Source organism: Xiphias gladius, chromosome 15 (assembly GCF_016859285.1).
Source record: "Xiphias gladius isolate SHS-SW01 ecotype Sanya breed wild chromosome 15, ASM1685928v1, whole genome shotgun sequence".
NCBI lineage: Eukaryota > Metazoa > Chordata > Actinopteri > Istiophoriformes > Xiphiidae > Xiphias > Xiphias gladius.
Window position 1 is genome coordinate 30,712,673 of NC_053414.1, and position 144,179 is coordinate 30,856,851.

The 144,179-nt window shown below is 38.3% G+C and overlaps 5 protein-coding genes and 4 non-coding genes across 14 annotated transcripts in view; 4 read left to right on the plus strand and 5 right to left on the minus strand.

Annotated features, from left to right (window-relative positions):
• Positions 1-9,412: 9,412 nt before the first annotated feature.
• On the minus strand, positions 9,413-11,625 carry cxcl18b (chemokine (C-X-C motif) ligand 18b). The gene is made up of 4 exons (XM_040145185.1): positions 11,447-11,625; positions 11,105-11,219; positions 10,908-11,000; positions 9,413-10,339 (listed from the first exon to the last, which is right to left on the minus strand). The coding sequence occupies exons 1-4, from the start codon at positions 11,517-11,519 to the stop codon at positions 10,279-10,281; spliced, it is 342 nt and encodes a 113-aa protein (XP_040001119.1). The 5' UTR covers positions 11,520-11,625; the 3' UTR covers positions 9,413-10,278.
• Positions 11,626-35,462: 23,837 nt separating this feature from the next.
• Positions 35,463-49,315, minus strand: LOC120800008 (macrophage mannose receptor 1-like). The gene is made up of 11 exons (XM_040145711.1): positions 49,268-49,315; positions 47,280-47,329; positions 47,100-47,182; positions 45,694-45,992; positions 44,235-44,360; positions 43,011-43,110; positions 42,670-42,738; positions 41,995-42,086; positions 38,987-39,112; positions 38,457-38,556; positions 35,463-35,657 (listed from the first exon to the last, which is right to left on the minus strand). Exons 1-11 carry the CDS (start codon positions 49,268-49,270, stop codon positions 35,590-35,592), a joined length of 1,116 nt encoding a protein of 371 aa, XP_040001645.1. The 5' UTR covers positions 49,271-49,315; the 3' UTR covers positions 35,463-35,589.
• A 5,050-nt stretch (positions 49,316-54,365) lies between these two features.
• Positions 54,366-70,419, minus strand: LOC120800006 (ribosomal protein S6 kinase beta-2-like). Its single transcript, XM_040145706.1, has 16 exons — positions 70,192-70,419; positions 69,206-69,260; positions 68,630-68,667; positions 67,893-68,007; positions 67,189-67,257; positions 66,818-66,965; positions 66,496-66,553; positions 66,238-66,338; positions 65,644-65,734; positions 65,231-65,321; positions 64,704-64,811; positions 63,171-63,233; positions 61,830-61,907; positions 61,452-61,559; positions 61,083-61,195; positions 54,366-58,048 (listed from the first exon to the last, which is right to left on the minus strand). Exons 2-16 carry the CDS (start codon positions 69,257-69,259, stop codon positions 57,880-57,882), a joined length of 1,404 nt encoding a protein of 467 aa, XP_040001640.1. The 5' UTR covers position 69,260; positions 70,192-70,419; the 3' UTR covers positions 54,366-57,879.
• Positions 70,420-77,738: 7,319 nt separating this feature from the next.
• On the minus strand, positions 77,739-77,811 carry trnak-uuu. Its single transcript has one exon. It is a non-coding gene; the product is annotated as a tRNA-Lys (tRNA).
• A 902-nt stretch (positions 77,812-78,713) lies between these two features.
• Positions 78,714-78,786, minus strand: trnat-ugu. Its single transcript has one exon. It is a non-coding gene; the product is annotated as a tRNA-Thr (tRNA).
• An 830-nt stretch (positions 78,787-79,616) lies between these two features.
• Positions 79,617-120,329, plus strand: LOC120800003 (E3 ubiquitin-protein ligase DTX4-like). 3 transcript variants are annotated; one of them, XM_040145699.1, is made up of 12 exons: positions 79,617-79,951; positions 81,101-81,327; positions 98,345-98,559; positions 98,713-99,614; positions 114,067-114,128; positions 114,294-114,455; positions 114,687-114,748; positions 114,952-115,118; positions 115,212-115,365; positions 115,487-115,576; positions 115,712-115,810; positions 115,920-120,329. In XM_040145699.1, exons 2-12 carry the CDS (start codon positions 81,117-81,119, stop codon positions 116,049-116,051), a joined length of 2,256 nt encoding a protein of 751 aa, XP_040001633.1. In that variant the 5' UTR covers positions 79,617-79,951; positions 81,101-81,116; the 3' UTR covers positions 116,052-120,329. The 3 variants fall into 3 exon arrangements, with proteins under 3 accessions (XP_040001633.1, XP_040001634.1, XP_040001632.1); XM_040145700.1 differs by lacking the exon at positions 79,617-79,951 and adding an exon at positions 80,283-80,349; XM_040145698.1 differs by lacking the exon at positions 79,617-79,951 and adding an exon at positions 80,340-80,809.
• A 254-nt stretch (positions 120,330-120,583) lies between these two features.
• On the plus strand, positions 120,584-120,671 carry trnay-gua. Its single transcript is given in 2 exon segments — positions 120,584-120,620; positions 120,636-120,671. It is a non-coding gene; the product is annotated as a tRNA-Tyr (tRNA).
• A 9,678-nt stretch (positions 120,672-130,349) lies between these two features.
• Positions 130,350-130,421, plus strand: trnaa-ugc. The gene has a single exon. It is a non-coding gene; the product is annotated as a tRNA-Ala (tRNA).
• An 11,054-nt stretch (positions 130,422-141,475) lies between these two features.
• Positions 141,476-144,179, plus strand: part of LOC120800011 — an 18,097-nt gene continuing 15,393 nt past the window's right edge. For 3 of the 4 annotated variants that reach the window (XM_040145717.1, XM_040145720.1, XM_040145719.1), the window contains exon 1: positions 143,006-143,146. In XM_040145717.1, the coding sequence (XP_040001651.1) occupies positions 143,110-143,146 (37 nt within the window). In that variant the 5' untranslated portion in view covers positions 143,006-143,109. The other variant, XM_040145718.1, reaches the window with a different exon arrangement.

Consider the following 144,179-nt stretch of genomic DNA (forward strand, 5'->3'; position numbering starts at 1 on the left):
GACGGTCTCAAGTGAGACAATTATAAGTTCTCTCCAAAATTTGCCGCCTGTCCGATAATATACCGTGTCAACCCTCAGATAGCTATGATTGTGCACCACACCCATAAACACGCTTTGCGTCGCTGAATAACTAACTATCTGATGTGAGATGACATTTTTTTAGTAAAGAACAAATGGGGTCCTGCTCCCTTTTCATTCGTCCGTAGCCCTCTCACCAAACTGTTTAAAGTGTTGAGGGGTTATTTCCAATGGGTGCAGTGCGCTTTCAATGGGAGTCGTGAAAAGGTTAATGAATTCAACAGTGTAAGCCACAACTCCCCTTACAGTGGGCACAGCGAGAGGTGGCGGGTGCACAGGGCTTCAGCAGCATGCTAATGAAAGCGCAGCAGTAAAGGAGAGTGTCACTGCCCCCTGAAGGTGGAGATCAGCAGGTGCAAGACTTGTGTCAGGGGCAGTGAAAGGGAGGCTGGGGAAATGCCAGATTTCACTTGTGTTTAATTAGGGAATCTCTCAAGAACTCCCGAGTGTGATGTTTTTTGTTTTTTTTTCTATTTTTTGGATGAGAAATAGATTAGAAAATACAATTTTCAGTTATGGAAATTATGTGTGAATCAGAACCAGCCATTTAGGCGTATTTTCATGGTTTTCTTTCCTTGTTGACAGATAGTGCTGAAAGAACCAGGTGATGATTTGATTAGTCACTCAACAGAAAACTGATCAATGACAGTTTTCATATTTTATTTATAAGTTAAAGTATGTTAACATTTGAAAACACTAGAAATGTGGTCATTCTAGCTTCGCAAGTAAAGACTATGCTGCTTTTATCAATTTCAGGTAAAAATGATAGCATTCCTTTGGGTTTTTTGGGCTAATGGCCAAACAAACTAAGTCCTTTTTAAACATTACTTTTGGCTCCAGAAACTTCTCATGGGCACTGGTCTTTTTTTTTTTTTTGCATTATTGTGTCATAAAAAAAAATAATAATCATAATTGCAGTCTTATTTGCAAAATTGCTGTGTGGTAGCATTCAGGTAGCATTAGAAAACAGGCAGAGTGAACACTGCTACTTTGTAAGGTCACACTCCACCTTCTGCCTAGTAATCTTGTCAGTAAGCAGCAGCATGTGCAAATTCCCCAACAAGCAGAGGAAGATAAAGAGAAAAGGCAAGGCTGGGGGAGGGGGACAGTTTAAATTTGTCACTGTGTTTCTGTATACAAAAATGTGTGTGTATGTTGGTGTGTGATAGAGAGAGAGGGAGAGAGAGAGAGGCAGGGAGGATTAGTCTATGTATGTGTGTGTGTGTGTGTGTGTGTGTGTGTGTGTGTGTGTGTGTGTGTGTGTGTGTGTGTGTGTGTGTGTGTGTGTGTGTGTCTGTGTTTGTGTTTGTGTTTGTGTGTGTGTGTGTGTGTGTGGGTATGTGTGTATTCCTTTGTCTCAATATCTGAGCTGCATCTCACACTGCATCTCAACAACTTGACAGAGGGCGTCAGCAGCAGGGGACCTGAACCAGTGACCAGAAACAATCCCCAGGCAGCCTGTGTATTTCTGCTTTCCCTCCTCACATCCCTCCATCCATCTCTACTCCCTCCCTCCTTGTGAATCAAAGCCACAGGCAGCACAGCGCGCAGCTCCAGAGCCGGCCAGTGATACGTCAGGTGGAAAAAAATCCAATCTATTTGACTGAGATATTATTTGCATAGTGTACACAGTCGCTATTACGACTTTGATTAAAAAAATCATTCCAAATCCGCTCTCATGGAAAGACAGCAGAGCAAAAACCAGATTATTGCTGTGATTGGCTGCTGATAACTTTAGCCATGCCTGACAGTGTAAGAAAAAATCCTTTGGAGACGTAGCTTTGTTCTGCATCCCATGAGGCCGTATCATTCATTTTGCGATGAGGTGTACGCTTCAGCATTCAGAGTCATGGGCCAGCAGCTTTGTGTTTACTCAGTAGTTATGAAGTCTATGGAATCAACACAAGGGCCAGTTCTGTGTTTTTCTACTCCCCGTGCAGTTACCCCCTTCTGCACTTAAAATGACAAGTGGCATGCATGCAGGCCTGCGACTCCAGTCAAAACTGAGAGAGGGAGTGGGAGTGAGGGAGCAATCGGGGTGGATGCACCATCCTTTATTTATGGAGCTGGAAGCAGCCAAGACTGACAACCTGGGCTAGCAGAAAGGTCCATCTCCCTCAGCACCCCCACCCCCCCACCCCACCCCCACCCCCCCACCCCACCCCCACCCCTACCACCACCACCACCCCCGAAAGCCTCAGGCTGTCTCACACCCAAGACACAAACACACACCCACACAAACAACAGCGCAGTCGGATGAAAACCCCCAATCTCCCAAATGTCACCTTGTCAGTGTTGCTCTCTGTTTGACAACCTTTCTGACTTTATCTGGAGAAGGGTAGAATTTATTCCAACTTGTAGACAAGCAGGTAAACTTTAACACCACAAAAGCTCTTAATAATCATATTTGGAGATACAAGGTTTTGATATGACAACTGTGACATGTTGTGTGGAGAAGCACAAGCACCTTCACTGGCATGCAGACACCCTAAAAAAAAGAGAGGATTGAATATGAAAGTGACAGACACATGAACGGGCTTGCACGCTTTCATCCTGTAAGGAGTCTTATTCCGTGTGGCTGTTTTCAACATATTTCACTTGTGCAGCTCCGTCGCAAATTGCTTGACTTTTTTGTTTTAAATTTTTTTTCCGCTGAACCATTGTCCAAACTCACCGCCTGCCCCTGCTGAAGCAATGAAAGAGCACATGAAAGCTCTTGCACCAACAGCGCTCCATAAATATTGCACCACACAAACATGTTTGGCCAATTTACACTTTGTCCTTTGTCTGACAGCTCCAACAACAAGCAGCTGGGTGGTTTCCATTCACATAAATAAAATATGAGGAGGAACACTGTGTGTGTGTCTGTGTGATTGTTTTTTTTTAAAGTTTTTCTACATCTGATGCACGGCATGGATGTGGTGGACTACAGAAACGTGAGTGACAGCTCTCACATAACTTTGATTTTATCGGTTCTAGCATACAAGAGTGCATTTTATTCCATGGGAGACAGTAGCACTGGTCTTTTTTTTCGTTACAAAGCTATATATAAACTTCAAAGCAATAGAGAGCGACACATAATATCATGGAAATAAAATGCAGATTCTCCTTTCAGGACTGGCGCTTGCCGCAGAATGTTTAAAATTTAAAGATGCTTGTCGCAGTTTTTACAAAGTGCCTGACAAATTATTAGCAGCAACTGTGAGAACATGAAATGCCTCCCCAGATCGAATGCTTATAATAGCGTGGAGACGGTACATTGGTGAAGTGTTAGCTTTGTCGGTGAGAGATCACTTCACAGAGCTTCCACTGGCCTGACAGGAGAGCCGTGTAATAAGTGCTTTAACAGCTGAAACACCTAGCATCAGGATGACAACGCTTTTATACATCATGTTCACTGATCAATAAAGGAAGAAAGCCGACACCTTCTTAAGAGCACCACTTGTCCTTAGACTTTGAAAAGAGTCTGAGAAATTTTGAGAGTTAGACCATGCAGCTCAGAGGTTCAACAATAGGATTAAAAGAACTGTTCTTGAGGTCAAAGCCCAACTTGATTAGCAGTTCACTCAGGCCTGCAACATGCTAAGGATCAGTGTCTTCGGGAGCAGTATGATTCAGCCTGAAGCAAAGATGATTTTTTTAGTATGCAAACTTCCTTTCATCTGCTGGTATGTGGCTTGTAATGCATTTTGAGTTTTACTATGGAGACACTGAGCACCAGCCCTGAGCTGGGGAGAGAGAGTAGGGAGTAGGCCCAACCTCACATGGCAATTAAAGGGATGCACGCAGGAGGTGTTTCAACATGGCTCAGTACTCAAGGTGATGGGAAAATGTAAATGCTGGTATTTAAGTGCTTGATATAAAGTACATGATAGTATAATTAACTGATCAAATTCATGGTGGGGTGTTTGATTCAATATTACCAAATATAAACAAATACAACAATGCCAATGCACACAAGACTGATTCAAAATACTGTGTGTGTCTGCTAAATATCGTCTCTTTTCACTAAGCATTTCCACAATAGTGTAGTACGCTCACAAAATGGAAAAACCCGATTATTTCTCTACAATGGTAGCTAAAAGTTACTGGTACTGTTTTACATTAACCATGTGTCCTAATAGTTAAGGCTTCAAAACATATACTTACCTGGGCACTGTCATTATTCCAAGACATTATTTTAAGTGTAACTTCACCCCCAATTCTAAGCCAACTCGGTCCACTCCAGAGGGCAGGGGGTGTCGATGTATGAGGCAGGACTTGCTCAGTACCCGCAAGGCACCTATGCCAGAGGGCTGTTTTGAGGTGAGGGTCTTTTCCCCTCCAGAATCCCCTGAAGCAGACATTAGTGTGGTGGAGGACTGTGGTGGTCCCAGGCCGTATCAATTCAAGCTGTTGGCTCCAGCCCCAGTAATGCCCGAAGCCGCATCTCTCAGAGCCAAGCATGTAGTTAGAATGGCACTCTCTGAAAATTGACGATTGCAAATGTGTACATAGCACTGTGTTGCAGCCCAGCTCCCCCAGCACAGGCTGGACCCCACAAGTTAAAATGGCTGTTTGAGGGTTAAGGTTAGGGTTAGGGTAAGAGTCAGGATTAGGCTTTTAGTTGTGATGGTTATGGTTAGGGTAAGGGGCAATGGAGTGCATTATGTCACTGAAAATGTGACATATATACGAATATAGTAAGACAAGGGTGTGTGAGTGTCTGTGTGTGCGAGTGTATGTATATTTATGTGTGTGTGTGTGTGTGTGTGTGTGTGTGTGTGTGTGTGTGTGTGTGTGTGTGTGTGTGTGTGTGTGTGTGTGTGTGTGTGTTTACTTTGAGGAGAGATATGCATGTTGTAAATGCAACATTGTCAGTTTAAAAGCTGTATGGGGCAACTCAACACTTTGGCGCCTCCAAATGTCAGCAACACATAACTGCTTGGCTTCAGAACTGAGAAATCATGAATTGTTACTCCTCACTCTCCTCAGCTCTACATTTCTTTACCAGAGTATCATGAAAGCAAACTGGACAAATCTACTGCATCACATTAAGTGAGGATATCATCATAAATCCCTCATGATTTATAATAAACCTGAGAATTAATGAATCTTTATGATAAAATTATAAGGATGATAAATAACATAATGTTCTATACTTATAAACAAACTTGATTTTATCACAGTCAAATGATTTTCTCATTAGGTTGGAGAAGTGACAGTAGCTGGCTCAGGTTTGTGTGTTTCCAGGCCCAGTCCTGATTGTTATCTTGAAACAGAGCAGTGAACAAGTACTGTTGAATGACTGTGAACAGACAGGCAGAGGCTCAGTGTGGAAGATGCCTTGCTGTTTGGTGGCAAGGGACTTTAGTACCGTGTAGCTTATATTTTGGCATATGTTTGTTGTGTGTGTGTGTGTGTGTGTGTGTGTGTGTGTGTGTGTGTGTGTGTGTGTGTGTGTGTGTGTGTGTGTGTGTGTGTGTGTGTGTGTGTGAGCGGCCAGACGAGGTGAGCACAGCCTCAGGACCCACAGAAGGGGTGGGCTTATCGAGGATCTATTCTTTCCCACACTCTCGTGCTCTGACCCAGACCAGGCCTGCTCTGATTTCCCTGGAGTGAAGCCGCAGCAGCTCTGATATTCTCAAGCAAACTTTATCTCTCCAGCAAAGTTAATGGTCAAAAATCAAGTTGTGGCCTAGAGGCAGGGCAGGTCCCGGCCAATCGATAACCCAGTCAGCATTATCACGTTAGAATTCATCAACAGACAGGCAGGGGATAAATCTGCTGCCTTTATTTGGGATAAGCACAAAATATCGTGGTCATTTTGTACATTATGTCACCAATCAATATTTCACCCTTTATCAGCATGAAACATTATTTATGTCATCTGTGATATTGTTTGTGTATGAATAATGAATTGAATAAGAAAATCCCTTCAATGCAAATATTAAACAAAAATTAACTTTTGCAAAAAGGCCAGTATATATTTTTGCAGTGACAGCGCCCCTACATGGTTTTTTCTATGGGAGGTGAATTTTTGTACCCACTATCAATGTTGGTATTATCAATTTGATTGGCGCAATATCTATGACAGTATTTACAGTTTATTATATCATTTGAATTGGCCATTCACTAAAGCCTGTTATAGTTACTGTTGCTATTCCTGCAAAGATTTTTATTCTCGTACTGCACGTATGCAGTTTACAGAGATCATTGATCTCAGACAGAGGCAGAAAAACTCAGTCTTATCATTTCTACTGTTGAATTTGTCAGCTGAAATGACAACTTTCATTAGCAGATTTTACTACCTTTAGCTACGTAGCTATAAGTTAACGTTAGCTCAATGAGCTGGTTTACACAGTCTCTGGCCAACAGCTTGAATGTTTCAAGCTTTAAAACAAGAACCATGCAAAAACTGATGGCTACATACATGATATCTTTCTAAAAGACTGAGGCTAAAACCCCATATCTCTGGCAAAAAGTCAGCCTCCTCACCAGCTGTTGATCCATGCAGAGGATATGGAAATAAAAAGATGTTTTGTATAGCTGTGTAGAGCTTGTACTAGTATTCACTGTTGTACTGCAGTATTGACAAAACGGAGTAACCCCTGGTCAGTAAAACTAAAACGCAAACTAATCACTAATCCTGTCCATTTGATACAGTTTTATTTGTTTTTAGTCAAAGCCCAAAAGAACAGAAAGCAGAAATGTTTGACTAATCAAACTGTAATGAAATGTCCATATTAAAAAACCAACTGCAACAAGCACAGTGCACTCTTCATCAGTGAGAGTCCATTCTTTAATTTTTTGGCTTTGTATTTCTGCTTTAGTTTTGATGACAGATTTCATCCTCCTGGGCATGGATGATACCAATCTAACGTTGATCTGTGGAGAGATGTTCTGCTGTTCCTCACAAATCAGTCTTTTCAGCTGCTCTTTGCTGGAGGGGTTTTGTTGCTCTGCCTTCTGCTTTAAAATACTCTAAGGGATAGGATTCAGGTCAGGGACACATTTGGCCAGGCCATAGTTTGGCCAGGCCATAGTTTTCACTTTTGTCTTCTTTTAAAACTCCAGTGTGTTGGAAAATTCTTCTCCTTCCAAACTTATTTAGACAGGGAGTCATCATTTCATTCAGTATTTGGGTGTACAAGCTTACATTCACAGTGCCATCTATAAATTTCATTTCCCCTACACCTTTGCACCCTGCAGGCCCATGTCAGCACACACAGTGACTGCATTAGTGCTGACCCTGAAACACTGAGGTCCATTTTTCACGGTCAGCAATATGAAGTCACTGTGGTGTCCTGGCCCAGTCCAAACCAAACATGCCTGACCCCATCTGATCCAAACAAATTGATTTTGGTTTCATCTGACCAAATGATGTGCTGTCAACATTCGTCAGGCTTCTATTCCTGTTCTTGGGCAAATTTTAATCTTGCAGTTTTGTGAGTAATAGTTTCCTTCATTGACTCCATCCATAGAGAATTACTTCATGCAATGTCCTTCACACTGTCTGATCAGTCACTGAAACAGCAGTTCCCAGAGATAACCTTGTGATGAGTCAGAAGCACTTACCCCTGTTTTTCAGTGCAAGGTTGTTAATTGTGCATTGTGTCATTTTCCAAAAACAGCCCCCGCTCCTGTTATTGGTAGCATGGCTCTTCGTATACACCCTAACCACTGCTGCAACTGCGTTTCACCTTATGTTCAAAGTCTTACGGATGCTCTTGTACCCTCTCTCATCTTTAAGTCTCACCATCTGGTTTCTTACTTGTTCAGGTAATTCCTTACCATGTGGAGCCATGTTGCATTATACGCAACCCAAGTCAAATTTGAGAAAGCTGTGGTGTTCACAGCTTAACTGGAAATCACAGGTGTAATAACATTTGTTGCAGCAGTCACAGCTGTACTCACTTTTGTTGCATTGAGGTTTTACTTTGGGGACCGTATTTTCAATAGAATCTAACCTTTTTGTTTTTAATAATACATAAGATCAAATCCTGTACTCTTCAACTTAAAAATAATACCGTTATTGTAAGATGACACAGACTCTACATTTTAGTGATACTGCACTGTGCCATACATATGTTTTGTTGAATAGTATATGCCAGTAGGCCTTGCTTAGTCCCGACTGTACATTTAGTATGCTGTGTTACTCTGTACACTACTCCATGTGGATATTTGAATTATGTTTTAACATACAGAGTGACTACCCCTTGAGTCTGGTCATTTTTCATAACCACAAATGGACCCATGGCACTCAGAAGGTGCTGAAATAACATGAACAAAAAGAAATGTCTGTTGAAAATATTTGCTATATTGCAAGCTAGGCCAGGGAGCTAGCTTCCACTTTCCAATTAAAGCTTCCACGTTCCACGTGAAACGCTAGGTTTACATCATATAATTCAGACCGTAGTCACGAGATACAAGTTAGAAAAATTGTTCACGCCAGCCTCCGAGTTTTCATTTCTTAAAAGATATAATGAAGAAGCTCTGACAGTGACCATGTCTCCCACTTGGCTAAAAGAACCACAGAAATGTCAATATACCCCGGGCACATGGCTGCAAGCATCCATCACTGGTAGTTACATCTATATACAGTTATAAAAGTAACAGAATCAATTCAACTAATTCAAATGAGCTATACAATATTTCTTTGTATCTGTTTTCACTTGTAAACTAATCGCCACAAATATACAACACAAGAAAAGTATCTAATTTAGGCTACTCATATTGGGTGTAACTACAAAGCTGGCAGCATGGCTAACCATCTAAGAGTAATGCATTAACACCTCCAAGTCAGTTCTTCCAGCTCTGCCAACACTGCAAAAACTAGTTGGACTAGCTTGTTAGTCAACATTCAGGAATATAACAGAAGCTGTTTAGTTCAGCTTCCTAGCTTTTTTTTAACAGCATGATGATTCCTCCTAAATGTTGAATTTTGTAATAGGAGAGACAGCTTAAATTGCTGTCTGTTGAGTTGTTGATATCTACTGTGTGGGCTTGTTGAAAAATGGGGGAAAAAATGTCTTAATGTTCAATGATCATAGCCTACACAGGATTCTGACATGCTCCAGTCGATAGATCACTGCCAACGTAAAACGCCCACACATGAGCTTGCAGTTTAGATAATGTTTCCACAAATATCTCCAAAAACTGCTTTCATTCTCTTATATAAAAAAAGGAAAAATATGAACAATAACTGCAGTGTCATAATTCATATTTTTTTGCAAAAAAAGTGACACAAATTAAAATTTCAGTTTGACTTTAAGATTGTTTCCTTGTTGCTTTATTGACTTAAGCATTCAAAACTTTAGCAGTCATAACTCATCACTTTTCATTTCAATCGACAGAGTCATGAGATGCTTCAGGAATCCATTCCCCCTCCTTTATCTGGCCTGCAGCTGCTGCAAACAGCTGTGGTCAAATTTTCTCATGGGCATCATTTAATTGTTATCATGCTAAGTCCCCTTCTCCCTGAGGAGAGCGCGTTTGTTTCTATGATAACAATTAATTTCGTCGCTCCCTGCAACAAAGTCACTTCAGTGTCATTAAGTGCCAGCTGCGTCTTCACTGCAGAATAATTTTGTTTTTATTTTTATGCTGTGCGATTTCATCGCTGTAGAAATGAAGGTGGTGAGCCACAGGTTTCATTAGGAGGCTTAAGAAATGGCAGTTGGAAACAGATGGTTCACAGGATTCATCCGAGTTATTTTCTGTCAAGGTAATATAAATGTAATGTTTCTGCTGGAAAACGGGGCTAAAAACAACCAGAAAGCATTAAATTGTATCAAAATCCACTTTATTTACATTTGTAAAAAATTAAAGGAATAAAATTTTGAGAATAAATTAGTAAACATAAATAATAGTCATATGTCAAACAAAAAAATAAATGTGTGTGCATTTCAACAGTGGCCATCTTACACAGACTTGCTGCCATAATACTGCATATATATTTACGTTCCATGTCTGACTTCCATAGCTTCTCTTCTTTACTCATTCTCTCCCCTTCCTGCCTTCTAGCTGTTAATCATTTCCCCTCCCCTCCCACCATTCTTCCCCTCTCACTGTCATTTCCCAATCCTCTCCAGTGCAAGAGTTCAGTGAAAGCTCTGCTCTCAGCATTCTTGGGCTTGTGTGCTTCAGTTTTCATGTGACCTCCGGGACTCTGATCGGGATAAATTTCCTCCCCAGTCAGGCCTCCCCTCTTTTGTACTTTCACTCTGCCTTTCTCTTTCTGTCGATACACTCCATCTTACGACTCTCATCTTTGTTTATCCTGAAAAGAGTGAGGAAGAAAAACTGGGATTAGGCCAGAGGACTAATACAAAACATCTGCAGGTTTGGGCAATGAGTGTGTGCAGAAATTTGTTCAGCCAACCTTTTGTACTAAAACCCCTCTTATTTACAGAAAGATTTGTGACTCATTTAGTTCATGCTTTTTGCAGAGTAAACAATGAGGTTTGCCAGTCACGGTTTTGGCTGCACAAAATCCATTCAGATGTTATATCTCGGGGCCATATCAAACATTTTTAAGTGGTGTGATTTTCTGTATCTCATCTGTAACTCAGCTGCTTTTTAAAAGGCTTGAATTTGAGAGCGGATTTAACCTCAGATGGTCTGATGCGAGAGCTGATGTGTAGCTTTTAAAATTAAATACTTAAGTTTACCATTTTACAAGCATAAAAAAAACTGAAAAAGAGCAGTCAACTTCTTCACCCAGGATGTTAAGGTTTTTAAGAAGAACATACTTCCAAAGTAAGTTGGGCTGAAGGTGAAGTTATTTCGTGACAGCTAAGCAGTGACAACCAGTTGCTTGTGTGGATCATTTGGATGTTGTAACTTACCTTTCCCAGCATCTCAAAAAAGCCTTGCCCAGCTTTCTCTCAGTGTTAATACAGATTTTCTCATTGGAGTTGTCTGGTCCATTCATAGTTACACTGAGGAAAAACAAGAAATCAAAATCAGACTCGAAGTCGTCCCGAATGATGAGGTTCTAAATGTAATAAAGCTACAGATATTACATTTTTTATTTTAAACTTACATTAATTCAGTTTTATCACATCCAGGCCGCCTTTCAAGGACTTGGAAATCTGACATATTGCCTTTGATGAACTTGATTGTGATAGGACATGAGCAACGTCCAGGAAAATCATGAGCTGCAAGGAAAGGTTTTTAGTTCGATGTGCAGCCTCAGCAAAAGGAACAAGTCATACATAGCTTTACCATTGAAACCACATGTACTGTATAAAACTGTAGTTATACTAGAAGAATAATGCATCATAAATTCTTAATTTTTTGCGGTGTCATCATTACTGTATCCAAAATACTGAAATCATGTAATTAAAAGCCCTCTGTAACCATTATAAACTGTACTTTAACTCACCTTGATAGAGCTGGATACAAACTGCTGCCACAACAACCAGCAGGAGAGCGCAGCTTGTCTGTGACAAGGCCATTTTTCTGTCGAGAGAGAAAGAAGCCTAGAGATTCCTTGGAGGAGAAAGAGAAGAGCTCCAGCAGCTTTCTAGATCCACTTGAAGTGAGAGGAGAGGAGTGAAGAGCTGCTGTGAGCCTTTTCCCTTTTATAGGCAGCGCAGAGTGGGTTTTCCCCGAGTCCATGTTTTTTCCCGTCAAGCCAAACCTGCAACATTCTCTGGACTTTCCACATAAGCCGGAGACACACTCTGGAATGTGGTCAGTGCTTAATTCATAGGCAGAAAGATGAGATATATAAAGGGTAAACAATGCTTTTCTTATGTGGGTTACTGACATGATAACTTAGACTGAGTAAATCATAAACAAAGTGAACTACATACCAAAGTGATTAATACTTTATGGCACACTTCGCCCAGGCATGTCCTGACAAACCAAACTCAGAATAAACTACCTTATATGTCAAGAGTAAGTGCAGCTGCACCAAGTTGACTTTGATAGATAATCTCTTGCCAGGAGGTGATGATGCCAAGTTTAGGTGTTATCAAGCAAGACGATGTGGGAGGTTTGCTTTGACACTGACCTTCAAAACCTAGTGCATTTTACTGGACAATGTTAATATAACAGCTAAGAGCATATTATATCAAATGAGCATGAAGAATTTATTTACTCTGTGTAGATGAAAAATCATACCTGGTATTATTATTAGGCGTTATTAGTTTCTTGTTGTTCTGAATAGTGAATATGGCATATAAATGTATTATTTACAAATTGTCCTTAAAGAGGTGACGTTTGTCAAATTTAAACTTACAGAAGAGCAACTTTCTGTTTCTTCCCTCTGCCCTCAACATTCCCCATGTCTGTTAACAGTTACCAGCAACCACGAAACATGACACACTTCCCCCTGCTGCCAAATACTGTTTAACACTGCACTGGATTTCTGCCCCTGGTGCTTCAGAGTCTGGATCTGTGACTGCAAACCACCTATTGCGCACATGATCCTTCTCAACACCCACTGCTTCAAATATTATGATTATCATCTATTTTTATATTTAGTTTTATTAGTTCTGCGGGTTCTATTCAAGGTTTCTACATGTTAAAAGGGAGTTTTTCCTTGCCGCTGTCGCCAAGTGCTTGCTCATGGGGGAATGTTGGGTCTCTGTAAATATAAGTAAAAAGAGTACGGTTTAGACCTTCTGTACATGAAAAGTGCGCTGAGATAACCTTTGTAATGATTTGGCGCTATATAAATAAAATTGAATTGAATTGAATTGAATTGAATTGAATTGAATTGGATGGAAGTAGGCCAGCAGACACATGACCAGGACCTGTTTTATGGAACATACTGAAACACTTAGATTGTGGATAATGGTTTAAAATGTGCGATGAATGTGCTCCTGTTTCTGGTCTTTACAAGTCTGGTTGCATACTGTATACATGCTGTGGCAAGTATCATCCTATCAATGCAAAAACAACTCAGAGCGTGTGAAGAGTTCATTTTCCCATAACCAACACAATGAATACATTTCACAGCAGAATAAAGTCCGTCACTGACTCAGTCACTGATTTGCCAGGGGCTGGAATCTCCGTATTTTGCAGCCTGAAAACATTCAATGTTCAGACGGTGCATCTTGCAAAAAGTACTGTCCTTGAAATTAAAAGAAACCAAAGCAACTACACACTTATCTTAATTGCAACACTTTATTGATCAGTTAGCACTCCTGAGGTGATAGCGGAAAACACAGAAGTGAAAATTTATCAATACCCTAGCACAATCACTAATACAAAGCAAAAATACATAAATAAATATCCATAAATGCCATTGGGAGGACTAAATGATATAGTTGGGTTTTTGGGTGTTTTTTTTTTTTTTGTTTTGTTTTGTATTGTTTGGTTTTTTTAGATACCAGCTAAAAAGTTTTTTAAAAATGATGTTAGAAGAAGGCACTGGTGGATATCATAGAGAAGAAAAAAACAGCATTTCCAATGATGTCACCACATTCCTGACAAGTGTGTTAAATGTATTCAAGAAATTGGTACCTTGTTCCAATGTATGTGGGAGTTTCTGAAGCTTCAGAAGTTTTTGAAAGAAGCTCTTCAAACTGATTTCTAAATTAACAGAAAGTGTTGTTCCTGTCGAAGCTTCAATATGTTTATTACATGTATACCTTGAAGATTTTCCAGTGAATGTAATGAAATGCAAACTAGTTTGTTTCTGTCTGTTACAGGCCAAATATGTAATTGCTTTAAAAGGGAAGGATATTCAGAGACCCAATTCCAGTCAGTGGATTAAAGAGATGTCTTGCAGTTAGAAAAACGGACTTACATAGTAAGATGTGGATTCTACTGTTTAAAAAAAAAAAAAACCTACCTCTTGCTACATGCTGCCAAGTGAATCTACACAATATTATGTGCCACACATTACGTGCCAGAATAAATGACATGGACACAATTGAAATAACAACAGCCTGCAAAAACACAACTCTCTTTTACTCAGTAATGTGCATCAAATTTTATTATCTATATTTTATCCATACTCATATTTATCAATGTTTTAAGTGTTTTGCTGTAGCCGCACACCAAATACATTTTATTTAGTCAGTAAAATTACATAAATTTACAGAGTTAAGCATCCGCAAATTTTTTATTAAATCTAGTTTAAGTAAATGAAGACAAGTTACCAAACCACCAAAACAGAAGTGAGGAAGGTCACGGAGCCCTTCAAAGGGTTAAAAGATAGAAATCAAAACTGCAGGACCTCAAGAAAGTCAGTAGTAAAACTGTTATAAACTCTTAATACTTATATGATATGTTACTTTTTCAGGTTTGTCAGATTTGTTATGAGTGTATGGTCTATTTGAATTTTTTTTATTTATTTATTTATTTTAAGTCTTTTTAAAGGAATAGTTTGACTTTTTGGGAAATACACAAGAAATAGTCCATATATATAACCCCCTGCAAAACCAAATTAATTTCTTGGCTATAATCTAAAGCATTACCTTTTTTAATGTATTTATTTAGTCTTAGTAATATTGCCTTCCCTTGAACAAAAGAAGCAAAAACTTCTGATGGTCTGATGGTCCTAGTTACAAACAACTTACTCAAAACTCAAGTATGGGAATATTGAAGATAGTGAAGCTATAGCATCTGTTTAAAGGTTTTAATCAATATTCAATCACTGATCAACATTTTTTTATAATAACAATGGATCAAATTACTGTTACTTGCAGTAAGATGACAGGAGTCACAGAGAATTATCACACAATTCTGCCATTCCCCTCATTTCAAAGGATACTAGCATCTTTCGGCTCCTTGTTTTGGTTTTACATCCAACAACTTTTCTCGGTTCATTGTCACCACTCTCATCAGCATTGTTTTCAGCCACAGCAAGCAGTTGTCTTCAGCAAAAAAGTTCTGAGGAACACAATGTACACCACCTACTCAGAACCACACTGCAGACAGAAATCATCAGCAACTAAAGAGTTGCATATTTCTCTCAAGAGTTAGCAAAGACCAAATCAGAGCTACAAAGACTGTATATTGTACCAGCAAAACAACTCTTAATCAAAGCTAATGTTGCTTTTTTTTGTGCCTGCTGGACAAGCAACTGTTTGCTAACACATTCGCTGTAACATGATATATCAGTGTTGTGTTCACAGCTTAATGAGCTGCCCTGAAATGGCCAAAAAAAAATAAAATAAACAAATGCAGCTTTAAAAAACAGTGACAGGTACTGGCTTGCAACCAATCTGAACACATGACTCAGTCATACACTACAACCACCCCACACTATATGGGAGTCATGCTGAGATTGACCTGAACAGTGCGACACTCTGTGCAGTGAAATAATAAGATTATACAAATTAAATGAGCTGTGACAGTTGCAGTTTGAGTGTCAGCAAATATAAGAACTCATCCATACTAATACCTGAACATTTCCTGTTTTTCCTCTATGATTATAGTGCTTGTCTAGACTGGAGCCTGGCAGCTTGCAGCTATAATTCCAATATTGTTTTTATGTTCAGTTCGTCTTTATCGCCTTTATGTTCAATTACTGTATTTCCAGATGATGGATGATGTGTACTGTCTGAGATGGATTCTTTTGATATTATTACCTCTATACTGAGATCTCACTGTATCTTCTGACACAAAGCTCATATTATCTTATCACTTTTTTCAGCTGTATTTAATTTAAAGCCACACTTCAGAGTGTTTACACATCAGGCGGATCTTAGGGATATCACAACCAAACTGAATCGACTGCAGCATGTCTGTTTTATGTCACTCCTCTGACACATTGCAGTATATCTTAATGCAAAGCAAAGTACACAGATCCCGATGTGATCTCATTTCTTTTCTATTTTAATGAGTTCTGGAAAATAGATGATATCTGCACTTCAACATCACTGTTGATTCAATTTTTAAAAAACCAACATTATCAATAGACGCAGGGCTGATGCAGCACTTTACTGTAAATGTTGTGTAATAGTGTGTTATATAATAAGCAATCTCTTATAAGTCTTTACTTACTAATGATGCATCAGTCAGCTTAATACGTTAACATTTCAAGATGAGTTTCTAAGTTTTCTCAATAATACGTCACATTAGTGTTCTGTCTGCTTTACGTATGCGGCATTGCACAATGTGCAAGAGTAATTTAGAGACAGATAAACTTGCAGGCTCTTTGGAAACGTCTCCAGAGAGGCCGCTCTGCTCCCTCTCTCTCCCCCACCACATGTTTGTTGGACTCAACTTGGAGGATTCCTGCCAAGGGCCAGCTGGAGACACTTACCAGATAGACACACAACTTCAGGGAAAACGAAACTAAATGTAGATGGCTGAACATGAGATAGAGCCTCAAAAGAGAATGAAGGACAGCAGTGTTTAGAGACAAAGAGGATGTTTCCATGCCAAGGAACAAGGTAATTGTTGAAGTTCAAGTCCTTTCATGTCTTTCTCAAAAAAGTTTTATTTAAAATTGAACAAAATATTCTTAAAGATACAGAATATAACTGGAACCTTTAACTCCAAATATACACTATCTATACAGTATATACATTTACGCAGTGCAGGGATAATTAAGGTGCTTCATTGTTTTGTTCATCTCATCCCAAGCCTATTTTTTATGGAAGAGTAAAATGCCTAAATTAAAAGAAATCAAACAAAGAAGTAAAGTGAAATACAGAGCATATTGTGATATGTATTATGGCAGGAAAAGGCATTTCATAATGAAACACTATACTTTCCATTCAGCTATTTAGGACAACATATAATATATATATAATTTCCTTTATAATGTTTTTTTCATTTAATTATGACACTGTAAATGCATACATATCACAGAGAAGGAAATATATATCACAATGTGTATTGTAATTTTCATTTATTTCATCATTTGATTTGTTTTAATTTAGGCCTTTTAATTGTTCCAGTTCACGTTTTCTGTTTTTTCAAGGGCCTCTCGATGAATGAGGCGTCCTACGTAGCCAGTTTGTTTGTAGTTGTTTTTATTTAGGAAGTTGAATCTTCCATAGTTATGGGAGTCTGGAAGCCAAAGTCAGGGAGTGTTCATTTGAATATTTAAAGTAAGACCCAGAACCCAAGGAAATTTCACATTTTCAATTAGTTTGAGGGGGCCCTATGCATCCACTTATTTTTATCTGTTCTTATTTAGACATTTCAAATCTTCCATACCTTGTTGCCTCAGAAGAGTGTGATGGCAAAAAACCAGGAAATGTATTTAAATATTTAAATCAGGACTTAAAACCCAAAGATAGTTCACATTTTCAGTTTGTTCAAGGGCCCCCTGGTGGCTGAAGGGCCCAAGGCAGCCAATTGTTTTTTTGTTTCTATTTAGGCATTTTAAATCCTCAGTTTTTCGGGGTCCTCAGAAGTCTCTGATACAAAAACCTGGGAGTGTATCTTTAAATAATTTAAACAGAACCTAAAAACCTTTGAGAGTTCACATTTTCAGTTTGTTCAGGGGGGTCCCTCGTGGCTGGGGGCCCTATGCAGCCACTAAACTCACTCACACCTCGGGCTGGCTCTGCTCATTTGTTTGTTCTGCCCTTGATATTTCTCCCTTTTCATCTTTTGTTTCATGTTTTGCACTCATTTAGCACTTCAAAGGGAATGCATATCGCATCTGGAGAGTGCCTGTACTCAGTTACTTTTTAAACTTAAATGAATCATACAGCATGGAGTTGATGTCAAAGAACGTTTCAGGGATAACTGAGTAAATCCAGCTGAGGAGATAATCAGTTCACTGGTTAATCCCATCCCTCTGACTCACACCAGGCCTTCAAACAAGGATTGTGCAGCCAACCTGTCCAGCAGGTTGCAGTTAAAGCGCAGTGATGTTTCATAGTTTGATTGGTCAGTTAAGGTGAGTGACACATCTGATAGGTCAATTGGAATCCAGGGTGCGTAGGTCCTCAAGGAATTGAAAAATATAGATGGAGCCACTCGGGGGCATGTGCGTACCATCCAGTGGCGGTGACCTCTGAGGGGCCCGTGGAGAGGGTAGGGAACAGGCTGGGACAGCTCTCTGAAAGAGTCCACATACTCCTCCAGGGTGTGGGGGGAACAGTCTCGGTTTCCATCCTCTGTGTCGCCCTCCTGCATCTCATTGATGGTAGGAAGTCTGTCCACTGTGGAGAGGAGGCATCTGGGCTTCATCCTGCAAAGGTAGGCATGCCCTTTAATGTTGATATTGTGATGTTGTGATCGGAATATTAAAAATGGTTCCATGTGTTTAGCAAAAGGATACCCTGTACTCTTATGAGCCATTTCTCAATGAGACAATAGCAACAAAAGCAGGATCGACTGGATTTAATTGCCTGAAAGGTCAATAATCAAATGTAGGACAAAGTAACCTGTAATATAAGTTCCTCCTTAATAGTGACAAGCACTTTGGTTTCATTTAAATTGTCCTTTTAAACTTTTTAATGTCCCCTTACATTTCCCCTTGTGTTTAAAGATTCTGAATTCTGATTTCTAAATATACAGAAGGCTTTTTCACAATGTATGTCATGTCTTAATCTGCATGCACTAAGGGAAGCTCTCACACTTATTCAAAGTTACATTTTTAAAAACAAGATAGCCTATTTTTCCATTAAATGCAAAATTACTAGAAGTCTTATGTATCATTTTCTATACATTTTTCCAAATTCTGTAGAGACCCAAAGTGTATAATATTATTTAATTAAATTTAATGTATTTTAATTAAATTTACTTATGTATTTAGTTATTTATGAATGTATTTGATGTATTTGATGTATTTATCTAATACGGATGTTAAAATTAAACTGTATTTACTGGGTGTTTCAGGAAATTGGCAATTACTTGTTAAAAAATCTTTTTATCCTCATATGAATGAAAAAATTGTGGACCATGTTTTTTTTCTTTGTCACATCAGATAGACAAGTACAATGCATTCAGAAAGAAGCAGTAGCACTTCAGAATGGCACATATACAGTACAGACCAGACTTTTTTCCATGAGGTGATGGATCCAACCAGAAGTACATATTAACTGCTACGGAGTAAGCCAGTACATAGGATAAAAACATAGACTTTTCAAGTACAATATTGACTCAATTCATATTAGTTCATTCTAGTAAAATGGGAAAGACATAAAGAGGATCAAAATTTAAAGAATAGAGTATTTTCTCAAATAAATTTCAAGTTTGATATGATAAGCTAAACATTAACAGGGTTCACCTATGAAGTCAACCTATTTGTTCTTTCAGTATGTATATTTTTAATTGTGAGACATAACAGAACAGGTGAACACCCTAGGGTTTCATTATGTTTGGAAACTTTGTGATCTTCTTGAATAATGTTTGGCTACACAACACAACAGACAGTACAGGGCTTTAAAAAAACCGAGTGCCCCAAAACCTCCATTCTCCCATCTCCACCCCCCCGCCCCATATCATAATAAAGTGTATTTTTTTCAATTTTATCTTCTGCAAGTTTTATTTACATAGAGCAAGAAATCTCTTTTATAAACTCAACTAAACAAAAATTAAAATCACCTTTTTCCTTATCATTGGTACGAGATTACATACCTATTTCCTAGTAATCAAGGAAGTCAAGTAAGTAAATTATTAGCAAATTACAGACCTGGACTAGAAAATGAACTAAGTAGAGCACAGACCTCTGCCAAGTCTAATTTCAACAACATACACCAGACTTCAGAGGAAAAACTTCAAATTCTTAGTAAATGATCCAGATCTATCTCAAAATGTAATGGGTTCTTTTCTGGCCCATGACCCATCCCTCCTCCAAGTTCAGTTAAAATCTGTTCAGTGGTTTTTGCGTAATCCTGCTGACTATCAAACCAAGAAACAAACCAACAAATAAACAGACACAGGTGAAAACAGACACAGAGGAAAACATAACCTGCTTGGTGGAGATAAAAAATAAAGCATTGTATTTCATAGATACTGGGTCCAACTATAGTTTCATCGAGTAGGCCTAAAAAAGTTTTTAATATAAATTCTAAAATCTTAAATGGGGCCCTGTTTAGGAACAATGAAATGAGAACCATTTCTAAATGAATTTTCATCCAAACAGACTCACCTGTAATGTCTCTGTGATTCTTCCTGATTATAGTTTGTGCTGTGACGGCACGTTCCTCTCCCTCTGTACTTCTGCCAGAGCTCCCTTGTTCTTCTCTCTGTTTTCACCCAGGACACCAGCAGTCTGTGGGTGTCAACTGCGCTTTTGCTAAGTGTCTCAGCATGTACAGAACATGTTGCAGCTACATGGAGGTGTGAATCTGGAAGTGCTGTTAGAGGATAAGCCAGGCCAAGGCAGCTCTTATAATGCATTAGCCAGACTAGGGTAACGGAGCCAATTATAGCCATCAGAGCACAGAGAGAAAGTCAGGCTGTGATGGTGGGTGTGGGTCAGGATATACTATGCAATAGGAAGTACACAGGGTGGTCAGGGGAATGATGAGGCAATCAGTGAGTCTGGGAGATGTCATTATTTCACATCCAGACAACTAGTGGCTGCACTGGAACTCAACTTCTATTGTTTTGCTGAGGTAATGCTTGAATATGTCAATCTATGCATTTCCTCTGTTGAGACGAACATACAGTAAAAGTAAATTGTTCTGCTTCCGTTCACCACAGCATATTCTGTGTGTTTTGAAGTAAATAGTGCCCTATTTGGTTTACCAGGAAATTATATGACAACGATTTAATAACTGAGACACTAGATTAAACTACTGTATCTCTTTTTGTTTTGATGGTCACTCTAACTGCTTAGACTCATCAATTAGGTAATATTGTTCCTGATCTGGTTAGAGGAATGAGTTTGGGAATCTGTTTATCTCTTTAGCTTGCTCAGTCTGTTGAAAGTAAGATTTAAAATAATATATAATAAAAATATAATGTATTAAAAAAGTGGTCACAGGCCCTTTTAGGTAGAGCAAAGAGAAAAGTACTACGAAAAGTTTTTATTTAGTCAGGAGTGTTGGACGCAATGTTACTTCCACCCTGTGAAGGGTGTAAAAAGAGACTGATTACTTAATTTAAACTATATACACATACAAATACACAAATAAACATTATTACATCACATAATGAAATGACCATCAGTTACAGAGAAAACAACGATCACAATGACATCAAAATATAAATATCCTGAAGATAAAAAACAAATACAATCGTATATATATATGTATATATATAAATTTAAGTTATGTAACAAGCAAAGAGCTGTTAGTTGTTGTGGAAAGCAGTTCTGTAAGTGGTCGCCCAAAAACAGGCCTAAGTCAAAACAAAGCAAGGGGCTGCAGTGGGGACGTGTTGCTTCAGGTACTATATCATTGAGAAATACCATCCAGAAAGTTCAGTTTGAGTTACATATCTGGGATTTTGAAGACTAAGCAGATGCCAAGACACTGCACAAAGGTTTATATTACTATAAGACAAGATTGTACAATGCTGGAAAATTCTCACGGAGTAAAAGTATTTTATATTTTGGCACAACAGTCGTGAGGCAAACACTACAAGCACACCATTCATGTTACAAAGCAATTTTACCATTCATTTCCACTTGCAGGTTATAGATTGTTATTAAATCATATCATGACCTTTGATACAAATTAAATTTACAGCACACGGCATATTAAGCCTTACAGCCTTGTATTTACTGTTATTAAGGCCAACGCATGGTTTCCACATCTGCATGCCCAGATCGTGTCGCGTCATTCTCTGTGACATCAGTTTCGTCATCAGCCCAAGTCCAAGAGGATTCATATGGACCCTGTATGTCTGCGTGCAGCCCAAAATTTGAGTCCACGTGGACTGTCTGCACTACAAGTGTGCCAACTGCGCATGCACCAGTCAACTAAACTGGATGCTTGCTTCATACACCGTACGCATGTACTGTTTATTTCCCATCCTTGGTCCTAGTTTTAGCCTTCACTGGTATACCTATGAACAACCTGAAGTGACTTGCTAGACAATGCTCTCTTCCACCATCATTGAAGCACCAAATGAGGGGATATCTTTTGGAAAAATGCTGTTCATTGCTAACACTATGAATCTATGACAACAAGCACTGAATTGTTCTTGCGGCTCATGGTGAAACGACACATCACTAATATACCTAAACTATGTTTAAGTACATTAGTTTTTACTGTGTCACCCGTCTGTGAGAATGCTTTATCACACTGAACTGCTCTGTTTAGAAAAGTGGTCTACTAATAAATTAAGAATACTGTACAGCCTGCTGGAATAGTCATACTCTCAGAGAGATAGTTAACTGAAACTGTTCTTACAGTAAATATATTTTAGTCATTGTTTAAGCACATCGTCTGGGAACTGAAGGCGACTGTTGTTGCAGTGACACTCTCTCTTTATAGGAACACTTAGAAAGTTTCGAAATGTGAATGTCACTGTGAACATGTGAATATATATATATGTATATATACATATATATGTATACATGTATATACATATATGTATATATATATATACATATATATATACATATATGTATATATACATATATATATATACATACATATATATATATATTTACATATATATATATACATACATATATATATATATATATATACATACACACACATACATACGCACATATATATATATATATATATATATATATACGCACATATATATATATATATAGCTGATACACACCACAGCAACAGTGATCCTAGAGACGCATTGCTACCAGATGAACACCATAAGCCACTAAGAGCATTACCCCCCATGGAGAACAAGGCCGGAGGCCAAGATCAAGGCAACACGGAGAGAAGTTAGTTAACTCTCAGAGCTACAGAAAGGTGTGGGGACAAAAGGGATACCCAGGAAGTACAACAAGCTGCCTATACCTGAGGCACTGGAGACTGCCAAGCAAAGGCTCACAGCTCTGGCTACCCGCCTGAAGTGAGAAGGTAATAACATGAGAACAGATCCTCCCAGGGTTGAGACTGAACAATACTGGAAGAGCATATGGGAGAAGGAGGCATCACATAACACCAATGCTCAGTGGCTAGTGGATCTAAGAGCGGACCACAGCAATCTCCCAGAAAAAGATCCAGTAACCATTACAATGGCAGACATCCAAGAACGAGTGTCAGGTATGAAGAGCTGGACAGCACCGGGCCCGGACAATATCCACACCTACTGGCTAAAGAAACTGACTGCACTCCATGAATGCCTGGCAGCACAAATGAACCAGCCACTGATGGATGGGACGCACCCAGAGTGGTTAACCCAAGGGCGGACAGTCCTGATCATGAAGGACCCCCAGAAGGGCACGATTCCATCCAACTACCGGCCAATAACCTGCCTCTGTACAACATGGAAGCTCCTGTCAGGCATCATAGCGGCTAAGATGAATGGTCCAATACATGAGAAGGGCCCAGAAAGGAATTGGTAGTAATACCAGGGGTGCTAAGCACCAGCTACTGGACGATAGAGCAGTCACCCAAGACTGCAAGACCAGGCAGACCAACCTGTGCACCGCATGTATATGTATATACATATGTATATGTATTTACATATGTATATGTATATATATATATATACATATATCTATACATATATATATATATATATATATATATATATATATATATAGTTCTCTAGAATATACAGTTCTTTCAGAAAGTTTTCTTGGTCTTCCAGATCTCACCATTCCTGTTAACTTCCATTTGCATTTAATTACGTTATGAAGTGAGTATATGGCTACCTGAAAACTCCTTTCTATCGTCTTACAGCCTTCTCTTGCCTTGTGGCCATCAATTATTATAAATTTCAGAATGCTGGGCAGCTGCTAAGAAGGAGCCCATGGCTGCTGATTGTTGAGACAAAGTTTGGGGAGTCAGAGTGTTTATAAAGCTTTGACGTCTGCATCACTTGGTCTTTCCTAACGATTACTGTGAACAAGCCATAGCCCAAACAAGCTAAGTAAGGTCTGAGAGACCTCAGTAAAAGTTGTCTGAGAGCTCAAATTTCTTGGGGGTGCTTACACACTTATACAGTAACAGAAATTTTGACCAGGGGTGCCCAAAGTTCTTCATGCCACTTTAAAATGGACTGCACTCATATGAATTTTCTAGTCCTATTGACCAGTCAAAGCGCTTTACACTACATGCCACATTCACTCATTCACATGCACATTCATACAGCGACAACTGTATATATTTCTTTTATTTTGTGTTTTCTTCATTCATTTTTGTATGATGCATTTATTTGTATATAGTTGAAACTGCAGTAAAAAATTTATTCCTGAGTGCTCTAAACTATTTTTTGGATATGTCCGTTTACAGTAAAATACTGTATAATATGGCCTTTATACCATAGCATTACATGTTTCTTTTGACTACACATAAACAACAATCGTCAATTAAATCACTTAATTCACACCAATGAGTTGGAAGTTTCTAATCATGTTTTTTTGTGAGGAGCCTTTTTATGTTCTATATAGATAAGAACATTCAACTATATTTGTCCTGCAATGATTTATTTATTAAAACTATATTATTTGGTGTTTTGCACCTCATCCAAAACAAGATAATAACTGATATATTTGGAGAAATTACCTCCACGTATGACCACCATATCTTTCAGGAATTGGCATGGTGCTTGAGAGCAGTTGTTTTACCGTAATAAATTCCAGTCAGAGCTAAATCAGACCTCAGGAAATCTGAGTCATTTCGAATGAATCCATCTGCTATATCACTATAAAGGTCAAATGAATGTAGAAACATCCTTCGCAACCCACATTCATCCAAGTCTCAATTTTCTGTTAGAGTTTCAGGGATAAATGTAAGCAGGAATTTCATTAGAATTGTGAGGGATTATAATCACTGGAGAGAGTTTCAACACTGCAATATAAAATTAGGTGTGACTTTTCCTTTAGCTAGACATTAGCCATCACCTTCAGAGTGTTTTACATTTTACAGTTTGTGAAATGAGCACACCTGAGGGTTCATGATATTATTCTGGTTAATCTCTTTTATAATTATCACCTCCTACCTCAACCACCTACAAAATGTAATGTAAAATAGCACTAAAGACATTATTGCAATAATGGTAATATATTAATATGGCAATTCCTCCTCATTAAATGTGATTTTTATCTGAATACATACAGATTTTAATGAAAATAAATGAAATAAATTTTCTTTAGCACTATTCTTTATGTCTGGAACAACATAGCCACTTCTTCCTCATTAAGACTGTTACCTCAGACACAGCTCCACTGAGAGCTGACCTCAGGGACACACGGCTAACTATAAAATGGAGGTAAACTAAGCTTGTCTGTTAATGTGCTATTTGAGGCACATTTCTTTGTCAACGCAGCCCAACATAAACCCTGAGATTAAGGCCAGGGCTGAAAATAGATGCTGTTGTGATTAAGAATAGACTGTGAGGCTCAGGTGCTGCAGGTACATGGATATTAAGGAGGATAAAGCTGAGCTAACTGCACCATGTCAATTGATGTAATGGTAGCCCACCTTAAGACCTGGTAAATCTGGTTAGTTAATTACTTAGGAAGGTAGGTAGGTAGCTAAATTATGCTGTTGGTGATTAAATGTAATGTTCCTGTAGCACAAAAACTAATTACCAAAAATACAAGTCATTTTCTTAAATGAGTTAGATTACATTATGGTTGATAGTCACAGGAGGCTATATTAGTTTGCAAGTTGACACGTAACTAGAAAAAAAAAAAAAAAAACTTGAAGAATAGTTCAACATTTTGGGAAATATGTTTTGTATTCTTGCCAAGAGTTGAGCAGATCAATGCAACTCTTATGTCTATAAGCTAAATATAAACTTACAGCCAGCCAGTTAGCTTAATTTAGCAGACTGTGAGGTTGCCAGGCCTTTGTGGCCTGTAAAACCACAATTTTTCAAAGAAACAAGATATAATGTTTTAACTAGTGAGTTTTAGGGGGGCCGGTATGTGGACTTTGTTACATTCAGACGCAGCCGGGCTAACTGTGTCCCCTGTTTCCAGGCTTAATGCTAAACTAAGCTAACCAGCTTATATGTGTAGCTTCATATCTAGTGGACAAATATAAGTGGTATCATTGTTCTCACTTAACTCTCAACAAGAAGGTTAATAAGCCTGATCTCTTAATTTTTAGCGGTGGTTTCTTCACTTGATAAAATTCTGGTTGAAATTATTCACACCCCTGAATTTTAAGTAGAGAATTTAGAATATCTTCAGAAATACAAGCAAATTAACCAAATTTGTATAATCAAAATATTCTTCATAAAATGTCCAAGGTTACTGAACAAAAGAAAATTAAAAAACAAAACTTACATAATAGTGAGGCTAGAAATTCCAAGCACTAAGCTCTCACTAACTGTGGCAAGAGCTTCGTACTCTGGCAAGACAGTTCAAGATAGCAACTGAGGAAGAAACCACCACTGGCCGTGCTCTGGCACATCAGGAGGAAAATCATGACTCTGCACAGAGCAGAATGGCACAGGAGAAGGAGAGAAAAAGGCAGGAAGCGAACTGCCTTTATAGCCAATCTATTCAGAATCATTAAGCAGCTGCTAGGGCAGAAGCGCACAGGCCACCTTGCCTGCTCCAAGGAGGAGATGAACCACTCCCTGCACAACACTCTGAGCGACTCTGATAAAGAGCAGGAGTTAGGGCCCCTCAGAGCCCTTTTGGACATACCACCTCCTACAGTGGTGTTCAACACCAGAGAGCTCACCTGGAAGGAAGTCCAAGAGGTGGTTACTACAGCCAGAGTGAGCTCAGCTCCAGGTACCAGTGGAGTACCCTATAAAGTGTAAGAGCGCTGCCCAGAGCTCCTCAGAAACCTTTGGAAGATTCTGCGAGTGACTGGGTGCAGGTCATCTGTTCCTGACCAGTGGAGGCAGATGGAGGGCATCTGGATACCCAAGGAGGAGGACTCAACGAGGCTGGAGCAGTTCAGATCCATCTCGTTGCTCAGCATGGAGGGGAAGATCCTCTTCAGTATTCTATCCAGAGGGATGAAAGACTTCCCCCTAAAGAATGCTTATATTAACACATAGGTCCAGAAAGGTGGCATACCTGGCTACATTGAACATACCGCAGTTGTCACCCAGCTGATCAGGGAGGACCTTGAAGGGAAGGGAGACCTGGTGGTGCTTTGGCTTGACCTCGCTAATGCATGCAGTTCAATACCTCACAAGCTGGCGGAGACTACCCTTGACCAACACCATGTGCCCAGCAAGATCAAGGACATCATCCTGAACTACTGTGGGAACTTCAGGCTCAGAGTCACTTCTGGGGACACAACATCAGACTGGCGTTGGCATCATAACTGGGTGCACCATCTCAGTTACTCTCTTCGCCCTTGCCATGAACATGGTGGTCAAGGCAGCTGAAGTGGAGTGTAAGAGCCCCCCTTGTCTGAGTCTGGTGTTTGGCAGCCCCCCATCAGAGCCTTCATTGACAACCTTTCTGTCAACACAACAACAGTGCCAGGTGGTGGTTGAATCCTCCAGGGCTTGGAAAAGCTCATCTTGTGGGCAAGGGTGAGTTTCAAACCAACCAAATCCAGGGCCAAGGTCTTTGATTTTAGCCTTAGGGATGCAACTTCAATCCAAGCCACTATCGAGGAGTCTTAGGCTTGGCTCACCACAGTAGACAAGTCTGGCTTACCCAGCAGGTTCAAGGCTTAGATCTACCAATATAGTTTCCTACCTTGAGTCGTCTGGCCTGTTGGTGTATGAAGTAACACTGTCAACAGTCGAGACCCTGGAGAGGAAAATCAGCAGCTACCACTTCAGATGGATGGGTCTGCCAAATAGCCTGAATATTGCAGCACTGTACAGGAGGATCAATAAACTCCAGCTCCCGATCAGTAGCCTTGACCAGGAGTTTAAGGTTTCCAGCACAAGAAAGGCACTGCTTTATCTGGATTCCAGGGACCCCAGAGTGTCTTCAGCAGGCATTGTTGTCTGAACAGGCAGGAAGTGGAGAGCCCAGGAAGGACTGAAGAATGCAGAGTCTCGGGTGAGACACAGGGATTTGGTGGGCCTAGTGGCGACAGGACGGGTATGGCTGGGAGCCATCCCACAACTTCACTATGACAAGGCCCATGGCAAGGACAGACACCCTCTGGTCCTGAAGGAGCTGTGGGCAGGAGTTGAGGAGGAGGAGACCAGCAGGATGGTGGGCATGCAGCAGCAGGGAACCTGCTGAATAACCTGGTCTGACATCTGGCAGGCAGAACCCCAGTGAATCAAGTTCATGGTCCAAGCTGTGTATGATGTCCTACCCAGCCCAGCAAATCTCCACTTCTGGGGCAAGAGTGATACTCCAGCATGTCCTAGGTGCCCTGGAAAAGGTTCCCTGGAGCAAATCCTCAGCAGCTGCCTAACAGCCCTGAGGGAGGGCTGCTACCACTGGCGACATGACCAGGTCCTGAAGCTGGTTGCAGAGGCCACCTCCAAAGCCGTGGCTAACATCAAGCACATGCACATCCAAAGCAATATTGCCTTTGTCATGGCTGGAGAGCAGCTTAGGGCAGAGTCCAGTTCCCTGGGAGGACTGCATAGAGGAGGCAAATGAGTGGAAGCGGTCCAAGTACCAGGAGCTGGTGGAGCACTGCCGGTTGAGAGACTGGAAGGCTTGCTTTGAGCCCGTCGAAGTGGGATGTAGAGGCTTTACTTGCTGCTCACTGTGCAAGGGCTTCACCCTACTTGGCATCATTGGAGCTGCAAGAAAGGAAGGCCATCAAGTCCACCATGGAATCTGCAGAGAGGTTGCAGAACCTTTGACAGCCTCTAAATGTTTCTCGTAGCCATCTAGAAGCTTCTTTCACCTGTCTGCTGGTAGTTTCTGCTGCTCTTCCATTGCTATGCATTCAAGTTCTTTTAAGTTTGCCACAGTCCTTTTTCATATGGCAGATTTCAAAACTCTCTAAAGGTTTTCACCGGGATTTAGGTCAGGACTCATTGCTGGCCAGTTTAAAACAGTCCATCCTTTCCTTTTCTATCATTCTTTTGTGCTGCTGGATGTGTGCTTTGGGTCATTGTCCTGCTGAAAGATCCAAGACCTTAGCCTCAAACCTAGTTTCTGACACTGGGTAACACATTTCGCTTTAAAATGCCTTGGTCATTTTCTGATTTCGTCATTCCTTTGATACATTCAGTGCTTCTGGTACCAGAGGTAGGAAAGCAGCCCCACAGGATGATAGAACCTCCACCATATTTTAATGTAGGCAGGATGTTCTTTTCCTTAAGGGCTTCATTTCATCGCCTATAAACAAACTGATGCATTGCATTCCCAAATAGCTCTACTGTGGTTTCATCCATCCATAGAACATTATCCCAGAAAGACTGTGGGTTATCTATGGAGGTTTTTGCAAACATTAGTTTTGCCTTTTTGTACCTTTCTTTCAATAGTGGTGTATTTCTTGGGTCAGAGTTGAAATCACCACTCAAGATTGGTCCAGGTATGCCTGAAGCTCTTTAGATGTCTTGCGTGGTGTTTTTTCTACAATCGGCATAAACCTTTGCAGACTTCTCTTATTGAGTTTCTTCTTAGCACGATGTCCTGGAAGCATCTCAATAGTTTTAATGACTGTAAAATTACAAACTGTTGAAACTGGGATTTAAAGATCTTTGGTAATCACCTTGTAGCCTTTGGAGTTGTTTTGTTTTTTGATGTTAGTATTTCTGACGCTCTTAGACAGCCTCTGGTACTGGAAGAAACAGGAAACAATAAGCCCCCTTTTATGTAGTAAAACCATCATTCATTGGTTAATTCAGGTCATATGAACGCTGAAAGTTAAGCACAGGTGTGTCTTACTAAGTTACTCAACAAAACGGTGTCAGTAATTGTGTCAGGCGTACATTTTCACTATTTGAAAGCATTTTGTTGTTGTTGTTGTTGTTGTTGTTGTTGTTGTTGTTGTTCAGTAACTTTGGACATTTTATTACATGTCCTGATTATACAAATTTGGTTAATTTTCAATTATTTCTGAAGAAATTTTAAATCCTGTCCTTAAAATTCATTGGTGCTAATAATTTTAACCAGTAACCATTAGTAGGCTAGATGGTTTGATGTTGACCCAAGATTTGGGGCCAGTTCAACCTGGATTTCTTCAACTGATAAGAATATTTTTCCCAGTTTTATTTATTTTTTTTTTTTACATGCAGTAATGAGACAAACTCTAAAACTTAAAGTGGAAATATGTAGGATTGGCCAAATGTCGAATTCATACTCATAACAAATACGGAGCAGCATATTACCAGAAAGTTGGGGTGTTCAGCCCTATAATAAGAAACAATGAAATGCACTCTTTGCCGTCCCCCTTTCCCTTATGCTATAGTCAGACTTGCCATAAGGCATAACGGGACAAATCCTGGTGGGACGACTTCTTTGACATAATGTCAAAACTGTTATTTCTTCACATTCTTTTGATAATCTTAGTTAATGTTAATTTGTTTTAAATTAAAATACTTAATATTTCCCCTTTGAACTCATGTTATGTTATTGTAATTTTTCATGTCCACTGCAATGGACTTTACACATAAATAGTCCTACAATGTGTTGTATCTTTTGAAGTCACTTAAGCTATTTTGTCTCAGTGTTGTATTTCATTATCCAATTGTTTAAAGGCCAGTTAGGGTTCTGAAACCTTCCAAGCAGGGAATTTGTTGCTTCCCTTTCTGTGTCATTTGTCATCAGATCAAACATGTCACTGTACATGATTGTACATAGCCTTTGACAATAACTAAACACCCATGTGGCTATATACTATAAAGGTGAAGTATTCTGGACTTCACTTGAAAACTTGGGTATTAATTTGATATCATCTGAAATGATTATATGTTGAAAAAATAAACAAATAAAAATAAAAAACTTTTTTGTCATCGGCCACCTTTTGTTCATTAGGATGCACATTCAATTTTGAAAGAAAAATTGTTTGTTCTCGACATTGAAATTGAAACTGATACTTAAAAGATGAAAACATTTTTTCCGCCACTTTCTGTTTTGTCTATGTACCATTCTGGATTTTTGTCATATCTCTTGGCAACTTACTTATGGAACAACCTGACATTCATTGGCATGTTAGAAAAATTAGAGTAAAATTTTTGTCTTCAGGGTATTAATTGGTGTTTTGAGGATCTAAATTAAAGATGAAGGGTTTTTTTTAGGTATGGACAGTTTTTTTGCTGTATGATATATTTTAAGTGTGTCTTTTGCCTCTTATCTCCTTGAAATCTCATTAATAAGACTTAATTTTTAAGAGATAAATTAATGGTATTTTAAGTTTTAAAAACAAAACAAAAGGTTTTGTGGTGTGTGGTTTCATAGTGTAGTTGTAGGTTCCTAAATCACAGCGACATAGACAAGTACAGAGCTTGGTGATAAAGGATCTTTTTCCCACTATTCTCATGTAAATGTGAAACTTAATTTCTTCCGGGACAGAACTATTTAACTATACCGGCGAATAACATAAGGCCTTATTCACATGTAGACGTAATGCTGCCATGAAATTTTCCAAGTAAGTTCAAATAAACCATATGTAATGTTGTACTGCATTTAAAGTAAAGATTCCTTGCAAGAATGAAAAAAAAGGGGAAATAAAAATCTATTGCAAATGTACAAATGAAGGTGACTACTGCTACATTTGAATGTCACTAACTGTGTACTGTAGTAAAATTAAAGGTCAGGCAGACTAACTGATTCATTTTTTTCTTAAGGGAGGGGAGACCACAGCAGCATCTTGGACATGTTGGGATGCCAAGGATAAAGCAACACATGGCTGGATGTCTATAACACCACCTGTCCTCACTGCTTGAGGGAGACACTCCTGAGAGGAAAGCACTTCTCTACCTGAGAGAGCCTGGGGAAAGAGAGGAACAGAGACAAAGGAAGGTATAAGAATAAGAACAGGATAGTTTGAGAGTTGAGAAAGACTGCAGAGATAATTGCAAGAGTCATGTGGAAAGGAGAAAACAGAGGTAGGGAGGAGAAACAGGGAGCTTTTCTTCTTTTAAATGCCTTAAGGACATAAAGACCTGGATGACCAGCAATTTTCTATTAAATTCTGACAAAACTGAAGTTATTGTGCTTGGCCCCCAACACCTCAGAAACACATTATCTAATGATATAGTTACTCTAGATGGCACTGCCCTGGCCTCCAGCACCACTGTTAGGAATCTCAGAGTTCTCTCTGATCAGGAAATGTCCTTTGACTCTCACATAAAACAAAGTACAAGGACTGCCTTTTTTCACCTACTTAACATTGCAAAAATCAGGTACATCATGTCTCAAAAGCATGCAGACAAACTAGTCCATGCTCAGAATAGAATTTGAAATTCTCTTCCTCACCTACAAAGCCCTTAATGGTCAGACACCAGCATATCTGAAAGAGCTCATAGTACCTATTACCCCAGTAGAACACTGCGCTCTCAGAACTCAGGCTTACTTGTGGTTCTTAGAGTCTCTGAATGTAGAATGGGAGGCAGAGCCTTCAGCTGTCAGGCTCCTTTACCGTGGAACCTTCTTCCAGTTTGGGTCCAGGAGGCAGACACCCTCTCCACATTTAAGAGTAGGCTTAAAACCTTCCTTTTTGATAAAGCTTACAGTTAGGACTGGCTCAGGCTTTGCTTGAACCATCCCCTAGTTATGCTGCTATAGGCCTAGACTGCCAGGGGACTTTCCATGATGTACCAAGCTCCTCTCTCCACCTCTCCCTCTCCATCTGCATGCATTCATATCCCATTAATACTTGTTACTAACTCTGCATCTTCTTTCTCCTGTAGTTTTGTGCTTTCTCATCTCTCTGCTCTTGCCTCCTGTCACTTTTTGCATGTATCTCTGCCTCTAGAACTGCAGAGTCTGGATCTGTGACTGCAAACCACCTACTGCCCCCATTATCTTGCTCGAAACCCACTGCTTCAGTCATTATTATTAGTCTTGTTATTATTATTATTAGTTTTATTATTAGTCTTATTATTGTTAGTGTTAGTCTTATTATTAGTCCTATTACTAGTCCTATTATTACTCTTATTATTATTATTATTATACATCTTTATGTGGAACCTGCATTGTGCTATATTCTCTTCTGCCCTCTTTAAAAAGTCAGTCACAAACATCTTAAAACATTTTAAATAATTAAGAGAAAGACTGTGAAAGATAGTAAAATAAAAACTATTTAGTGATTCATTACAGCAAAATGCACAATTGCTGTAAGAATATTGCAATTTTTTTCCCTCAAGGCTTATTTGAATATTTTACTGTGACAATAAACACAGATGTCAGATGACGTAAAACAGCTCTAGATGCCACATCCAACACATTCCTCTTTGTGTGTTACAGCCTGGAACATTTCAAAATTTACAGATTGTATGACAAAGACTTCTTAGATGCCTTCTTGTTTCAGCAGATCAGATCAGATACAAGAGCAGTTCTTATATGTGTACAAGTTATGTAGTAGATCCTGGATCAGTGTGCAAGTTTATAATCTTATCCTACAATCAAGTCCAGTGACTCAGCAAATAGAAATCAAAAACCAGACTGCCCTAAAGTGAAGGACAGAAACTATGAGCAAGCAACCAAAACATGTTAGTGACAAACAGAGAAAAAGGCTAAAAAACTGACAATTGTCAAGTGAACATAGTAAATTTCAGTTTATTATACTACAGCATTTAATGTGGTTGATACATTATCCCCTCACTAGACAATTATGCTGGATCTCTGCTCTGATTGGCTGGTAAGATTCAGCCTAGGCTCTGACTTCGGTTGAATTCTGCTTGAACCATCCATGCGTTCTTTACAGACTGCCAAAGATCAAGACGACTGTGGGGGCACATCTTTGCAAAAAGCACTGATGTCAGCTAATAAATAACTATTATATAACAAATATAATAAACTACGAGCTAACAGCAACATCTCACCTATGGAGCCTCCCAGTGAACATACTATAAGCAGCATAACCTGGGCTAATTTTCGGTAAATGACATTTTACTGTACTAATTTTATCACCTTTACTGCTGGTGTCAGCTAACAGAAGTCTCTCTGAAACTGACAATACCACATTCACACCCACTTTGATTGGCCAGCTGTCTGGAGCTGAGAAGTTAAGCTAAGTTTGAATATCTCTCACCGCCTCTCTTTTTCCATTCTTTAAACAACTATTTCTGTCACTTTCCTTCTGAACAACCAAGTGGAACACTATATGAATGTTTTAGAGGAAAGAGTGTATGGAAATGTTATCCCCATATTTAAACAATTATTGCGTCTCCCTCCTCTCAATGACAGCCAGCTTTCACGCTGCGATCTATACTACTAACTTTGGTGATCCGATAACTGTACTCTGGCGCCACCATGAGGTTGTCATTTGTTTTTTGAGTGAGGTGTCTCAACTTTTGGATAGGCTACATAAAATAACTTTGGTGATCCTCCAACTTTTCATCTAGCAACATTATCAGGTCAAAATGTCAATGTTTCTAATACCTTGGAAAAACACTAATTAGGGTCAGATAGTAATGATTAATGACATTACTATCAGCCTCAGCTTCACTTTGTGTTTAGTGCTCATTAGCAAATGTTAGCATGCTAACTAACTGAAAGAAGACAGTGAACATGGTAAAGATGACAGCTTATAACCATCAGCATATAAGCAATCATTGTAAGCACTGTGTCTAAATATAGCCTCACAAACAGAGCTTCTAGCACGCCTTTAGACTTTTAGTCTTGTCTTAACAGTAAAGTCAATTCGTCTGAATCTGAATGTTCTTTTTAAATGTACTATGATGAGCTGATCTTTATACTAGCAAACTGTACATAATAGGTAGGTTTTATATGAACTTGTCAGTGTTGAGTGTTTAATGTTTCTTCAGTGTGTGTGTCACTATTTTTTATTATTTTTATTTTTTCTGTGTGCCTCACAGCTTCTTAGTAGCTGTCATCAGCCCTTTTTTAATTTTACTTTTATCATTTTTATCCCAGGGTTTGTGCGTTGAGGAGTTGCACATTGATGCAGTGTCTTCTGCCTCTTCTCCGCACACAGTGGCAACAAACTACCTTTTGGTGAGGAAGTACTACTTTAAAATAAAAGTCTTTAAACACTGATTGTGCGCTTATGTTGTGGCAAAAATATCTCCCTTGGGACTTTGAGTCCAATTTCGGAAAGGAGAGGTGTGCGTCGACTCCAGATACAGTAAGTGGTAGAAAATGGATGGATGGATGGATGGGTGGATGAATGGATGGGTGGGTGGATGGATGGATGGATAGAGGTGTGGGTGTTACAGCAAAGAACCTTTTGGTTTTTTTGTAGAAAAATCAACATATTCAACTACATGTTGTGTGTGTGTGTGTGTGTGTGTGTGTGTGTGTGTGTGTGTGTGTGTGTGTGTGTGTGTGTGTGTGTGTGTGTGTGTGTGTGTGTGTGTGTGTTTTGGAAAACATAACCACCTTGAAACTCTGGGATGATATATTACTTTAATTTGTTTGGAATTTTGCACGAAATAGACACTTTGGCAATTTTGGGAATAATACGATTGGGTTAAATTTGTACTTGACTGAATTATTCCGTTATGCTGTCTGTGCACAGATTTAAAGTGCATCCTTTACACAACCTCATTCATCACGCAAAACGAAGGGAAGCTCTGTTCACAGTCATAATTAGTCCAACCATCTGTAAGGAGAGAACAAGAGAAAGACTTAGATATTTGCAACAAATGAACGTATCCTTATGCCCTATACAGAAAACATTACAAAAACTCTATTTACAAGTAAGTGAGATAATATTATATTCAGATTTTAAATCTAGCCTGACTTATTATGTGTATGGATTTAATTATCTTGGTGCTAACTGTGCAAGGTTTGTTTGACTTCTGGTGACGTTTTATCCTCCTATATGCTTTGACGCTGAAGTCTCAAGAAAAGAAAAAAATTCAGTCTTCTGGCCTAATTCTTGGGACAAAATATCTAATTTCAAGGTTTACACTTTTGTTTGTATGAACTTGTCACTTTCCATTGATAAATATAGTGCCTCAGATGGTTTACTTCAAATTCAGTACAATACAACCTATAGTCTCAGAATAATCATTACCCCTTTTCTGATGCTGGAAAATGCTTACACATGTGCCAGGCACAGACAAAATGATGTAGAAACTTCATAAAAAAGGACTAACTATGAATGAACTCAATCATATTGGTCAAATTTGTCATCAAAGTTGATTTTTTTTCAATGTCCATTGTTTATAAACAAGACTTAATAGTATCCAGCCATGCTAGTGGACCTCTGAGTCTGTAGGTACAGCAGTATTTTGAGATAAATTCTGATTTTGGAATGTCAGCGTGCTAACATTTGCTAATGTTCCACACATACTAACATTTGTTAGTTAGCACTTAATGCAAACTACAATGTACACTGATGAGAATGTCATAAGGTCAGAGTCAGAGGGTCACTAAAGTCACTGAGATTCATCCTCTGGGGACCAATTATATATGAACCAAATTTCAATCCAAATTTCAATCCATTCCATAGTCTAGAGGAAAAGCAAGGGAATCACCGAAGTCACTTAGAGAAATCCTCTGGGGACCATAAATGTCTGTGCAAAATTCCATGGAAATCCAATGGCTGATGAGATATTTCAGACTGGACCAAAGTGTTAGACCCACTGATCAACATTAGCATGGTTAGAGCCGCAGCAATAACAGGTCAGTTGGCATGGTGCATCAGTGCCAGATGAAAATTGTAGGTTCATAACCTAGTTGGGCAAGACTTTATACTGGTATTGCCTGTGTGAACTTTTGTTATCTAGAAACAACAAAAGAACTAATCTTATTTTAAGTTCTTTGATCCTGTTTTAAGACCTCTGATGTATGTACATCGTGAAAAATCTTACCAAGGGACAATCACTTATTGCACTGGAACTCAAAATTGCTTGTTTCAAACAAAAGAAAGCTCATATCTAAAATGTTTTCACTTAAAGGTAGAGTAAGTGAATCTAATACACTTTTTGTCAAATTCAGTTAATATCTCCTTATGGTATGCTAGCAGTCCATTCTGTGTATGTGATGAAAAAAATCCGTTGTGGTCCGAAATTGTTCAAAATTGTTGGAGCACTATGATCATGCGAGGGGGAAAACCCGCGTGAACATTGGCTAGGCTTCCCAACGTTGAGGCTGCACAGTCGGACTTGGAAAGAATTTCAGCCCTGGACTTATGTGCTGGGACCTGCCCACACCCCGAATGACAGGCACACAGAAAGGGCTGGTAAAGAGACTGATAAGGCTGGTAAAATCTTTAAGGACTTTGTAAAATTTTTAACAGTCCACCAACCCACTGATGCGGCGGCCCACTTGACGGCCCACTGGGATTTGTCCTGATGGCCAGTTCAACTATGCTGGAGAGACTATGTTTCACAGAGCCAGTAGGTCAGTATTGTTTTGTCCTGTTTGTGATATCCCAACTGGTTAGTTAGCAAGCAGGTACCGGTGTCACATTTGTGTGTCCATTAACATAGAATAACTTGCCCATGGACATTCAGCTTACTTTCTAGTTTGCCATGATATGTTGTTGATGTGGTGTTAGCTATTGTAGCAGGAGAGCTGTGAGTATCGCTGTCTGCAGCTAGTGTGCTGGCTCTGGTAACCGTCCTGTTCTCTCTGCATGTCAGCTTCACAGGAGCAACTGTAACTATCTCATTGTTTGGTCTATATCATGGTATTTGTCCGTACAACGTGCAAAGGGTTCTATAGACACAAAGACCTAAAAACAGAAGTTTGCTGCAGTGGGATTGATGCATAATTCGAAATACTACACCAGGTAACATTGCCTTCCTTGTTAGCTTAGCTACAAACCTACAGTCTTCTCTTCCGTAACTGTAGTTTTGTAAAAACAATCTAAACAACTAACTCTCGCTAGTTTTTACTCTGTTGCTTTTTGGACGTTGTGTTTGTGTGCATGTAGTTTGTTTGATGACATTTTAGAGAATCTCAGTATAAGACTGGATTGTGCAATTGTGTTGTTGCCTTAGCAATGCATGTCCATGAATTTGGGGGGCGGAGCTCTTGAAGGAGCACTGAAGGGAGGGGTGTATTTGTTTTGCTGCCGAATTCAAATATCAACAATTTTTCTCCAGAATTGCCTACTCCACCTTTAAATTTGATAGGGCATTCTTTCAGCGAACCATGTATGTATAAGGAGTTTTTGCAGAGTTTATGCAGAAATAGCTAAAGCCAAACTCTATCATTAAAAAATAAATTAATAAATACATACATAGAATTCATACATCTACTTCATACAGGCTGGTGATGGATCATAAAACTTGTCAAAATTTTCTTTCTACATCAAAAACTAACCACCGAATTTGCACTTGAGCTAGAGTTTGATTTTAAAAATGACCACGATCCAGTCTTTTCTGTGGATGAAACTGAGATTGTTTAAAGAAACCTCCAACTATGTACTGTAAGTGTGGTTTCTTACCAGAGCTGGATGTTGAAAGACAGGAGTTGATGCTGTATGTAGACATCTGAATAAAAAATCCCTGATAAAACCAGGAACCATCTAGCCACATCCACTGGTCCTTGAGTGAGACAGTGATATGTTATCATTTAATCAAAGCTCTTAGTGGATTTATCTTTTTTCTAAGTGTGTTAGTGAAAGAACATCTATTATTATAATTTAAAGCCAATGTGTGCAAAATTTTAATCTTTGCAGGGTTGATGGTGTCTACCATGGTGTTATTCTTAATACTACCCACAGATGGCGCTAAGGTAAGGGCTTTTCAATCCCTACACATTTAGACATTTAGGTTTTGAGTAAGCAAATTATATGTATGTATGTATAAGTATTTGTGCTTTCATGCTTGTATGTGCCTTGGTATTTATATAATTTATATAATTTCTGGATTTGGAGAGCATTTCCCTTAATGTGTATGCTTTCTCTCTTGTATGTATCTTTGTCAGTACAGCACAGAAACTCTTAATGGTTAATCTGCTGTTTAATTGTCTCACCTCAAGGTAGAATCCACCCAGCCAGGTTGGAGAAAATCCATAAGCGGTGGTTTTCTCGTAGAGGAAGAAATACTCCTGAAGGCTGTGGATGGAGACCAGGCTGGCCTGGAGACCAGAACAGTAATTCTGGTGGAGAAAAAGAGGGCAGAGAAGGATGAAGCATGGAACAGAGCAGGAAGTACAGGAGAAAGAGGAAAAGAGGTGAAATTAAGGTCAAGGGTAGGGTAGAGAGTAACAGTATGAAAGGAGGCACACAGAAGTAAAAGGCAGCATGTACAAGGTCAGAGAGAGGAGGTAGGAGAAGGAAGGAGAAGAGAAGGAAAGAAAGTGACCACTGGCGGAAAAATTAGAGAGTAAACTCAATTTGACTATGTTAAGCGTGGGTAAACATGAGTGGGTTGTAGTAGGCTTGAAGACTTGTTTTCAACTGTTATAACAACTTTAAGCTTTTGTTAATTTGTTCTATAAATTTTGTTCCAAAAAATTAATGGACAGCTTATAAAATGGTTACAATTCCTACATGGTTCATTCAATGTTAATGCTGACACTCTTAAGAAAAAGCTGAAAGCCAGCACTTACACCTCATAGTCATCACTTCATTTTAAATCCAAAGTACTAGATTACAGAGCTAAAACATAATGTATAATTGAGATATATTGGAGACAAATATGTATTTTTCTTATTTGTGACTTAGTGTATACAGTAAATTTTCATATAAAAACCAGTATTCAAATAATAGTCTTGAATGATCTTGAATAGAAGAGGCTATTACGAACAAAAAATGCCAGTCGCTGATACAGACTGTATCAACAATCTTGAGGTGGAGTAATACTTGAAGACAGTAACTTGCATAGTAAATTCAGTTTAGCATCCATTTGAACATGTTATACTCACAACTCTGCTTCTCTAAGTTTCCTCTTTTTTAACGCAAATCATGTTTTCAAACTTTAATTGATTCGAGACGTTTCTAATTTGCTGTACTCTTGACTGATATTAAATCACTGTCAACAAAACTCAACACTTCCTGATGTTTCTTCATATCAAAAGCCTTCAATGCAAAGGAAAGGCTGCAAGACTTTTAATGACAAAAGTTTAGGGGAAGTGTTGAGCCGAATGCCTGACAAGACTCTTGCTGCACTGATGGAATTAGCGCTTTGGAAACGGACATTACACTGAATTAATCAAGACAAAAGGTAACCATGGAGAGACTTTTTGCATTAACCGGGAAACGGGACCAATTTCCAAGTAGAGGCCCAAGTGAAATAAATAATGGACTAGGCTACTATATATGAACAGAGGTGGATAGAGTACCCAAAAACTGTACTCAAGTAAAAGTACTGTTACTTTGTAAAACAAGTACTCAAGCAGAAGTAAAGGTAGTCATCGAAAAAACTACTAGTGTTAGAGCACAAAAGTATCTACTTAAAAACAACTTGAGTAGCGAGTAACCTAGTGAAGAAAAAATACTGGCATAGCACTTATTTTATTTTATGTGGATATGACTGACATCATCTAAACCACAGATGATAATCCTCAGGTAAAAGTAAAGAAGCGAACATATACCTCTGTGCCTGGGCGGTTTGTAATGAAATATCACAGTATCTCCTGACCGGATAATCTGCTACACACACCAAGACAATATTCCCAGTCTGTGTCTCTCAAGTGTCATCACAAAAATTTCCATGTGAGTATTGCATTAATTATACACTTTATGAAGACATTTTAACTACATTCTTTGCTTGTTGCCTCCTATATTAGATTATATTATTATTTGGAAATAAATCAGCAGATCACATATGCATGGACCATGTGTATCATGTCTAAAAGGAAATAGTATAAATAGGAGTGTCAAGATATTACAGTGTCCTTAAAGATCAACATAATTCCAGTTCATACAACAAGATTCTAGAAGTGGCCAAACCAGTCTCTAATCTTACTCAAAATAGGCCCGCATTTTAATAGCAAGGAGTCAGACTAGTGAGATCCACATCATTCCCCTTAATAAAGTACAGTAAATGATAAAACAGCGTAATGCAATGTAATCGGTGTGATGCACATTTACAGCTTGCATAATTCTAAAAATTATAGGGGTTATGTCGGTTTCTAAATGAGAATATACACCAATCAGCTACAACATTAAAACCAGTTACCGGTTTTAATGTTTTGGTTGATCAATGTATATATACTGTATATATACACTATTCAGCAGGTAATGGGTTTTAATGTTGTGGTTGATCGGTGTAAGGCCAAGAGTAGGTCTGACATTTTGGAAGAAAAAGAAAGAAAATTCCTAATATCAGATGACTAATTTAGGCTCATTAAGAGATAATGAGGTGACGTTTCATTATGAATTGTGTATTAAAAACAGATGTGTTCAATGCTTCACTTTTACCCAAAGAAGAGCATCTGTGTTTGAAACTTTAGATCAGTTATCAGGATACTTGCTCTCTACTTTTCTCTCTCTCTTTGTCAGGCCAAATGAATGATGACTGGTTAATGCAGTTGCGGACCCACACCGTTAGCTCCAATATTTACACGGTAGAAAGTGGGAAAGGTGGTAGTTTGGAAGCTGTGTTTAGCCAAATGAACTTACTGGCTTTATCACAACAGACACAGTTGCTGCTCTCTGTCAGTTCAGAGTCAAAACAGTTCTCTGATGTCCTGACCTCAGACCTGCGTCCAAAACTCTCTGCACTCTGCGCAGAATGTACATGAATGCATAAAGTAATAAAGAAATCAAAGTAGCCCGATCAATGTATCTAAGTATAACGGAGTATGTTTCACTGAGTAGTGATTTTTCTCTAGAAATGTACTCAAGTCAAAGTAAAAACTATGCTGCATTAAAACTAATCCAACAAGTACAATTAAACAAAAAAGTTATGTAATGGAGTAAAGGCCACTCGTTTCTACCCACCTCTGTGTATGTTACCTAGCTATTGTATTTGCAAACAATCTGGATACAGGATATATTCTGATGTTGGAACAGGGCTCTTGTATTGTGTATTTACATCAGCTTCAGGCCAGGACAGATATTCAGAGTTGTAGTAATAACAGCTGCCTTTGAAACCCATCCAGCCTTCAGGACACACCATCCCCCGTGCTGTGAACGTCAAACAAAAACAAAATCATGCATGCCCTTCAATTTACTACAATTCTCTGGATTCAACTCCACAACCATGCATTTTTCACCTAAGACTGCCTGTCTTCCTTTACCTTTTACAAAGCACTAACAAAAAAACCCTACCATGGGAGAACTCATCTACCTCTCATTTTATCTAATTTTTGTGATTAACAACAATTCTCCCTGAGAACCAGAAATCAGACTGTCTCATGTTTCAAGCTTTGGACAAGGCAGGTTCTTAATTTCTTCACAAAGCTCAAACTAAATTGTTTCAGGGTGTGCTTTTAGTTTGAGAGTTCCTCTAAAATTTGACAGGTAACTAACAGAACGTTTGGAGACTCTAATCATGTCAGTGTCATGATAAAAATATGATGCCAGTAGAGATGAATGCCTTGAAAAAGTACAACAATGAGTGTGTGTATAGCAGTAGTCTGAAAAAACACAAAGTAATATAAAGGATCTCATAAACCTCTGTCTCATTCTCTCATTCTCTTCTCTGACGCTGTAACTTCACCATGAACCTCCCTTATGAGTCAAGCGAAAACAAAAAAAATGGGCTTACGGACATTGGAGTTCTTCACACAGATGGACGCAAAGCCACTAGTGTTGCATGGGGAATTGCTCCATGCCTCTGTGAAAAGAGAAGACAAAGGCCATGACAATAACGGAGCACAGTGTTATATAACTTTTCAGATGATAAATGCCCAAACTCACACAAGTGGCTTTGATTTTTCATTCTGAAAATGAAGTCCATATGTGAGACAAAATCATTCTCACAGTCACTGTTGTTTTCTCCTTTGTACTGACTGCAGGCCATTGGGCAATTTACCCCCATGGCCTGTGATACCCATTTATACAATGTATTATTAGGGTCCCTGGACCATCACGTGTGTGTTTTCTTACCATTAGAATTGAGCAGTAGGCAGGGGTCGGTGCTGTCTGGAGACTCACTGCTCCAGTTGTTGTTGTAGAACCAGGAACCATCAATCCATAACCACTGGTCCTGGAGGAAAAGCACAATATCAATATCAGTGCTTTGTTGTGCAGTAGAGAGTAACTTAAAATAACTATCAAAAATATGAAGAAAGAAATCAATTGCAAAAAGGGAAACAGTCATAATTATCAACATTATCTTAATATAGTGCATACATGTATTTGTTGGGCTAACACTCCATTACCAGTCGTAACACTGAGCTGCCACTGAGATGTCCTTAAAACAAGCAAACAGTCAGTGTGGCAAAGTCTTTACTTCCTGGCTTTAAGCTTCTATCCTCAGTGGACACATCTTTGTTTACTTTGACAGAAGATACTGTACATATAATCCCAACCGAGTGAGCCAAATGGAGCCAACAATGCAAACTAACTGAACCAAGTCAGTTTCATTGCAGGGGAATTTACCTTGGAGAGTTTATTTTGTCTGGTTCTGTTTTGGGGGAAGACTTTGACATGATCTTCAAAGAAAAACTGACAAAAAGCCAAAGCTTTTGGTACTTGATTAAAATAACATGCACATAAGAGGTCCCGCTGAGATCCTCTTGCACCATATTTTAAATATGTCTGAGCACTGTGTGAGTCAGGGTTTGTAGTGTGGTCTTCATCAACAATATTTCAATAATGTTTCATCACCATAATAGATTAAATGCTAAAAACACAACTATGGCATTTTTCAAAGATAAATTGTACTGTGATTAACAAATGTCTCTGCATCAACAATCTTTAAGCATAAAGGAGTTATATCACTTTCAATGAAATCAGTTTATTATTGTTGATGTATGAAGAAAGGTGTTTCAAACTCTCAGATAATCTAAGAAACGTGTGTTCAAGCTTCTGTCATACACTGTTCTGTAGTGCGTGTGTTCATTTACGTGTCCACACAATGACAGTCAAAAATACAGAATTTAGTGCATGAGTCGATATAAAAGTGCCTGATTTACCCTGACATTCTCAATTATCAAATGTCACCACCTCAATCTAGAAAACATGTCTCAAAACCTAGTTATATTCCTGAAATTCCTTAGACAATTCCGATTTTTTTCTGCCAAGTGCCTCTAAAATCTTTATTTCTTTGTGGTACTGCAAATTGCTACCACCATGGCTAATAAAATTACATCATGGTATGGTTTGTACCTGTAGGTAGAAACCACCCAGCCAAGCATCTTGACCACCATTATTGTTGGTGAGCTGCTGGAGGAAAGCGTACTCTTGACTGCTGTGGACGGGGACCAGCATGGAGTCGAGCAGTGCACAGTATGACTGGTGGGGGAGAAACAGGACAAAGAGAGACACATTAAAGAATATCTAAAGTTCATGCAGTCAAAGTTTTGCTTTACAAAGAACTGCAAAGAATATAAATGGTAGTCCATTGTGAGGTTAAAACAGAATATTGGGAACTGCTCCTAATTTAAATTCACATTTGATGTCAAATGGATGGACACTATGTAAGAAATCAAAGTGATTTGATTTAGGAAATCAGTGCAAAATATTCAAACTACAATCACAATATGCACCCAATGCTTACAACACACAAAACACAAGAATAAGTCTCTCTTTTTCCAAATTTTGTTTGTAATGATATATTGCTGGAGTGGCTTCTATTGGTGTTTCAAAAAACAAAAAAACAATGCACGTACACTGCACTGCACATGTGAAATTTTAACCAGGTAACCTTATAATCTGGGTCCTGAAATATAACAAATGCTTGAATACAACAATGCTCTTCATCTCTCTTGACCTGATTAACGGCATCATATGCCATCATACTTTTAACCTTTTCCTTTAGTAAGAATAAAACGGTGGAAGCCCATTTATGCCAGGAAAAGGAAAAACTTTGACTTTGTACTCACTCTGAATTCTGACTTTTCAGGTCAACATTATGAGATACTATCTCAAAATTATAACCTCTCTTTTTTTGGTTATTTATTTTACTATTCATTTATTATGTTTATTTACTGACCAGATTGCAAACTTTTTAACATTATTTTTCAAATTTATTAGACACTATGTCATAATTTTGACTCACTAATTCAAAATGATTGTAAGTCGCAATTTTGGGTCATTAATTAAAATTAAGAGATAATTATTTAGAATTTTGACTCAGAAATTCAAAATCATGTTGGTAAATCAGAGCTAGCTTTAGTAGCTCTAAACATTATGACTTACTATAAAATAATTTTAGTAAATTTTTCAAAAGTATTTTTATTTTTTTATTTTAGTAATTCCTAAATTTTCATACAATTTTCAACTTTTCCTGACAGAAATTAGCTTCCATAAATAGCAAACATTAATTTACAGTGGCTTAAAAAACTGAAAAAAACTAATCAGTCTGCCTGTACTATGGCTTTATTTACTTACACTGCCATTACACATACATATATATAAAAACACATCACTGAATAAGTAAGGCTCCAATCTAACACTGATGTTAGATTATATAATGCTGATAATGTACAATATGTACAATATTTGTCTTGGAGGGAATTAATGTAGAGAGCCCAACAAACTGACCAGTAGGTCTACATTTCATTTATAGATGAGTTGTGTTTTCTATACAGTGTGTTTGGTACTGCAGTCTTAAGTCAGTCTTTACCTGAGCCTCAGGCCAGGTCTTGCCCTCATACACAAAGTAGTAGCAACGTCCCAGGAACACCTCCCATCCATCAGGACACATCATCTGGCTTGTCAAGGGAGTAGTGTATGTAGTAGGTTGTGGTGGTATGGCTGATGAAGATGTGGTGATACAACAATAAGATGATGTGAGTGGAGTGATGGGTGTAGAGTACAGTGTGGTTGAATCAGTGGTCTGTGTGGAGGTAGGGTCATTGTAAAGCCCTGTCACTATATCTGTCGTGAATGGGTTAGTAACAGTGACAGCCTCTACAGGAGGCACTGTGAAGAAAAGAATTAAAGGCTGTATTACTTCAAAAATATCATCATGTTAACCCTACGTTGTCAAACTCTTTTCACATGTGGTACACAAAACCCCCTTCAACTCCTCTCATGAGTGAATCCTGTACTAAATTTTCATCATATAAATAGTTGAAAGTGTTCAAACACCGAAAAACAAAACATTAATTGGGGGCTCAACTTGCTTACATGCTGTATTTAAATTGTTTTGTTTGACATTCATATCATCTATGCAAAGGTGAAAAAGACATTTTTATAAACTGATCTGATATGAGAAAAACTTAAAATCAGGTCATGCACAGTGCTTTGATGAGATCTTTTTTTTTCCTTGTGTATAAAAAGCACTCAGACCCTTTGCTATTTTCTGACCTTGAAATTCACTTTGCCAGTCTGTGTGATATTTTGGCACAGGGAGCATGGTGCACATGAAGCAGTGCTAGGCGAGTTGTTGGTATTATGGTGGAAAATGGGCTGAAACTTTACAATGAGGATAGACGTTTCCGACCCATGTCTCTTAAACTACTTTAATTAAACACTCCCCAGCCAGAAGATGTGTTGAAATCAGCATCAAAAGACAACATTTAATGTGGCCAAAACAGAAACGTCATTAAGCAGTCAGCATTTAGAATGAATATGACTGATTCTGTTGTCCACAGCTCCTTTACAGTTACTAAATAAAAAGTTTCTCCTTCGGTTCATGAAATCCTTGTAGCCTGAAGGTAGCAGGACATGTATGTTGATAAATCTGCAACCTCTTATTTGAATGCCGTGCCAGAGCACACTGCCATTACACACGACTGCCCGCTGTGTGTACCTTTATTAAATCACACAACAAAATAACCACACATACCTCTACACACATCAGACAGGTCCATTTTAATTCGTTATTCTACCTGTTTATGTGGAAGACACTGGATCTATCATGTTGAAAAAACATCAGTAGTGCTGTGTGTTCAGAAGATGCCAGCCATTCAGACATCATGATTTATTATTATTTTTGCTCTTAAATGCATTTGCTCTATAGAGAGAACTGTGTCAAACAGAACAAGGGACGCGACTCCATGTTTCAGGCTTATTTTAGTGACATACCTGATGCAGTCCTGACAGAGAAGACAACACCCAGGAGAACACAAAGGAAAAGAGATGACTTCATGGTGATGAATGATGCACCCCTGCCATAGAAGAAAACATTCATCACTCAGCACTTAAAATTCACTTCATCCCTTATTTTGGTTCTGATGGAGTGGAAAAGGTGCTAAAAAGGCTTACCTGGTAAATAAGAGATGATCTTCCGCAGGGAGATCCCAAATTGCCCGGGGCTTTATAGTTCCACATCACAAGTTAACCCATTTCAGTCAAATATGTACTTAACATCCATGTGATAAATTAATCAGCATGTCTACATAAAGATATCAATTTATCAGTGTTTGTTCAAGTAGTTTCCCGAAACTGCTGGAAGCTTAATGTCTTTGAGTGTTGCTGTGCCCCAGTTTAAATGCTTTCCATTTTTCCAGGAAGTCAGACAGATCAGGATGAAAACCAAACAAAAACTCAATTTATGTGCTGAGATTTAAATTCAGTTCTTAGTGTATTTGTGAATATAGCAGGAATTAATAGGCGCAAACCAATGACTGAAAATTAGAGATTTTTGATTTTTTGTTCTGAGGGCCTAAAGTAGCACCTGCTGACTTTGATTTCTGGGATATCAACTAAAGCTACAACTAAAGAGCTGCTAATCAGTTAATGACGGTCACATCTCACGTCATGTTGGTATTGAAGGTGCAACCAAGGGTATTAACCGTATTTACTGTACATAGTAATTTCTCCGCTCTGGGTAAAAAAGGTCACCAGATATTTCTTAACATATCATTGCCCATTTAAAACTAAAACTTTTAATCTGCTGTCCCAGAACTCACTCCTGATTATTTTAATGTGTGTAAACATAATTTAACACCTTTAAATTCTCAAAATTAAAACCTGAAATGAAAGTAAATTACAATTCCAATTTCATTTGGATTAGATAAATTCCATAAAAGGATCTTTTGAATTTGAAAGTCCCTGATTTGATTTGCGAAAATTAATACCTATCCCTGAGCAGACATGATCTCTCATAAATATATGAAAAACCGTACCAGTAACTACTCCAAAAAACAGGAAACCAATTAAACAACATTCAGCCACAACATTAAAACCAGTTGCAGGTTTGTTTACAGTATATATATATATGATGTATAGACAAGCACTTGTTAACTTGTATAAGTTGGTCAATTGATATTTTGTATATAAATAATGAATTAAATAACTATGTTTTTCATAGTTGTCACACTTAGTGATGAAACTACTATGTGACTCAGCAGTTCCCCTCAGCTAAGGAGAGTGTAAGAGTCTTACGTCTCAGTGTTTTGGTATTAGTATGCAACTTTGCTATTGTGGTTTGTCAGTGTTTAAACCTGCATTAACAGATTTTTGTTTTTTTGTTTTTTCCTTTTTCGGGCAGTTTTTAGGCAGTCCAACATTTTAGCTTCCTTCTAGGTCGATTTTGGTCTCTACCAACTCCTCGAGCAAATATATTTGTCTTAACAACTTAATGATACACAATTTTCACCAATGAATTGCTAACTTGCACTACAGGTGCAAGCCATAAAACCCAAACAATAAGCTGAATGATGCTGAATTCTCCGTAGAGCTGAGGGGAACTGCTGTGTTGGTTGACAATTTCTCCATAGATTCTACACACTTTCACATTCACATGGTTAGTGAGTCATTGTTACTATAAAAAAACAAATTTGTCCAGCTTTAAGGTTGGCATCACAATTGTAACTACTTACTGGTATAAAAGCGCAAAAACATTGATTTAGTACCAGTGTAAATGTAATATGTTGGATTAAGGTGCAATCATTTGTAGAAGAATATTAAGTTTATTAAATTACACTTAATTGACATACACGAAGCATAACATAAGGTCAGGTAGACCACTTAAGTCTCACTTGTATTGACTGATTAGCTCTAGCCGTTTGCAGTATGTTTACAATGACCGGCTCATTCACAACTGTGCTCATACTAATCATGCTAATGCAGGTCACCTGACACTCTCTATGCTTCCCAGTAATGCTTCCCAGTAAATAATCATGGTGTGCCGCATGTCCAGTTGTCAGTCAGCCATCAGTTCAGATGCTAGGACAGAAGCCGACTTTCCTGTGTTTGCTGTCTGACTGTGACCACTCTGTCAGTGGCCTATTCATCGGAATTCGACTCACCATTATACTGGGGTCTGACCTAAGTATCTGCTGCCGTGCTGCACCTGCTCTTCTTTCTATCTCTTCTCCATAGCTCCTCTCTCTCTCTCTCTCTCTCCCTCTCAGCTGCACCCCCGGAGCCCTGTGCTGCTTGAGGTTCCTGCCTCTTAAAAGGGAGTTTTTCCTTGCTACTGTCGCCAAGTGCTTGCTCATGTGGGAATGTTGGGTCTCTGTAAATAATATTGTAGAGGATGCGTTCTAGACATGCTTTATAGGAAAAGTGCCGTGAGATAACTTCTGTTATGATATGAATTTAGAAACTTGTAGTTTATAGTATTTCCCTTGAATTGGGATGTTCTGTATCTTGCTAAATGTTAATCTGAGGTGTACTGCTATGTCTCAGATAAGAAGGGTTTTGCTAACATTCAAAGGTTATAGCTACAAGCTTGTTGCTTCTCTTAGGATAGGTTCGTTTAGTTTAGAATATACCTCTTGAATCAGGATATTGGTGGCATCCGGCCATGTTATTCTGAGGTATTCTGTCTACATCGGAGCATTCAAGGGGAATTGCAACATGCTCTTGCAGGTAAGGTAGGTAAGTTTAGAATATTGGGCCATCGTGGGCCACCAATCCATATACAATCCATATACAGTGGGCTTGAAGGGAAGTGAGTAGAGGTAGAGGTTGGGGGAAGAAAGTTAGAGAGTGAAAGTAGAGAGTGAACAGACAGAGTGAGGGGGTTTTAAAAAAGGGCAGGCATGAAGTTGAGTATGTCATATAGGTGTGAGTGTATTTCTGTATATGAGAGTGCATGTGTGTGTGTGTGTGTCTGTCTGTCTGTAAGCAATGGAAAAAAGGCAGTTGGTAGTCAGGTCTATAGAAATATAACTAAACAAAACAAACAGAAAAAACTTCAAACAAATAATAATTAGAAATATTATATAGCAATTTATTGGGAGAAAGAGATGGAGAGAAAAAATAGAAATAATAGGAAGTAAAAAATAAAAAATAATATTAACAATAAGGAAACAGCAGCTCCAACATAAAGAAACAACAAAAATCCTAACAATGCTATTACTATGACTAATAATCATAATAATACTTATCATAATAACAATGTTAAATTATTAACAAAAACAAAAAAATAAATATTGTATAAAATAAATATATAAAATTAGGGTGAAGAAAGAAAGAAAGAAAAAATTTAGGGATAACTGCAGTTGGTGACAGAGACATACAAGTTCTTTCAGTGGAATAATTTAACATAAATAGTACTAAGGTTTGGTGTGTTTTTTTTAATGGAAAAAAAGTCATTGAAACAATGCTCTCATCTATGCCAATAATAACAGGAAATGGTAAAAAATATCCCTTATGTCAACATAACTATAAATACCCCCACCAATGCTGCCCCCCACCAACAACAGCAGCTTGAATGAGACTGTTTCAATCCTGGCAGCCAGAGCCTTGCTGATAATTTTAATGTTAGTATTGAACAGTGATAGGGGACTGAAACTAGATGGGTGTTTATCTGGTTTTATTGATAGGGTGATAATTGCCTTGTCCCTGCTAGGTAGGAGTTTGGATGTGAGAGTGAATTCAACGATCATTCTATTGAATAGAGTGGAGATTGACCAGAAGTGTATAGAGCTCTGCAGGGAAGGCTGTCCAGTTCTGGGGTCTTGTTTGGAATATGTCTAAGTGCACTGAGGAGCTCTTCTAATAAAAAACTAAACAAAACTCTGGAACAGATTGTTTATATCCATAGGGCTATGGAGAGGTTTCCGTGCGAGTCCCTGAGAACCGGGAGAATGCTTTTTTCGGTATTTTGTTTCAGTTGATTTACCAAGTATTTCTCTGTTTTATTGCTCTGTCTAAGTTTTCGTATCTGAGTCTCTCTATAAAGATTTGAGGTCTCTTGTTAACAAATGTATTCAGTTTTAGTTTATATTGTCTAAATTCAGTAAGAATATTTTTAGTTGGTGTGATAGTGTAGCCTTTTTCAAGTTCTCAATTTTGTTTGGTTTGTTCATCTCTTTTCTTTTCATAAGATAATTAAGAGATTACCTTATCCTTGAAACACCCTGCTTATGAGAGAAGTGATGGAGAGGTATTCGGCAAGTAATTTCCTTCAATTAAACCCTCTTTTGGTGTAACTATCAAAGTCATTGCCTTTAACCTGATGTGTTGAATCGCCATCTGGCAAATGACATCTGAAGAAGCAGTCTGTTGAGCTTGAATGAGAGTGGTGCATGGTCACTGAAAGAGAATGGGTGAATTTGGGAATCATTAGTGCAGGCAGTGCAGTGAAGTCTCACTTGTATTGACTGATTGCAACAGAAGTTTGCAGCATTCGGTACAATGACTGGCACATTCACAGCTGTGTAGCTAGAAACTTCCAATCGTATTCATTCAGGTGTACATCGCGGACCATATAACCTGACACTTACCCCTGTTCAGGCTTGGACATACTGTCCACGTCCATGTTCGCAGACAGCTGCAGACTTCTCTCCGGCCATGCGGACAAGCACACGGTTACATTCATACTACAGTTAATGGTCCTCATTGGTCCACGTCGGTCTGGCATTCAACCTAAACAGCAAGAACAGCTCCTGCGTTTGTTGTTTTTGGCTGAAGAAAAAAAGGAATGCAAAAAGAGAGTATAATTAAATTTGATTCAAAGAAGAAATATATAAATGTGGGTAATCCTGGATCTCCTCACACAACCTCTTTTCAAAACAAGAATCCATTTTGTTATCTGGAGCATACGCAGTCCGCACACTTGTTTAGGATGCATGCGGACGCCTGCATAGGTCTCACTTGCAGTTGTTGTTGTTATACCACTTTCTAGTCTGCTTGATGTCCACTTGGTGTGGACCATGCGCAGTTGGTGCCCTTATAGCGTAGTGACCACACAGAGTCCACACGCTCACAACACACTGGTGGGTACACCAACAACCCCACAGAGCCTAGCGTACATCCTCTAGCGATGAAATATACATCACTAGGACCCTAGCGTCCTCGTGGATACAGAAAGTACATTAGCCTTCCTCTGACAATCACGCTTGTGCTAACACTGTTTGTTACCACAGCTCCCTCCATCACCCCACTGTTGTATTGCGTATTGTTGATTTAACTACAATTTAATGTTTACCAGTCGCGACAGCGTAGCTGGTATTGTTTTCACCTTGTGAGTCAGGTAAAATGCTGTCCTGGAGACACCCACTGTAGCGGGAACTATCACAGATGCAGTTTTGAGTACCACAATAGCATCACAGCTGTGCAAGATACAGTCACGAAACTTTACATGTGTAGTTGAGATCAGAAAGTAGGCAGAGTTCGAAGATGGGCGTGGCCTGACCCATGAGTACTGAGTCCTCATGTAATAATGTAGTAATGGCTGCTGAGTACTCATGTTGACGGGAGCTGCAGCTAGTGCAATCCCATCGTAGGATGGTCTTTAGTTATCTGTGTGTTTATTAAGGGAATTAGCAGAATCCTTTTTGCTGGTCAGATTCATTGAGAGCTCCCTCAAACAACAGAGCCTTTTAAGTGTATAACCACTTGCTATAAATGGCTACTCCTCAACACAAGTGTCTCTGACTGAAATGTAATATGTGTAATATGGAGCCCCTAAAACTGCCAAATGTAATAAAAAGTTATTAGACGAGTCAAAAATATAATTGAATACATCAAAGTGGCACTAAAAGGACTGAAATAAAATTCATAAAAATCCTTTGCAGTGGCCAGATGTTTTTTATGCACGTTTAAAATGTTCTTTATTGAATAAAAAGTTTTAGTATAGTACATATGACCAAAGAGGTACCCATCCAAGATAATGACCCATTTCCTCTATTTTCATCTATATCCTCTCTGTGGCTGCTCACTGTTACAGTACTTCATTCTTTTTTGTTAATGCTTACTGATTAGATTGCACTTTAATTAATGCTAACTTTTTCATTTACCAACCTGACTGTGGCTCTGTTAATGTTCTTCTGTTTGCTGCCACCTTCTGACAGTCACACAACAGCTTTTCCTCACTGTAACCACAGGCCATACCAAAAAAGTCGGTTACTCTCTGTCAATAAACAAGAAAAATCCAACATATTGCACTGAATATTATGCTGCAAGAGTGAGACGAAAAGTTTTTAAAGAAGAGAGGGGTGGACAGAAAGGAGATGCCATATTATTAAAGAGAAAACCATGATCCAGCTTTGATTAATTTTGATCATGGCTTGCCTCCATCAAAAGTGGAGGAAAAGTTTTTAAGAAGTGCTCAAGACAGAGGCTTCTAATGTTGTAATGATTTTACAGATGCTTTTAAAGAAGGATTCTTCACAGCTTTGGGAACTAAGACATATTGTTGGACATAATTTTATAAATTAGAACATTTAGTACCCACTGTGATTGCAGACCTTCTCTAACAGAGACGTTATAAGAGAGGGGAAAAACCACTTAAAACATTTTGAATAGAAACATCTGTGACGCCAAAGATGGCGTTTGTATGAAACATATCCCGCCCCATCTCCCCCAAAAGCCAATCGCTGAACAGGTAGCATATCAAGTCAATCATGTTGTGGCACTGACACAAGTGCAACCTTTTGCATGCATAGAAGAAGTATAAACTGTGGAAAAAAGTGTTTTAAACCTTATTTAGGGGCAAAGCCAACAAACTTGTTAAACAGTTTTCATCAGATTTGACTGGTGATTTCTGTACATGCAGTTTTTATGTCCTGGTGACCATTGAAAGTGAAGTTTTTCGTCTCTCCTCATTCCTTTATACAGGGGCCAGATCTGGTTAGTCTGAAATAACTGCCTGGAGGCGTTGCCAAGACGGCTGTAGAGTGGTGAGACTTGCCTATAAGGACTTTGTTCTTTAATAAAAGGAATTCTATATTCTTAAGAATATGTGCTTTAATGAACTTATAAAAAATAAAATATGAGGGGAAAAAAAAAATCATGATTCCCTCTGAAGCACCGTAATGAGCGCTAATTTTCTTTGGATTTGAGAAAGTATTCATCCATCAGTCAGAAAGGCTTCCAACTTAATATTTAACTGAAACCAAAGAATTCCAGTCCCTGTATAAATAAAAGTTCTCAATACAATAATTAGGCAATTAATTCAGCTTTATTCTTAAACATTCATCAGTTAGGAGAAAGAATGACAAAAAAGAAAAAATCAGTATTGATCACAAAAATAAGATGTAATCCACTCAATCTTTTTTCCATTCAATTTTTAGATAATACATGATTAAAATTTCCATTAACTTCAGAGATGTAGAATCCCTTTCACACTACTGTATATGTAATTATTATTAATTATGTAAATAAATATAATAAACTGAACACAATTAACTTTTTACTGTTTTCCAACTGCAAATTTAATGACAAGAGTGTGGCAACTGGTTAAAGATCTGGGGTGGGCAATAGCCCTGTATCCTTTAAATTTGCGTTACAAATACCTTGTTCACAATCAAATCATGTACCACAGTTTATACTGTATGACTGTACTATTACATTGTCACTGCAGAAACAAACTGCAGTGTGACAACAAACATTTCTCAGAATATTATTCACACAGTGTTGACACAAGCTGTGTGCTCATGGCCCAGCATCAAATATGTACAGACTATGTATCCAGTGTTAATGAACGAAGGCTGGTGGAGGAAACAAAACTCTTTCTTTCCAAAAAAAAAAATAAATAAATAAAAAAAAAAATAAAAAAGACAGCTCACTTCTTTAAAGACCCAAAAAATAAATATTATGAATTTATCATATGAAACAAATACAGACATGATATATAACCATGGAATTATTGTATAATCCAATACATTTTAAAAACTCAAACCCACAATAACAGTTTTCTGGTCATTTTGACTTAATACCAACTGTTTCTATTTCCAAATGTTCTTCTTCCTAAGTCTGTTTTTATTCCAGTGCCATTTTCAGTCTGAATGAGCAGACAGCCAATTCAAATCTACAACCATGCTTGCAGCTCTGTGAGGCTGTACTAAGCCACAGCTGTGCTTTTTAGCTAAATGCTAAAGTCAGCATAGACGCTAACTATGACAATGCTAACATGAGGATGTTTAGCAGGCAATATTTACCAGGTTCATCATCTTATTTTAGCCTTTTAGGATTTTCTATTTTCTATTTCACACTAAACACTAGGTACAGCCGAGCCTGATGGTAAAATCATTAGTTTTGCAGGTTTTTGGTTATAAACCAAACTATCACATAATTTAAAATTTTGGCATATGATGGCACAAGATGGAAAGTCAATTAAAACGCTGTTACATTTAATCCCGAAGGGGACTGTCAATATATCCAATAGTTGTTCAAATATTTCAATCTGGACCTAATTGTTGGACTGGTTGACCACTAACACCGACATTGCCATATCTAGGATGCTGTTAGTGTAGCCATGAGTTTATTGAATTATTTCACTATTTCATGGTTCTATTAAATATTCTATCTGCATTTTTTATTATTATTATTATTATTATTATTATTATTATTATTATTATTATTATTATTATTATTATTATTATTATTATTATTATTATTATTATTATTATAATTATACATAATTTAATGCATATATGAATGTAACACTGAACACTTAGGGTCTATACAATTCAAAGGATAGTTTATACCTAGTAAAATAAATTCTTTATTTTCCAGGAAAGACCATGATGAATAGGCAACATGTTTAAGCTTTGAAAGAAAATAATGATTTAGCCAACAAACAACAGCACATGTTAACTTCTTCAGCTGTTAGTCATGTTAATTTGTGGGGTGTTTCAACCACATGAATGTTCCCACTTTGCCAGATTTTTACTACAATACTTTCCTGTCTCCATTATGATTGATTGACTGTATGTTACTACTTTGAAGAAAAGGATTCAAAGCTGACTAGATCATCATAGATTATTTTTGAATTTAAAATGTCTGTTATATTTTGTTATCCTAAATTAATTTGTAATATTTGCACATATTTAGCCTCTGCTGCCTTGAGGAGCTGTCTGTTTTTCATGTCTTAAGATTCATGCAAGCTTCACTGTTTATTTATTCTAAATAATACAGGACATAGTGCCATAGACCAGGATTTGGTTATATTTATCTCAATCTACGAGTCATTTATTAAGACTGAAAGACTTCTGGCATCAAATCACCCTCATAACCTTTCTGTGATCAGTCTAAGTTCTGAATTAGTGTTTGACTCAGCAGGCCTGCAGTGATTAACCAGGCATCACCTCTTAGAAGGTAAGTCAGGCACAAACCCTTCAAAGTATCTAGGATTTTATTTATTTATTTTTATTTTTTTTTTAAATACTATTTAACCTAGGTTTCATTTGTAAAAAATAGGTTTGTTCAGTAACCCAAAAATACTTTTTTTGATACAAGATTATAATTTGTTTTCTGAGAGCACCACTTTTAACAGCCTGCTTTGACTGTACATTGTACTGATAATATGGAAGTATGTTTAAGTGAACACTCCTTATTGATCCAAATTAATAAATAAAGGATTTCCCTCTCATTAAGTGAACTCTGGATTGGTCTGTTTGTACAATATGAGGATAGCATGTGTGAAAAACTTTGGCAGTAGACATGAAGAGACATGAAATGTGAAACACTGAGGGAAGTTGCAATATTTGCAGATAGAAATGTTCACTACAGATCAAACCTGACCTTCATGAATATATTATCTTATGTGCGATATAGCATTCATTCAGTAGATTTCTATGTGATACAGTCCCACCCCCAACACACGTTAATGTTACTACTTTAAGGTTGTGCAGCCTAAAGTTTATAACTTGACAACCACACGGCAAACCTTAATGGAAAAGAATCAGGACTCCAATCAAATGATCTTTCATCAGTTTTCTAATTAAAACTTCAGCCTGTGATAGCCGACCTCTTTGCACAAACTCTGAACTAATTAAAAGCCAATGAACTAATTAAACCCAAAAAACTTTATATCACAGCTTCCCTTTGCTGTAATCAAACTAGCATGTACAGTATGTACAAAATTAAAATACTTAGCAGTCAATCCATCATTTGCCTGACCTTGACTGCTAATGATGCATTTAGGGAAGTTGGTGAAGAAAATTGAATAGTCCATTGGCCTCTGTCTAGTGTTATTTATAGCGAAAATTTTTACATAAGTCATTGTTTTTCCATATAGTAATGCCACAGTGTGACAGAACTACAAGTCCAGATACTGTATATTGAAGCTGTACACAATAAAGTGACCATCTGAGAACATTTATGAAACTGAGGTTCTTCAATCCGGTTTGACAAAGTAAAAGCATGAAAATTTCATGCTGATCCAGTGAAATCTATGTAAAGCTATCTACCTTGAGACAGTCATTATGACAAACAGTAAGAGCTGAAGAGTAAGCCCCAAGTAGCACTGTATCTTTATTAATCTTCTAAGATGAATATGACAGAAAAAAGCAAAATGACAGCTTCTGGCTTTTAAAAGGGACCCCAAAGTCAAACCACTTCAAAAAGCATGATACCAGAAAAAACATAACACTTCAGCTTTCTGCCACAACACTTACTGTATACGACAGAAAATGTTAATCTGACCATAATCTTGCAGCATAGGCTGGCTCTTTGAATTTTCTCCTCATCTCCGATGTCCCTTCTGCTTCTTGTTCCTTGCAGGGGTCCTGATCGGCTGACTGGCAGCTCCATTTTCCAGTGGCACAAGAACTGGAGCTGCCGGTGGAGAGGTGGGAAGGAAAAGATCGTCGATGCTGGACTTGAAGGGTCCTGCAGGAGAAAATTTCAGGGGACTGAAAGAAATAGACAAAGAAATAGACAGAGAAGTTAAAAGAAATAGACAGAGAAGTTATAAGAAATATATGACTGTTGAAAAGAAAGAAGATAAATGAAATTATTTATCATTTTTATACATCTTGTAGTTCTTTAAGAAACATTCCATATAGGACATACAGTATAAGAAATTGTAAGTCACATTTGATTGCCTTAAAACCTGGAATTAAGTAATTGGAGTAATTTACAGTCAGACATGAGTATTTTGACAATTACATTTTTCTGTTCTTCAGTCTCTGTAATTTTATCACAATCAATTTGAAATTAAATAATGGATACTACATGAAAGTACCAAGTCTCAGCTTTAATTTGAGTAGGTTTACATCCATATAGAAAGAACTGTGTGGCAATATAGCCCTTTAAACACATAGTTCCCAAAGATTAGGGTTTAAAAAATTACTGGAAAGATACACAGGAAGTCAAATTAAATCATCATATGGAAGTCTTTGACCAAAGACATCAGCAAACACTTTGTATCTTCCATGGTGATGCTCTCTCAGAGCTTCACTGCAGCCCCCTTCAGCTCTTGCTTGCTGTGGGGTCTCTCTGCCTTTAGTCTGGTCTTCGGCAATTGGAATGCTGCTCAGTCGGACTGACATCAGGTGACTGACTCACCCAGTTGATACTACATCCTCACCCTGAGAAGCTCTTAGTTTGCTTTGGCCGTATGTTTATGATCATTGTCCTGCTGGATGATGAAATATCTTCCAATGAGTTTTGGTGCATTTGGCTAAATCTGAGCACAGAAGGCTCCTGTATACTTCTGCATTCATCCTCTTTTTTCTGTCTGCACTGAAATCCTAAATAAATGCCAGTGTGCCAGTTACATTTGCACCCATACATGCCCAAGCCATAACAGAACCAGCACCATGTTTGACAGATGAGGTGGTGGCTTTGGGTCATGAGCTGTTCCTTTTTTATCCTCTCTTTCCTCTTCCCATCATTTTGACAGTGGTTTCTTTTTGTGCGTTTTTTGTGAGTTTTTTGTGAACTGCAGCCTGGCCTTTCTATTTTTGAGGTTCACCGGGAGTTTGCATCTCGTGGTGAATCTGCTGAGTTTTTCTGGTCCTGAAGTCTCTCGTTCATTGACAAGGAAACATGTACAACTACATCCTGGAGAGCATTCTTGACTTGCTGTGCAGTCATAAAGAGGTTTTTCTTCAACATGCATATGATTCTAATCGACAAAACTTGTGCTCCTCGGTCTACCAGCTCATTAGCCATTTTCTATTTCTAATGTACACACTGGCTTTTTTAGAATGTACCCAGCTCCTGATTTTGGGAGAGCAACTACCTCTGATACCTCTCTGATAGATTGCTTGTTTTAGCTCTTAACTCTCAATCAACTCTGAGCCACTTGTGAGCTCTTTTGTGCATGAACTAATGTTTAAACAACAAACAGCTGCCCAAGAAACATTTAGTAGCCAAGCGACCAATTACTTTTTAACCCTTGTAGTCTGGGCACTGTGTGTTTAAAGGGCTATATCTCATACAAGGTTCTTTCAATATTGATAGAAACCCATTCAAATTAAAGTGGAGACTTGGGAATTGAATGTAGTAATTCTTATTTTATTTCAAATTTAACGCGCTGAAGCAAAGAGCCTGAGGAACAAAAATATGTAACAGTCCAAATACTTATGGCCTGGACTGTAGAAAACAACAGTACATATGTACATTTGTAAGATTTTTCTGAATTAGAAATAATTCATATGGTTTTGGGTACTAGGAAAATAAAGATTTCGGGAATATTCTTTATTTTTCTCTGTTGAATGAGGGATGGTACAGAAACTGTTATTATTATTATTTTGTTAAGGAAAAAGTTTATCTTTAAAGCTGATGGGCTGGATTCTTTGAATATAAATTGCCAGCTGTGAGAGCGTGGCTGGTATTTTCACCTTGTGAGTCTGTGTGTGTCTTTGTGTGTGTGTGTTTGTCATCATGGCAAAATGCGGTGTTGAAGACACCTACTGTAGCGGGAACTACCACAAAGATGGTTTTCAGTAATTTGATAGGTGTGAATGTCTGTGTGTCAACAGATTGTCACCATAATAGTGTCACAACCACAAAGATACAGTCACAAAATTTTATAGGCATGTAGTTGAGATCAAAATGAAAGCAGAGTTTGAGGATGGTTGGGTCCAACCCATGAGTAATGAGTCCTCATATAATAATGGAGTAATAACTTCTAAGTACTCATGGCTCGGATCGTCAACATGTTGCGTTGCAGCTGGTGTGATCCCATCACAAGATGGTCTCTAATTACCCCCGCCAAGGAGGTTATGTTTTCACCCATGTCTGTTTGTTTGTTGGTTTGTTTGTTTGTTTATTTTTGAGGAGGATTATGCAAAAAATACCGAACTGATTTGCACCAAACTTGGTGAAGGGATGGGGCATGGGCCAGGGAAGAACCCGATACTTTTTAGGAGGAGAACCAGTTAAAGGGGCAGATCGATTATTTTTTTATCACTTCCCTTAACATTACTTCCCTTGGCAGAGGTATGTGTTCTCCTGAGTTCAATTATATTTTCATCAAAAAAAAAGGGGTCACACTCCTAAAAACGTTAAGAACCACCAGTTAACTTAATAATCAATACATTTGCCTCTAATGTATTTATAATTAACTATTACGCACAACAATTTCATGACATGGTACATGAGAACAAAGTAATGACACTAGAGCTAAAAAATCAAGAGTCAAAGAAAAAGATAAGGAAAGATTTTTTTTTTTAAATGTAAACGGTTACATTTATAGATTAAGAAACCTTGACAATAGTGTACCCGAGGTGCCTTACAATATTTTTAAAGAATTCTGGATCCTAGGAAAACACAGACTACTACTAATACTGGTACTATTGGTGAGCATGATTGTAAAATAGTGTTTGAAGTTACTCTAACGCTCTCATTATTTCTTTTGCCTACACAGAAACCTAATTAAGATCTAAATAAAGTCCCAGAATATCGGTCTAAACAAAAGTTTGTTTATGTGTGTGTTACCTGATGGGTGTGCGTGGGCTGCTGTTGTGTCGGCGTACAGGTCGTGTTCGGGGTTCAAATGAGAAGCCCTCTTTTAGACTCTCTAGGACCGATGGAGCCACGTAGGTGAAACCCTAAAGGGAAATGGTCACTCTTTTATATCATTCATGGACAGATACAGTAATTCTGGCTACCGCAATAAAACAGCGTTTGTTTTTTTTTTACTTTTTTTTAAACTTTTTTTTACTACAATGTTAAAAAGTAAAGGTACAGTGAAAGGGCACCGACTCATTACCTGCATCAAAAGTAATGTTTCATTTCAAGTTGGATGTGGTTTCTGGAGCCTAAGTATATACCATAAAAAAAGTCAGATAAAGAAGATTATCTCACAGCAAAGGCTAGCTCTGCACTGTGGCTGAGTGAGGTGTCATCTGGACTGTCCACTGGTGTCTGTCTGGTAAACCTGGTGTCAAACTGGCTCACATCCTCATCTGACTGCTACAGAGACAGACAGAGAAAAGCCAAAACTTAGAGAGAAAAGAGAGTAACAAAGAAAAAGGTAACACTTATTAAGGTATACATAGATATGAAGAAGTGTAGCAATGTAGCACAAAGACAGTGAGAGGTTTGGGAACATGAAAGGGATATACAGTAGGTGGTGGTTTAGAAACAAGGGGGATATAAAAAAAAAAGCAGAGTTTGCCATAATATTAACGTAACAAGCTATTTGATAACATAATGGGCACAAAACAACAACTGATGACTTACCAGCTGTGGCTTGTATGGTGGCTCCACTCTCTTGTTCAGCAGGTCATCCCAGTTAATGTGCTTGAAGAATGGATGTTTCTGTAGAGGAACAAAAGGGTTGGGTTTTTTTGTTTCGTTTTGATGTTTTTTCTACATGCTTGAATATGTTTAGACTGTTTAAACTGACAAACATGTGCACATTTATTAAAAGTATGAATTCTGTATTTATACTATGCTGAAATCAGTTAAACCCCAGTGTGTAAGTATTCTTCACTGTTCAGAGGCTAGGTGCAGATAAACCATTTCTTATGGCAGCAATGAGTTTTTTTAATGTTTATTGATATCCTGTTTTAAATTCATCATTTAATAATCAAGGTTATTATTAGAATGTTTTATAAATTTTTTGTAGGAATTATTTATTGGACCAAACATTTTACACAAGTGTTAGACAGTGTTAAATGCTGAAAAACAACAGACTCTCCTTTTATTCAGATTCAAATGGGAGATAATAGTAGATCTTAAATCCGTTCTGTTCTTTGTCTATGTTCTTTGTCTATGTATGTCTACTTCCTTATTAAACTCCAATGATGTTGTGATGTAGTATCAGATCAGTACGATCAGCTGCAGTGTGCAATCTCTAACAGATTTCCAATAAAGGGCTGTGTCTGTCTGGTAAAACACTTCCATGAAGGATAGTCTCATGTATACCTGCTCATGGCTTCAAAAGGAGGACCAAAGCAATTTCTGGGTCAAGCGAGAACCATGGAGCATGGCACAATCAAAAAGGGAACTGGAATGTACCCCATGTCTCTTATTTTACAAACTCTGGGTTTGCTTTGTTTCTTGGGCAGCATTTCAATCATACCCTTCAAAAGACTCAAAAACTTCAAAACATTTCCACTAATTCTGCACCTTTTCATCACCTAAAACCAGACCATACCTGTCACTGTCATCTCAATACTGCATATAATATAAATCCTTAAAATGGCAGTTGACACCTTGTGTGTCTTTCTCCGTATCCATTAATATCAGGACAGAGTAATAGGCAAGCATGTTACTGCTTGGCCTACCTGCAACCTGTTTGATTTGCTTGCGTAGCTCCTATTCTGTCTGTGAATTTTTTTTTTTACATTGCATTTCTACTTGGTAATATACAATACTCCACCAGGGGGAGAATGTTGTGAATGATCACATTTTCAGTATGTCTTGAGTGCCTTTTCACATGGATTTTATGTATTTTTAGCATGTACAATTATAGTGAAACCACGTTAAAACCAGGTAGAGATCTAAGATGACTGATAGTGGTTACTACAACTATCGGAGAGAATGTGAGTGAGTGAAAAAGCTACAACAGTTGGTTACCTGGATATCAGCACAGTCTGCTTTACTGGATCCAAGTCTTTGGGCTGGATTCTTCTTCAACAGCTGAAAAAAGATAGAATGGCACATGTCACTACAAAGATTGATGATTGTGTGCTATAGTTTTTGAAATGAATTTTTAAAATAATTACTTGTTTTAATTTAGGGAATAAATGTGTTTTCGTAATATTGTTTCAAATGAGCATTCATAGAAGGAAAATAACAAAATTAATATAGAGAGGGACAGATAGATACTTTCATTGGATTACAATACAGTCACTGAAGACAGATTAATTGATTAATTTAACTAACTTTAACTGATTTGAATTCATATCAAAGGACTATTATTTTCAAGTTAATCTGACTAATATTTGTTACAATATAAGTGATATACAAGATTAAAGTATCTACATACACTTATAAAATCTGTTCAGCTGCAAGAGAAATCCTTTGACATGAAAATAATATTATTACTACATCATTCCCACTTTGCACTATGTCAAATAAAACAGAAATAAATAGCAAACTGAGACGTTTCTAAGGATAGCTTTTTGATGACTAAACTTTAAGTAGCTTTTAATGTTGAGGCTCTGCAGATGTATGCAGTTTTGGTTTTACAGTATTTCCAATGACGATGTAGATGTAGAGGAGTTCATTCCTGACCGTGGAAACAGTACTGGACAAAACCATCTGAGCCCAGTGTCCATTACTAGCTGTTCTTGAGCTTTAAATTGCATCACATTTACTGACGAAAATAATACCATGGTAATACCATGGACTTTGTGGTTAATGGTTTTGTAAGCTGATGTAGGTGTAGATTGACCTAATTAGATTTATAGTTAATGTAAACATGGGTCTAAAAGTTTTGCATACAGCCCGTACAGCGGCTCCTTATACCCAACTGAACAAAAGTTATTTGACCTAACCCATCTACATCTTCAGAAAATGTACATCTGTGGAAAACCTGACTCATTGTACAAGATATTTTCAAAATCTAACTTGGATTGTTGGTGAAGCGCAACCACACAAGGAGGATTACATCCACTTTAGTGTATGATGGGTTGATTGGCTGATTAATCGTGGTTATGAAATTGAAAACACAATTTTAATAGCCATATAGAAAGCTGCTAAGTATTTTATTTGAGGGCAGAAGCCCATTTTACACGACAGACATGATAAATGATACATGAATACAAAAGATCACATGCTAAAATTCACTCATGAATGTGACCAATGTGATTGGGCTCAATTCTTTAAGTCGTTAAAGCATTTCCTACTTTTGGATTGTAACAATGTGTACGGAGGGTCACTTTGTAGACTGACAAATCATCTGAGAATAAAAATTGCTGTTCTTGCGATTAATTAAATAAGACACTTTGTCATCTAATCTGAATATTGCCCGTGGGTGATAACACAATGTAAAAAATGTTTTTCCTGCCAATTGTGTGAAACCAGAACTGAAGCAAAAGAACGACAAAAAGTCTAAATCCACATTTATACATCATATGTCAGTGTTTTTTTGTGTGTGTCACAGACCTTCTTGATGAGGTCCCTGGCATCAATGGTGAGGTATGGGGGCAGATTGAGTTTACACTTCAAGATCTTATCAATGGTCTTCTTCCTGTTTTCAGCTGTGAATGGAGGCTGGTGGAAAATCAGAAGAGGGAGTCAGCAGTTAATAAAGGAGATCTAAACTACTGGTTTCTGTATTCTGTAAATAGAGATGTAAATCCATCATGGTAGGGATAAACAGCACCACTAACAAGCAGTGTTTGGTGGTAATGCATTACTCAACATTTTACAGTTATATTAGGCTTTGGCAACAGCAAAATGTACCCACATCGCATGATGCTGTTGTTTGTTACATGTTTCCCTAATTGAGCTACTCAATAGTCGTACAAGAACTAAACAATTGTATCATGAGTTGAGAGCAGCTTTCCAAGTTTTCTGGACCAAATATGAGATTAAAGGATAAACACTGAAAAAATACTACAACTCATCACCATCTCCTGACATAGTTTTCTCATAATTAAGAACTGTTCTCTCTCACAGTATTAGCTTACCGATCCAGTCATCATATCATACATCAGGGCCCCAAGGCTCCACCAGTCTACTGCTCTGTTATGACCTGATCTGGTCAGGATCTCTGGAGCCCTGCAACAGAAGACGACACTCAGAGAAGGGGAAGTTGTGAATGAGGAAGTTATCATAGTGAAAAAAGTCAAATATTTGTGTTTACTAAATTTACAAATTGCATTACACCATTCTGCTTCAATGTTCTCAAGTTTGTAAATGATATCAAAACCTCTTGAACCTGTAAGAAGAACTACAGCACAAAAAGGAGCATAACACGTTCTCTGAATGGTTGATGGAGAGAAAACAGCAGCATGCAGTCATGTAGTCAGAAAGGTGTTAAAAAAGCTACAGAGCGTGTGGTACTGAGTGTGTCTATTAGAGTTAATGCAGTGTTACCCACATGTATTCTATGGTGCCACAGAAGGTGTGTGTGACTGTTCCATCATGAATTGATTCCTTACAGAGGCCAAAATCAGTTAGCTTGATGTGTCCTTTAAATAAAGAAAAACATATTGAAATAAAATCCATGGTTTAAGTGTAAGGCTAAATTTATATTAGAAGTAAGAGAAAATGACACAATCACAAAATTATGTCTCAACTAGGATACAAAGTAAGGAACAGGAAACAACACAAACCAGCCACACAGTGCTCAAATTTATCAGGTCACTTAAGGTTATTTTTGGTCAAACTTTCAGAACTTTATTTTAATTTTAACACATAAGGTCATGTTTTTTTTAATACACGTTTCATTATCTATCATTAAAAACTAAATTAAGCTACAAAATTAAGTATTATTCACAGGATGTTTGACCACAGTGATTCAGTGGATTAGTTGTGCTCAAAAACAGTTAGAGACTAAAAATCGGCTGAAGCATTTCAGCAGCCCCATTCGATTTACGATCATTCTGCATTTTAGGGAGCAACAGTTTTATCGTTATCTTGCACTCTTCACATTTATTTACATATATTCTTAGACATTTACATAGTGTGTTACCTTGGTGATTAAGCATGATGTTTTCAGGTTTGAGATCTCTGTAAATAATGCCGTTAGAATGGAGGTGACCTAGGGCCAATGTGATCTCTCCTAGATAGAAACTACATACACACAGAAGTTACTTAAGTCCATGACCTAAATTTAAAATTAATAAATAATTTCCATTGTAACAAATCAATATCATTACCACGCTAAAGCTGTAAAACTCAAAATTACAGTATATGTGCAGACATTGAGCTGAGAAGAGGTAATCCTTACCAAGCAGTGTCCTCCATGAAGATGCCTTCTTTCTCCAGCTGCATGAATAGCTCCCCTCCTGTTGATAAACAACAGTACAGATTGGTTAAAGCCATTAGAAATTTTTCCTCCGATCCATTCCTTCATATCGCTGCCATCCATGTTTTTCCCCCTCCACGTCTTTCCCGATATCCATTCAAAATACTTTATTGCCATAAATGCTTAAAAAGAAGCGCTCTGATAAGGTGTGTACACATGCTCTAAAGTTGGTCCGTGGCATCTGTCTCTCCTATGTTTTTATCCTCCCCATGCATCAGTCCATCCCTCGGTGCCTCTGTCTTACCACTTAAACACTCAAGTATGAGGTAGAGTTTTCCCCCGGTCTGGAATGCATAGAGCAGATCCACGATGAATGGGTGTCTCACCGTCTCCAGTATCTCCCGTTCTGCTCGGGTATGTGCTGTGTCTTTAGCGTTACATACTATCTTAGCCTTGAGACAAACACGTTGAGAGGGGGAAAGGAGGGGAGGATAAAATGAAGGTAGCAAGAGAAGAAGGACAAATACAGGACAAATAGGAGATGAGAGGCAGATAATGGAGAGAGTGGGGAGTAAGGGAAAACGGCAGGAAAAAGATGAATGGAGGAACAGCTTCATATAATGCATATCGTATGATTTGAGTTCCAGGAAAAAGCTGTGGGCTGCATCAAAGTACCTTTTTCAGGACCTTCATGGCAAATATCTTCCCCATCTGGGCACCTTGAACCTTCCTCACCTGGAAAACCTTAAAGAAGACATTTTGTTTTAAAATTAAATCATACAATTAAAAAAAAATACAGTGGTGTGTTACTTATCAAGTAACTAATATTAGGACTGTGCTGAAAGGGATATTTTATGTAGTGCTAGATTGATTATTATTAATCAATTAATCCTGAGTCATCATCAAGCAAAAATTCCATTAAATTTGCTGGTTCCAGCCTCTCAAATGTGAGGATTTGCTGCTTTTCTCTGTTTTATATTAGGGTAAAGTGATTATATCTCTGGGTTTTAGTCAGACATTATCTGACAAACAGCTATTATCATGGCATGATGTTTATAGTAGCTTTGGTAGGAAAACACTGTACTAGTAGGTTTATTTCCAAGGACACTCATGCCCACTCATACTCCAGAAATCAGCAATAAAACCTTGCAGAAAAATTATTTAACCTACATTTAACATCAAAACCTTTTAAAGCTATTTAAACCTATTAAAGGTTATTTACAATGAAAATATTATTGTGTTCTGGGATTACTTTTCTGAGTAGTTATAAATAAAAACACAAGGAAAAAGTTTGTGGACAGAAAGATAAAGATGTCACCTTTAAAAAGGTGTCAAATGTGTACATGTATACTCCAACGTACACACTCACATGCACACACCTTGCCATAGGCTCCTTTTCCCAACACAGTAAGAAGCTCAAAGCAGTCAGGTCCAACCCTCTCACTGTCTCTGTTGACACTCTCACTGGTCAACTCCACCTCCTCTATCTGAACACTGTGAAGAAGGATAAGAATGATGCAGAAAAATGGAGGTTTAGATACATACACATACATATGTACGTATACATATATACACAAATATACACATACATATATACATAAATATAATCATATATACATACACATATACGCATATACATATATATACACACACACACACACACACACATATATATATACATATATATATATATATATATATTATATGTGTATGTATATATATATATACACACGTATGTATATATATTTATATATATACATACATATGTATATATATATATATATATATATATATATATATATATATATATATATAAAATATATATATATTATATATATATATATATATATATATATATATTATATATATATTATATATATTTTATATATATATTATATATATTTTATATATATATTATATATATTATATATATTTTATATATATATTATATATATTATATATATTTTATATATATATTATATATTATATATATATATATATATATACATACATACATACATCCATGCCACAACAATAAAGTCGGTCACTGGTTTTAATGTTATTGTTGATCAGTGTGCATTTTTATTATTTAAAAATAATACTAAATTCAACTTACTTCTCTGGTTCTGTCACAGTGAAGTCACAGACATCATCCTACATTTGAGAAACAACAAGCCAAGGAGGTTAAACAATAATAATAAAATTAAATATGAATTTAAAACATAAAGAGCTATATATTATTTTATATTCTGCATCATCATCATTAATTCAATTACAAAAGAGCTGAAAACTTTTTGTGCTGCACTTGCATTTCCATGGCACCTTTTTACCTTAGTGGTTTACAAAATACTTTAAAGTTTTGCTTCTCATTCATCCACTGACACACACACACACACACAAAAGCAAACACACATACAAAACACACTGACGGTGACGGAGCTGTCATTCAAGGAGCTGTCCTGCACATCGGGAGCAACTTAGGGTTCAGTGTCTTGCCCAAGGACAGGAGGAGCTGGGAACTGACCAGCTCTACCACCTGAGCCAAATTGATTATCATGTCATTTTTCAAATGACATCTTATCTTACAAGCCCAAGAAACCAGTAGCAACGTTTAATGAGCAAAATTCACAGTTTTCTCATCTCATCCTAGTGTATTTCAGTTATTTATGGGATCAGCTGTAGGGATACAGACCTCTGTATCACTGATGTCCTCAGTCTCCAAGTCTATGTCGAACACTCCTGCCATCCTGAAACAGAAACTTTACAATCAGACAGTCTGTTGTGTTTCATTTAACCAAAGGCTCATTAACACTTTCACCTCTATGAGGAATGAGGTTATACCATACAACTCAAAAACAGTGAACTGTTAAAGAGGAGAAGCAGTCATTACAGGAGCACTACAGCAGCACAAATGTCTGCTCTCAGACTGCAATCTGGAAGATCATTGTTACTTAGTTGCTCTGCAATAACCATTCTATTCCATATGAAAATATTTTTGTGGTCATTATTGATTGGTGTTGTGTGCATAAAGAAATTCTGGGAGACCCTCAAAGAATTTCAGAGGGACTACTGGAGTCCTTGGACCACAATATGACCTATCTATTGTAGCTAGCCAAGTGCTGAAAAAATACAAACAAAACCGCGTTTAGTAATCAACAGAAGGAGCTGCTGGTGATGTGGGTGAGTCAAAATTCAAATAAATTGGCCCACTTAAAACGTAACGTTAGCTTAGTCTTCCTAGTCCAGGCAGTTGTCTGAGTAAAGCATGGCGTAGCTACATCTTTGAGTTTAAAAAAAACATTGATATCCGTTTTTTAAGTCCTGTCCGAAATTATCTGGCTTCGAGTAACGCTGAGGACTATTACAGATGTCCATCCAATGCTTTAAGAGAGCTAGCCTAAGTTCTAACGTTAGCATGCTACTTAGTTAGATTGCAACCTAAACAGTTTGTTAGTGACCATGAAAGCAAATGTTTTTGTTTAAAAGAGCTGATTGACTCCCACAACTGGTCTGTTAGTTTATTAGGGTGCTACTTCTTCCTGAAAAATGTCACATGTCATTGGTTACAACTGACTGACAATACTAAATGTTAGCTATCATCACGTTGAAAGCCTAGGCTGAGAGCTGGTTTGACAGGTAGCAGGCTACCAAACATGCTAATGCTAGCTAGCGTTTTACCTGGTAACGCTCCTTCATCCGGTGGTTCCTTATTTTCAGTATCTCTGTAGTCCGATAGTTTAAAAAAACGAAGCTGTTTTTCGTACACCAACAGCTGTGTTCGTCATTGCTCTTCTTACACTTTAGTAACTTAACCTGCAACAACACACAAGGGTGTTTAGGTCCCCTTCATGCTCCTCTAGCATTAAACCTCTGTGCTGTTGTTGTCGCTGCATGGACCTTTAACCTCCTACGTCAACAGTCAAGGGGGCTGACAAGAAAAGCAGTAACAGCTTACGCTAACACTACAACAATAAAAATGTAATTAATCTTTATTATTATTGTTAATATAATCTTTATACTTTTCTTATTTATATATGGAATATGATGAAGAACAGCAGTATATACTTTTTGGCACTAGCCGATACTTTATTTCTTCTTCTTCTCATTATTATTATTGTTATTATTATTTTTCTTTTATTAAAAAAGGAGCTAAAGAATTTCGCGCAACTGCTGTGCAATAATATACATTTGCGGGCCATTTAAGTATTTACAACAGTATGAAGATATACTGTATGTGGGAGTGACTCAAAATAAACTACAATGCCCATGTTCATGGTAAGAAAGGAACATGACCCTTAATGTAACAAAATCCCCACAAATGTCTTTTCCTGTTGGAAAAATAAACGTATGCACTACCAACCAGTTTGATCACAACTTTACATTTATCTCTCTATGTCTCTTCACTGGTCCCAAACTAAGCCTGATCTGATCTTAAAGTACTTCTGCTTACCTGACATCATCTATCCTACTATCTGATATGTTCAACTTTGTGATTCCTTATACTAACATGTGTGCCTTCAGATCAAAGTCTGCTATTACCTGTTAACTGAGAAGAGAGAAAATAAATCATCACCATCCTACCATGTCCCCATCTAACCAACTTCTTCATGTAATTGGGAAAGTTATACAGAGACCCTCAAATCCAACCTGTGATATCAAACCTAGCACTGTCCATCTGTGGTCAATGCAACGTGAAAAAGACCCTTTCTTACAGTATGGACATCATTATTTCAGCAGAATTTTTTGAGACATTCTTTTGATTAAGAATAAAACTAGGTTACATAGCCTGAAGTTTGGCATATGCTGTATTACGTTTTTCTCCATTGTCTCTTTGGTTTTAATACAGAAGTTAGGACGTGTTTTGCAGTTCTGTTCTCAGGATACATGCAGCTTTAAACTCCCTGTCATTTGTGGTTTTTACTTCCTCTCACGTCAGCCTATGCTGAATGCATTAACAGATATTCAGCATTCAAATTTAAATTCAACAAACTTTATTTGTGCTTTACAGGTGACTATAATATATAGATAGATAGATAGATAGATAGATAGATAGATAGATAGATAGATAGATAGCTAGGAAGCTTAAAAATAAGATGGGCAACTTGACTAATAGCAAAACTGAAAGAGATAACAGCTAAATACACTTGATCAAAATATAAAAGTGGGCCTTCAGTGGAAACAGTGTCAAAGGAAGTCTGTGTGGTCTCGTAGCCCATAACATCATCACTATTTAAGAACAGGAAAAAACATAGATACAAGAAGATAATGAAGCCTGGCTGGATTACGACAAATCTGATGCGTGAGTTTTAAATGTACCTATATTACACCATAACTTTGCATTGGCAGGCAGAAAGTAAGCTTTATTCATAAATGAGGAAGTTTCATGTTCACGTATAAAAGATGAAGGTTGAGTCAGGCAGGTGGACAGATAGACATGAGAGAGTGATTGATGATTACAATGACAGAACCAAAGTGTAATTGGTTGTATTGACTGTGGTGGTAGCAGCGGGATGGTTCCATTTTATTTTTATTTTCATTGATAATTTCAAATGTTAAACCGGAGCCATCTGATGATAATAATAGTAATTGTTTTATAGCAGACCAAAGGAGATTACAATATAATGGAAAAACAGGGAAGAAACATATAAAGGCTATAATTAGTAAAAATCAATATATGTATAAATCTATACATATATTAGGTAAAATATAGGCAAAAACATAATTTGGTAAAATATAGGCAAAAAAGTAAAAAAAGAAAGTAATCTGTAGTAAACTACAAAATCTAAACTACTTCTACTACTTAAAATACAAGTGAGTTTTGAGAAGAGTTAGATATGTTACTGAAATGGATAGCTTGGGATAATTAGGAATGGAGTTAGAGAGGAAAAAAATCCAGTCAACCTTGGTAATCAGGTGCGTTGATGAAGCAACCAGGAGAATCCCTCATAAGGATCTCAGATTGTACCGCTGCTCCTAAGGGAATAACATATATAATATGTAATCTGGGACACCACATAAAATGATCTACAAATTTAAAATGATCTAAGAGTAAGAATTTCTGTGACATCCACCGCATAAATTGAAGGACATGACATAGTCTGATTAACATTAAGAGATTTGTGAGGTTTAAGTTTGAGAGAGAATGGAGTATCATCTTTATAACAGGGGTATTGCACATTAGACATACAAGTGGTGGAGGAATATAGATAGAGAACAGAAGGGGACATAAACATTGATCCCTGAGGACCACCAGAAGAGAGGACGACTATGGAGGAGGAACGTCCAGTAACTGCCACAGAAAAAACTTCTGTCAGTGCAGTAAGAGATCAACCTATCAAGAGTAGAATCTTTGATGCCAAAACAATTTTCAAGGTGGTGAATTAAAATAAGGTGGTCTGCTGTGTCAAACACTGAGCATAGATCAAGGAGGATTACAATTTTGGTATTCAGCAGCTAGTAGTAAAGCATTGCTATCCTTGACAAGTGCTGTTTAGGGTTTCATTCTTTTTACAGTGCCAAACTGGAATAGAAAAAAAAACACATAATTTTGGGATGCGCAAAAAATTATTTAAACCAATGGGATGCAGACTGGAGCTGTTCAGCACACATTAAACTGTGGTTTGCTTAAAACAACAGAGAAATGAGCCACATGATGGAGTGCAAAACACAACTACAATAGTATGCAGGCTAACTGTTTGAAAGACATTTTTCCATTTACAGAGTAAGATGATGATTTCAATGGGTAAATGTTTTTTTTTCCCTAAATGCACCAGTGACATTTTTTCAAAATGGTTTAGCATGGCTATATAGAATCAAGAGTAAAATGGAATTTCAAGAATATTGGAGAGATATCCCAAGCCCTAGCCCTGCTTTTTAATTTTTCAAAATAGCTCTTAAACTGAATTGTTTTCATGTCAGTTATTTAAATCCATATCAAAGTTTTTTTTTCAAGATTAAACTCAGCATTCATTGGTAAAGCTAATTTCCATTTGATTCACTCTAGGGTTTATCACCGTGCCTGGATTTTGGATAATGTTTGTGTCTGCTGCTGAGGTCCAACATGTCCAGTTGGGTTCAACAGTTGCTCTGAGCTGTAACATTTCCTACCTTTATGGTACAACATGGCTTAAGCACAATGCAGATCTCACCCCAACAGTGGTCGTCTGTGCCCACCTCGGAGATGGACAACCAGTCCAAGGTAGTACATGATTTCAGATCCCAGTTTTAACAAATATGGAAACATGTAAACCTGAGCTCTAAACTCAGCTGAACTGAGTCTGTAGTGAGCATGAAACTCAGAGGTCATCTGTACACTACATCACACTATTTAAGTTACAAATTTGTAACTAAACGATGGGTAACAAAAACTAAAAATGAGATCACAGAGCAGAAAAGATTGAGGATTTGACAGAATGAGTTGGACAAATAGTAGCATATCACACATAGGTTGTGATTGACCTTAGTTATAATAAGTTATAAAAACAGAAGTATTATTTGATATGCCTTCAACCCACTATAACATTTTTCGTAGGGTTTCAGGTCAGCCCTCGTTTTTCAGTGGCATTGATGAACCGATCTCTGGTACTGAGGATCACTGGTGTTGAGGAAAAAGACCTGGGCCTGTACTACTGTATTGCCAATGTGAACAAGCGATTAAGGGTTGGGACAGGAACCATGCTACAAGGTAGGCGGGTGATATCACATGGTGCCTTGTGGTAAACCCCTATTACATTTCATTTTTAATTCACAATCAAAGCAATTTTACATAACGTGTTTAAGCAATCAAGCCTGAAAGGCAGGCCTAGTTCTTTCCGGGATTTAACATGCACAATTGCTTGCAAGAAATATGATGGCTTTCCCTTAAAGGATCATTTCTGTTTATTTCAACCTGGCATATTTTCCATAAATGCAGCTATAGTGGCTCTATAGGTTGCACTTGTCTCTGAGTGTGATAGAAAGTAAACAGCCTGGATATGCTCTGCTAACTTATAGGGATCTACATCCAGGGAAACTTGCCTGCTGACCTCATCTGCACACACTGTTTTTTTTAAATGCATGAGGCTGACTTTCACTGCCGTTATACTGTCTTCAAAAGAAACTCAAAATGCTAAATCCAATGGCAGAGTAACCTGTGGACTATAATGAGGATGAGTCATTTTTATGTTTGACCATATTTATCCAAACCAGAGTAAACCAACAAGGAGCTAAATCATAAGACATTGTGTGACAGATCACAATATGATTGTCCTACCAACCTTAAACACTAGTATCTAGACATATTCCTGTACCCACTAAGTGCAATAATCACAATGGTAGCTGAGACAAAAAGTTACAGTTGTAGTAGGCTTGCGCAGGTTGTCCGGATATACGACGTTTATTGCAAGTCCTGATTTCCCTGAATCTCTACAATGGAGGTGGCGAGTGCAAAGTCTGCACGACCCATATAGCCACAATAGCCACATTTATGGGAAATATGGCTATGGCAAAACTGGCTTACAAGCAGATGGGTTGATGCACTGACAAACAGAAACAGGAACCCAAAAAGAGGTAAGCCAATAACAGGGAAACAGGAACACAGAAGCACCAGAAACACTAGGAACATGCACAGGAACCAAAATAGACGAACTGAAAACAGACAAACTTTTTTTTTGTATTTGTCTTTTTTTGCACTTGCTTGCATTTATTGTATTCTCACAATGCACAGTATGCAGTATGGACTGTGCAGTATGCACAGTCCAAAACAACAAATCAAAAGTCACCTTTTCAAGTTTGGCACAACTCAACACAGGTGCATAACTGCTGTTACCAACCAAGTTATATTTATATATATATATATATATATATATATATATATATATGTATGTATGTGTGTGTGTGTGTGTGTGTATACTGAACCATCGAGGCATGGACACCACAAGACCTATGAAGGTGTGTGTGGTATCAGGCACCAAGACGTTAGCATCAGATCCTTTCAGCCCTGTAAGTTGCGAGGTGGGGCGTCCATGGATTGGACTTGTTTTTCCAACACATCCAACAATTGCTCAATCGGATTGAGATCTGGGGAATTTGGAGGCCAAGTCAACACCTTGAACGTTTAGTATCAGTCTACCAGAATGAAAGACTTACCATAACATACGGTTGTATACAACCAGAGAAGACGCTGAGCAGCTGTCTTATGGAAAATTGATTATGAAGCTACATAGTAGTGTGATTTCATTTAATGTTGCTTTTACAATCAGCTCACACAAAATCATATAAAGTAGTTTAGCCACATCTTAATTTTCTCTCTTCTGTTTTTCTTCAGTTTCGTCTCCAGGTAACTCTCAGTTTCTGTTTAACCATTGGTTCTGTTTGGTTTTGGGCTTCGGGCTGCTCATTATGGTGCAGGCTGTTTGCATCACCCACTGGAAAGCAAAGTCATACACAAGGACCACCAACAAGACCTGCATGGCTCAAAGAACCCAAAAAAACAAAACAAACTCCTTCCAATACTTAAACAGCACCAACACCAACAGCAGCTAATGTAATGGACCGCAATTGCAGCAGACATTTTAACTTGTCATAGCAGGAAAAACATTCGTGTAACTAATAGCGTTTATTAAGGCCATGAAATTAGCACATGTAACAGAATGCAGCCATGATTAACAATCTTAAACAGACCTGTGCTTTTGAAGCTGTGATGCTCATTAATAATCTGACCCAAGTGATTGGGAAATGTTTCTCTGTTAAACTCAATACCTTTCCAGTGATTACTGATCGTAATCTACACAGAATGAATTACAACTGTGTCCACTAAAAGCAGGCTAAGGATTAGTTACTGTATTTGTGTCTGTATATCTGTGCTTGTATTTTCTGTATGAGGAGTGGATGCAATTGTCAGTCTCTTGTAGAGGGTGGGTGTGGTTTTTTTTTTTTAATTTGTCTTTTTTTGCACTTGCTTAAATTTATTGTATTCTATATATGAAAAGAAGTTGTAATGAAATCTGCAGCTTTCTACTGAATACGTCAGTGTATTTTGTCAAGAGGATGTACAGTATATGCTAAAGGTTAGCTTATGAGTTTGGACTGTGTTTTGGATATATTTACATGTGTTAATAAGACTAATACTATAAACTGTGAAAAACAACACATACTGTGAATTGGAAAATTGACATTTTGTAAACAAACAAGTTAAAATATTTGTTTTTGTTCTGATGTATACATTTATTGTATTCTGCTGCATTTCAAGGCCATAAAGGCTACCAACTTCTCAAAGACCATCAAGCTTTCATTATCATTAAATGCAATAAAAATAATGCCATAAACTAGTATTTGAGTTTTCAATGATATTCAGATTTTCCATATTTTTGTCATCAACTCAGGTAGTTTTATTATGCATCATTTAAAGGTTCTATGTGTAAGTTTTTGCTATTACTACATAGCCAATGTTAGCATTAATAGCTATTTACTTACCAAGAGCTCCAGCCATAGTTGCGTTTACAAGACAAGAGGTTAGAATACACCCTCTGGGCAGCACTGTTTCATCCTCTCATGTTGGTTGGGGGGCAGTCTGGGCGCTATAGTGCCTCATGGTATTATGAGATAGGATGGGACAGGGCTACCTGGTTAGCATGCTAACTTCAGTAGAAGAAAAGAACTGACAGAAAAAGATGCAAAACAAGAGTGAAATCTGGTGTTGCTTTCTGGCACTGGAGACAGCTCTTGGCGAGTAAAGGAATGACGTTTGATCTCACAACGTTTCTTCTAAACTAATAAGTAAACAGCGGTTAATGCTGACATTGGCTATGTAGCGATAGCAAAAACTTACATATGGCACCTTTAATGTCCAGTACTCACTGATTTTTCACCCTTTCATCATGAAGATCAGTGTAGTTTGCACGTAAGAGACATTTTAAGGTGGAAATAAAAAAAAAATAGAAATACAAAAAAAATGGAAATAAATGTATTTAGTCTTTTTCGTAATTTTTGGTATTTATTATATTTATTTTTAATTTATCATGGACTTTTTAATTTATTTTAATGTACCATGCACTTTTATTTACATAGCTATTTAATTTAAATTTATCTGGTAAATTTATGTATTAGTTCTAGATACCCGATATTCATGCCTCCTATGCTACAAGCTAAGGGGGAGTAGGAGATGCCGTGAAAAGGATAGAATCAGCTTTTTCTAATAAAACAAAACAACAACCAAAAAAAACCAAGCAACAACAAAAAAAAACTTTCGCCCGAACAGGGACTTGAACCCTGGACCCTCAGATTAAAAGTCTGATGCTCTACCGACTGAGCTATCCGGGCTCTGGCGTAGCATTCAATAATTTCATATATGTATTCTTCTTACCGGCGACGTACTGTACTCTATTGGGTTGTTATTGGTCGTTTCTCCAATCAATCTCAATCCATGACCACTTTTGAGTTTGCACAGATGAACCGATCTCGACCCTGTCTGGACCTGGTCTGAGCTGATAGAAACCATTTAGGAGGGTAAAGTGTAAAATTTCACTTGTGGCATTAACATTAACCTCAGTAAAACATCAACTTACCAGTGAGAAAATGCTATTTCTGGGGTTGAGATACGAAAACTAAGAAATTTAGCTAACCTTAACCTACAAACAGTAATAACACTTGACGTAGCTAGCAAAGGTTAACTAAATTGTCTGTAAAACCAATTAATTTGTTAAATTACGTTAGCTATTGCATAGTGTAGGTTCCACAACTTACAGCTATCACCAGTTTAGAAGAGAAGTACCCCCTCAGTTGAGAAATGTCACAAACTGCAACTTAAACACTAACACTTACCTCCCAAGATCCAAACAAAATGCTGAATAATTTCATTGTGCCTGGATTTCGTGAACTGAAAATACAACATACAAAATACAATACATTAAAAAAAATAAGTCTCTTAATAGATTCCTCCTGTCACGGCAAGATTATGATAACCCACAAGGGTCCAAAGGTTAAAAGTTCGATATTTTGAATAACTACTAGCAGGAGAGGTGTTTGTATTATTTAGCCTACCCTCATTGATATAAATCGGGTGGACAAAGTAATAGAAACAGCTTTCCGTGTAAGGCAATACAATTAAACAGCAGCATAAACTGTCTATTGTACGACTAATGTATTAGACTTGATTGGTTTTAGCAAGGAGTAACTTGTGCGCAGTAACATATTCAAAATTAAAAAAAAAAAAAGAGTGTATTAGGCCCCAGCGAGATTTGAACTCGCGACCCCTGGTTTACAAGACCAGTGCTCTAACCCCTGAGCTATGGAGCCCGTGATGACAACCCAGCGGAGTCAGAAGTATATAAATAGTTCATTCTATGACACAACTGTTGCGATTATTACTTTATTTTTTATTGGTATATTAGTTAAAAAAAAAGTAGAGGCTGGAATATGCTCCCACCAATCCGCCATTGTCGTAAACAGGAATAAGTAGGTAAAGAGTGTAAGACGTAGCAGCCTCTATTGAAATGAAAAAATATATGGTATTGAAGTTACAGATACACCTCGTAACATTAACTCAAGACATTATATTGTATACCCGCCCTTAAAAAAAACTGATCTGCATTGAACTTGAATGATTTCTTGACTGTAACCTGTACCAATAAATCGATGTGAGATTCCCCCTTTATCCACCAAGTGGCAGCATGCAACCACCTTCCAAAATAGAAGTGCCCGTAGCAAACTTTCCAGTCTTGACATTACTCTCAATGAACGAGGCTGCTTGCAAGTGAATTTCAAAGTAGGTTTAATGTAAAATTAAGTTTGATTTTACCGCAACATTAATACCATAATTAGAGCACGACTTTAATCGTATATCATATTTCAATAACAAGTGTACAATGATGGCAGCTCTATTGCAATTCAGAAAAAAATAGGTAAAAGTCAAACAAAAGTATATCCAATAGGTCAATGCAAGGGTTATTAAATAGAACTAGGTGGTGTTGCACTGTGCTTGAATCAACAGGGGGACCCTGGCATGAAATGTTTTGGGAGCCCCTCTTTCTATTGGTTGTTGGCCCTCGATGACTGTGGGGGTTTTCTGGGCGTGGTGAGGGAAAGGAGTCGGGGGGCTGCTGTCCTCCCAGTCCCCTGTAGCTTCATACCAAGTTTTCCCACTACAAGGTATGTTTGGACGCGAAAGGATAGCATTAGGATAAACATGGCGGAATTTATTTCAACTCATTATGGACATATTATCCTACCCTTAAACTCTTAAGGGAAATCTAGTTCCTCATTGTTTGGAATTAGCTTGTTATTATAAAGAGAAAAAAGGTATTTCGCCATGTGCGACCACCTGGGGTAAAAGGGAGAGAAAGGAAGAGCCATGGTGGAGGCGAAAAGGTAGATTTAATTCATGAAGAGATCTGTGACGGTCCTGGATTTTGATCCAAGAGACTTGGACTAGGAGAGTAAATCCCGGAGATCTTATTAACAGGTGAGTGTTCAGATTCCACCCTCTCTGTGCATTGGTGAAAACAGCTATGCGTGATTGAGTAGATAGATTAACGGGTGTATATGGATTAAATAGGTGTTCAAATACAGTCTCAGCACTATCAGGCTGCTGCAATAGGTATCACAATAACAACACAACAATTAGGACTAACACTTGCATCAAAAACTTGAAATATGGTGCAGGCCTGAAGTTAGTTAAGTCGCCCCGGGCCCAAATGCACAGTTTGTTAGTCACATTTGTTTTGTAGTATAAACCTCCAGTGTTGTGTTCAAAGTTCCAGGGATCCAGACCAGTTGAACCTGTTCGGATCTGTCCCGGGTTGTTGGATACGTTACTACTGAGGTTGCGCTGTTGGAAGCCACTACTTTCTCAACGTTTCGGTATGCTACGCCCCAAACTACGGGATAAAAAACGCACGCTAGCTACCTACACCCTGCCATGGCTGTTTCTGTCGGGATTCATATGCTGATAGATGTTGCTCCGGCTCCACAATAAGTAACCACCGAAGAGTTAGCGTTTAAACCTATTTTCCCCACACCGAGGAGATTTCTTCCACCGTGGCAGGAATCCCACGAGACGAGGCCGTCGCTGGAAATAAACGACTTGCCGGGATGCTATCGGTGTGTCTGGAACAAGGAGTAGCGAATTAGAAACCACGATTTTAAGACAGTTTTATTGTCATTTTAGTTCGTGGCTATTTTGGAATCGTATTACGGTGTTATAACAAAGACAGTCGCGGGAAGACCGTGATTTCCTTCTCCCCTTGGCCATGCGAGGAGCTCGTATCTTCGTAGAAGAATGTCTCGCTTTTTCCCGGCGTTAGCTAAGCCGCTGCTCCATGTAAGATACTAAACCTGGCTTTGTTTTAGCTTTGCTGTTTTGGCTTTGCTGCCTTTATGAATTTATCACGAGGGTGAAATACACTCCTACACTCTATGGAGTGTGCGATTAAAATCAATATCAAAAAAGACGTGTGCATATGCCACCTTGTTTGCTGTGTTGTTGGCCTCTGCTTCGGCCAGGCAGGCTGTATTTTGGCAAACAAATTACCACCCTTCCGAGGGGCTTAACGGTACTTCTAGCCAGCAACTAAGTGTTTTCCTGATATTTCAATATTCATTTCCTCTCCAGGGCCAGCAGTAACAACATGCTCCTGGCCTCTGCCGTGGTGGTATGGGAATGGCTGAACGAACACGGCCGGTGGCGGCCCTACAGCCCCGCCGTCTCTCATCAGATAGAGGCGGTCATCCGAAGTAGCGACCCCCGCGGAGGGAGCGTGGTCCTCGGCCAGGTGGACAGCCGACTCTCGCCGTACATCATAGATCTCCAGTCCATGCACCAGTTCAGACAGGACACAGGTAGGACAGGGAGAGGGGAGAGTACTGGAAGCGATAAAGGTGGAGGGAGAGGATGCATTGTGCAAGGATGTCATGGTTGGGCTTTTTGATCAGGATGCAGGACCACCAAACTTCTTTTGTAGTATAGGAGAGTGCTAAAACTGACTTTTAAATGTTATGATGGCATCTTAAGGTGTTGTGCATTGCTGTACAATTTGTTTCTTTAGTGTCTGTGTGTTTTTTGCTAGTGATTATGGTCATGGCTTTTTAACAAACATCATGCCTTAAAACATTGTTGACCCAAACCCAAACCTCTGCTTGGCTCTACTTGTTAAAGGTGTACTCACTTCTGCCTGGACCTCTCATTAAAAAATTAGGATCTTATTTGAGATGCAGTTGATCTGACCATTTGCATAGCAAGGCACTTTGCATTTGTAGGTTTAGTTCTAATCTAATAGGCCAAATGTAGACTGCGATGCACCATGTCTGGGTATTCTCAGTGTAGGTACATTGAAGTTTGATTAGTCTCATCAACTCATACACAGTATACAGAGCTATATCTGGGGAAAATTATGTTGAGATTTGACTAAAATGTGGATGGGGAGAACGAAGCAGTAAAACCCAGTCTGAGTTTTCTATGTTGATCAAATGGCTTATGTGGGTGCAGCTCAAAGTGGTGGCAGAGCTTATAAAAGACACTGCAATAGTGCTTTTGTCATCAAATTGGCAAAGAGGGATAAGCATAGGCTGATTTGTTAAAGATCCAATTCATAATTGGTTTCACCAATTAAAACTGATCTATATTAACATGCATAAGTGTAAGTTTAAGTTCTAAGTTTAAAAAAAAAAATGTCATAATCGCAAATATTGACCACAACAGCAGTCATCACTGATGTAAACAAAGCCATAATATCACCAAAACATTTATAACTTAGTTGTTTTATTTTTAGTATGTCAGTTTAGTAGTGATAGTAGGTTCCAGCCCCTATTTAATTGTTTGTGATGGGACCACTTTTAATTCTCACATATGGATAACAGCATTGAGCTTTTAAGTAACATATAGGTGCAAAGTCAGCACCATAGAAAGAAGTAAAATATGCATGTGTTATGGAAAAATAATTTTTTAAACATTTATAACCTGAATGAGTTCTCTTCCTGATCTATACACAGCAGCAACACAACACAGGAGTTGGATAGTTTCCCATGGGCAAGAAAATATTGCCTTTTTAATACTATTAATTCTGGTTAAATAGGATCACTACCTAACATGTATTATAAAATGCTGAAAGTGCTGATTTGTTGATTTACTTGATGGTAATCTTGTATCAGTCCAGCCCTTTTTCGTGGTTAAGACTTTTGTGGAAATTCTATCACTCAGACAGAGAGAGAGAGAGGGAGAGAGAGAGAGAGTGAGCATGTGTGGTGGCATAGTGTCAGGTTGAGATCCAAAAGCATGATGGTCTGGGGCAGCTGTAAATGACATTGGACCACTTTGTTAGCAGCATTCATTAGCCAAAAGCACTGGTCACATACACACACACACGCTCACACAGACGCATAGCAGGTACACACTCCTCATATGAAGAAAAGAAACAGAGAGACCTCGATTCTGTGGAAAGAATATTCAAGGCCTAATGAGCAGGGAGTTCACTTTAGTTTTCCTCCCTCTTTCTTCCTCACTCTCTCTCCCCCTCTCTGCCTGGGGTCTCATCCTTTCACCACTCGTCTCCCTCTGTCTTGTCTTGTTTAGTTTCGTCATTAGGCAAAAGTCCCAAGGGTCTTCCAGTATTGGCTCTCTGACATAGGAGAAATAGAACGATATGGGTGGTGGGGTGGGAGTGGGCGTGTGTGTGTGGGTGGGGGGGGATTTGGACATTCGGTATTCTGTTCCTCTCCCTCACTCTCTGTTTTTTGCTCCTCCACCATTGTTGGATTTTGTCAAACAGATGTGAGTTACTCCATTGTAGCTATGAGATACACACACACACTCGGGGTGAAAGTCTGAGGGTTCTGAGAAGCAGAATAAACCTTTTGGGGGCGGTGGGGGTGGTTGTTACAAGTTCACCAAAGTGGAAGATGAAAGGAAAAAAGAAAGGCAAAAAAGGGAAAATACAGCAGTCAAAGATAAAGTCGGGTAGAGATAGCCATTTCCACTTGACATCCAGTTTTAGGTTGGCAAAATTTTAGGATCTGCTAAGCTCTGATGCTCATGCATCTCATATCAAATCTTTATTTCTCCTAGCTCCTTTGAATTTGCAATAATGTACAAAGTATCCACATAGCAGGGTTCTCATTTCTTAGCCAACACCATTGTTAAGACAGTTTTGTGTGAGAATACATTTTTTTTCTTGTGGCATTTTTGCCTTTAAAGGATATGTGGTGTGGCAGACAGGAAACATGGGGAGTGAGAGAGCTGTATAAAATGAAACAGTCTTGACATTATATGGTATTTTCCTCTATCATTTGCCCCCAGAAAACAATTTTTGTATTTACAAAATGACGTAGGCAGTTTTTCAACACTTATTACTGTAGTTTATTGAGGGCTGGGTTTGTTATTGAATTATTTGGATTAATCAGAATTGTTGTCTTTTGCATGATATGTAAAATTCTTAAAATAGGTTCAGTAAGATATTTGAAAGGATACAGATTCAAAAAGTGGACTTGATATTTGATTAAGATTTGATAAAATATTATCAAACCTCAGCCCTCATTAAAGGCACTAAAGCAATATCAAGTAGGTTTGACAGATTTTTTAAATTTTTTTTAAAGTAGTTTCAGTGTATTACCTACTCTTACCTACTTGAAATCAACAAAAAACAGGCCGGATGTGACTGAATTGCACATGGAGCCTTTGGGTTGTCAGACAGGCTCAGACAGTCTGTCTGGGTTTTGCATGCAAAAGGGACATTGGAGTCTATGAGAATTACAACTAATTTTGACCCTGGGTTCATACAACAAGATGAACAAGTCTGTCTTTACAGTCATACATTATATAAAAGGAAGAAGTGCCTGTTGTCTATCCCCCTCCCAGTGTTCTTATAAACTCTCCCATCATGCTGGTTCTCCCAGCACTGTCAGTTGTGGTTAGAAGAGAGGATATCCTCACCATGGGCCTTGCAGACGCTTTCTGCACTGTCACAATAGATAGCACAGGTATTTAGCTGACAAAATCCAGTATTTAGGAAACACCTCCAGTCCTTAGTATAGTCTCTCTATGAAAGCTTTGTGTTTCGGTGTGATAAGTGGAAGCCAAATAAGTGGAGCTTCATTGCTACAAGCGCTCATTGATGTGGTGTTCCTGCACTACATTTCCCAGAGATCACCTGTTAGATAGGATGGGCAGTACTGTATGGGTGATCTCATTATTTGGATTGTTTTGAGTTACTATAGGTGCCACTTCTCTTTTTGACTTTTGAGCCATGGTGAATAAGGCTTTTATTGTTCATGCTTACAACTTAGTTCTTCTTTCATCCCAAACTAACAAGAAATATAATACACGGTGCTTCTTGTGTACCAGCGGGTGAAACAGCTTTGATGAACTGTCTTCAATCGCTACTGCATTACACTTTGAGGTATCAGTTGGCAGGAGAGAGTAGAACTATTTGGGATCTCTCATGCTACTTTTGATTTCTGTGTAATCAATAGAGTTATGGCCATGTGAGTATTGCTGACTATGATAGAGAGTAACAAACTGTTTCCTGTAGATAAAAGGAATCTGACAGTAGGTCAACTTCCTGTTCTTTACAACTTTAGAGCTCGTACTCAATGTTCTTTTCATTCACAGTTACTTGATAGAGAAATTATTGTTCCTAAAAATGTATATCTATTTGGAAACAAAAAAATAATATTAAGTAAGGCATTGTCTTGTCCCTTATGAATGTTTAACTGAATTAAATCCAAACAAGCTTCTATTCTCACAATACAATAACAGAGATGAGATAGGACTAAACTTGAGTTGTTTATGATCAAATATCGAAAAAAAAAAAGCACTTAGACTTCAACCACTGAGAGAAGGGTGTGATTTTTGAAATGAAAATAAGTTAACGTAAATGCATTTTTTGACATGTTTGTAAAAATGAGAGAAACATAAAGTATATTGTATTTCTTTATAGACTGTCTTTCTGAGAGGCGTTTTTCAAATTCTGAGGGCATTTTTTTCGTGCTCCTTCAGCATGTTTCTCCTCTCCTTCCAGCTGGTCCTGCTGAAGGAGACACATTCCCAGACCCCCACAATGCCCCAGGGCGTTAGGGTCATGGTAGAGGGGGGTAGGGTTTGGATGGGGTACTCCCCAGAGATGAAGGGGAGGGGGTGTATTGTGATGACAAGAAAGGGGGAGGGAGTGGAACCAAACGTTAACCCTGATTACGTTTACATGCACAACAGACCAGATTATTGAGACAAACCATGTTTCAACATTAAATTATAGAACAAGTTTACATGCACTGCAGTAACCTGGTTATTGTAAAACCTGCGATTAATTTAAGTCTTTAGGATGTTTCCTTACGGTTAATGCTTACGGTTTCCTAAGGTTTTTGGACCGACACTGCAGTGAGAGAGCAGGCTCTAGTAAAAGAGCAAAAAGATTAGTTTCAATTTGAGTTGGACTTCGGATTGAATTATTTTGAATACAAAGATGCACCACTACTAATCGTATTTTATTTCACATTGCTGCGCTGCTGTTAATGCTAGGGCCAGGTACTGATCCTCATTATGTTTTTTGTGCTGACTCAAATGTATCCACAGCAGAGAGTTTCGAATACTACCAAAAGCTGACAATGAATGTTTCTTGATTTAAAGTATAAATTATTTGTATAAATTGATTTTTTTTGACCATTTAGAGGCAGCCGAACAAGCACGAAATGTGTCTGATACATTATTGCATTATAAAGTTGTTATTGCTAACGTTTTAGCAATCAGTTAGCTATTTAGCATTTATTTGGAGTTTAGTTTCTGGCTGTCTAACAAATATGAGTCCAGCATTCACTCTTTCAAGCTCTGGTCAGCTCTCCATCAATCCCTGTGGAAAATATCGCTTTATCTGCTAAATACTTCACTATGTTAACTAGCTAGTTGCTAAGTGTGTCTCTATGCTGGTAGCTTACAGTGAGTTTATCAAAGCTTTTTTTTCTTTGCAGAGAGCAGTGAGACTGAATTAAACAGTGAAGCTGCAGGCTGTAAAACCAAAACAACGAGCTTAAAAAGACTAAAATCATTCACTACAGCCGAGTGGAACTGCAGAGAGATTTGATACTTTTCTGTTGGTTATCACTAAGAGTGACCCCTTTCATATTACACATTTGACCAATTGTTAATAAATTATAAAATATTGAGTAGTGCAGCTTTAAAGGTGCTATGTGTAAGTTTTTGCTATCACTACATAGCCAACGTTAGCATTAACAGGTGTTTACTTAAGCTTTTACAAGACAAGGGGTTAGAATACACCCTCTGTGCAGTGCTACATCTTCATCCTCTCATGTTGGACTGAGGGCGGATTGGACGCTAAAGTGACTAAGTAGTGCAAAATGGTATTACAAGATGGGCTGGGGGAAGGTGGTCATACTGCTAACTTCAGGAGAAAATTATGAGAGTTATGTCTTGTTTACATGATGTTGAAGAAATCAGCTTACAGAGAAATTAACCTGGTTACTGAAGTGCAAGTAAATGTGCTGCCTGTAGGAATGCTTTCTGATTTATCAGTCTCTGCGGAATTTTACAAGATATTTTTGCAAATCTAAAGAGACCTTACAATTTAGATTTTTATAACCCATTTATTGGAGATCATTACAGACATTGCTTTCTGATAACTGATTTGAATGAGCTGTACAAAAAAGTGCAGTTACTGTCAACAATTACCTGTACTGTGTATTCATCACTTCATAGAGTAATTCTGTTATTGTAATTTCACACATACAGAATATAACTATTTGAATTTACATGAATTATTGCAATTACAAAACAAATACTTCCCGGAGGGAGTTTTGAATGGATTTTTTGTCTTTTATTTCATCCATTAAGGTCTCTTCTTTGTTTGCCTTGAAGCCTCTTTTTTATATCGTACTTCCTCTGATCTATTTCTTACTATTTCTTTCCCTCTTTACCTCCTGCACCCTCTTTCTCTGCTTTTCTCTGTTACACTCTCTGAAGCTGAAAATTGACTCTGAGCCCAAAACTCAGGGGACAGGAGTCTTTCAAGGTGAGACACAGTAGAGACAAAGACAGAGAGAGCTGAAGCAAGTAAGCAGCAAGGCAAAATCGGGGGTGAGTGGGTAAAAAAAGTGTGGAGAGGGAAACACAAAGTTAAACAGTGGGAAAGAATTTTACTGCAGGGACATTCAATAAGAAAAGATGAGAGCTTAAAATCAAGATGGAGAAAGAAGCTTAGGTCAGGAGGAAGATAAAAGTAACACTGAAAACAAGATCACAAGACCTGATGGATAAATTGAAAGGGGAGAATGGAGAAATTAAAGGCTTCTGTGAAGATTCATGTAGATGAATGGGATTGTGTGAAGCCAGAAAAATAATGAGGCATGATGGATAATTTGGCTTAAAATACTTTAGATTATGATGTGTTTTAGTTTTAATGAAAAGTTATGATTGTTCTGTGAAAGCAGTAACACGTTTTTCCATCTAACTGTTTAGGCAGATGCATCAGAAGTTTGGAAAATTGTCAAAACCGAAATATGAATTTCAGATGAATTACTATTTATAACGTTCAACATTTATTTAACAAATGCACTGAATTCACGCTATTCCTTGACTGGTAGAAATAATATAACTTCAAGTTATGATACTGGATAATTTATGTTCTGTCAGTTCTCTACGTGGATCATAAATCAGAACAGGAAGGAAACCCATAGAAAGGAAGATGAAAGAGACAGAGTGGTCATAGGTCAGCTTTTTGTCTCTGAGCTGTTGTTTTGAAACCCTGCGTGTCGAGTTACTGTTTCTGTGAGGCCTCTCGGGGGACATCACTCACTGCCTGCTCCACAATATACACACTAGCAGCAGACGTATATGAAAGCATGTGAAGACATTAATAAATATTTATGTCACTGGGTATGATGGCTCCCACTGCAGTTGTGCGCAAAGTTTCCATTTAGAGTTACAATTAGCTGTAACTTCACACTTAAACCAGACCAGGCACAGCTTTTCTGCCCATAATCCAGGTCCATAACTGTGAAACACACACACACACACACACACACACACACACACACACACACACACACACACACACACACACACACACACACACACACAGGATTGCCTGTGGCTGGTGACTCTCATGTGATGGGGTTTAGAGGGGCTCACAGGGAGACAAAGATACGAAATACATACAAGATTACAAGAAAGAAATTGAAATGGAGAAATAGCATCAGTGCCAGTGAATGTGTGCTTTATAGATAGATATGTCAGCATTTGTCTTGTTAGGAGGGGGGCGGTATTTTGTTTTATTTAGATGTAATCTCGCCTGTCCATCATTTTCAGTAAACACTGAAGTGGCATTAGCATTTGCCATGGTCAGTAAGCACTTTTCATGACGATTGCAAAAACTATTTCTGATTTAAAGGGGCACTCCACCAATTTTACACATGAAGTTCAGTTTACTTTACATGAGGAGTACTACATACCCCGTGAAAACAGTAGTACAATAACTTATGTGACTCTGGAGGGAGCTTTGTAAAGTAAACAAAATAACCCTGATAACATCATCTCGTTTTGGTTGAGACTTTAAAAAACATCAAGAAAACTGCCAGCCTGTGTTATAAACGAGAGTTGTGGGGTTTGAAAGAAGTGGGCATTTAGTAGGTTTGTGATGTTTTTCATTTTGACCATTCATTTTAACGTGTCTGAGTTGAGTTCCCCAACTTTATGGATGTACAGTAATAGATTACTGGAATATCCCCTAAAGAGCTGTTTTTTTCTTTAAGTTGACTCATAACAACGGCTTCTATCTTATCTATGCTTAATGCTATTTTCTTGCACTATAATGGATGTTGCTAAGTAGCTAGCTATGTAGGATGATGATGTACCCATTGGGGCTGTAACTTTATATTAGAAATTAAAATTTTCATTTTTCGTGGGGGAAAAAATAAAATATTGAAACTCCTGGCCTGGAACTGGTTCAAAGCCTGGGAGTAAGGGGAATTTTTCCTAAAGGGCAATATAATGTAGATTCCCCACACACTGATCAATTAATCAGCTTTTGACAGACTCAGATTTGATAGTTGATTTTTTTTTTTAATGTTCAGGAAGTAGATTTGTTCATTTCAAAAAGGTTAGGTTTGAGGGTTTACATTCATGTGGAGGAGAAAAGAAAGAAGGGGAAACAAGCAGAAATGTGTAAATATACTGATTCAGTAAGAGACAAAGAGAAAAGAAGAGAAAGTGACAGCAAAGGAAGAGATGGCACGAGACAGCAGGAGTGTGAGAGACCGAGATAAACTAATCACAAGAGGGAAACGAGAGAGCAGAAGAAGTGGGAAAGTGACGAAAAAAGGAAACTCAACAAGAGGAAGTGAATTGAGTGTGTGAAAGAAGTATTGTCTTGGTCACGCCAGGTCAGCTTGACTTGCTAGATAATCTGTGAGCTCCCCTTTGTTTTAGTTTCCATGTTCTTCTTTTATCTCATGCGTCTACTTCATCTTTTGACTCTCTCTTCCTCTTCATATCCATCTTCTATTTCCATTTGAGAAAACGATTCCATTGCTGTTTAATTCTGCTTCCTCTGGACCTCTCTGTCTTTGATTTTGTGTTCTCGGTTTTAGTCGTTTTATCTCAGTATCAGCTCTCATTTTGCTGTTGCTCGAGGAAACTCAGGACTTTGTGGAGAAGTGAAACTAGATGTCAAGGAATATTTTTGAGAAGTGCTGTAAGTTATCATCAGGAAAATATTAACAATTTCATCTTATTTGCCTTGAGCTGGGTTCAGGTCATTCTGGGTACAAACTGGGACACATCAAGGGGGGATAGATGGAGAGAAACATGACAGGGAAGATGAGGAAAATCTTGTAACTTCTCTGATGGGTGGATACAAAGTCACAAAGGCATGAGGTCACAAAGTTTTGTTGTGCATTTGTTGGTGATTTAACAGAGTCAGGTGGACGTGGAGGCCCAAGATGATTGTGTATGTGTGTGTGTGTGTGTGTGTGTGTATGTGTGTTTGTAGTAGAAGTCTTTTAAGTGCCTCTCTCTACACTGTCATCACCTGTATAACTGTGATAATAGCTTGACTTACTGCTGCCCTGGTTGTCACTTTGTTGTTTGACATTAGTAGCTTCAGAGATAGACATCACTGACTCATTCTTTAGATATAGGCCAAAGGAAATATGTCAGAATTTTTCAAGATTCTAGACATTTGCATGAAAGTAGTTTCCAATTAATGGTATTTCCTTAACTTTTAGCTTAATTGGCTTTGATAAAATTAGAAATATATGTACAACTGAAAGGAAAAACCAACATAAAGGGTGTTGGGCCACCATGAATTTTACTGGGAGCATGAAAAAAGATATTCTTTCATTTTTTGTTTTATTGATGGTGGTGGAGAGCGCTGTTACTCACCTACCGTATACGTTGAAATTTGGCCATAGCAGATGATTCACATAATCTTCATATAAGCTGTAAATAATTATTATTTTCATTATCAATTCATCTGCTCATTAATTTCATAACTAACTCATTAATTGCTTTGTGTAAAGAATGTAAAAAAAATAGTGAAAATGTCCATTATAATTTCTCAAAGCCCACAGTGACTTCTAAATCCTTCTCCCATCAGTCTGGCAGTCTAAAAGTCAAATATATTCAGTTTGCTATCATATATGTCAAAGAAAAGCATCAAACCTCACTCAAGAAGCTGGAACCAGAGAAGGTTTGGCATTTTAGCTTAAAAAATTAAAATTGAAGGATTATCAAAATAGTTGCAGATACATTTTTTGTTAATTGACTGATTAAATAATCAACTTCTATTTAGCTTGACATTATATTTTACACATTTTGATGTTAATATGCAAAAGGTAGTCATTCATGAACCTTTGGCTGGAAATGAATACAATCTGTGCTGAATGGGTGGACAAAACTGAATGTGGTTAAAATCAAGCAAAAGACTTGCTGACATGCATATTTCTGATGTAAGATTGCAACCTTTAAGGTGTCTGAAGCATCAAATGACCTCCTCCAGCTGTGAAACAGGTTTAAGGGAGGCCATTTCAGAGTTTTCTGTTATTTATCATATAACAGCCCTCCATCGGGGAAATGTACACGTTAAAACAGCAGATCTTCAAATAGCCTTATAGCATCTGTTGATTTATATCTCAGACTTAGTGTGAGCACGCTCATTTGGTTTAGTGGTGTTTAGAAAGATCTCAAGGCATTTTTCTCACTCTGACATAGCAGGCTTGTGGAAGAAGCAAGGGCTGTAGGGTTACAACGGTGAAGACTGCATCAATCCACACAAGGATAAGACTGGTTCATGCTTTCTAACCACATGCCGAAACACCTCTGTGTATTGGAATCATGAACAAAGCAACACTGAAATTTAATACACAATGGAGAGAATGTCTAGAAATTGGCAGAAAAGAGAGGAAGAGGAAGCGATGGCTGAATTTCTCCACACAATCACCAATCTTGACAATTTCATGCGAGAAGCACAAACACATTGCTGACATGAAGCTTGACCCAAACCTAGTGTGTGCTCGCCTGCTGGTCAGTCTGCAGTCATGTGTGTGTGTGTGTGTGTGTGTGTGTGTGTGTGTGTGTGTGTGTGTGTGTGTGTGTGTGTGTCTGCGTGTCTGCGTGCGTGCGTGTGTGTGTGTGTGAGCGCGTGCGTGCAGGGAGGGGTCAGTGGCAGAGAGAACAATAAAGACCAGATGGCCTGTCTTTTCTCCACCTGCCCCAGGCCTATTTGTCCTCTATCCCTCTCTTATACATTTCACACACTTTAGTTTCCCCGACTGCTCCCTGTATTTCCCGTGTTTACTTTTGCATTTAGGTCTTTACCGCACACAGCGACAATTGTTTCACCTGTTGTTGTACAATTAATTTAGCTCAAACACTGTATGTATTTTCTTGGTTTCATTAAAGCATTTACAGCTATTTTCTTTTAGGTGGATTAAGGATAGACAGTGGGTTCATTTTTCAAAACCTTGCACTCACACAGTATGACCAGGGCACAAATCCAGAGTGGCCACACCCAGACATGTTGCACTTGATTCCACGTGTGGCTGACATTTGAAAGCAACAGCGGGCCATGTCGTGATCCAGCACTGACAGACGAACCATGTAGAAGGGGTGTGGTACTGTGAGAGAGTAGCAGGATTAAGGCCTTTGCCATGTTGCTGTTTACTGTGTACAACACATAGACAGATACATGTTCACTGTGTGTAACACAAAAACAAAACAAATGCATTCTTAAAGCTGTCAGAGCCACTAACACCAGCTTTTATATATAAGTGTTGGTTTGTAGACATGGGGCACGCCCTAGCATACCTACATTCACATAAACACATGATTACATGAACACAAACCCAGTCTTTTGTGCTCACTAACTTGAAGGGAGCACAGTAGAGGATGGGAGGCGCGAAAAGTCTTTAGGTTATAATGTTGCCTGGTTCCTCAGAATTGCTGCCCACGTATCAGATTTTTTGGAACTGCTCAAAGGTCTGGCCTTCTTTTCCCAAACCCAGCCAATCATTGTTCTAAATCGTATACATTCATCTACGAAATATACTGTAGCGATGCACCTATTCGTTATGGGTTATGTAAAGAAAATTAATATCGGCAAGTACATCAATATCAGATTAGGATATTACCAAAATCTCATATCCCAATATAGGTCATTTCATATTCTGATAACGATATATATCACGCTATAGTACATTTTCTGTAAATTCAATGAATAAACAGTTTATATAAAATGAGCAAATGGAAAGGCCTATTTTGTATTGCATTTTGAATTACATACTCAACTTAAAAGGTAATTACTCATTATTAATTACTACTTGATTACTTTTTTCCTTTTCTTTAGAACTTTTATGCAAATTTTCAATTAAGCATGTAACTGAATATAAATATTAATGTATAAAACATAAAAAGGTGAATAGAAAACACTTTTCAACTATAATTGCAAACAAAATACATAGGCGTAAAATGTGAGTATGGTCAAAAATATCAAAACCGAATATATAATATTCTTTAACAGTAGAACTGTTTGAATTCAGGCAGCAAACAAAAAGTAATAGAGGTCTAACATAAATATTGGTATATAAAATACAAAATGTAAACATTGAACACTTTCAAGTTTAAACTACTGCAGCAAAATAAGTAATATATATAATAATATATTATATGTATATAATGATATAGTTTATAAATAATTTAACAACAAAAAAACACTTGAATTATGGCAGTTTGAATTATGGCATTATATAATGACAACCAAAACAAAACCAACCAAACAAAAACAGATATTTGGCAACAATGCTTCAAAACGTGTGCCCTGTGTTGCCGAATCTCAGGGAGTTAGTTTTATAGGTCGAGAGCCAGGAATACAAACTGGTCAACTCAAGAGCTTCCCTGAGATCTCCGACTGCCATGTCCAGCCTTGGATGAAGAGCATCGTCAGGCTCATTTAGGGATTTGTTGTTGTGCTCAATCACACACTGTATCTGTTGTTGTAGCATTGTGCAGTGCCTTGTGGATTTCCTCCACTACTTTGGCTGCAGCTTACAATTAGATTTAAGTTGCAAGGGCAGCCATTAGTTCCTTCCATCTTTGTGATTCTTTGCCATATGGTGTACTGTGGGCAAAAGCCTCTTGCAATGTCTGAGTCTGGAATTTGTTAGAGCACTCGACTTTACTTTTGTTTCCTTTATCCGTAGACTCTCTCCGTACTCTTAGACATGATTCTTGCATAGGTGTTAAAAGAGGTTAGTTGTGTTTGAGTATGTTGATGGGACCAGTCTGTGGTATAATTTGCAAAGTACAGTTTTCTGGTCTATGTCAGACTTTCATGCCCAAACCATGTTCATGCCACAGAAGTAGCCCCTCTTTTAAGTGCGGGCTCCTCGTTCGGTCTTGGATGGTTGGAGTCCTTCTCTTGTTCGGAATTACCCCGTACTGTGTCACGTTCATTTTCCTCCACGTTTGTTTGTGTTGCCTTCATGCAATTTTCCTGCCAGCACCTGTGCCATGTGGAAGAATGCAAAGCATTGTGACACCAAATGACAGAGAAATATTGCCACAAAAAGTGTGATTTGCAACACAAGAAACTATACGATAGAGCATAATATTAAAACAATATTTTGATATCGTCAAACAACAAATATTGTCATATCACATAGTCCTGTAGCAGATTTTTGTTTAAACTCTCCGATATCAATATTGGAATTGGCCTCAAAAATCCTGTATGGGTCTATAATAAGTCTAAATAAAATCTGGACAATAATATGTAATGAGCTATTATGTTGCATTTAACCATAGTTTGAATGCAAGTTAAAAACATTAATTATCTGTGTTTTGTAAAAGATAAAAAGTTCATCATGTGATATTAGCAGAAACAGGATGATGAAGACAGCTTAGCTGTGCTAACCACATGACGGGCTTACAAGTTACAAGAGCACTTGCAAGATGTTGAAAATGTCTGGAATAACTTCCAAATTTTTGAAGATGACACCCAAAAAGTCGACTGCCCGAAATGCCAAAATAAACTGGCTTATCACAAATCTACAACCATTTTTGCAAATCATCTGAAAACTGCAAGTAACAGCATAGCCGTCGCTGATGTTAGTGCGACCTGCATGCTAAGAAAGCATAAAGTTGAAGCCCAATTTTTGTCCTCGTCTCTATCTGACAGTGTTGACAGCCTCAGTATTGGCTGCCTAAGTCACTATAGCCATTCTCTTTAAAGAAACTATCAAGGCCTGATAATACACACAATTACAGTATATGTACATTACATACAGAGCACCCTAATGCCAGGTGTTGATGCCATGATCAGAGACAGAAGCAGGTTGTCCTCTTTGTGATAAGACATTGGCTTGATTAAGGGAGTCCAGTACAGAGCACAGCTAAAGCTTTAACTATACACAAAATACAAAGATCCCATTATGGCTCTTCCTGTCATCATACATGCACAACGAGAAATATCCTTTCTGGGATCAATAAAGATGTGCATTATTCCTTTTGTTATTAGCATAATGGAGAGGATTATGAAAGAGCTCTCATGTTGTTTTGTCCTCTTGGAGTGGACACCTTTATTACAGTAGATGGGGGTTTTCAGCTGTTTGTCTCCAAAGCAAATCCATGAGGTTAACTAGTTCTCTGGGGATGAAACTTCGGAAAAGCCACTGTGAAATTAAAAAGAATATGTAACATCTAAATCTCCACATCATAGCAGTTTTTGATTAATAATAATTACCAATAATGAAATGTTTTATTTTTCTCTGGTGTAAAAGTCTAATTTCTTCTGTAAATGCATATTTTTAAGTTTTTAAGTCAATCAGGTCTTTGTATACAAGCAGGCCTGCATAAAAATTCTATTTAATAATGCCATCAAGAATCTTTGAACAATCATTATCTCCACTTGTCCATCATATAAAACCTTTACCTCACAATTTTAAGTGTGTGTCTTTGACTGTGTGTGCATCCTTTTCAAATACCTCGGTTGTGTCTAGATAATCTTGGAATTCAGTCATTTTCAAGAATCAGTTTTTATTAGTTTTAGTTTATTAGTTGGAATTAGTTTTTATGTCAGTCATTCTCAAGAATTAGTTTTTATTTCAGTGTAAAAAGATAAGACACATCATTGTGGATTAAACAAACCTTGAAGAAATAACATTATTCCATAATGTTATTCTCTGACTTTAAATTTAGAAAGTGGCTGGAAAAACTTTGATTTTACATTTTGGCGATACTGGGAACTGTGTATGGATCTGCCTCTATCTGCTGCCACAGAATGGACTCAGTCACTCAGTTTGAGAGAGAAATTACAATTCACATGCTGTAGTAATCTGCAGCAAATACAATACTTTACAACTACAGACACAATAAACAATATAGTGGTGATACCTCAGTTTGATTAATCACTCTCCCTCTGTCTCTCTCTATCCCCACCAAACAAATGCAGCCCCCTCAACCACTGAACCCCTTCCTTTTGATGTCTGTGTGCCCAAAACTCTTTGCCAAAATCACCTCTTTGTACTAGTTTTGCTCACTTTTAACACACACACACACACACACACACAAACACACACACACACACACACCCACACACACACACACACACACACACACACACACACACACACACACACACACACACACACACACACACACACACACGCCTTCCTCTCCTTGTCCTGGCAATGACTGAATAACCCCGTTACCCCTGGAGACAGAGGTAGTTTCTGGTTGGCTGGTTTAGGGACCCTCCTCCAATCCCTCTGTCCCTCTGGGAGACAGAGAGACATTGTTTTGTTCTGGTTATTTATATGGGTTTTTAATTATTTATTCAGTTGTGCTTAGATTGTTTAGCAGTGCTTTTGTCAGTGATATATTGGACTGAAAGTGAAAACACATGAATGTGAATGTGAAATAAAGAGCAAAGTGGATGTAGTGCTCTTTAAACTATTTAACTCACCACTCTGCAGGGCTAAGCATCACAAGGCTGGCAACCCCCTTCCTTTTTTGATACTATTTTCACCCAAGTATTTTGCATCTAGTGAAAAAGGCTAGATCATGGCTCTGTGACCATTAGTTGTTGCATAAGCATATATTCAAGTGCCTTCTGAGACTCCTTCCATGTCTCTGTTCTTCCTGCAGGCAGGCTGTTTTTATTTATAGGTAATAGAAACCCAACTAACTCACATTCTTTGAAACTTTTTAAATTAGGGCTGTATATAAATAAATATGTAAAGAAATATGTAGCTTACACCTATTTAGGCTTAAAATTCCTGTCAAGTTGTTCACTTAATTTTCATCACATTAAAATGCATGATAATGGGATTTAAAGGTGGAGATTGCATCGTTAGTGGAACTCCCAAGAATTTTAGACATCATTCTGGGAGAAAAGTAACGAAATGTAGTTTTTTGTAGTTTAAGTACACAACTAAATTTTATATCAAACTTCAAAATTGACTATCATTTCAGAATTGTTCTTAGGATTCATTTATCAGTCAATGGATGGAAACATATACTATATGTTGCAACATTGGCAATCTTGACAAGCTCTATTTCCAGCTGCACCCTCAGACATCTTAGCAAGGAGCTAACCCAAACCCAGATGTTCAAACTGCAATATTTTAGTCGATTTCAGAACAATATATTTATAGTGTAAGAGATTACAATCAGAAAATGCATAGTGTAACATGTAAAAAAAAACAATGATTTCATTCAAAAGAAACGTTTTACAGCTTAGTGGTCTGCATTTTTAACAGCTGGCAATGAAAAATCTCACTCAAGCGAGGAAATGGTAATTGTTGAAGAAAAGCGTTATTCATTTACTTTCATGCTTAGATTTTATGGGACAGTCTGTTGATTGTAGCCAGTTCGCATATGGCTTTTCTGACCTGTAGGCTACTACTGCACGTGATGTCAGTAAAAGTTTGTCCAAAGTCTCTGGCTTGTACAGGATGTAGCTTTTAACCCCTTATGATCCCTGGGTTTATGATTCTCTTCGTCTTTCCTTAATCTAGACCAAAGACCACCTCATTCCTCTAGTATTTAAGTTTCTTATTATCCTTTTTATAGGTTCTGTATCTCACTTTTTTTTTATTGGCCTTTTTGTGTTGAAAACTGGTTCTGTTATTTCAGTTTGATATTATTGAATTGTTGACTATCTTATTAAGCTCACATGTAGTGTACCTGTTTCCCCACCTTACCAGCCTTGCTTTGCTTCTGCAACCTTGTGTCTTTTATTCAGCAGAAGTGCTTTTTCTTAACTATTGTATAAATGTTCTGGTCAGGTAGTAGTAACTTGTTATTTATTAGGACAAAAAAATTAACTAAGGCACATTTTTATTTTTCCTTTTCTTTGTTTTTCAGGAACCATCCGTCCAGTGCGGAGGAGTTTCTATGACCCAGTCTCAGCCCCAGGTCAGGGCTGGCAGTGGGAGTGGGAAAACGATGCAGGTACATGGACGCCTTATGACATGGAGGTGGCCATTGCCATCGAGAGTGCCCACAACCGCCAGCAGCCCTGCCTCGACCTGACACCACTCGGCTTCTGCTACCTCATTGATTTTCAGAACATGACACAGGTTTGTTTCAAGTCTTGGACATCAGTGACATAATCAACTTGAGACTTCCTCCAGACCTTGAATTCCTTTACCAAATAGGTGATACTTAGCTTTCAAGCCTGGATTGGATCATCAAAACATTTTAATCAGGTTTTTTTTTCTGTCCTCCTGCAGGTGAACAGACAAAGCCAGAGGTGTCGGAGGATCCAGAGGCGTGCTGACATGGCCTATCCTTTAGTGTCTGGTCCCCTCCCCATACCCAAAGGCGGAGGTGTAGGAGCAGGTGGAGGGCTAACAGGAGCCTTGCTGGGTGTTGGGGTGTCAGGGGCAAGCATGGGGATTGGAAGCTCTGTCTACCCTAATGGAGGCTTATCTGCTACTGGACTGGGCCAGCCTTGTTCCTGCCAGCAGTGCATGCTAGTCCTTAGTGTAAAGACCAATACAGGAGGAGCAGGGCGAGGAGCAGCAGGGATACAAACTCTAGGAAGACGCTCACTAACCGTGCAGCGGCCCAAAAACTCAGCACCCATCGCCTCCAAACCTCTAAGTCCGTCTAAATCAGCAACTCTGGGACAAGGACAGCAGCAGAACTCCAACTCCAACTCCAACTACTATCAGACGCTGCCGCATGGCCTGGCTATCTCCAAAAACACTGCCTCTCCGAGAAAGAACGCCGAGCTCTTTGCTCAGTCGCTGGCTGCCCTCACCGCTGGCATGTCCTCTCTGGGTATCTCCTCATCTTCCAACAGACCTCCCCCCCCATCTCTCCCACCTCCTCAGCCTCCATCATCCAAACCGAATCTGAACCCTCCGTCCGTTCCAGCCAAGCACTCCTCATCTTCAGCCAACGAGTCAGTGCCAACTGCCACATTAATTACCCCTGCCAACAGTGTGACCACACCCCCTTCTCCTGTGCCATCTCCGTCACCGGTGGTGATGAAGCCGCAGCGCTCACTGTCGTCCGCAGCAACAGTTTGCCATGCCCCGTTGCCACAGAGATCAAGCTTAGCCGGGCTAAGCAGACCAGCGTTACAGAGGATTGCTATGGCCCAGTCCAGAGCGCTCATAGCATCAGGGTGAGTGAACAAAACATACACACCACAACTTCTTACTCTGGAAGAAAACACACACAGTACAGGTAACTTCATTAAAAGCCTTTTATTGTTATATACATAATCTGAGGAAGATGAAGGTAATGATGGTGTACTCTATGGCTACATAGGTTACCATATTTTTTTCTTTATTGCAATATGAATTGTCATAATAAACATCACAAAGAACTGCAATATCAGAATAGACGAGATTCAAAAATCTCCTGTTTTGCTTTTTCAAAAGTCAGATTTAATGTCAACAACATGTTAAATCTAAATCATGAGCAACATTTTGTGGTGCCCTTCTTTTTTATTTGACAATTCAGAACAAGATATAAATAACAGCATACTGCATTGACTGAATGTTATTTTTGTTATTAGGTGTTAGTGTTGAAAATAATTACAGTTGTGGTCGACCTGTCGATTGGTTGGTTGATACGCTCTCATCCAACCAATTTCTCATTGGTTGGACAATCGCTGGTATTTCTTTCATAAGAAGAAAAGCACTACATCAGTAGCCTTCCAGGATTAATCCATTATTTAATGGGGCAGCGGGAGGGACAGACTACTTGTGAAAACGCAAGGGAGACTTCACAAAACCCACCCTGGGTCACAACTTTGAACTCACCCAGCCTAATGGAGACTACTAAGACTAACTTATTGAATGTTTACTGTATATTTAATTTACATTTACTCAGAGTCAGCTCCAAACTAATTGACACTATGTCAAAGAAGAAGGTGTGGATTCATTTTGTTAAAACGAAGTATATACTTTGCAAAAAGCAAATTTGAATATCATAACTCAACAACCAACATGGCATATCATCTAAAAATGGTAGGCTAACTTGTCTGCCTTAGGATGCTCCATCAACTTTCATGGTTAATGCTTGAGGCTTTGATTGTATATTCCTCAAAAGTTCTTGTGCTGGGATCACCAGTTAAAATGATATGAAAATTGGCAGGTTCACGCTGGTTGGCTCAGAGTCTGATGTTTTTATCATTTCAGTATAAAATAATTAGGTTAAATTGATTTAATATGCTGAAAATCCTAGCTTGTTATGTTTATTTGTCATTTAAGCCAATAAGGCTACAATGTAGACTGCACTTAGTGCAAAAACAATCTTACAAGTACTCACACCTGGGAATGCAGCACTAAATATGTAAATATGGACTGCACTTATATAGCACTTTTCTAGTCTTATCAACCACTCTTACACTACATGCCACATTCATCCATTCGCACACACAGTTACAATGTCTACCGACCTTCCGGTTAATGGATGACCCACTATACATCCTGAGCCAAGGTCACCCCCTACATACCAAATTGCATACATACAACCCTCGTAACTCCCATTGATAGGTGTCATGGTTGTAAGTGTGTTAATGAGTCTTGTTTGTTTCTCTGCACTGACTGTGAATGACGAGACTTCACGGTGGTGACGCTTCAGATTCATATTCATTCCTGTGGGAAATTTCTGTTTTCTGTTTGTTGTAATTCAAGTGTACCTTGGGGTATTAGACCTGTTTGGCATGAAAATGCTATTTTTGTTTAATTAAATACTGAGTGTGTAGAGCAAAATGCTCTTTACAGGGGTGAAAGTGATGTTGTTAATTAATTCCTCATGAAGATGACAGACAGATAAACAGACAGAAGACAGTGAAGAACAATTTTAAATACTTAGACAAATGAGATTCTGTAAAACCTACCCTCCATTTGTGTGTCTTGTGTCAGCAGTACTAGCAGGCAGTGAATTCTGGTGACCTTAAAATTTGAAACATTTATTTAAATCCATGTTAAGTACAGTAAATTTATTTCATGAGAATATAAAGAATCTCTAAGGCAAAACTGAAGTTGTAAAATAGTAAATTGACCTTGTAACAATTTGCTTGGTTCCTGGACTATGTGTCTTTGTCAGTGTGTCAGTGTGTGTGTGTGTGTGTGTGTGTGTGTGTGTGTGTGTGTGTGTGTGTGTGTGTGTGTGTGTGTGTGTGTGTGTGTGTGTGTGTGCGTGTGCGTGCTTGAATGCCTGTGTGTGTGTGTGCCATTAGTGTGATTGTGAAGGCCATGGGTCAGCAGTAACTCCCTCTCTCTAAATCTATTTTTTACATATAGCAGTATGCACAGTGCAAAGAGCAGAGAGCAGCTCTGTGAGGGGTCCATGCTAAATTCCATATAACCATCTAAGCTACTGTGGAGACCTCAGAAATCACATGATCACCCAATTAAATATACAGTATACTTACCTAGTTTAAATTTACTTTAAATGTATGAAATGGATGAACAAAAACTATAAATGTGCAACATCATAATCTCTGTTCTCTTATAACATGAGTATCTCACTATGGGGAACAATCATAGTGAGACACAAAAACACTACTTAAAAGTTTACCTTGCATTCTTATGTCTCTTTTTCACACCTCTATCAGTCTTCATCTTTGAACAATGAGCAGTATACTGCAAACAAAATCAGATTTGGTGCATTTGCAAAAGCTGTCAAACTTCTGTTGAATTCAGGTATGTGAGCTCATGTAGTTAGTGTTGTTCTCCCCCACTATTGAGATTTTCAAGAGTCGTCTTAAAACAAACCTTTACTCCTTAGCTTTTAACTGTGTCTAACTTAGCCAGCTCAGATAATTCTCTTGAAGTTTCTGCAGGTTTGTTTAGTCAATTAGTGTTTTGTGTGTTTTGTCAAGTTGAGTGTAACTCGAGGTCTTCTTGTTTGAGGGCAAGTAGTAAACTAGTACTCAACTGACACTGTTGACCAGCTGCAGAGGGCATTGATTTGGGATGGTGATGAGCTGTATGAAAATGATCACAAGTGAACTGCAAGCCTTATCTGCTCTACTCCCCCTCAACCACTCTCCTCTCAGCCTGAACACGCTCCCCGGCTCTCCCCGGCTCTCCCCGGCTCTTTTCTCCCATGTATTCCTTTTCTAATCCTTCTCTAACCCTTAACCTCCTCATCTCCTTCCCTGTCAACTCTCTTTTATCAACAGTGCGTGAGTGAGTGTGTGATCAAGTGATAAATTTAGAATTGAATGCGGGTGACTGGGTGTTGAAAACACACCTGTCTGAGGTTTGTGGGGACTAGAGGCCTCTCGCTGCCTAGCTAGTGTCTACCAATAATTTGGTAGACACATTAATTAATAATTTGGTAGGCATTTAGGGGACATCGGTAAATTGTAGCATCTACCGATAGTCTTCATGTGAGGCATTCAGGGGACTTTTGTGAATTTTAGCTACAGAAAATAACCTGGGTTACACTCTCCCTCTGGAGTCGCAGGAGTCTCAGCCTTCACATCGGTCACATGCCGTGCTACCCACCACCACAAGTCAATTCTCAACCTGTGGGAAATACAGAAGGTCTGTTTCAAGAATTTACTTGAATTCAGTTGGAGTTGGTATCAACAACTTGTTAGTTGGTCCACAACTTTGGTCCAGAATGAAATATCTCAATAACATTTGGATGGATTACCATGACGTTTTGTACAGGCATCCATGATCCACAGTGGATGATTCATACTAGCTCTGGTGTTCCCCTGTTTTCTCTAATGCCAGTATGAAGTTCACATTTGTTTTATGGTATTGAGAAAAATCTCTCAACAATTATTGGATGGATTGTCATGAAAATTGGTACAGACAAGTCCCTCTCAGGATGACTTGTAATAACTTTGGTGATCCCTTGACATTTCATCTAGAATCATTATCAGGTCAAAATTTCAATTTGTCCAGTACTTTGTAAACAGATACCCACAAAACTAATGCCTTTCCCATCAGCTTTTGCGGTTTACCTAATGTTACCATTAAAACACGCTGAACTAATATAGTGAACATGGTAAATATACTGTACTTGAGCAAGTTGCCTTGCTAAGCTCAGCATTTAGCACAAAGCACAGCTCTGCTTTAGTACAGCCAGAACTGCTAACATGGCTTCAGACTCCTGTTAAATCTTTAATTTAATCTACGAAGTGCTGATTTATTGCACTTGCTTTTTCCAGCTTCACAGTTTATCACAGTCATACCATGGAAAGAAAATTTTGCTCATCTACCCACAGAGGCTGATTTTAATCAGCTTCCAGTCACAAGTAAACTTCTTCAAACAGATTCTACAGAATCGCAACATGAAAGGAAAACTAGATTTCATTGTGACTTTTTCCAATTTATCGTGATGTCATACAACAGTGATTAAAGACATTTCATGAAAGCTTTCCTGTTTCGTGCTTTAGATAGCAGGTGTTTGTTTCACTTCTCTTGTGAAAAAGCCTTACACTACACAGGAAGTGGTGCATTTTCAGTTTAGGAAGGTCAGATGGCTTTGAGGTGTAGATTTTTGGTAGTCCCCCTCCTCCTCGCTCGGCTCAGTTGCTGGTACCCTGCCCCCCCCGGGCTCCTCTCCTGTCTCCTCTCCCATCGCGTCTCAGCAATCTGGGCCCCTCAGAGCCTCATTGTTGGTCTCCACAGTAACCTTTGTTGGATTACCCAAGTCTGGGCCACATTAGCAGCACAATGTTGAGCCTTCAACATTTTCACTTCTCTCTGCTCTCTTCTCCTCCCCCCTCACTCTGCTCAGTCCTTTTTACATTATTTTCCTGCTCTTTCTCTCATTTCTCCTCTTTTTACATCTTTCTTGATTTTAATGAGTTCTTGCTGTTTACATTTCTCTTTCTCTGATTCCTTTTAGTAGTTAGCCTGTAGAGTTTTAAACATAACTATCCTAGTTAATAAAGATGCCTTACTTCCAAGCTTGCCCTCATAGCATTTATTAGGGTAGTGAGAGTGCTTGGGGTCAGTGCCATGTGGTGGAATACCCCCTCATATAGATGCCTCTGTTGATCTAGCAGCATATTCATAATGTGAATATTTTTTGGTTGGGGGAGACGTAGACAATTTTTCTGGTCCAGTCAGCATTGTTGCTACCCCCAGACAAACACAATCCTGAGGAGGGAGGGGTATGTAGATTTGTGTGTGTGTGTGTGTGTGTGTGTGTGTGTGTGTGTGTGTGTGTGTGTGTGTGTGTGTGTGTGTGTGTGTGTGTGTGTGTGTGTGGATAGTTTCAGACTCAGACAGCGCCCAAGACAAGGGCTGATGGGAATGGGGTGGGGGGTACAAGACAAAGAAATGAGTCAGTAAACTGTCAAAGCTTGATCACACAGTGGTGCAAGAAATCAGGACAACACCAGAGAGAGAGAATGAGGTGACATAAACACACTCACATCACATATAAAGTGATGCCTGGCTGTGAAGGCATTTAACAAACGCACACACACATACACACAACCACACATTGTCCTTCTCTTGCAGACATAGAAAAAGTAAATATTGACAGTCCTAATGGGAGGCACAGTGAATAATGTGTGCTCTCTCTCTCTCTCTCTCTCTCACCAGTGGGGGATTATGGGAACAAGATAAAGGAAATGAATGTGTGGAGGAAGAACTGGTATGTTGAGGGGAGGTGGGCTGCACAGTCTGACTTTATTTAGGAAACAGATAATAACAGAGGAGCAGAAATGTGTGGAGAGAATGTGGCACCTGTTTAGTTCAGCAACAGTTTGCAGACTACAGCTTAGTTTTAATTATGTGTGACGCATAGGGGGAGCTGTACTGCTGAACTGACAAGGATAAATCATGTCTGGTGCTTTTTCACATATTCAGGGAAAACATGCATGATGGAACCTTGGACAAAACTGATATCCTTGAATGTTTGAGAAGAATGAAAAGAATGTCTATCAAGTTAAACTACACAGATAACCATTTTGACACGTGCCTTGACAATCAAATTTGACCATGACAAATTGTTCTCAGAGTAACTTTCTCTACTGTTGTATATGATTTGCTGGTGGCTGATAAAATTTTGACTCATGGGTTTGTGAATAATATTGTGTCTAATCACTGTGGTCTACATGTGAGCTTTGGTATTTGTACATTATACAAGTTGGCTCGTTGTTGGATGCATACGTGGTTCATTATACAAATTTTAAACAATACTTTGCTCTAAAGACAGAGTCAACACAAACATGATCATTTTGTCTTATTTGGCCAGGCGGCAAGTTAGATTGTGTTGTTCTTTGTACTCTTTAAATTATTAATGCAAATAACATAACAATTATTTTTTTTAAATGAAGGATGGAAAAACATTCAATTAAGCAATGGCAGAGACCAGACAGACAGCTAGACCAAACAGTCGTCTGTGTCATCTGGTGTCGGAGACTGACTGCTAGTTTGTCCTGACTCCTCCCTAGACTGTTTGTTTGCCTTCCTGTCTGCATTATGAACAACCAGGACTGTGTTTCTTTCCCTCAACATATTTTTTAAAAGTTTGTTTGTGTGAGTTTACCTCAGGTCAATTCTTATGGTTAGATCAGCTTCCCAAGATGCCAAAAACATTCACATACTTTCATAATGAGCATTTCTGTACATCCCCAGCCAACTTTGAGCTGTTTTTGAACACTTTATTTGTTGAGCTAATTAAGTCTATCATTATTTATTCAACAAATGCACATCTATCTCACAGCTTGCATTTAAAATTTGATATGATTTTATGAAATGTCACACATTCAGTCCTCAACAGCAAACCTGTCTACCACTTTGTCACATCAAATTATTTGTAAATAAAGCAGAGGAAGTCTCCTTGAAACATCATAAACTAGTCTGTGAGAAAGTGTGTGTGTGTGTGTGTGTGTGTGTGTGTGTGTGTGGGTGTGGGTGTGGGTGTGGTGTGTGTGTGTGTGTGTGTGTGTGTGTGGGTGTGGGTGTGAGTGTGTGTGTGTGTGTGTGTGTGTGTGTGGATAGTTTCAGACTCAGACAGCGCCCAAGACAAGGGCTGATGGGAATGGGGTGGGGGGTACAAGACAAAGAAATGAGTCAGTAAACTGTCAAAGCTTGATCACACAGTGGTGCAAGAAATCAGGACAACACCAGAGAGAGAGAATGAGGTGACATAAACACACTCACATCACATATAAAGTGATGCCTGGCTGTGAAGGCATTTAACAAACGCACACACACATACACACAACCACACATTGTCCTTCTCTTGCAGACATAGAAAAAGTAAATATTGACAGTCCTAATGGGAGGCACAGTGAATAATGTGTGCTCTCTCTCTCTCTCTCTCTCTCTCACCAGTGGGGGATTATGGGAACAAGATAAAGGAAATGAATGTGTGGAGGAAGAACTGGTATGTTGAGGGGAGGTGGGCTGCACAGTCTGACTTTATTTAGGAAACAGATAATAACAGAGGAGCAGAAATGTGTGGAGAGAATGTGGCACCTGTTTAGTTCAGCAACAGTTTGCAGACTACAGCTTAGTTTTAATTATGTGTGACGCATAGGGGGAGCTGTACTGCTGAACTGACAAGGATAAATCATGTCTGGTGCTTTTTCACATATTCAGGGAAAACATGCATGATGGAACCTTGGACAAAACTGATATCCTTGAATGTTTGAGAAGAATGAAAAGAATGTCTATCAAGTTAAACTACACAGATAACCATTTTGACACGTGCCTTGACAATCAAATTTGACCATGACAAATTGTTCTCAGAGTAACTTTCTCTACTGTTGTATATGATTTGCTGGTGGCTGATAAAATTTTGACTCATGGGTTTGTGAATAATATTGTGTCTAATCACTGTGGTCTACATGTGAGCTTTGGTATTTGTACATTATACAAGTTGGCTCGTTGTTGGATGCATACGTGGTTCATTATACAAATTTTAAACAATACTTTGCTCTAAAGACAGAGTCAACACAAACATGATCATTTTGTCTTATTTGGCCAGGCGGCAAGTTAGATTGTGTTGTTCTTTGTACTCTTTAAATTATTAATGCAAATAACATAACAATTATTTTTTTTAAATGAAGGATGGAAAAACATTCAATTAAGCAATGGCAGAGACCAGACAGACAGCTAGACCAAACAGTCGTCTGTGTCATCTGGTGTCGGAGACTGACTGCTAGTTTGTCCTGACTCCTCCCTAGACTGTTTGTTTGCCTTCCTGTCTGCATTATGAACAACCAGGACTGTGTTTCTTTCCCTCAACATATTTTTTAAAAGTTTGTTTGTGTGAGTTTACCTCAGGTCAATTCTTATGGTTAGATCAGCTTCCCAAGATGCCAAAAACATTCACATACTTTCATAATGAGCATTTCTGTACATCCCCAGCCAACTTTGAGCTGTTTTTGAACACTTTATTTGTTGAGCTAATTAAGTCTATCATTATTTATTCAACAAATGCACATCTATCTCACAGCTTGCATTTAAAATTTGATATGATTTTATGAAATGTCACACATTCAGTCCTCAACAGCAAACCTGTCTACCACTTTGTCACATCAAATTATTTGTAAATAAAGCAGAGGAAGTCTCCTTGAAACATCATAAACTAGTCTGTGAGAAAGTGTGTGTGTGTGTGTGTGTGTGTGTGTGTGTGTGTGTGTGTGTGTGGGTGTGGGTGGGTGTGGGTGTGTGTGTGTGTGTGTGTGTGTGGGTGTGGGTGTGAGTGTGTGTGTGTGTGTGTGTGTGTGTGTGTGTGTGTGTGTGTGTGTGTGTGTGTGTGTGTGTGTGTGTGTGTGTCCATAAGAATGTTTATGAGGCTGTGGGAGGGTGCAGCTTTATGTTTGTGTGACAGTATGTGTGTGTAAGAATGTGTGGGAGTGTGTTATTGTCTCGTGACTAAATCAGTCCAGCTGATGTCCATCTGGGCCCGGAGGGAGCAGGAGGAGCAGAGGGATGATGGGTGGAGGGACTGTGTGAGACAAAACTGAGGGATTGTGTGATCTGGTGGGAAGCAGGCGGAGGGTAAGAGGGTGGGTTTGAGGTCACTGGGGTCAAGAGACTGGAGACTCATTCAGGCCCTTCCCTCCGAGCAGGGAAGGAATCTTCCTTTTTTTTTAAAGGTTTCAGGCTTTTTTTTCTTCTTCATTGGTCTCATTTTCCATCAGAGGACCCTGGTTTCCTTTTTTCTTCTCTAATACTTCCTAATTTTTCGGGTCGTGTTTTATGGAGGACCAAAGCTGACATATACAAATAAATATATAGATACATGGCTATGTAATTAAGTAAATTGGTAGATAATTGGTTAAACAAACTGTTGTTTCTGTTGTCTCTACATTTTTAGATACTACTGCCGTTACAGTACTTTTGCTTTGATACTGACACCAAACAGTACTTTTTTCAGTACTTTACCTCAAGAAATAAACATTATATTATACAAACTTTTTCTAAAAAACTTTAGAAACTCAAATGTTAAATGTTGTCTAAACACACGCAGCTGCACAAAAGCTTAATTAAATAAAATCTCAAAGTGGCAAGAAGTGGATCTTTTAAAATAATAATTAAAATCAGGAACCATCTGATGAAAAAAGGATAAACAATTTAGACAAAAGACAAAAGTTTTTTTTAACTATTTAACATACAATCTACATTCCCTGACAGGTTGGATTTGTGCAACGCACGGGGTCAGAGGGGTGCATTCATAAATTCACTCCGGTGGTATCAGTGGCACCCTGAGGGCTTTCTTGTCATTTAGAAAATGAGAACTCTGCTCTAAGAGGCTCAAAGCCACACCAACCGCTCCAGCTGAAGGGCCAGTCTGTAAGAGTGTCTGAACCCCATAATGGCTGACAGTGTGGGAAAATGAAATGGCTGGGTTATTTGGCAATATAGGTATTATTATTCAACACCCAGTAATTTACAGTAACGTCAGTATATCAATTAATTAATATAAACACCGCATAATATGATATGCGTTAATTTGTGTTATTTTTAACACATTATTTTTATAATTATATATCTATATATATAGATATAGATAGATTAATATATGTATATATGAATGGAAGTCAATGCAATGTTCTGTAAAGAAGTAAAGGATAGCTGCGCAACCTTTTGTGTTTTTGTGTGTGTGTGTGTGTGTGTGTGTGTGTGTGTGTGTGTGTGTGTGTGTGTGTGTGTGTGTGTGTGTGTGTGTGTGTGTGTGTGTGTGTGTGTGTGTGCGCACTGTTTTTTTTTACATGGGGTTCGAAAACCGGCAGCCCAAACAAACACAAACAAACACAATCCTGAGGAGTGAGGGGTTTGTGTGTGTGTGTGTGTGTGTGTGTGTGTGTGTGTGTGTGTGTGTGTGTGTGTGTGTGTGTGTGTGTGTGATTGTGCGTGTGCATGTGTGTGTGTGTGTGTGTGTGTGTTTGTGATTGGGCCTTTTTTTTTTAATGTATTCATGGGGTCCAAAATCCTCGAGCCAACTATACTTGGGGGTCCGACAGCTTCGCTTGGACCAAAATGCAGGACCGTACAGGATTAAATGGTGCTATTAGGGTTAAGACTAGGGTTAGCGTTAGAATTAGATTTAGGTTAGGGTAAAGGCTTAGGGAATGCATTATACCATTGACGAGTCCCCACGAATATAGCAATACAAGGGTGTGTGTGCGTGTGTGTGTGTGTGTGTGTATTTGTGTGTGCACCAACATTGGAAAGTATCTGAGATTGAGAATTATTGCTTTCAGAAATCAAACGTTACTGTGACAACTAATGCACTTAATGGGTCAACTGTGTTAACAAAGGATTGTGAGACAACAGCAAACTGTGTGTATATGTGTGTGTCATCAGCACATCCGGACGGCAGCTGGAAAGTGTGTTAATGAACTACACTAAGCTTATCCATGATCAGAGTTTGCGCAATACTTCCCACTCTTTTGCTTACCTCATATGAAGACTTCTTTGCTAAGCAGCCTATTAAATATTAATAGATCCAGTGATTGGCAACAAGTGATAGTCTGAGTATGTGTGTTAGAACACTGTCATTGTCACTCTTTGATTTGATCCAGTGGAGATCTAATATAGGTTTTTTTCATTTATCATCAGCAGGCAACCTATTTATAACAGAGGGGGCTGTCTCTCTGTCATATGTTTTCACAAATAAATCTTTATGACAAGTTAAACTACTTTGATTGCATTGGACAGCAATGCTTGTATTATGTAGCGAGGTTTGGACTAATCTGATCAACGTAGATGGAAATTTGATGTGATTAAGACGTGATAGTAACCACATTCAGCCTTGTATCCTCACTGCTTGGATGTTGAATAGCTGTTTTCTGATTGAGACTGACTAGAAAAACTATTGCTCATTACAGTTGAATGATGTATTTAGAAGATTTTGTCAGTTGGCAACGTGTGACGTGAAAGTTGAGACGATCTGTACAACCCTGTTATGTAATGACTGCTGTTATATACACCGATCGGCCACACATTAAAACTTGTAACTGGTTTCAGTGTTGTGGCTGATTGATGTATTTACTATCAGTGTAACTCTGTTGTGCTGGAAATGTGGTGATAGGTTCTGCTGGATTCCCGTGGGATGGTAGGACAATCCCACTCTATTGTAAGGATCTGTAGTGGAAGGGGGAAAGTCAAGCCTCAGAAGTGTATAGAGGTCAGGAGGAGACATTTCATACTTATTATATATATATTTTATATATATATATAATTATGTATACAACAAAATCAAATCAAAGGGCTGTTTCCATAAACTGAAAGAAGATCAGTAGACATACAGCAGAGATCACAGATACCTAAGCATTATCACTTAAACATAAAAAAGTTATTGTAATTTGTCCTCCAAAGGGTCAATATTTATAAACCTAGATGTTACAGAATTAAGCCCAAATTATACTTTTTGCAACCATGTAGCAGCAAGGGTTCATGACATAAAGTTTGTAATGAGGTTCTGTGCAGACTGTTTGCTTGCAGCCCAGAATTTATGACTTTTTTTTAAACTGTATTTTTAGATGACATATGTGACGTGACCACGTATTCGGGCACCCAATGTAGTACGAATAGAACCATGTGTGCTTCCGCTGTCCGTGACCATTTTGGATTATGTATATAACAAAAATCATGGGACTGGGAGACAGTGGAACGAAATGACACGCCAAACACAAGGTTTTGTATTAAAACATATGCACAAAAACAAGAAAAATTATGTTTGACTGAGTTTATGATTCCTTTTTTATTTTTATTTTTTGCACTGTAAATCAGTTTTTAGACCAGAGGCCTGTAGAGGGTGTGTGTATAAAGCTTAAAGTGACTGGTTTTAATTTGTCTTGAAGGATGTATGTTGTGACAAGCCCCACTACTGCTTTACACACCCGACCCTCTGTGGTAACCTACTCCATTGCTATATCATAGATTTAAACAGAAAAGAAAAACCACCAGTGTTGGCCTCTTTGTGTAGCATTGTTCTATTAATCTATCTTCACCATATGATGTGATAGAACTTAAATTATAAGTGTGTTTTGGAAGCTCACAGAGAACCAGTATCAGCTGGTGACATCTATCATCACTAATTTTTGTTATTTCACTCTGTGTGTTTTTTGTTTTTCTATTCACACTTTGCTTTTTCTCTCTAAAGCATGTAAAGTAACACCTCATTTAACACAAACACTGATTTCTTCACACTCTTTCTGTCATCCACACAATCGCAGACTTACACACACACACACACACACCCAAGTGAGTCATTCACAAGCACATTGCCATGTGTCAGTGAGTAGGGTTAAGTGAAAGCAGCTTAGTGCACTAACAGAAAGCCTGTTAAAGCTAAACCAGCAATAGGAAACAACAGATCATCACCGCACTCTGCCCTTCTGTAGCGCCCATAACAGTGTTTGCAGTAGTCTGTTACTATGAGGGGATTGCATTTGCATTTATATGAAACACTCCAGTGTTACTCCTTTGATAGCTCAGCTGGTAGAGTGGAGAACTGTAGAGGTGAATGCTGGCGTCTTTAAATTGCTTGTTCAAGTCTGGTTCCTAGTAGGCGCTCTTTTGTATAGGCTCAAATTACAGTATACTCCCTTGCGGACGCACACACAGACATATAGTTGGTGTCATTATACTACTTTCCGCTTGAAGTCCGCTTGGTGCAAAGCGTGTGCATTTGGTAGCAAAAAATGGGGTGCACGGACATCCACACAGATCCTCATGTAAAGTCCTTGATGACAAAATTTACATCACTTGGACCCTCACATACTACAACTAACCTCAGATTAAGTGTTGATCTTTACATCTACTTACATGGCAACACTGGCACATTCCAGTTTGGCAGGTCTAAGATTTTAGTTAACAGCATATCTGTGTTCAGACAGTTGGGGCAAAGCCTCCACACATCTTCAGCATGTGTGTTTTTTCCCTCCACTACAGCAGTTATTTTATAAATGGAAGAAAAATGACAGTCCTATGCCATATAGACTATAATCCCATACACACTCTCAACCGACAATGATTTTGTGTGTGTGTGTGTGTGTGTGTGTGTGTGTGTGTGTGTGTGTGTGTGTGTGTGTGTGTGTGTGTGTGTGTGTGTGTGTGTGTGTGTGTGTGTGTGTGTTGTGATCTACAGCTTGAGTCGCCTCCTTGTCTTTAAGTGTAGTCTATAAAGGACTAACCTGCCACTGACCCCCAGCTGAATGGCTGTGTTTGCGTCAGCTGAAGTGGTTTATTATCACCTGGCCTCAGAGTTTCAGTGGGAAAAACTCTGAATGCACGTATATAACCACATAGCCACAACATTTAAACCAGAAACTGGTCTAAATGTTGTGGCTGATTGGTGTATATAATCTGTCAAATTCAAACTGTGACGACCAAATTGCTTGTCTTTCTGAATACCCAGAATTTGCACAGCATACTTATTTCATGAATAAAGCTCAAAGTTCTAAACAGATATTCAGATCACTATCATCAAATACACTTGAATCTGTAAAATCCAATACAATTCTATGAAAACTGATGATTTGAGTCTGTATGTGTGATACGTGTGTGTTCATCAGAGATGATGATGATGGGCTTTGTGATGAAGCAGATAATCCCCAGCAAGCAGCTGTATGACGTCCATCTCTTTGAGCTCAATGAGCAGATGGAAACTCCATGGATTAGCTCTCATAAACACACACAGACAGCCCGTTGTAGTCATTCATACGGTCTCCAGCCGGCAAACAAAGTAGTGCGCCATGCGAGAAGGAAATACAAACATAGGAGAAGGAGAGGTGGAAGGATAGATACATAACAGAAAGAAGAAAAAAAAAGGAGAACTGAGTTGCTTATTGTGTATTTTTGAGAAACTTTTTTCTTCTATTTTGTCCCTTTTTATTGTTTCTGTAAAAAAAAACAGACACAGATACACATAGGATACTAATTTATTCAGCTGATATCATTTGCCTGTTTGCATTTTTTGTCTTTGTGTGAATTTTGGTTTTCTTGACTGACCTCTGACTGTAAAAATGACAGTCATCAGTTTTTCAAAGCAAGTATCTATTTGTTGGAGTCTCCTGATTACCTAAAATATTTTACAACCTCAAATGTCTGATCTGTCAGCCATTATAGGCCTAGGATGAAGTGTGGAAATACACTTAACCAAACAGTTTGTGTCTTCTGTTGCAGTGTGCCCACCGTACCAGTGAAGAACCTCAGTGGATCCAGTCCCGTTCACCCTGCACTAGCCGGTAAGAACACACACTTACTTACCAAGGGCTGCAACTGGTCACAGATATGGAAAGTCAGAATTTTACAAGAAAACATAGAGGAAGAATCTCTGGTTTGAACTTAAAAACCTGGAATTTCACTCTTCTAAGACATCTATTTTTCTAATTTTTTCTTCTGTATTTCAGGGATCACAGGAATTCTGATGAGTGCTGCTGCTCTGCCCGTGTGTCTGACTAGGCCTCCTAAACTCGTGCTGCATCCTCCGCCTGTCAGCAAGAGCGACATCAAACCAGTGCCAGGCTTTGGCCACTGTTGCAGGAAGACCACCAAGAAACAAGCTCGCAAGGGTAAGCATTAAAACCGTTTGTGTCCTTGAAATGCTGTTATTTTCAAATCATTGACCTCACACTGAGCCTGATAAAAGAGAGGCTTTACCAGTTGGTGTCTCTGTTTATCATCGGCCTGCTCAGTGAGGTAGTCATTTGGGAAACTGGTGTCACACACAGCCTGGTTAAGAGCTTGGACTTGCATTTCATCCATTCATCACTCTTCTCTGTTCCTTCTTCTCTTGTCTCCAGGTAAAACCCCAGAGGAGGTGGTAAAGAAGTATCTGCAGAAAGTAAAAAGTCCACCAGAGGAGGTATGACCTATGTTTGTGTCTATATATTTCGTAGTGCTAACTTGCATCTTTTGTGTAGGACTAGAGGTTAATATCCCTTCCTTGCTCACGTGACACATGCTGTGAGACTCTGTGGGATGGTCACATAATAATGGTAAAGATATAGAGAGATAAGGTTTTCATCATGGGTTCTCTTTTTCTCACCCATTCCTTGTCTTCCCTAGGACTGTACCATCTGTATGGAGCCATTGGGTGGTCCATCGGGATACAAAGGTCCAGGAGTGGGGCCTGTTTCCAGGGCAGAGTCAGTTGGGCGACTAGCACAGTGTGGACATCAGTACCATTTCCAGTGTCTGGTGGCCATGTATAACAATGGCAACAAGGACGGCAGGTTGGTTAGAGACACATAACACTCACCTTCATTCCCTCACAATTTTTAATAAAATAAATTCTATAATCAATGAATTTTCACCTCTCTTTTCAGTCTTCAGTGTCCCACATGTAAAACTATCTATGGCGTAAAGACAGGCAACCAACCGGCAGGGAAGATGGAGTACCACGTCATCCCTCATTCTCTACCAGGGCACCCTGATTGCAAAACCATACGCATCATTTACAACATACCACCAGGCATTCAGGTACTCGAAAAGAACTGGGCCAACAGCAGTGTTTGTTTTATTCTCATATGTGGTATTACATTATCAGAGATAGGTTGATTAGCATGCGTGCCTATTATTATTAACCCCCCCCCCCCTTCAGGGACCAGAGCATCCCAACCCAGGGAAGACATTCACTGCCAGAGGATTTCCCCGACACTGCTACCTCCCAGATAGCGAGAAAGGACGCAAGGTAAATACAATCCTCCATTCTATTACAGACACCCATCAGTCAACCCGTATACGTCCTTTGTGTTACTACAGTTTATACAATTTTAAAGGTATTTTAAAAATGACTCTTTCATCCTTAACCCTAACCTGTCATCAGGTACTGAGACTGCTCCTGGTAGCGTGGGACCGCAGGTTGATCTTCTCAGTTGGTACTTCGAGCACTACAGGAGAGTCTGACACCGTCATCTGGAACGAGGTGCATACTTAATAACTTATGAATGAACTTGATTGACTGTAGTTTGTGATACATGCAAATCAGATTTGCTGTCACTGAAACTAAAGACAACTTCTTCCTTCTCTTCAAGGTCCACCATAAGACAGAGTTTGGCTCCAACCTGACGGGCCACGGCTTCCCCGATCCCGGACACCTCGACAACGTCCTGGAAGAGCTCCGAGCTCAGGGCATCACAGAGGATGAAGCACTGATGGAAAAGTGAAAGGACAATTGACAAACAGAGAGGGAGGACACATCAGTCGGAAAGCAGTTATGGGATGAAAGGTGAAGGAGGAGTAGAGGAAGAGAGGTTGGCCTAACCATGAAAATAACAGAAATAGTAAAAGGAAAAGAGGAGGTCCTGGACTGAGAAAGACTCTCTCTGGCAGCACTTAAAGGGGTACAAGGAGACATTTCGGATTATAGAAGACATTGATTTTGTTTTGCAGAGGTAATCACTTTTCAAGATGATTGAGTCACTGCTGTCTGTCCAGACTTCACAGTTTCCAAGCAAGCACATCAACAGAAGTGGGAGTTTAAGGGAACCAGCATCACAGAAAGGAAAAGCAATGCAGAGGGGGAGGAGGATAAGAAATCAGAGGGAAAAATCATGGCACTCACGGTTTCAGCTACTAAACAGCTAGGTACTAAATGTCTAAAAGTAAGAATGAATTGGTACTAATATTTAGGACAAAAACAAGTTAACTTTACTGAGAGAAAGAGTTACATAAAAAGATGGTAAAATGTTAGAGCAGTTCAATGAAAAATGGTTGTGAAAGGAAAAAAGAGAGGAAGAAGTTGGAGCACTGGGGGAGGTTACTGGAGGGAGGAGAACAGGAATAATGTAGCAGAAAGAGAGAAAGATGGTGTATGAATGTAGCATAGGATAGGAGTAGAGTAAAATTAACTTCTATGGTACTGTTCAGGTACTTGAGCTATCAATAAAAACAAGGAAACCAAGAGTGATGAAAGAAGGGTAGACAAACTATGTGCTTGTTTTGTTCAAACCCCCTGCCTGTTTGTGGTTGAAGTTTAGTGCTGTTGCTCCCTCTTGTGATTTTTCTGATGAACTACAGCTCCACCTGCAAGCTACTGGAACAAATCAAAATCTTACTTTGAGTTATCCACGTGTGTTGCTTTTTATCATAACTATAATCCTCATTTAACGTCATTCCATACTTTACCTCTTAATTGTGACTTGATCGGTATATATGACATAAGGCTCTGTTTGTTTCTGATTGTGAGTGAAATGTCAGAAGACCAAACTAAGGCCTCATCATATGGGCCTATAACTATTGAGCCACTGTGGTACAAGTTAACCTTAGATACACAGGTACCAGTATTTACATATATATCTTTATTTTATTTTTGTACTTTTTGATGGTTCACATGGTTTCATTGGATGTAGATGCTGTTGTATCCTATCACCAGTGGGACAACATTGAGTAAAAGTGAGGATGTGATTAAAGATCTGATGGAGGCTGGCATTTTGGGGATTGCCTAGAATTAAGAGCTGAGGATTTGTTTCAAGGCCTCAGTGTTTAGTTCTAGTGAATGAGCTTCACTGTCTGTGCTAAAACCCAAGACAAATGAACCAATACCCTGGGGCAGGTCTTCCAGCCAGGAAGCCCCTCAGATTGAGCAGTGTTGGAAGGATGGGGAGGGTGGAGAGGACAAGAGAGAGAGAGCTGAAGCAGAGGTCATGACCTGGTTTGCACAAGAACAGTGCTACCGAGGAGGAAAAAACCCCTAAAATTTCAAATCAGTTTAACTTGGACCTGGGTGGAAGACTGTCAGAGCTTTTTAGTGGTTATCAGCAAATCACAATGATTTTCACACAAATTCCAGGACACTTGGATTGATAAAACTTTAATCTGTGGTTATCACTGACTTGTAAGAATTGTAACACCATTCACCATCAAGTTGTAACAAACACAAATTAAGACCTACTGATAGACAAGGACCTTGGCAATAGTCAAATTATGGCAAAACCTGTGATTAAACAGACAATTTTAAAGGTCCCATATTTATATTAATTCAAGTCCCCCTCTTCTCCCCATTAAAGACGTTTAATGGAGACTCAGTTTTCTCTTAGTTACTTCAGATGATACATTTCAAGTCTTTAAAATGTATACAGTTGTGAAGTGGGAGGAGTTATTTCAGCTGGTCCTGGTTCCTGAATTTATTTTTTCCATAGAGAGTGCTGCATGACTCACTCTTCTAAAGCTTAGACTGGCATAAAATTCTCCTGGTTAAGTCATCAGTACAAAGGATTAAGAATTGTGCCAGAAGATATTTGGTTCATTGACAAAAAGTCAAAGGTACAAGCTCATGTACATAAAAATGATAAACTCCCAAGGTACATTTACATTTACACCTAATCACTCATCTTAAAATTCTATCTGGTGAGCCGCTAACAGCAGGTGAGAACTAAAAATAACTATGTTGAGAGAACTGAAAACACAATCTACATCTTAAATCAGTTAACTTTTAAAATCAGGTTAAATTGTGGGTGGATTCTGAAACTATGACACAGTGTTTTGTTCTCAATTGTATTAACAAAAGCTTTTTGACTTCTCAGAAACAAGTTGAAATAATTTAAACTGGTCGCCAAAACTTATATCATCATTGCATTATCTGGGATAGTTTGTGTTAGGTAACACTGACAATATCATTAAAAGAAATAAATGAAATGGGAGTACAGAATGGGAAAAAATCCTCCAGAACCAGGAGCCCCTCCCACTTCACAACTCATCAACAATTTTTTCTTTCTGACTAACTACTAGAAACACATCACACCTGAATTTGCCCCTGATTGGCTGCCATCACTGAAGATAATCCGTCCAATCAGGCCAGTGGGCATTATCTTCATCTGAATTGTGGAAGGCCTCCACTCTGGATTTAGCTCATTTGAATCAGAGGAGCTTCTGATGTCAGCCAGTCATGCATTAGTATTGTGAGGCTGCTCGTCCAATTAGGATATTTAATTCTTCTAGATTATTTTTCCTGTTGGTAAGCATTGTCATGAAGAGCCTTATTTTTAGCTTGAGCCAGAGAAATGGAGTGTATGTAAAACCAAAATAAAGATTTATAATATGGGGCCTTTAATCTATGACTAATCAATAAGGTGCCTATCACTCTTATCTCAACAACACTGAAAACAACTCTCTTCCTCTTATCTCCACATCCACTGACTGATAACATGCTGCCCAGTCTCTAAGTTGGGTCTGTAAATGACCCTTTATCACAATGTTACAAGATGTGTGTGAGTGTATGCATTTTTGTTACCTGTTTGGGACCTTTTCCGGTATAAACACCAACCTTTTCAGGACCAGTAGTCTTCATGGGGACTAAAGCCCAGTCTCAATGAGGCAAAATGTAATTTCAGAGGTCGTGGTTAAGGTTCGGTGTGTGTGTGTGTGTGTGTGTGTGTGTGTGTGTGTGTGTGTGTGTGTGTGTGTGGGATAGAGGATCTGTGTACTGTGTATACTACCTACATGCTCCCAGTTTGAGGTTTTATTTGGGTACTCCATGGGAATCACATCATCCTTTAATTCTGATGATGATACTCCCTGTTCCGTAACTTCCTTATTGCTTTTAAGTATGAAATGTAGTTACACCTTTAGCATTTTCTTGACACTATTATAGAGTAATTTTCTTTTTTCATTTTGTACAGTTATGTTATAGTAATTATACCATTTCAATTTGTTACACTTGGTTTACAAAAACAGTATTGTCAAATATAATGTCTTTTTTTAATTTTCATTGAGTAAAGAAGTTGAGCTGATTTTAAGCTGAACTCATTTTTTTTTGGAAAAGGATTTTGATGGTAGACTTTTATTTCAGTGTGAAATGTAATAAATATAAATAGCAAGTCAAACCCTTCTACACTTGCTCTTCTGGGTGGTAAAGAATACTTTAATTTTTTACATATCATCTGTCTGACTACTGGTCCGGTGACATAATGAAAATGAAAATGATCATTTTAAAAGCTGTAAAATGTTATGAAAATAATTTCCTCTTGTGTCATAGCAGGTTTCCCGCTCTGTTGGCCCAAACACTGCCCAGTGACTTGGGAAAACACAGATTTTGTATAATCACTAAGTCACATATATAAATTTTAATTTCACTTTGTATTCTTAAAATAAAGGGTTTGATTTCTGAACAATGAATAAGAAGTTGAATTAAATGTCATTACTAGATGTATTACAATTCCTAAGTGTCTTTGGAGGAGAATAATGTTGGTTGATTTAAAGGCTTTGATCCATGGTGTGCAGTGTCTGAAGCCATGTGATCAATGTAGCAAACAGTAATGACCAGTAACTCACCATTTCATTTTTTTCTCTTCTTTAAATGTGGATTTCTTTCCGATCACTATTTTCCATCCCAGCTGACGGCAATATCTCCTCCAAACATCTGTGGATAAGGGCCTTCTGAGACATTATCTTCTTATCTATGAGGGGAGGGTGGGAAAGAGATGATCATAGGTGCTGGTATGGGAGAGAGAGCATCAAAACATTTGATTAAAAAAAAGTAAAGTGTAAATAATGCAAAAAAAAAAATGCTGGAGTATGAATGATTAATACAAGAAAAAATAAAGAATGAATGAAAATTACCTGTAATGTTGTTCTAATTTTTAGCCACCCTAAACAAAGCCACAGCTTTACACAGTGAAACTGTTTGAAGATATCAATTTTCAAATTTAAAGAGACCTTTTTATTTTTTTTAATGTACTCTCAGTATCACATTTGCACCCCTTCGATAGCTCAGTTGGTAGAGCGGAGGACTGTAGGTGTAAAGAATGGGCATCCTTAGGTCGCTGGTTCGAATCCGGCTCGAAGGAGGTTCTACATTTTCACACTCAGTTATACGATAACTCAAATCAACAAATTACTGACACACTACTCCACTGCTCCGAAGGACAGATTTACAGATTAATTATTCCACAATAAATTTGCTAAAATAAGAATAGTTTAAATATCAGAATATGCTCTGAATAAATAGATTTATTAGTCACCGTCAATTTCCAACGACAACTTGTGTATTATGTCCACTAGCTACCACCGTGAGAAGAAACGCCTGTGTGATTATGAATCAAATGATTAATATTGCGCCCAGCACCTGTTTTTACTGTAATTAATGTCCGTTCCGTGGGGCAGAGTGCCATTTAGAAAACGTGCTTTTAATCCTCCGACTGTTGAACCATTATGCAAGACGTAGAGATCTTGCGAGGAGTGTGTGCAACCACGGAAACTCAAAATTGTCCAAAAGGAAAAAATATAATTCCCGGACAGGGAATTGAACCAGAGCTGCGGCAGTGTAAACACCACATCCTAAACATGAATCTGCAGCTTGCAGCAGTGTAGCTTGGTTTAGCGCAAATTCAAAATATTGCATTGACTTAGATTCATTCCATGGAAGCCTATCCTAAGCTAAAAGAAAAAGTCTGAGACTTTTTGAGAAATGCTCTTAAATCGCTTCTTACGACGAGTGAAATGAGATCTCTGGATAGTAAATATGTGGCAACTGCCAGCAGGTGGCTAATATAGTTTAGCAAGACTGAAAACAGAGGGAAATAGTGTGCCTGGCTCTGTCCACAGGCAACAAAACCCACTTACCAACACTTCCAAAGCTCATTAATTGCAGTAACACTTATCCCTTTTGTTTGCTCTGTACACAAAATGAATCTGGCACGTAACCCCATGTTATGTGGGGTTATGTGCCAGACTATTTCTTGGTTGGGACCAGTAACTTCCTGAAGTCTCTGCTGGTTGCAGGGTCCTAACCCTGGTCTGTTGGCAGTAGCTTCATATTTAGCATACAGATTTGGCAGTGGTATCAATCTTCTCATCTAAGTCTCGACAACAAAGCAACAAAATTTTGAACGTTTTCCTTTAACAATAACCACTGCATGTAATACAAACAAACACAGTGAGAGGGAGAAAAATGTTATTTTGGTTTCCTCTAAAGCTGCACTTTAGCTGCATTTTAACGATAGCTCAAATGACTATGTGAAAGCAGAGTCTACACTGCCCATTGGCAAACGTTCATCACTTGCTGCAAATGAATGCTTCACTCTGAGCGCTGAACAGTACGTTTGTTATCAATACACAGTAAAATGTGCCAAACGTTGGATGAGCATATCTATGGAAGCCCAGTATTCGTGTTAAATGATGTTTTGACATATCACCTGTAGAATACCAACTGGAAAAGCCTGTTGTGAGAGCACCCTTGGGACAACTCTGCAGTTTCCATGGTGATTAACCAGACCGGTCTGTGAGGTATTTTCCTGAAGAGCCCTTCATCTCCCCTCCTGTTTTACACACCTACAGGGTTGCAGCATGGAGTGGGAGGCAGTGGCAGCGCAAAGTGTGTTGATTCACCGAAAGGGGAGTAATAAAGCTGTCACAGTAATGTATGCAGCCAATATGTGACTCAAAGCTGTGGCTCCACTGGCAACCCAAGACTACGGCACATGAGGTGAGATTTTGAAGATCGCATTGTTCTCCTCTTCTCCCACACACTTTGCTCACAGCTAAATCCTTCAACCCTCCTTCTAGCAAATATGAACTGTAACAAAATATGGCTAGAGATGCAGTTCACCATACCAGGTATCAGCTGTTTCTGCTGGGGGGTATGGGAGATTTAAGGTGCCTAAATAAATAAAAAAGAAAAAAAAGAAAGGTAAATACAGTACACAAGGAGGTGTGTAACTCCATTTGTGTATGCATTTACTGTCCTAATTAAATGAAAAACATGTTAAAAGTAAAATTATTTGGCTTTTTGTCATATTTAACAGAATGAATTGTTTTTTATCTATTATTTCTATGTGAATTTTCACATTAAAATCACAGTGAAATGGAAGTTGTGGTAGTGTCTTAAATTAGTTCCTTCAAATTTGATTGGATCACTCAAAAGTAGGCATGGCTTAGAAAACACACTGAGATACAGAGCTGTAGCGATATAGTGTCATGTAAGAGAGTTGTCAGCCACATTTTTAGATCAGGAGGAGGAGGATAAAGCTAAAACTGATAAATTATACCTCATCATTTAGTCATCAAGAATAGTTCCATGTTTCACAGGAAAAGAAAAAAAAATGGGATTTTGATATTAAAGAAATACTCAAAATTGAGACATACTGTATTCTATAAGTGCTATGCGAAGGCAACTGGACTTGCTTGAAGTTCTTGAAGATGTTTCGCCTCTCATCGGAAAGGCTTCCTCAGTTCTAACTGCCACAGAATAGACCCTTTGTACTGAATGGGTTACAAAAAACCCCAGAAAAAAACAGCACCACACGTGGTTCACAATATGCTCATAAAGGCTAAAGTATTAAATTATAGACGTACTACTCCTTGTTTGTTTCTTGTTTGTTTCTGTTAGTCTCTGGTTATCTAAAAGACACTACCTGTGATGAGTTTTAAATGACTTTCTGCTGTTATGAACAACAAACTTGCTCTTCCATACTTTAAACGGGTCATTAGAGCTACAGTAGAATGACAGCCATTTTGTTGGGATAAAACAAAAGACATCACTTTGACGAAAGGATTGCTTGTGAAACCATCTTCTTCTGATGAAGAAGCATTTAAAATGGCTGCAAACATCCTGTAAGCACACCCTCCAGAGAACTAATGTCTGCTATTTTCCCCTCCAGCTCGCATGTGTCTTTGGCCCTTTTCATACCAGGCATTAACATGTGTCTTGGGTAATCTCTGAGCTCTGAGTACAGGTGTGAATGCACCCAAGCAGCATTGAGACCGCATATGATATCCAATCACTCAGACCACATTTGGAGGTGGTCTGGGCCACATATGGCCACATTCTTTTAGGAGTGTGTACGCGTATGGGTCCTGAAGGACCACCTACTCAATTGACATCCCCTGTGTAAGCAAATGTACGTACTCATTCACAAAAAAATAGAGATGTGTTCATATTGTTGTGTATGCTGGCCTCGTCTATGACATCTGAAAATTTCAAAAAGCTCATAGAGATATATTATGAGTGCGTCAATCATCTTGGGCTATTTGGTTTGTCTGGAACATGCCAAGGAATAGACCCAGTCTTTATTGGTTTGATTTCTCCTTCCTATTTTAATTTCCAGCAGACTAGGCACAGGAAGTGCCTTGCTGCCTTTGCATTTGGTCTTTCCAAGCAGAAATGATGTACGTGTTTATTTGCATACAGAGGTGAGATCCGATCACAAGGGGTTCTTGAAAAGCACGTAGAGACGCATGTTAACGCCAGGTCTGCACCCGTTCCTATGAGGTCTCATCTGATGTCTTTCTCTCATTACAGTTTCTTTTTTTATTTATCAATTTAATATAAACCAGACATAAAGATTTGGGCATTTATCTATGGATAAATGCCCAAATCTTTATGTCTGGTTTATATTAAAATTAATCAAATGCTTTTGAACTGGACGAAGTAGATTAACTTGGTACATGTTATAGTTTCTTTTTGTCAATACAATTGTCTTTCTTCTCAAGCACAGGCTCTGCTCTCCTTCCAAAGGAGGGGTTAAAACTCATGCTCCTCTCTACTGCTTTACTTTACCATGTCAATGTGCATGTTGCCACTAGGTGGCATTATCTCATCTGTCCCTGACATTCTGTTCCTACTCTATCTGTTCAGGCCAGTGGAGAATGGCAAGGGTTGTCTGTTAGATCATGTTCTTTTAGCCATTCAGATGGGATGTAGTGAAAGAGGAGCATTTAATTGGCATTTTTTAAGCAGCATCTTTGTAACATAAGGTGATTGATGCTGCCCCACTCTTGTTAATCTCCACCAAAGGCAATAATCCTCAAACTGAAACCTATGAACGGGAGGAATTGTGACAGATCCTGGATCTAACTGTAGTCTGATTTTGCTGCCGCAGTTTCGTGGTTTAACAAATGTTCTGTGTAGCAGCTGTGGTTCTCTATCTATCATCTCAGTTTGTGATCCTGTAGTCATCCCCTAACCCTGTTTTGGAATGTTTAATCCACTACATTGGAGACATTTCTGGATGGTTCCCATAAAAAAGCTTGGGGATGCAGCTTTGCGCTGCTCTTTATCGGAGGTGCGAAAGTTAAGCAGACATGTATTTGCGTAACAAATCAGTTGGAGGTGGGTTATACTGAAAAAGAGCTAGTTTGTGCAATGTGCTGCCCAACCACACCGGAAATCAAAAGTCTTTATATGTGTTCCAAACTGCCACACTGAAGTGCGACGTGAAAGGCCGACCATCACGGAGAGGGGGAGGTGCAATAAATGTTAGAGATAACAACACACATTCTCCATGAAGACATTTATAGTGTTGTACCCGGTTGTTCAAATGAAAAGAGCCAGGAATGGTTGTGTGAAGAATTCAAACCCTGATTACTTTCTCACTTCTGCACAGCACGAAGTGGGTGTGAATGTTGGATTGTCACTTTTGGAAAGATACAGAAATTGTCGGACACCGCCACCACTATCCAAAGTTGGAAAGGTGTGTGTGTGTGTGTGTGTGTGTGTGTGTGGGGGTGGTGTTCCCGAAGCAATTCAACCATCCAACAAGCAGTACTGATGGAGTATTGTAGACTTCTCTCTTGAAAAACTGAAGAACACTTCCAACAAAGCACAAGTCTCACCTTTGTACCATTTGTTCAAGTTTGTTTCGAGTGTGAAATGGGCTCCTTGTTGCCCTTTGTGGCTAGTGGGGGAAAAAACACCAACTGTCACTGCAGTCGGTCTTTACTACTCCCAGCCTACAGCAGATGGTCATGAACCATCCACAATGAGGTGAAGAGGCTGCAGTACTCACAAACTTACTTGACAAGTGACAAAAAGAAGAGATTTACTGTATGTTTTATAAAAAGTCAACACCTTGTTTCACTTTATAAAGAGAAAAGGGGAGGCAAAGCAACATAAAGCAAGATGGAATTAGCAATTTAAGTTATTTACTGTATTTCAGTAGTTTCAGAATTGTTTGGACAAAATGTGATATAAGTACAAATAATATTCAAGAATGTTATAAATAAAATAGGCAAAAAAAATAAAGTGCTAAAATAAAGAAAGACAACAATATGATTATTATGATATGAAGAAGTAAAGCTAAAGTTTTTACAGCAAACTAGCCCTGGCCCAGTCCTCAGGTAGCTAAGTGTGTGACTTAAATTCACCACTCTCCATGTGCACTGTATGCTGGCAGGGGAATTTTTAGTACTACACTGGAGAGTCAGACTGGGCTCTCCTCCAGTCTCGAGTGTCCCAGTTGCAGCCAGGGAGGGGGATGGAAAGTGTCTCAATAGGGGGACCAGCTGTGGATGAGGAACCACACAAAACGGTTTGCATAAGAAAAATGAACAGGCTCACAGCAGAGTTAAGACACACAACATCTGATGCCTGCACAAGGCTTCAAGGATGAGGACTGACTATCTGTTTGATTAATACAGGTGTGTCTAACATCCCCATCTCTGATAAAGAGCAGTGCACAGACCCTTTCTTAAGCTTGTCAATGCGACGCATGTAATATCTATAATGTCTTGATATCTAGATATATATTTTATTATTTCTTAGTTCCTTAGCTTAAAACACATATATTATTTCAAAGTGTTAAACTCTTTTTAAATTAATTTCTCATATCTTCAACTAGTAGATTTAAAAAACAATTAAGCAAGTCTGGGCTAATCGCACCTGAAACAGGTCTGGGCGGATTATTGCAAAATTGATTGCAACAAACCCAGAAGTATGTAAAGGAGTACAATCATTAATTCATTTTATCACCAAGCAGTTTGATCCTGGAGTCCTGCTCTGTCGAAAGAATCCTAGAAGAAGAAGCCAGCTGTCATATGACAGCCTACACAAAGGGAAAAGTTGATCTTTCAAGTTTGGCAGGGTTGGGAACAGACAAGGAACTATTGAAGTTAAGAAGTGGATGTTCTGACTTGAGAGATGATGCATCACCAGAAGTACTTTTTGGTGAAAAATAGCTTTCTTCAGAAACAGTGTGGTTATCTGTTCAACCTGCAACAAATGGAGTCGCTCACTGAGGATCATTAATACAGAGAAAAAAAGGGAGCTTACGACACACACAGGAAGAAGAGTTTAAAATTGTGAAATAAGATTAATATTTTGTCCAGACACACAGAACAAGATGGCATCATCTGATATGCAACAAGCCAAGCCGTTACAAGCTGAGACTTGCAAATCTCCTAAACCCAATGAAAAACTGACTCAGTAGGTATCACACAGACACAGAAAAAGCTTGAAGGCAACGTAGTAGAAAAATCTATCTATGAAATTAAGTTCTGAATGTAATATTACAACCAGTTAAAACTATGAAAAATTATTTATTTTCAAAAGAAATTACCTGGAGTAATATAAAATCTTCACATTTTTTATATATATGCAATGAATAGTAGTGCTTTATCATTCAATTTCAAGGACATTCAATATATATAACCAGTGATATCAAATCTTTTCCCCATTCTGATTTTTGATGTGAACATTAACTCCAGCTCCTGACCTGTATCTGCAGGTTTTTATGCATTGCACTGCTGCCACATGATTGGCTGATTGGATCATTGCATGAATAAGCAGGTGTACAGGTGTCCCTAATAACGGGCAGTTCTGCTTTATGAGTACTTTTATTTTTATCACTTCAAGTACATTTTCCTGCTGATGCTTTTACTAACATGTTAAAGTAATAATTAATATATGTGTTTTGTACCCTTAGTATAAAGTGTTACTCATGTCTCTTTAAAGTTTAAAATAGTTAAAAAATTATTTGCCTTCAAAGCGCTAAAATGGTTCTGTTTGTCCAGAAGTGGCTCTAGTCTTTCTACAGTTTACTGTGTAAAAGAAGATGTTTTACAAACCAATATACTATAGACAGAGGTAGAGGCAGACGTTCTGCCTCAGCAAAACTTCAGTTTAATGCTTTTACCATCAGCCAAACAGTTAACATGTGCTGACATCTATGACAGTAGCGGGACGAATTTAAATGGTTTAATGAATCTGACTGATTTGAAATTCTGCACAGTTCATCACACAGACTTTAATAATCCCTGATGGGATTAAGGTATTGTACAAAAATCTTGGACACTATTATGCAGTTCCCATAACAGTATATTTGATGTTAGATCGACAAAGTAATTAGAGGATTGTGCAGCCTTGGTGAATGTGTGCACTCCCTGGGTGTTTTTCAGTGAGCATTTTATTCAATTAAATAAACATTTATTTGTATATATGAATAATTACTTTTCATCATTTAGATTTTATACCAACCATTATCTGGAATAAAATTGGAACCTTGGAGGAAATCTCCAATCTTAACCAGAGGTCTGAGTCAAATTTCTTCAAGGCCAGACTATCTAACTGAAAAGCTGTGCAAACACTTGATGAAGTACTAAACCTTTAGCACTGGAGGGTTGTATTTTTTTCTGATGCAGGAAACGTATCAGCTGCAGTAAAACCTACAGACTCTACAGTCACTTCATATTGTATTAAGGTGTAAATGAAGGATCATGTTTGGTGAGCCACTTCACCTCTGTAACTCTGCTCTGTTTCTGTGGTTCCTCTATTTTCTTAAAGCTGTCCTTCTTCTCTGCCTGCTCACATCTGAGACTGTCTTCCAGAGCATTAACTTTAGCCTGCCACTCAGTCTCCTTCTGGTGTATCTCGGTCTCAATGGTTTTCAGCCAGGTGCTCCAGGTTTTTCTAGACAACTTCATACATCCATGGTTTGTATGGGCAAAGCTCAAAGCAAAATGATGCAGAAACAACACTAGAAAATGTCCTCAGTAGAGCGCAGACCTGTCAAGGAACATACACCAGACTTCAGAGGAAAAAATTCAAATTCATATTAAATGATCCATATCTGCCCCAAAATGTAATGGGTTCTTCTCTGGCCCATACCCCAACCCGCCACCAAGTTTGGTTTGAATCGGTTCAGTAGTTTTTTGTAATCCTGCTGACAAACAAGCAAACAAACAAACAATCAGACAGACAGACAGACAAACAAACAAACAGACAGACAGACAGACAGACAAACAAACACTGTCGAACAGTGACCATATGTTCTGTTTTCTTTCAGTTGCCATGATTTTTTGTGTCTTCTTTGTTCGATTGCCAGTTTGTGATCACTGATCCTATACTTGGTCAGGATCTGTCACTGCTTTCTATGTGTTAAGAGATAAGATATATTCTGCAAATTCATCATCTCTGTTTATGGACAGATAACATTGTAGTCTATTTTGAAGTTTAGTTTCTTCTTTCAGGTGTTTCCAAACAGGTTTCTATACATTGTGTTATAATTTGGTTTATTCTGATTGGTGTTTGCAAAGCAGTGTTGTGAGACTGTCTCAGCTCTTGGGTTTGAAGGGTTTTGGGATTTTGGGTGTCTGGGGGTCTGGATTTAAGGTACTTGAAAAATTTGAGTGCTCTCTTTTGAATGTTAATTATCAGCAGGTTTATTTATATATACATTAAGTTAATGTTGAACTTAAATTTCAACCCTGGTGAACATCTCTCCTCTGGGTAAAGAATTCAGTTTGTTGGTCTCCAGTTTTAACAGCACACCTATTTTTGAAATACATATCCTAATCAGATTAGATATTTTGCCCCATACATCGCATTGTAGAAGTCTGTAATATAGTCCTTCAGGTCAAATGGAGTCAAAAGCTTTTTTGATATTAATAAAACATGCAAATATCTTATATCCTATCACATTTTTTGTTTGGTTTACATGTTTGTCAATTTAAGTGTGAGGGGTATATACTGGGTTGGTGGTGTGGTATTTTGGGAGGAAGCCAATTTGATTTTTTCTCAAGATGGAGTTTTTCTAAAGGAAATCTAGTATTATTTTATTTAGAATACTACAGAATAATTTACTTGGATAACTGCTGACACAGATGCCACAGTAGTTACTCGGGTCTGATTTGTCCCCACTCCTATTAATTGGGGGAAATTAGCCCTTTGTACCAGATGTCAGGAAAACATCCTGTAATACGATATTGAACACCTTCAACACTGCACCCTGCATCTCTGGGGTTCCTTGTTTGAGCATTTCATTTTTAGTGCTGTCTGGACCACAGGCTTTCCTTGGCCAGAGAGGTCATTAGTGCAAATTTAGATTAAGATAACGAATGGCAACTTTTTTTTTTTTTTTTTAGTTAAAACCCTCGAGCCATCACTGGCAGGAATATGTATGTTGCAATAATTATTCAAACTGACAGTATATTAACTTCTGTATTTTTCCTTTAAATTTCGAAAAAAAATATTTAGATGTAACATTAATTGTTTTCTGAAATAATTTTTAGACACAGACATAGACACAGACGGAAACATCCTGACCCGTCTGTATAAAGACCAACAGTAGACCAGATGAACCCAAAATAACAACAACAACAACAATAATAATAATAATGAATGCCTTGGCTACTTTAAATAAACAGCCTAAAAACAGAGCAGAAAGAAGAGTCTACTAAATGTGAGAAAATACCAAGACCAAGACCACCTTTTCCATTTGCGTTCACCCTCTTTATTCACCATGTCACCTGTAGGGGATGTAGCTCAGTGGTAGAGCGCATGCTTTGCATGTATGAAGTCCCGGGTTCAATCCCCGGCATCTCCAGTCTTATGTTGACTGTGCCTGTGCAGGACACCAAAGCTTAGGTAATCACATGCAGCCTAGCAAGCAACATAGTTCTTGAAACTGACTGAACCATTGCAAGAAAACCATGAAACTTTGAACTTCTTTGCCCACAAGCAGGTATACATGTAACTTCAATGTGTGGTTGTGTAAGTAATGGAGATTTATCTTCTTTATAGATGAGAAAAGTACCCTGCTGTCCGCAGAGGGCATACTCATCCAGCTAAACATTTTAGTCAAATAACACTTTCAGTTACTTAGTACTCTACGGTGGAGAGGCTCCATGCATGGGGCTTGGCACAGTTTTGCCTGTCTCCTTTTGTGCCTGCTGAGACGAATTCTAGGTCTGCAGAAACCTCAAATCACCAGTAGGCTACTCTATGTGGTGACATAAAGAAACATTTTGTTTTTGAAAAAAATGCCCAGCTAGATTGACATTGATCAATCATGCACTCATCATATTTTTTTAAACCACTGGTGACCTGGACACAAAAGGAAAAAAATATTGTTTTAAGTCCATTTCTCTATGATTTCATGAATAATTGCCACCACTGCATTTAAATAAATTTTAAAAAAGGTAGAAACGGTTCTTCCATAATAAGGAGATTCATCCAGAGTCTCACTGAAGAGTAGGTCATTTATTTTCCTACGGAGACTCTTCTGGATACACATATACATTTACAACATTTGTGAGCATTTTTTGTACTTCAGCTTTTGTTTCTGTTCTGTTTGTTTTAGGCAATGGAGGGAAGTAAGTGAAGACGTATGCAATCGAGATGTGTCAGTCAGTTGTCCAAAACGTGTGGCACCTTCACTATAAAGAGCCCAATTTCCTCTGAGCATTTGATGGAGTTTTTAAACTATAACGTCCAGAGTAGTGTGGAAAGCTCCTTCAGTCAGGCTGTCTGTATTATCATCGGTGCAGATATCCCTGTAAGGAGGCCATAGAGATTGAGGTACTTGATGTGGTCAACCTTGTCCTTTCCATGGCCATACAAGCCTCAGTGGATGAAGGATCCTTGAGCGCCACTGTTCCTGCCAGCTGCCAGGTGTCAAAGGACAGAGCAGCCAAGAAGACTCTGGTAGGAGCTATTTCGACTATGAAATCCTTCCTCATAGGACGAGGCACTGTATTGAAGAGAAGGATGATGAGACAAAAAGGGTTGGAGCCTCACAATGGCAAAGAGACACCAGCAAGAGAATGTTACACCAAGAAGAAAGAGTCTGTGTGGTGGAGGTGTTTTAGTGCAAGGCAGAGGAGAAAGATCCATCCACTTCCAGCGGAGGATTTGAATGAATCTAGGAGCACTCAACAGAGCAAGGAGGATTCCTGCTCTCCTCTAGCAACGTCCTCCACCACAGAGGACCCACCCCTGGCTGAAGCTACGGCTGAGTTCCCAGAAGAGGAGGAGACCGAAAGAAACTGCTTCTGCTGCTTTTTCCGCAACATCTTCTCAAAGGTAAGGATAAGTTTACATGGGAATTATAATCAGCGAGACCAAAATCAAAGTCCACAGGAATACATTTGAAGATAAGAAGACAGATGTTCAGTTACATAGAATAAACTAGTGTAGACAATATGAAGGCTTCATGAAGAGCTGCCTTGGTCATAAGTCAGAGGGTTTTTTTTCCTTCCTTTCCTTCGCTAACTGACCTGAAAACAGAAGAATCCTCGTATTTCAAAGTTTGTGCTTCTTTTCCCAGAAGCTTTGCTAGTTGTGATGAAGTCTTCTTAGGACCAAAGAACAAGTCTAGTTGTCTTTGACTTTAACATGTCTTTGACATCTTTTCACTGTCGTATTTTTCTTGAACTGTAGCCTTTTATTTTTACTTTTGTACTGATGTGCTGTTTTTTTATCATTTCTAAAAAAAAGAATGAAAAGAGGAAGTCGGACCAAACAACTTCTTCAGTGAATGCTGAGTGTTCTGCAGTCCATTCTACTGTTCCTTCGACCACTGACCACCAGTCACCTCTCTTCTCTATCCCCCCTTTTTTTCTGAAACACTTCTCCTCACCCCCCCTCACCCATTCCCCCCTTTTTCTCCTTCCCCTTCACCCCTCTAACCTCTTTTGCCCTTTGTCTCCCCCCTTCACCCCTTCCCACTATTCCCCTCATTCGTTCCCCTCTCTCCAGCCCCTTTTCATTTTGCCATGTTCTCTTTCCTCCTGCTCTTTCCACCATCTTCTCTCATACCCCCTTTTCTCTCCCTCCCCCTCACTCACTCAAAAAATATTTAGCCCAATATTTAAGATTTATGTATTTTAATTGCATGTAAGATTTTAAATGAAATGAAATTAATTTAAATTATTTCAGTGTGCTTTTTGACTACTTTCACCATGAGTCTCGGAGAGGAGGACATCAGATTGACACACACTGGACATTAGTCCAGTCCTATAGTGCTGGGCAAAACTGAACAATTTTTTTCTACTCATACTTCTGCCAGTTTGATACTTTATTGGAACTGCACAGGTACATAGTACCTCCAGGAAATAGCCATATCCATGCATTCTAAAATCAAACATGACAAAAACCTTTGACTTCTCACCTTTTAGATGTTACGAAACCAACTGCCGGCAATGTAAAGTATACACAACTTCCAATAGTGTAAACAATTCACTTGAGTACTGTGTGACAAAGTTTAGCTTGCATTAAACAGTGCAGGTGGTGAGTGACTGACGTGTTTTTCCCTCAGGGCTTAACACAGCTGTACACACTGGCTGCTGAGACCAGTGTGCTGATGGAATAAACACTGCTGGTCCTCACAGCTTGCACTGCACTTGTACTGTGCGCACTGCCGCTTAAAGTGGGGGATGATGGGTACCATTTGATGTGCAATTGTGCATCCCTCAGCCCAAGATCAGGACCTCATACTCACTGACTGATTGCAAATGCTAGATTGGATTAGCCGGAGGAACGCTTCAATTGTTATTAGTTCACATTATTTCATAATGAAAAGGTCCGAGCCTTTAGGTGTGCAAGGACGAAAATGGAGAAAAGGGGAGGAGGAGAAGAAAGCTCATTGAGGTATGTCATCTTATGTTCACATTAAAATGCCGTTTTGTGTTTAGATGTTTCATTTGTAGCAGCTAGCTAGCTAAGTAGCAAAGCTACTGCTAATGCTACAATAGCTGCTAGACTCAGATACAGATGAGAGAGAATGAGAAACAGTGATGGAAGATGAATTCAGATCCTTCACTTACATAAAAGTACCAATAGAACAATATAAAAATACTCCCTTACAAGCAAAAGTCCTGCATTAAAAATTCCAAGTAAAAGTACAAAAGCCTTAGCAGCAAAATGTAGTTAAAGTATTAAAGTAAAAGTACTGGTTTGGTGTCCTGACTGATATATTAATATCATGATATATTATTGAAGTAGTCATGGCACAAGGTTTTTATTGTATGGAAATGCACTGGTGGCATTTTAATGCATATAACAATGAAATTCTTGGAATTCTTAAATCCAGTCACATTATCCTCTGTCTCCACAATCACCAGGTATACGGTATAATGATAATTACACTACTACTTTCCAAAATCATAATATTAAGAAGACATTTCTTACATTTTAATTTTATTAAAATATCTTAATTTCTGATTTATAACAGAAAAAAAATTATTCATACTAATGAGGAGTTGAGGACACGGAGCCCCACTGGGTTGTCTGGGCAGGTTTCTGTGTACATACATTCTAAAATAAGGTACAAAACAAACGGATCTGTGTGACATTATGAAGACGTTGTATGTAGAGATTTTCAATATGAGACATGTAAACTGAAAAAAAAAAAAAAATACTGCAAACAGGTAACGTGACGAAGCTACTTGTCAGACAGAGTAACTAGAGACAGCCTATTGAGTAGAATAAGTCGCTTACCTCACCTATAAGGCTTACTTAATGTGTGCTTCCCCCACATAGTTAAAGAAAAAACATGTAAAAATTTGATTTTTTATTTTTGTGCTAAAAACCCAACTTAAACTAGTAAAAGGGCTCTGAATTCACATACAGTAGCTGCATGGTTTAAAGTGATTTCATTTGGAAAATATTAATTTGCTTTATTGTGCTCATCAAGGGTCAGTTAGGAATTTTAGGACTGATAAGTGAGTATTTCTTACTGAAAAGCAGAAGACTGATAAAGTGTCTTTGCCAGAGTCAACTTCTTCATAGACAAGCAGACAGTCAGAGCAGTCAGTCATCAGTCTTTCTTGAGGTAGAAAGGTTGGTCAGTAAAACATACACACACAAACAGGAAATCACAGGAAATTGTGTTTATTTGAATGCAGGTTTAACGATCTTGCTCACGTGATGGCTCTTTTTCACTTACCACTTCACTTACCATCGCTTGCTTAAAGTATTAAAGAAACGTGTCATCTTTAAGTTCACACCTTTTTGGAATCTTTTACTCATTTCACTTCACAGTAACAGGAATTTTCACCAGGGGTGCCCAGACTTTGTCATGCCACTGTACAGTATGTGTGTGCTTAGTAGGAATGTGTTTGTGCATAAGTATATATGTATGTGTGTGGTTGAGTATGTATGCCTCTGGGAAGCACCATACTTGAACTAGAAGTTGCTACCACAAGGTGGAGAGAGGCCAGGATACTCCTAGTGGCATTAGCAGGTAGTGGTACCTCAGTGGCAGCCTGTGGCACCATGCTACCACATTCTACTTTTTTGTTTTTCATTAATTTTATTTATTTACTTCCACCAAAGAAGGTTATGATTTCGCCTGTTTTGAAATAAAAAATGAACAAAAATACACTCTTTACTAATCATCTGTTTTATTATTGCAAAAGTGAAATTGTGATATGTAAAAATAATTGAATAAACACAGGTTTAAACATAATTGAGCAAATGCAAGTTTAGTAACATGTAGAGCTGCATAATAAATAAAAAATACAATTCTGAAAAAAAGTGGGCTATATGTTGTTCTCACATTTTTATTCGCAAGCTTGTTTGTTTTTCACTTTTTTGTGACATCTTAAAGGTAGTAGTGACAACCGACAAGGACAGTGTTAAGTGGAGTAAATATTGAAATATGAAATTGAAAAATACAGTGACTGGATAACAACTTAACTATAACCAAATATTACGGAACTAGAAAGAAAATTAAAAACAATCGAAAACAAGGTTGTGTTTTCAGGTAATAACATCGTGAGAATCAAAACAATTTTGGAACAAATACTGCGCTAAAGGACTACTCTATGGCTGGTCTCTTCAACCAGACTCCTTGGTCATTTCCTGTTGGAACATAATGACTTTTAATACCTTTTATAATGATCATTAGTAATAACAACAGTAATAACATTTTAACTAACAATTTTGTTTTACCTTCAGCTATCAATGACATCAAGATGGAGAGTTACCCACCATCTTGCATTTAGAGTGCATCATAGCACAGAGAGCACTGGTGAAAGTTACAAATGACCATCTTACTGCATCGGACAAAGGACTTGTCTCTGTACTTGTCTTGTTAGATCTTAGTGCTGTATTTGATACCATTGACCACCATATCCTATTACAGAGACTGGAACATTTAATTGGCATTAAAGGAATCGCTCTAAGCTGGTTTAGGTTCTATTTATCAGATCGATTTCAATTTGTGCACATTAACAATAAATCCTCCATATACTTAAAAGTTAGTCACGGAGTTCCACAAGGTTCTCTGCTTGGACCAGTTCTATTCACCCTATATATGCTTCCTTTAGGCAATATTATGAGGAAACACTCCATAAACTACCATTGCTATGCTGATGATACGCAGTTGTTTTTGTCATTGAAGCCTGGTGAAGTTATCTAGACTTCAAGTATGAAGACCAAGTTACATCAGTTATGTACAGCTGTAATTATATAAAAATATGTCATCATAAGAGAAGTTATAACTATTGACAAATACTGTATTAAAAAATACATAGGAAAATACAATTGGGGTACTTAAAGTAAAGTGATAACGTATATACTTTTATTAATCCCAAATTGATTGATATTGCTGCTTAATGACAAGTGTTACATTTTTATTCATGAAATGTAGAGTCCAAAGTGCAGTAGGTGGCCTGTAGGTACAGCAGCACCAGGTACTGAAGCTACCAACTTAGTAACAGAGGAGACAACACATTGCATGTAAATCATGACTCTCAGTTGTTTAAGTTTACATTATCATTTCGATAAATTCACCTTATTGTTGGCTGAAATAGTTGTGTAATCTAGATTTAGGCTTGCATAGCCATCACAATAATCAACAAAATAGTTGCCATAGGTAGACAAAGGTCACCGTAGTAGTGGTGAAAATACTAATGCTACTTTTTACTTTTATTTTTAAAACCTTAGTTAATTTGCAGCAAATATTAACAATAGAACATGCACATTTGTACTCTGAATTGAATATGAATATATCAACATATTAAAAACTGTTGTAATAAAAAATTTGTAAACCTAAAACAACAAATCAAAAAAGAAATTAAAATATAAAAACATCCTGCTCAGCAGCAATAAGAAAATAAAAATTCCTCATTTCTTTTTCTTTTTGTGATTTTTGTGAATGCTCTCTGCATGGCTCAAACTAAATAAGGACATGACAGAGAACACCAGGGGGAGTTCTTGTTCCTCAAACCATTCAGTGAACTCTGTATAGAGATATTGTGAAATTAAAACACGAAAGCACTGCTTGGTGATGTGTTTGCTCTCTGCAGTAAGCCTCATCTCCCTTTTCAGAAGTTTAGAGTTCTGTAAAAGATGCAATCCAAGCACAATCTAGTTTCAATTTACTAGCACATAAAAGCAGCAGCTCTTGTCAATAAACTTTAAGACAAGTAGGAAGAGATGGAACACCCCCCATTTACAGTTCTGTAAGCTGCCACATGGCTAAATAGTAAAGTAACAAATTATAGATCTTAAGCTGTCTGGCAAAAAAGGCTTTGATACAGCAAATCTCTGGCTGATTTTAAAAATGTTGTTCACAGCTCTGTGAACCAGTTAGACAACCCTCCAACAAAAAGGCCTCCAGCACTGTGTCAAAATGTGTTTGTTACTCTTTGTGCCTAGTGCTGTTTGTCTGCTGAAAACAGCACATGATCTTTTGAGAGTAAGCCACATACTGTTAGATAGCTTTTGTGCCGAATGCCCTTCCTTTGTTCTTCCATTTTATCTACTTGCTCTTGCTTTCATGTAATCATGGCCCCAGTGTAACTCCAACCCAGCATCTTTAAACAGCGCCAGCTGTCACTACTGTGACTGACCTTACTTACATTAAGTGCTCAGCTTGGACTGGCAACAGACATACTACTGAACTGACAGTCAGTCATTGCTGAACACCGTGGCCATATGAGCAGTGATAAATTCAGTAAGCCTGCTTGTACTTACTTAGTACTTACTTACTTAGTTACTTAGCTTCTTCTTCTTCGAACAAAAATATCATTTTTATAACCCCAAAGTGCCTACATGGTGGTAAACAATAAATCCAAATCCAAGCTGCAAAACAAACTTCAAAAGGATCTTTACTCTGTACTCTTTACCAATGACCACCCTGAAGTTCACCATCCTAAGAGCACAGTTGTTTATGAAAATTAAATATTTGTTTTGCATGGCCAGTATTTTTTGACAGTTTAACTGCTCGCAATACAGTTTAGCAGAACAACTGATAAGAGGAAAGAGGCAGGGCTTGGCTGTAGAAAGAAACAAAGGGTTTTCCCTTTGTATCAATTTTCTCTCTAGCTCTGATCCACCACCCCATCTGTCTGCGTTTTCTGTTCTGCAAGCCCACACCTGCCCATACCCAAGCTCTCACTTTCTTTTCTTAGCCTAGGTAGTCTAATTTTACAAAGTGTTCAAACATTTCTCACATACTTAAATAATTAATGTCAGTTACTGCGCTCTTTTTGGTCGATGTTGACATAGGCCCTGATGGTTGCTTTGGGGGAACTGGTTGGGCACAGATAAAAACTGTGTGTGTGTGTGTGTGTGTGTGTGTGTGTGTGTGTGTGTGTGTGTGTGTGTGTGTGTGTGTGTGTGTGTGTGTGTGTGTGTATTTCTTCTTCCTTTTTTTTCCCGGTTATGTGGAGAATGTTGATGCTGTTTGCTGTATGCTGGATATAGTCCCAGACTGATGATTACATCAGAAAATTGAATTTGTCTGGTGTATTTACAAAACACAGTAAAAGCTGATTTAAGCAAGCTCACTGACCATAACTCTATAGACAAATATGCTTCCTCTTTAACATGGTGCTAGTTACAGTGTGTTATAAAGGACTATGTTGTTGGATCGGCAGCCAGAACTACTTTCCCAAACCATTAGTCTTTTTAAAACCAGTCTGGGGGTGGTATATATGTTAATATAGCTGGAGATGAATTACATGAAATATGCTGAAGCTTATCTGGAAATAAAAATAAAGAACTGACTGAGACTGAAAAGAAGCTTCAAGCCTACAATCCACAAAAGTGTTAAAATGTTATTAAACAATGAAATTTAAAATGTGAGAATTCAAATACAGATGCCAACAAGTCCTCACACTCCAGATTTTGTTCAATTTATTCATTCATTAAGAGAGCAAATTCTGTAAGTAACCTCAGAGACAAAATGCAGCTGGTAGCCTCACAAAAGATACTCCCTTATTTGTTGAGTGTGTTGGAGAGTGCTGTGGTTTACACATTGGTCCATCCACTTATCCAGTTCAACTCAGGCTCTCCATTAAGTTTGTGGTTTCACTAAACTTAATATCAGCTAATTCTGCATCCAAATGTAGCAACCCAATTTCAACAAAATCGGCAAAAGAAAATGTGAATAAATGAGCATTTCCATCAGCTACCAATAGGTGAATACTAAGACTTGGTTCATGGAGATAAGCACTTGGGTGTGCTAATTTTACAGTCAGACACCTTTAAACCACTTTAGAAGAGGAGGGCATAATGAGATGACTTAATTAAAAGAGTGATAACGGTGAAAAACAATGTAGAAAACATGATGGAAGTTTGGTATTTATATTTTTTCCATTTATTTATTTTAGGAAGATTACAGTCACCTAATTGCTCCACATAAAATCAGATGTTTCCATTTGCCACTATTTTTCATCTCTTCAGCAGAAGCCTCAGCAGACGTTTAAGTCAGACGCTTCATGTACATCATGATTTGGTCGCATTTTGCTTTTATCGATACACCAACCTTTCCAAGCCAAGAACAAAAACTTTTTTGCAATATTTTGAGATCCTTTCAAATTTTCAACTCAGGTTTCTTCATGTGTTTTTTCATGTTTTCTTTTATGTTTCTTTGGTGGATGGAAGCACAGCTCGTGGGGATTCTGGTTCACTGGTCTCACAGAGCTGTTTACACACTGGATTAGTTTACTCTGGTTTTATAAATCCAACCATGAGCCCTTGCATGTGGGAAAGGCATGGTTTGAGACAAAATGCCAATCATATGCAACATCAACAGAGGTACAGCAGTATAGTTAAAGGACCAGTGTGTAGGTTTTAGAGGGATCTATTGGCAGAAATGAAATATAATATTCATAATTATTTTTTCATTAGTGTATAATCACCTGAAACTAAGAATCGTTGAGTTTTTTTTAGCTTAGAATGAGCCCTTCATATCTACATAGGGTGCGGGTCCTCTTTCCCGGAGCCCTCCATGTTGCAGCACCATGTTTCGGTAGCCCAGAACACACAAACCAAACACTGGCCTCCTGGAGAGCGCCTATCATGTTTTTCATGCTTAGAAAGGGAAGGGTGAGGGGAGGGGTATTTAGTTGGTCTGCAACCTCATTGCTAGATGCAACAAAATCCTAAGCACTGGTCCTTTAATGAGACGCAAGGATATTATTGATTCTGACTGAGAAATGTATTTATTGCAGCAGTAAAAAGTAATGATTAAAATACTAAAGTTACAAAGACTAGAGTATAAAAAAACAGCAATAGGACTAAGCAGCTTTAGTCAGTGCCAGCAAGAAAATCCTATCATTTGCCCATACTGCCTCTGCCAGCTGCCAGCTCTGCTTAAAATAATACAGTAAGAAAAGCAATCTGAATTTGAATATATTTTTTTAGGCTTATATGATGAATAATCACATAACATTTATAGTCATGCATGGCGTCATATTGTTGTGCTGTTGAAGTTGAGAGGAGTACTACAGATGGTGGAGATGAGTTTTTAAAAAAAAATATGTGAAAGAAAACAAAAATTTATGAAAGTGTTTGTGGCAAAAATGTTGGTTAAAAAATCAGTGTCAGATTATTTGCAAGTGCAGATGTTTTGTTTTTTTAAGTTAAGGGCTGATTACTGTCTGTCATTGAGGTACAGTATAGTTTTTATGTAGGTATGATATCATCATCAAGTCCATGTACAACATAGGGTCCATATTTTATAATCAGAGTGAAACTTTTACTATTTTGCCAATATAGTAAATTTTCATGCAAAGCACTGGTTTGTAAACACAAACGTGCATTAACCTTAATTTACTGCCATTTGACAGTCCTCAGTCACTCACTGAGTTAGCAATGATCTTGAGATTGACCCAGAAACAAGCTTTTGTTCTGTTACTTTTTGAACTGACAATACAAAACCAAAAAAAATGCTAATGCTGGTAAACAGGTCCTTGTCAGAAGTCAAAAGAAGCAGCTCAATCCCACTCACACAATTCTCATACTTAGCAAACCATTCAGTGAACCCTCATGTTCTGTATTGAAGCATCTGCATTCAGTATGTTTCTCTACTTAGATTTTTCCTTTTATTTGTCACCCAGTTCTACATAACCTGTTTATATTCATGTAATTATTTATGTAATAGCTTCTCACAGTTGGAACAGTGGGCGCTAAGAGGTTAACACATGTAGACAGCATGATGCATGTTGCTTGAGAAACTGAGAGAAAGTTATTCGCTGTGGCTGGTTTCCTGACATGCAAGTGAGCTACGAGTGGTTGTTGCTGGTTGCTGACGTCTTTAGCGTGCTTCGACTCATGTATGTCAAGCTGTGGTTGACCAAATTGCATAAATGCCTGGACAGAAACACTGCGGCTTCAGTCGTTCATTCTGTATTCAAATGTGACAGAGAAAGATATGAAGTTTCCTTTCAGCCAAGAATGCATGGTGTTTGCAGAGGATGGTGGTTCAAAAGCTGTCGTGAACAGGACTTTAATACTGTAAGCTATACTACAGTTTATGTTTCCTGTACCCTATCAGCGCCACAGCATACACAGAAAATAGCTTTCTGGTTTCTGGTAAAGTACACTAAAGTATTACATAAAGCTGATAACTATGGATTGTGCCTTTAGGTATTTGGAGTTTTTAATGCTACTTCTATGTTGTGACGGACTGGGTTAGCACTTGTTGGAAACTAATTTAAGTTAATTCTGTAATTTAACATGATACCATGAGGTCTTATTGGATTTTTTCATTATGAAATGTATTAGCACAGTAATCCTTTCTCAACGCAGGGGTCAGAGTAAGAGTAAGACCATTGTCTTTTACATACATGATAATGAAGACCTGAAATGTAAACGTTCACGTCTAACATTAAGTACATTATGTTGAGAAAAGAGGTTGAAATACAGTCACTACGGCAACTATTCAGACCCCTTCAGTTTTGTACATTTTATTGTGTTGTAGATTTAAGTTTAAATGGATAAAATTGCGATTTTTGCAAACTTATTAAAAATCAACTTCGACTTTCTTAAATGCGAAAAACACGTCATCGTGGGTTGCCATGGTAACCACTACTGACGCATGAGTTCACGATTGGTTGAAGTTTTCGTACAAGTGTTACGGATGTATTCACAGGATAATGGGGCCGACTGAGGCTGCATATGTGCTGGTCCGAATTCTTTTTGCCACATACTGAGGATAAGAGAGGAACAACTGCCCATTTTAGAAGAAAAGATAAATAAATTCTCGTCCTGCAAAGCAGCAGGTCCTAACAGCTATGCTGGAGTTGAAAACAAACATACCTTTCTCAAATCCACAGCTATGGAAGGCTTCTATCGCCATCAAATACAGCTCGTCTTTAATTTTTAACGAGGAACCTTGTAATTATTATTTTAATTCTTTTAATTACACAGTAAGAATAAGGTAAGTGAGCTATAGCATCATACTTGGCTCTTCTCATAATTTTATACTCTAATTCCACAGTACAAACAAGATTGTTAACACCTGCAATCCTGTTACCCTACATGTATCCCCTATCTACACAAATACTTGAGAACATCGTTTATTTCTCCTTTTCCATAAAACGTCCAACTGTTACTCCCTCTTTCCCCATTTTTATGTTTTCTTCCATTGTGCTTACATGTAAGGATCGGGAGGAACCAGTAAGTATTTTACAGGTACCTGATTCATACAAGAAATTACACTGTAAATCGCAGGCTGTACAAAAAGAAAATCACATCTAACTTGACTTGGATATGACAAAACATTTATTTATGATAAAAGAGTAGTATATATACCCCGCCCCAGTATTTAGAATAGGCTTGTTTCCATTCTTCATCTGCAGCGGCAACCCACCCTCCCCGCCACTACCACGAGGAACTGCTCCTCCCAGCTCATCTCAGCTCTCATCTTTCGTGTGAAACTGGTGGGTGTTGTTTTTTCTTCCCATCGAAACAGAATTAATATTGTTTCGCGGAGGAAGCTTGGGGGAATTTGCGTGTGAAGCAGCAGTACACATGCCTGTTTCCATCTAGGCTCTGTGATGGAGGCACGGATGAGAATTATAATCTTTTTTATAAGTAAGTTATTAACTACATAATTGATGTATTTGTTAATTAGGTTTCTGAATGTATATTATATTTTTATGAGTTGTTTGAGTGTACTGTGTATCATTGGGTCGCAGTATTGACTGTGTTCTGAAAACTTTACGTTTTTCGATTTAAAAAAAAAGTGTGGTAACGTAACGTTATTTCTATTTTGTATAATATAGGAGCATTTTAGCTTATACTCAATGATAAAATGTTTAAAAAGATTCAAATCGAGAGAGTAATACAGGTTTTTAAAAACGACAAAACAGTAAAATATACCAATGATGAGAAAAGCAAAACATTGGCAAGATATTTTGAGACTTTTGTTGCTGTCATTGGGTGCCTGCTATTCGGGCTTAGTCTTATTCAGTCTTAGTCATATTTTGTAAAAGCATTTCTCAGTGGATCTCCTCAAGTCTCCTGACTGCTCAGTCTGGAGACACTATGACTAAGCTGCCTCACCAAAGTTAATCTTGGAGTTATTTAAAATGTGAATGATAAAAAATATATATAAATACTGATTCTGACTCTTATTTTTTAAAACAGTAAGAAAAATAGGTAGAGAAATAAGAAAAAGAATAGAGTAAAGTGTGCTATCTACACAGGAAAAGAACATACACTACATAAACTAAATAACTTCTAACAAAAACTGGAAGTTAACTAAAACTAAAGTGAGACTGAAATTTAAAAAACAAATGTGTCTAACAGGAGTGTTTTGATCCCTAAAAATTAAATGATCTGTGGTTATTTGTTCCCTCACAACGTTTGAGGCAGGAAAGTTTCCAGGTAGCTTGTGGTTTTTACAAGAAAGTAAAATAAAAAAAATTCCATGACCATAAAAAAAAAATACTAGGGAATACAGCATTGGGGCACTTTGAAATAAATGTTTAGAAATAAAAATATATTCATTATAAATGTAAAACAGCTCTAGTTGATTGTTTGCCTTAGCTGTATTTAATGGAAACAAGCTGATAAAACTGCAAGGGGTTTTTCCATCCAACTGGTTATGGTGTTATTACTGAAA

Bases quoted from the DNA above. Each gene is read 5' to 3' on its own strand.
- LOC120800006 (XM_040145706.1), bottom strand. From the start codon at position 69,259: ATGGCAGGAGTGTTCGACATAGACTTGGAGACTGAGGACATCAGTGAT. The intron at 65,735-66,237 runs GTAACACACTAT...CTTTATTTAAAG, and splicing joins CATCATGCTTAATCACCAAG to GACACATCAAGCTAACTGAT. The intron at 65,322-65,643 runs GTGGGTAACACT...CTTCTGTTGCAG, and splicing joins TGTGGCACCATAGAATACAT to GGCTCCAGAGATCCTGACCA.
- LOC120800003 (XM_040145698.1), top strand. The intron at 115,119-115,211 runs GTTGGTTAGAGA...CTCTCTTTTCAG, and splicing joins AATGGCAACAAGGACGGCAG to TCTTCAGTGTCCCACATGTA. The intron at 115,577-115,711 runs GTAAATACAATC...ACCTGTCATCAG, and splicing joins ATAGCGAGAAAGGACGCAAG to GTACTGAGACTGCTCCTGGT.
- cxcl18b (XM_040145185.1), bottom strand. From the start codon at position 11,519: ATGGCCTTGTCACAGACAAGCTGCGCTCTCCTGCTGGTTGTTGTGGCA. The intron at 11,220-11,446 runs GTGAGTTAAAGT...CTTTCCTTGCAG, and splicing joins TTGTATCCAGCTCTATCAAG to CTCATGATTTTCCTGGACGT. The intron at 10,340-10,907 runs GTAAGTTACAAC...CACTCTTTTCAG, and splicing joins TTTTTGAGATGCTGGGAAAG to GATAAACAAAGATGAGAGTC.
- LOC120800008 (XM_040145711.1), bottom strand. The intron at 47,183-47,279 runs GTAAGCCTTTTT...CTTCTATGGCAG, and splicing joins GATCATCTCTTATTTACCAG to GGGTGCATCATTCATCACCA. The intron at 43,111-44,234 runs GTACAAACCATA...CTTTTCCTCCAG, and splicing joins TGGGTGGTTTCTACCTACAG to GACCAGTGGTTATGGATTGA.